The sequence below is a fragment of the Abrus precatorius genome, unplaced genomic scaffold (genome assembly GCF_003935025.1).
Source record: "Abrus precatorius isolate BTA unplaced genomic scaffold, Abrus_2018 Scaffold3, whole genome shotgun sequence".
Classification (NCBI taxonomy): domain Eukaryota; kingdom Viridiplantae; phylum Streptophyta; class Magnoliopsida; order Fabales; family Fabaceae; genus Abrus; species Abrus precatorius.
The window spans coordinates 16,909,877-17,054,055 of record NW_020874373.1 but is presented as its reverse complement, the minus strand read 5'-3'; the positions used below and the strand labels follow the sequence as shown (position 1 = coordinate 17,054,055).

Genomic DNA, 144,179 nt, shown 5'->3' with positions numbered 1-144,179 from the left:
ATGGCCAAATTCATGTCCCGAAATTCCTCAATCAACTCCATTTCCTTCACCATCATTGCTGCCACGTGCAATGATTTCTAGCTTAACACATCGGCTACCACATTTGCCTTGCCAAGGTGGTAAGACAATGTAAAGTCGTAGTCCTTAAGGAATTCCATCCATCTCCTCTGTTGCATATTCAGTTCCCCTTGGTCAAACAGGTACTTCAAACTTTTGTGGTCACTGAACACTTCAAACCTTGCTCCATATAGGTAATGCCTCCATACCTTAAGTGCAAAAACCACTGCAGCCAATTCCATATCATGAGACGGATAGTTGACTTCATGAGGGCGCAACTGCCTTGAGACATAGCGACCACTCGCCCCTCTTGCATTAGAACATAACCAAGTCCTTGTCCAGATGCATCACAATACACATCAAATTTCCACTCCAAGTTAAGCAGTGTTAACACCGGCGCTAAAGTCAGCCTTATCTTCAGTTCTAAGAAACTAGCTTCACACCTTTTGGTCCACTTGAACTCATTTCCCTTGTGGGTCAGCTTCGTTAAGGGCAACGCTATCTTAGAAAATCCCTCAATGAATTTCCTATAATAGTCCGCCAATCCGAGGAAACTACGCTCCTCTATCACATTAGTCGGCCTCGGCCACTCGGCCACTGCTTCCACTTTCGCAAGGTCTACCATGATTCCTTCCTTCGACACATGTCCCAGAAATTGAATCTCCGACAACCAGAACTCACGCTTGGAGAATTTCATATACAACTGTCTCTCCCTCAAAATTTGCAAGACAATCCTTAAGTGCTCAACATGTTCTTCCTGAGTCTTTGAATAAATTAGGATGTCGTCAATGAACACCACCACAAATTGATCCAAAACCTCATGGAAGATCCTGTTCATGTAGTCCATGAACACCGCAGGCACATTGGTTACTCCAAATGGCATAACCAAGTACTCGTAGTGACCATACCGTGTCCTAAATGTCGTTTTAGGCACATCCTCATTCTTCACTCGGATTTGGTGGTATCCCGATCTCAGATCGATCTTCGAGAACACTGCGGCTCCCTTCAACTGATCCATCAAATCGTCAATCCTTCAAAGTGGATACTTGGTCTTGACCGTTACCTTGTTCAAATGTCGGTAATCCATACACATCCTCATGCTTCTATCCTTCTTCTTCACCAAGAGCACTGGTGCTCCCCATGGTGACACACTCGGTCTCACAAACTGTTTCTGCAATAGGTCTTCCACTTGCTTCTTAACCTCTGCCAATTACACCGGCGACATCCTATAAGGCGCCACAGAAATTGGGCTTGCTCCCAGAATGGGGTCGATAGCAAACTCTATCTCCCTCTCAGGTGGCAGCTCGGAAACACCTTCGGGAAATACCTCCAAGAAATCCTTTACCACTGGAAGATACTCCAGCTCCACCACGCTTTCAGCCTCCATCGAAAACATTACCATAAAGGCCTTGGCGTTCACCGTGTTCTCCCATGCACCTTGACTCATAAGTCTTAGGGCCTCGGTCATTGCTACACTGAAGATCAGGGTCTTCTCTCTACAATCTAGTAGTACGTGGTTGGCAGTCAGCCAATCCATTCCCAGAATTACATCCAATTGCAAAAGAGGTAAACAGATTAAGTCCACCTCAAACTATCTACCATGTACCATTATCGAACACCCCAGGTATACCCATGACGTCTCAACCGGTTTACCTGTAGGGGTAGTCACCACAACATTACACGGCAATTCAGTTACATACAAATTCAAACTCCTCACACAATCCACAGACACAAAAAAGTGCGTAGCACCCGAGTCAAATAGTACATCAAGTAATCTGCCTTTAATTACACATTTACCTCGGATCAGTTTCTCTAATCGTGAAGCCTCTACCCCACTTATAGCAAAGACTATCCCGAGGATGCTAGGCTTCGGCCCCGTGCTCCCTCTCAACTCAGGCCTCTGAGCCGTACTAGTACTACCACTCCTCTTGGCGGCCCAACACACATCCGCAGTGTGCCCCGACTTCCCGCAGTTGCCACATGTTGGCCATCGCTGTGGGCAGTCCTTCACCATGTGTGGCCCTCCACACCTGAAGCACTTGAGCGGCACTCTGAAAGGGTGAAGCCAAGTGTGCAAGATAAGGTTTTTTTCCATGAGTGGGTTTGAAGCATCCACATCTGATGAATTGATTAGAGATAAATGCATCATTAACGATAGATTGTGCAATGTTCTGTTTGATTCTGGTGCAACGCACTCCTTTGTTTCTATGGATTTTGTGAATTGTATTGGATTGCCAATATCTTCCCTGCCATGTGATGTTATTGTGTCCACTCCTACAGCTAAGCTTGTTGTAACTTCTTCTATGTGCTTAGGTTTTTCTATAATGATTCATGGTAGGAATTTTTGTGGGGACTTAATTTGTTTACCGCTTTCTCAACTAGATATTGTTTTGGGCATGGATTGGCTGCCATCCAATCTTGTTCTGTTAGATTGTAAGGAGAAAGCTTTAATCTTTGGTGATGATACACCGGGAAAATTTAGACTCCTAAATATGGGTGAAGCCAAAAACGTGGATGAAGCTAAGGCTTTCATGGTACTGTTCTCTGCTAAGATTAATAAGGCCATGAAAGCTGCACATATTCCAGTGGTGCAAGATTTTTTGGAAGTTTTTCCAATGGATGTGACAGAATTATCACTAGAAAGAGAAATTGAATTCACTATCAATTTGATTCTGAAAGCAAGCCCAGTATCTATCACACCTTATCAAATGTCACCAATAGAGTTAGCTGAAATGAAAAAGCAAGTGGAAGATCTATTAAAAAGGCAATTTGTAAGACCAAGCGTGTCACCATGGGGGGCTCCAGTACTTTTGGTAAAAAAAGAAGGATGGAGCATGGGAATGTGCATTGATTATCGCAGTTAAATAAGGTGACGATTAAGAATAAGTACCCTATTCCTCGGATTGATGATATGATGGATCAGCTACAAGGAGCCTCAGTATTTTCAAAGATCAACTTGCAATCAGGTTATTAATAGATTCGATTGAAGATGGAAGATATCCCAAGATAGCTTTTAGAACCCGCTATGATCATTATGAATACTTGGTGATGCCGTTTGGAGTGACTAATGCCCCATAGTGTTCATGGACTATATGAATCGAATTTTCCATGAATTCTTGGATTGATTTGTAGTGGTGTTTATTGACGATATTTTGATCTAATCCAAGAATCATGAGGAGCATATTGAACACTTAAGAATCATTCTACGAATATTGAGCGAAAGGCAACTTTACGCGAAGTTGTCAAAGTGTGAATTTTGGCTTCCACAGATCTAGTTTTTGAGACATGTTGTCTCAAAGGAAGGAATTACGGTTGACCCAATAAAAGTAGAAGCAGTGGCTCAATGGTCGAGACTTACAACTCCTACCGAAATTAGAAATTTCCTTGGATTGGCTGGCTATTATAGAAAATTCATTGAGGGGTTTTCTAAAATAGCGCTACTTTTAACGAAATTGACGAGGAAAGGAAAAGACTTCGAGTGGAACGAAGAATGTGAAGTCAGCTTTCATAACTTAAAGGAAAGGTTAACCTCGGCTCCAGTGTTGATTTTTCCAGACCCGAAGCAAAAGTTTGAAGTATATTGTGATGCTTTAGGACAAGGACTTGGGTGTGTTCTGATGCAATCAGGAAGAGTAGTTGCATACGCTTCTAGACAACTCCGACCTCATGAAGTCAATTATAACACACATGACTTGGAACTGGAAGCCATAGTATTTGCACTAAAACCCTAGAGGCATTATTTATTTGGATCGAGATTCAAAGTATTCAGCGATCATAAGAGTCTGAAATATCTATTCGACCAGAAAAAGCTAAACATGAGGCAGAGACTATGGATGGAGTTTCTCAAAGATTATGACTTCAAGTTATCTTATCACCCCAAGAAAGCGAACATTCTAGCAGACGCATTGAGGATGAAATCCCTATACCTTTCTACCATGATGATAAAGGAGTGGAAATTGATTGAAGAATTTAGAGATTTGAATTTGATGGTAGAAGTGTGACCAAAAAGTTTGTACTTGGGTACTTTGAGAATCAATAACGATTTTCTGATACAAATCCATAATGCTCAATTGAAAGATCAATATCTGCAAGATAGGGTACAGCCAAATGATGAGACTAAGGACTCAAAGTTTTATCGCAACTCAAATGGACTTATCAGATCTAAGGGCAGAGTATGTGTTCCTCAAAATGAAGAATTGAAACAAATAATATTGGAAGAGGCGCATAAGAGTAAATTGAATTTCTATCCAGGAGCAATAAATATGTATCATGATTTGCAAAGAAATTTCTGGTGGTATGGCATGAAGAAAGAGATAGTTAAGCATGTTGCAAAGTGTTTAACATGCTAGAAATTGAAAGCAGAACATCAGCCGGTACCAGGAGAATTACAACCATTGGAGATTTCCGAATGGAAATGGGATAGTATCTCCATGGACTTCATATATGAACTACCAAAAACAAAGGAATCACGATGCTTTATGGGTAATTGTAGACCGTCTAACCAAGACTGCACAATTCATTTCAACCAATATGAAGTATAAATAGAAGAAGTTAGTAGAGGTGTACATCAATGACAAAGTCAAATTACACGAAGTACCCTTGAGCATTGTATCAGATCGAGATCTGAGATTCACATCAAAGTTCTGGGAAAGTTTGCAAGAAGCTTTAAGGACTAAGTTAAAGCTTAGTTCATCATATCATCCCCAAACAGACGGGCAAACAGAGCGCACTATCCAAACACTAGAAGACTTGTTAGGAGCTTACGTGATGGAGCAACAAGGAGCGTAGGATGAATGTCTACTTTTGTTAGAATTCACATATAATAATAGTTATCAAGCAAGCATTGGCATGACACCGTATAAAGCATTGTACGGAAGAAGGTGTCAAACTCCTATATACTGGTACAAAGCTGGAGAGACAATTCTATATGCTCCTAATATAGTGCATAAACAGAATGATCAAGTAAAGATGATCAAAGAAAAGATAAAGGTTGCCCAAGATAGACAAAAGAGTTACCATGATCAGCGAAGGAAGCCATTAGAATTTTAAGTCGTTGATCATGTGTTTTTTAGAGTCTCACCCATTACTCGAGTCGGTAAGGCATTGAAATCCCAAAAGTTATCTCCTAAATTCATCAGACCATTCGAAGTTCTGAGTAGAGTTGGTCCTCTGGCTTATCATATTGCCTTACCCCCAAATTTGTCCAATTTGCATCCTATATTTCATGTGTCTCAATTGATGAAATACATTCTGAATCCCTCTCATGTGATTGAACTTGATCCTGTCCAAGTTCAAGAGAATTTGTCATATGTTGTTTTTCTTATGAAGATTATGGATCATCGAGTCAAACAGTTAAGGGGAAAGGAGATTTCATTAGTAAAGGTGATTTGGAACGCAAATGATGAAGGAGATGCTACTTGAGAGCCTGAGGACAAAATGAAGGAAGCATATCCTTATCTTTTCTTGAATCAGTGAATTTCAAGGGTGAAATTCTTAAAAAGGTGAGAGTAGTGTAACACCCTCTTCTCATTTTTTTTAGTAATTTGTGTTTTATTTAATGTTCAGTAGTATTAGAATGCATTTAGAAGAGAAATGAAGAATTTTAGAGGAATTTTGGTGCAGGAGATCTCGCCTGAGCGAGGTAAATCTTGCTCAAGCGAGATTGAGCGTGCAAAAATACAAAGTTACAGAGCTATCTCGCTCAAGCAAGATGATTCTTGCTCAAGCGAGATAAGATAAATTTGGCCCAACTGTCACTTTGCCCAGGCGAGAGTGATCTCGCTCAGGCGAGGACCCATAGGAAAAATAGCATGCTCTCTGGACACCATCTCACTCAGGCGAGATGAAGCTCACTCAAGTGAGCATATCAGAAAATAGTGGGTAAGACCACTGTCTATATATCTCGCTCAGGCGACAGAGCCGTCACTCAAGCAAGAACGTGCGAAGCTTAAGGATATTTAAGAGATTTCCTGCATGGAAATCTCATTTGTTTCTGAACTCACGTCTCTTTCTTCTCAAGTTTTCTCTGCACTCTCTCTTCCTTTTACCTAGATAAAAGCCTCAGAACTCTGTTTTACCTTCAAAGTCAAGCTTGGACATTGAAGCTAAGCGATTCTAAGTAAGTTTCTTCGGATTAAATTTGGTTTTCTCTGATCTTTTTTCCTATTTTTGTTTCTTATAGATATCTCTTGGTATTCAGGAGAACCTCTATAGTTGACTCTTGATCCCTTTCAATATCTCTCTGTGAGCACATCTTTGAGATAAGGAAAGCTTTATTTTATCGTTATATTACAATATTTATTTTATGCTCATAGAGCACTGTTATGTGAATATTGTATGAGAATAGATGGTTGAGATATCTTTTGTGTGAATAATGGATAAAAAGATGTTTGTTTGATGAGTTGGACTGTTTGGTTGTTTAGACTAAGTGGTTAGTACATATTCATATGTATTATATGATGATTGTTTAATGTAAAATATTATGAAATTTGTTAAATGATTACTATGAGATTTTTGTGTGAAATATGTTCGGGTAAAATGATATTGATCATAAACGAGTTAATAGCTATGACTATAACAATAAGTGTATGAGTGGAATAGACTAAAATGGAATTAGTATGGAAGTGCTTTACTAAGCACAATCTTATGCATGAAAAAAAGAATAACTCTGAGAATGACCTAAGAGTCGGATATGGATGAAATCTAATGTGAATAGTTACAAAGATACACTGAAGTATAGAGTCCAGAGAAGATGAAAATTTGGGAGAAATGTAGGATGGTGAGTAATATTTGTGTATGTGTACACAGTCTTTCTAAGAGCGAATGCGTCACATGGTCTCACACTCGTTTCCTGACTATGTCTTTGCCAAAGGGCCCGATTATTGTACATGTTGTATCCTTGTACATGAGCTAACCGGTGACTATTTACCTAGTTGAATAAGACCTCAAGAAGTGCTGGAAGCATCGATATCTGTGATCACAGTGAACTGGGAGTGCGTATTGAGATAAGAGAAAAGAAAATGGATAATAAATTATTGAATGTTATGTGTGATGTGAATATGTTTGTAATATGAATTCATGAAATTGAATGTGTTGTATTTACGTTAAAACTTTGATTTTATGATAAATGTTTGTAAAGGATAGAATAGATGCTCATCCTTACTAATAATTTCAGGAAATTAGGATGATGAAGCCTTAGGAAAGGATTAGACTAATAGATAAATCAGTACAGTTTAGGTTAAACTATGTATTTAATGAATATCAAAGAGTATGTTATTTTAAATTTCTTATACTTGTAGAAGATGAACCTAGGGTTTTTGTTATGATAGAGATGGATTTCTCTTGTAGTATCCCTTTTGACTTTCCTAAGAGTAGAATACACCAGACTTTATGTGTATATGTACAGAGGTATCGTGAGAACCCTAGAAACTCTCACGTATCTATTTACCTACCACGGCCATGACTCTCTTGAAAGACCGTCCAGATGGACCTTTGAGTGCGTCACTAGCACAGAGGTTAGAGCTGATTCAGGAGATTGTTACTTGGGATTGGACGAGGATCTGGATTTGGAAGACTTAGCCAAGATAGAAAGTTGGAGTGCTGGAGATGAGTAGGATCAGTCTTCAGTAGTTGGTTTTGGGAAAGACTGCTCTGGGACTCATATATATTTATGGATTGTAAATATTATGGTTATCTATATGTTGTGTTAAGTCCCATTCATTTTGACAAATAGTTTGTAAAATTTGATACGAACGTATGTAATTTATATTCAAGTTTTCCAAAATGAAGAATACTCAATGTAATTGTGATATTTATTTATTCTTCACAATATTTATTATTGTTATTATATTAGTATTGCAAGGTTTAAAATTCTCATTTACATACAGAAAAACAAAGAAAAATTTCATTAATTTGCTATAATCAATTCATTGAATTCTTAAAATAATGGTTTATTTTAAATAATTAAGAATAATTTATACATTGTACGGATATTGAAATAAGGATGTTACACAATATATCATGCAATCATCCATTTCTAAATTTATCTAATTCAAGAAAATAACATAAATATGTCTTACTCATAACTTTCTCTAAAAAACTCTAATTCAAAAAACTCTTAAGTTGAATTATAAAGTTTGATATTCAATAAATTCATTTTTAAGTTTAAATTTTTCAAATAAACATCATATAACCACGTATCGAACAAAACATGTGCACGAAAATGAAAGAAGTTCTTTAGTTAAATCTATAAATGATGGGATAAAACCCTCCTTACCTCAAAAGATGATTTTGTGAAGAGTTTTTGATAGAAGATGTCGAGTCACTATCAAAACAACTAAATTCTCTTAGGATTTTGTAGTATAAAGCTAAACCTAGGTTGATTCACAAAGACACATTTTCAATAAATTCAATTTTAGGTTTTCTTTTAAGAAATGCGAGTAAACTTTTGGGAGTTTAAAATTTGCAAATTAATTAAATTAAACTACGAACAAAATAAAATTGAGTAAAAACATATGAAGAAATATCAATTCACACAATACTAAATGCATGTAACTCTGCATATCACAATATCTAAAGATTTTAATCTGAGTTTGAACATTTACCCAATTCAACTATTAATTCAATCGAATAACCTAATTCAATTATATCATGGATTAAATATCATTGAACTTAACCCAAATTAATTATCAAATTAGAAAATTAATAGAATCCTAATTTGAATTATAACCACAAAAAAGTTAATCATGAGTATTTTACATAAATCTGATATTAGAGAAAAGAGAACAAACTCAAATCAATTCAACCCAAAACTCAAATAAGATTTACAGCATATGAATTCAACGGATTGAACTAGAGGTGTTTAGCCTTCCATCAAAGCACTTAACCTAAGCGAGAATAAAAGGAGAATGAGAGAATTCGAGAGAAAGTAAAAACAAAGATTATTATTTTAGCTAAATCTCAAAAACTCAAAGTGTCTAACGCAAACCCTAATTTAGAACCTTGTTAGTTTATTTATAGATTCTGATTATGGTAAACTAAATGGCCAAAATTTGGGTCTTAATTATAATTATAAGCCCAAATAAAATTATCTAATAACAAAGGGTTCAAATGCAATCTCGCATCAATATTCAGCAAATCTATTTCAACTTAAAAAAATCATCAAAAATCAAAAACAACTCCAAATTCAACTATCCATATATGCATTTTGAATCCCTGGATGTGTAGAATCTAATGCAGCTAGAATCAGCCAAAAATGATATTTGTAAAAAAAGTTATGGCTAAAAGAGTAGTCAGAGGTCAGAATAACCGATATACAAAATTAAAACATTTATTTGTAACAAGCCCAATTTATTCAAATAAGTAGAAAATGGTAAAAAGTTTAAAAATAAAACATATTAAAACTGTTTATAAATCAAAACAAGACTATAAATGTAAACCTAAAATATGTTACATCAACTATCTCATAGTATTTCAAACATTTCTCCAAACACAATCAGTTTAATACCGTTCATCAAAACAACAGAATTTTTCCCCAATCATACATACTCTACGTTCTACCCTAAGGTTTATTCATGCATCACTTTATTCTCAGCGTACAAATATCACAACATCCAAGTGAACAATGAAGGTCATCTAGGATAAGCTCCCCTTACCAAGAAATAGGTTTCTAAGATTACATTCCACATGAGTTTCAAAGAGAGAAACACAATGTCCAGAGAACTCAGATCTCCCTAGCATGATAAGGTAGAAAACTCTTGAGAAAGAGAAAACAAAGAATAAAGTGAAGGTGGAGAACTAAGCTCTAAAGACTTACCAAGATCTAAATGGAATAGTCGTTCACACTCGGATTGAGAAGAGGTTTAGCTTTTGAAAGGTTTCCTCTGAGGGGAAAAGGTGAAAGAACAGAGAGAAAAAGATAGGGGAATGTTGTCTAATCAGAAATGAAATTTTTTGGGGTTGGGGTTCCTGAAATACCCCCCAAATTTGCGCACTCTCACTTGAGCGAGCAACCTCTTACTTGGGCAAGACCACCCTCTCCTGGGCGAGAAAATCAGAAATTGGAACTATTTGATTTTCTATTATTTTCTCTTGAGCAAGAAGCATTCTCACTTGAGTGAGCGTCATCTTGCCTTAGCGAGAGACACTCTCGCATGGGCGAGAATGGATCCAAAGAATTCTCTATTTTGTCTAAGACTCCTTGCTTAGGCGAGAAGATAGTTAGGACGATCTTATCCTATATCTTTTGAGCGAGATAGTTTCAAAATGTCCAATTAAGCACCACTTAGTCTCGCTTGAGTGAGAAACCATGCACCCAAAACTCCTGTTTTTTTCCCAAATGAAGGCAATACAAATCCTCTGCTATATTTTTAATAAAACATAATCTCAAATTGCATATTTTTAATAAAACATATTTTACTTCAATCATTATTTTAAACAAACAACCATAATCTCAACTTATATCTACAAAATAAAAGAAAGTATATAATGACACACACCAATAGTCTTTCTAAAATTTTATATCATATGCAATCAATTTCACTTCATAATAATATCAATACAATATGCTGAAAGTTGGACACCTTTGAACTTAACCCAATCATACCATTTTACAAATACATTGTCAAAAATCACACTCTCTCGATTTTTATAAAAATCATCTATCCTAAAGTTTTGTATCTTCTACTTTCTACTTTTTTAACACACACACACATATTTATATATATTGAGTAGCACCTTTATAAAAATATTCTTAAAAACTCATTCTTAAACCATACCATAGGTTTTCTATACTCAAAAGTGCATTTTTAACCATATAATTTTAAGAAAACTTTATAACTTTGTTATTTAAAATGTGGTGTTTGAGTTTTCTAAGCCAAGATGTATAAATGAGACTTAGGATTTGGGATCAACTCCCCTTACTTGGAAATAAGCCTTTCCCAACAAAGAGAAAAGAGACGATGTCTCTAAAATCCGGTTCTTCTTGAGATCCCAAGGATAACTGTAAGCTGGTGATGGAAGATGTTAACTCTTAAGGAGGAAGAAAATAAAAGAATAGAGTATTGAAAGACTGAGCTCCAAGGAACTTACTAAGATTAATAGACGATGCTGAGTCACTATCAAACTAAGTTTCTCTAAAAATTATGTGGTATAGAGCTCAACCTAGGTCGATTACAAAGACACGTATTCAGTTAAATTCAATTTTAAGTTCTTTAATAATGTGAGTAAAGTTTGGGACAAATAAGAATTATCAATCCACAGAATCCTAAATGCGTGTAATTTCGATAATATCTAAAGATTTTAATTTGAATTTGAACGATTACTTAATTCAATTATTAATTTAATCGAATAACCTAATTGAACTAGATCATAGATTAAAAAAAATTATCATTTAACTTAATCCAAATTAATTATCAAATTAGAATATCAATCGAGTCCTAATTTAGATTCTAACCACAAAAAAGTTAATCATAATCACAATACATAAATTTGATATTAGAGAAAAAAAGAACAAACTCGAAGCAATTCGGCCCAAAATACAAATCGGATTTACACCATCTGGATTCTATGGATTGAATGAGAGGTTTAACCTTCCATCGAAGTACTTAACCCAAGCGAGAATGAGAGAAATATGAAAGAATTCGAGATAAGGTAAAAACAAATATTCTTATTAAAGGCCGAAACTCAAAAACTCAAAGTGTCTAATTCACACGCCCTAATTCAAAACCTTATTGGTCTATTTATAGATTCTGTTTATGGTAAACTAAAAGGCCAAAATTTGGGCCTAAATTATAACTTTAAGCCCAAAAACAAGTATTTAATAATAAGGGTCCAAATGCAATCCCGCAATAAAAATTAACAATTATTTGTTTTGAAATATGAGTTTTTCAGAAGGCCAAAATCACTTAAATACCCATTTTTTCTCATGAATTCTGACTTAAGCAAAATCATTCTCGCCCGAGTGAGCTCTTTTTCGCTTGAGCAAGAAAACCAGACAATAGTTTTCTAACCTTTCTATGATGTTCTCGTTTGAGCGAGAGGTATTCTCACTTAAGCTAGAATAGGTCCAGAGAGCTCCTTATTCATCCTGTGTCTTCTTGCTTGAACAAGACTCATCTTGTCTAAGAAAGAGGACAGTTAGGCGACATTATCCTTTCTCGCTTGAGCTAGATTCATTCTCGCTTGAGCTAAAAGGAGTTTTTTTTTTTTTTTTTAAGAATGTTACACCTAAGAAATCAAAGACTAACACATCTTTTGTCCTTTATGTAAGTTTAAAATTTTATTGATTAATAATTGTATTATTTTTATTATATTTTTAAAAATCTTTATCTCACATTCTCTACTTACTTTTCAAATGTTGTCTATGTCAAGGACTTCAAATTGCACAAGTTACAATAAGCTTCTAAGGTTAGAAAATCTCAACTTGATCTTTATTTGGAGGAGTTCACTATTGATACTAATTATCATGATAATTTAAATGTTATACAATTGTGGAAGAATAATAGAAGTCAATTTTCTAAACTATCAATATTGGCATGTGACATGCTAAGTATTCCCATAACTACTGTTGCATCTGAATCTGCATTTAGTATTGGCTCACATGTCCTTAACAAGTATAGGAATTGCCTCTTATCAAAACATGTAGAAACTATGGTAGTTTATTTTGGTAGTGATGGTAATTTATTTTGTTTGCATGTTACTATTATTTTAATTGAAGTATCAACTTTTTCATTTTAAATAAAATATTAGTAATTATTTTTTTTCATTATGATATGCAGCTACAGATATAAATCATAATATGCTAACCCCCACTGTCTTTCGATTCATTCAACAACTTCTTTGTCTTCTTCGAGAGGTAAAGGAACCTAAAGCAAACCTCATTGGTATATCATTTGCTTTTACTTCTGCTCTTCATTTGCCTAATGAATGAGTTATTTACATAAGAACAATTGACCATATCTCTCATGACTCCTCTTTCTTTCTTATATCACCCATAAATCCTCATAATTCCTCTTTCATTTCTATCCCAAACAGGGTTGCTGTCATTATTAAGGGCAATGATAGTGTTCAACTTTCCTCCAATATCACTATCTATGATATCTTATTTGTTCCCTACTTTCACTTCAATTTACTATCTGTCAGCAAATTAACTCAAGCCTTAAATTGTAGTGTTATCTTTTATTCTAACTATTGTGTATATCAAGACCTTTTAACAAAGAAGGAGATTAGTTAGGGCCATGAAAGAGGCAATTTATATTCTTTCAATAGGACACAAAATGTTAGTGCACTATTAACAACTTCTTCAACAACTTAGCACTTTTGTCTTGGGCATCCTTCACACACTGTCATAAAACTCTTAGCACCTACTTTAGGTTAATTTGATTTTTTTGGGACCTTGTAACATTTGTCATTTGTCCAAAAGAAAACTCATTTACCATTTCCTACTGTCACAACCCTTTTTATTAAGGATCAATGACATCATACATCACTGTTCCTAGTATAAACTTATTTGCCAGATAATATATATAGTACAGAAATTATATTTTTCAGAAATTAAACCCCAACAGAATAACAAAGCCCAAGGGTATTCATACGATTGCAAAAATTTTATAAAAGTATATATACTTACAACAGATGCTCTACGTGGAGCTCAAAATACAAGTTATAAACAATAATTACATCATAACATTAAGTTTGTAGCCAAATAGTCTAAGTTCACACTAAAACCTAGACTAATGGAAACTAAGCTACAGATCTCAAAATCTTCAGCTCGGACCACCCCTTAGCCAGACTCTCCAGCATGGAAAGTGGATACTCCACTTGTCACTCTTGCTCACGTAGCATCGTATAATCATCGCAATACACACACGACAACACAACAAGTGTAAGGGTGAGCTTATATAAATAAGAATCATAACTATAGAGTATGAAATATTAAAATTATTTGTACAACTCATATAATTTATAGCAATCAATACAACAGTCTCAATCAATTAATGCAACATGTTCAGTCCATTCCAAGCCCATCTAATACAAATGCAGCGATTTAATTCCAGCTGGTTTCACAGCCTAAGTAATCCAAAGAAACTATTTTTTGGTCTAGGAGCGACCCATCCTAATATCTGGATCCAAACAACTACAGCTTAACATCCTACCGTTACATGTCTAATCACCTAAACACGTAACTCAGATTTAGAATGATGAAAATCAATATGATGCAGCACAACTATACATATTATCAGCCTCAGCAATACAGTCATATGCATATATATATATATATATATATATATATATATATATATATATATACACACACACACACCCGGTCTCAACAATACAGCTTTATGTATTTACACAATGAAACTAAACAGCTCACAACATTAATTAAATATTTTAGCATATATTAACATCCTTGACACATATATCACAGCATTCCAACACATCATGTTCCACCATGGCATTCCAAGCATTCATCAAGTAATAAAGAAATCTACTCGACTATACATGCTCTGGGTTCTAGCCTGAGGTTTGCTTATACAGCCTACTATTCTCAGTTAGAATGAAACTATTTGTATGAATATCTCGACCTCTACTAAATGAACTAGGTCACCTCAGGTAAGCTCCCCTTACCTGAAACGAGTCTCTAAGATCGTGCTCCGTGTGAGTCCCAAAGAGATAGATCCAATGTTTGGATATGAAGTTTATAGACGATTGTCGAGTCGCTATCAAAGTTATCTAAAGATTTTGTAGTGTAGAGTCAAACCTAGGTTGATTTACGAAGACACATTTTTATTCAAATTCAATTTTAGGTTTTTTTTTTTAAAAATGCAAATAAGGTTTTTGGGATTTTGAAATATGCAAGTCAAATTAAATTACGAATAGAATTAAAGTAAGTAAAAAAATGAATTAAGAAATATCAATCCATAGAGTACCAATTGCGTGTAACTCTGACTATCACAGTATCTAAAGATTTAAATCCACATTTGAACAATCACTCAATTCAATTATTAATTCAATCGAATAACCTAATTGAATAGAATTACGAATTAAATTAAATAATCATTTAACTTAATTCACATTAATTATCAAATTAGAGCATCAATCGAGTCCTAATTTGAAATCTAACAACAGAAAAATCAATCATGATCGCAATAAACAATTCTGAGATTAGAGAGAAAAAGAGAACAAACTCAAAGCAATTAGCGCAGAACTCAAGTTGAAACTACAGCGTTTGGATTCCGCAGATTGAACAAGAGGTTTAGCCTTCCATCGAAACGCTTAACCCACACAAGAATGAGAAAAGAATGAGAGAGTTAGAGAGAAAGTAAAAACAAAGATTCTTATTTTGGCCTAGTCTCAAAAGCTCAAAGTATCTAATCCTCCCTCCCTAATTCAAAACCTTATTAGTCTATTTATAAGTTCTGATTAGGGTAAATTAAGTGGCCAAAATGCGGGCCTCAATAATATCTAAATGCTCAAATACAATTATTAAATAACAAACGCAATCTCGCAACAATATTCAGCAAATCTGCCTCAACTTCAAAAAAATCATAAAAAATAGAAAACAACTCAACTCTAGTGATCTATATATGCATTTTGAAGCCCTGGATGTGTAAAATCCAATGCAACTAGAATCAGCCAAAAATGATATTTGTAGAAAAACTTATGGCCAAAAAAGTAGTCAGCGGTCAGAATAACCAAAAATTCAAAATAAAAGCATTTATTTGTAATAGGCCCAATTTATTCAAATAAGTAGAAAATGGCAAAAATTATAAAACAAAAAAAATATATGAAAAGTGTTTATTAATCAAAATAAAACTTTAAATGTAAACATAAAATATGTTACATCAAATTACGGCTCGAACGGTTCAAATTTATTCATAACAACATGGTATAAAACTCTTGAAAAAGAGAAAGCAAGAAATAAGAGTAAACACGGAGGACTGGTGTAACATCCTATATTTTGATTTAAATAAAATGAGGTTTGTTAAAGTATAATTGGAATAGATTTGGATAGAATTTATTATTAAAAAAAAAAAAAGTGAACAGTAAAACCGCCTATGAACAGTGTCGATGAACAGTAAACCGCATATGAACAGTGAAACTGCCTTTGTACAGTGACAATGACGTCATCAATGACATCAGCATGACGTCATGGCTGACGTCACATCCGCGTACAATCCGTGCACAGTGTTTCCGGCATGAACAGTAATGCGGTGAACAGTAAATTCCGGCAGTGAACAGTAACTTCGAAAATTTTCTATAAAAAGGGGGTTGCAGACGAAATTTTCATTTCTTCACTCCTATCCAAGGTTCTCAAAGGTTCTAAAGTCATATCTCGCCATTTTCTCCCATACTAAACCTAAACTTAGATATTTCTTCAGATCTGTGATTCTACGTTCGATCTAAAGGATTACAAGTAAGTTTTTCTAAGTTTGAAGTTAGATTTACCGTTCGTTTCTCTTTTTCTTCTTCTTATAGATGTTTATGATGTTCTTAGGAAAACCACCGTTCTAGAGTTAAACCTTCGGTTAAATCCTTGTAAAAGCTCTGTTTTGAGGTAAGGGGGGCTCTACTTTATCATTTCGTTATGTTTATTACTTGTATTCTCATAGATCTTGTCATGTATGTAATTATATGTGAAATAATCCCTGTTTTATGAGAAATAATCGGTGAAAAGTGAGAATAATTAGTTGTTTATGTGATTTTATGATGAGTACATGGTGAAATTGGGATATTATGTTCAAATAGGGAATGATAAGGTATATTGAGGATGGTTGATATGATTTTATGATTTTGTGATATAAAATATACGAAGAGATGGATGTTTCATGTTTGAATATATTGTGTTTTATGTAAAAATGATGTGTATTGTGAATGTGCCATGGTTTGATGTATATGATGAAAAGTATGTGGAAATATAATGAAAAATATGTGTAAACATGATAAATGGCATATGTGAACATGTGAATATGCTCAAAAGAGTATGAGATGGAAAAAGATATGATGTAAATAGTTATAGAGATACACTGGGGAAGTGGAAGATGGAGACGATATGGGATATCTTGGGGAAATGCAGGGTGGTGAGTGACATTCGGGATTGTGCACGGAATATTGTGTTCGAATGCACCACATGGCCACACACTCATTTCTCGACTTGACTCCTGACCGTTACCTTTGCTAAGGGGCCGTCTATTGCATGCGTTGTATCCGTATTGCATTGGGCCATCCAACGACTATTTACATGAATGTGTAAGACCTCGAGATAGAGGCATCGGATAACTGTGGCCACAAGGCGCGGTAAGCGCGGATAAAAGTAAAAGAAATTGTGAATCTGTGTAATGTAATGCGCGTTGAGATGAGAATATGCTTTATATAACCTTGTGATATGTAATGCCATGATGTTTTCGTTAATCGTGATAAGATGTGTTTTGTGAAGAATGTATATGTTATGTATGAGTGGTAGGGTAGAGACTCACCCTTACACAACATTTTTTAGGAAACCAGGACGAATAGTACCAGGCTCACAGTGCATGGATGGATGAGAACTGCTATAGGACTTAGTTATTTTGAGTTATGTAATGAATATTTTCAGTTCTATAGCGTTCTTTTGAAAATGTTGTAAAACTACTATCCCTCTTTATTGCTGATAAAAACTTTAGAATCTTTGTTTTCCTAAAGTACTTATGAATTAATGAAATTTTACTCTATGAACCTTATATCATTTCAATGTCTTTTCCTTATTAGAAAGTTTTGAAGGAAAATTTACTTTACCATATTAATTTTTATGAAAATTTATCATGTATTGAGGAAAGAAATATAAGGTGTTACAACTGGGCTCCAGAAACTCACTTAGATCTTGATGAGATAGATGTTCTCACTTGGATCGGAAAGGAATTCAGCTTTAAGAAGATTTTCCCTGAGAGAAAGATGTGAAAGAACAGAGAGAAAATAAGAGAGGAAGGCTATCTGGTGAGAAATGATCATTTTTCTACACTGGGGTTCCTTAAATACCCCTCCACACCCACGCACTATCGCTTGAGCGAGCCAACTCTTGCTTGAGCAAGTCTTATCCTCGCCTAAGCGAGCTTATCCTCGCCTAGGTGAGCAAACCAAACAGTGGAACCTCTCATATTTTTTCTATTCTCACTTGAGCAAGTTGCACCTCGCCTGAGCGAGCAGCGTTCTTGCATGAGCGAGATTGGTCTAGAGAGCTACCCATTTTTTTACGACTCCTCGCTTGGGCGAACTTATCTTGTCTAAGCGAGGTTGCTTCTTACCTAAGTGAGATCCTTTCTTGCCTGAGCGACGGGACAACTAGAGAGGTCTTATCTGGTCTCGCTTGAGTAAGAGTACTCTAGAATGTCCAATTCAGCACGACTCAATCTCGCTTGAGTGAGACACTCTGCATCTAGGACTCTTAATTCTCCCTAGAATGAGGCATTACAAGCCCTTGGCTATAATTCCTAGGTTACCACATGTACAATACACTTAACAGTTGATCCCTAACCTGCATAACTAATCACTTACAACAATATCATCACCCATCACTGTAAATACGTTGCTCCCTATCCTGCAAGTATACAGATTTTATATAACCCAAGCATATATAACATCATTTAAAAGGATTCATGCTTGTATAAAACGCTTAGTATCCAATCAAAACCCTCACTACTAGTCTTACTTCAACGAATAACCAAACAACACTGTAACTCACAACTTTCATCCAGTAACTGCACAGCTTACCCGTTTATATTCCAGCATATGAAATTTCATATAGTCCAAGTATATACAACATAACTTAATAGGAATAATACATTTATAAGTGTTTTGGCCTGACACCTATTGGTCATACTTCCACCAATGTTTGTTTTGGTCTCATTCATGTTGATGTATGGGGTGTAAATATCATACACCCACTCATAATGGTCATTATTATTTATTAACCATATCTAATGATTTCTCTAGCATTACATGGACATATTTAATGAAATTCAAATATGATGTTTACTCATTACTTGTTCACTTTCTAGCTTATATGAAAAATAATTTCAACATTGTGTTAAATCCTTTGATTTGACAGTGGCATCAAATTCAATAATCAAGCTTTTCAAAAAGTCTTGCATGATTCTGGCATTCTTCATTAGTTAAGTTATCCTAACATTCCTCAACAAAATGGGATAGTGGAATGGAAACATCACTATCTTCTTAATGTAGCTCATGCCTTATGTTTCTAAGCTGCCTTGCCCCTTAAATTTTGGAGAGATTGCACCTTAATAGCTACTTACCTCATCATTTGAATCCCTACTCCAATTTTAAAAAACAAAACTCTTCATAAGGTCCTCCTTTATCAACCTCTTAATTTCACTCTTTTATGCATCTTTCGATGCCTCTATTTTGCCTTTACCACACCATCTTCCAAACAAAGTTGATGCTTGAGCCAAACAATGCATCTTTTTTTATGAAAATAATTTTTCATTCAAAATTGATCTTGCTTTATGCATTACACCTCCTAGCTCCATAATTTTACCTCTTCCCATTCTCGTTCTTGACCATAATCACCTTATTACCTATATTCCATCTACTAGTTCTCCCAATTCATCAAAACCACTATTACGAGAACTAGTTTTAGCCAACCTAATTATACACCCAGCCCACAATGGTCCCAACAATATACCAAATGCCTTACTCACCTTTGTGCCTACTGATAAATATGTATTTTGGTACGCTTTTGTAACTTATTTTTATGTACTTGATCCTTAATTGAACAATTTTTAAATTGATTATTATATTAATTGTACAATTTAATATGAGAATGTTACAATTAGATTTTGGGTACATTTTTTACTCAAATTGGACGAAAAATAGGACAAGCACTCCCATGCCTCAGTTGTCAACACGCTCATGCTTCAAAGCATATGCACAATTATGCTCTTTACAAGAAGAATCAAATTAAGAGAACTCTTAGGATTTTTGAAACCCCATTTAAAGAACCTTCAGGATTACAACTTAGATATCTTGGTATTGGCTAGCCGTTGATGACTTTTACAATTTTGGGAGCGCGTTTTAGGATCAAGAACTCTCTTCATCTCTTTTTCATTGGGCATTCATTTAGTTTACATTTAATTTTTGAATGATTATGGATTGGTTTATTATTGTTTTAGTTTTCTATCACTTTATGTTTAGCTAAATATATAGCTAAGACTGTGTTGGATCCTTTGCATGACTATGTGATCTTTCTATTTGATAATAATTTTAGTTTCCTTCCTTGATTGATGTTTATCCTATTACGCTATATTTGTAAGTTCAATATTAACAACTCTTAAACATACTATAATTAATTATATTGTAGGCAATTGTACCACATACAGTTAATTGATCTATAGGACAAATTGAGACAAAGAATTAAGTGGGCCAAATTTAATTTTTCTCTTTCAAACGTTATTAAATTAACAAGCTCAAAAGATTTTACTGTTTTCTTTTCATTTTCTCTTGCATAACCATTGGAGGTAATAGCTTAGAGAAAATACTATTAATATTGCATGACTATTGAGTGTTAATAGATTTGGTATGAGTGATTGACAATAATAAGAAAATTGAAATTATAATTAACCTAAAAGTGAATATAGAGAAGTGTAAATTTGAAACTATATGTCTTAGCATTTATCTCAAATAGTTTATTGTTATAAGTTGTGCTGTTTTATTTCCTTTTAATTACTTTTAGATCTAAATACTTCTTTATTTTATTTCATTGCGTATCCTTTTAGTTTAAATAATTAAATTAAAATATTCTTAGTACTTGAAAAAGTTCTTATAAGACGATATTTTGGAAACTTATTTTAGAACTTTTTTATTACTTTTCAACAAGTATACTTGCCCATAAATACCTACTACTACAACATGGCCTTGACTCAATCCACCAATTCGTCTACAAGTACACAATATCCTCTTTATTCCTTTCTTCATTCTTCCTACTCACCCACCCATCTCCATTTCATTAACAATGTCATCAAGGAGGTTGAACCATCCTCTTTCACTGTTGCTTGTAAAAACTCACACTAGATAAAGGCAATGTATGAAAGATAAAGGCCATTGAAACAAACCAAACTTGGACTTTGGCTACCTTACCTTTAGGCGCAAAGGCTATTGGATGCAAATGACTTTATTCAATCAAGTATAATCATGATGGTACAATTGCATGGTGTTTAGTTGCCAAAGGATACTCCGAACAAGAAAATTTTGACTTCACAGATGTTTTTGCTCTTGTCACTAAATAGCAATTGTACGTTACGTCTTTAGTGTTGCTGCAAAAGGTTGGCAGACTCATCAACTTGATGTCTCAAACGTCATTTTACAATCAGTGAAAATACACATTTGAAATTCTCTCCAATAATAGGCTTCTTACATGCAAACCCATCTCCACATTCATGGACACCAACCATCACCTTAGCATAGACATTGGTGACACACTGTGAGAGCCCATTACCTATAGGTGCCTTGTCGGCCGCCTACTTTATTTAAGGGTCACTCACTCGGATATTACCCATGTTGTAAACCTCGTATCTCAATTTATGTCCTCACCACATCAACCTCATTGGCAAACATCTCTTCACATTGTGTGATACATAAAAAATGCTTTAGACCGAGGCATTCTATTATTTGCTCACAACTCCCTACAACTGCATGCTTACTGTGATGTCAATTAGGCCTTATGCACCACCACACAACACTCTACTGCTGGCTATTGTACCTTCCCTTGCACCTGTCCTCTTTCATGGTAAACAAAGAAACAATCTATTGTCTTTCACTCATCTGCCGAAGTCAAATACCATGCCATGGCTAATACTGTCAGTTAAATCACCAGTCTTCAAGTCCTTCTCATTGAATTAGGAATTTCACAACATCCAACTTAGTTGCACTGTAATGATCAAGCATCACTGCACATTGTCAATAATTTATTATTTCATGAACACACCAAACATGTGGAAATATTGCGCCTTTGTCTAAGACAAAATTCATAAAGGAAATATCTGCACTACATTGTTCCATCTCATCACCAACTAGCTAACATCTTCACCAAAAGCCTCCTTCTATAACCCTTTGATAACCTCACTTCCAAGCTCATAATTTTTAATATTGTATGATAAATTAATATAAAATAATCATATTAAATGTTTTATAATATAAAAATTCATAATAAATAGTTGTGTAATATCAATCCATACAGACATATATCATATATAAACCTTTATATATTTTTTTAAAAAATAGCATTAAAAAATATAAAAAATAAAAGAATAATTTTTAAAAGAAAAACAGTTCAGATCAATATACTAGTATTAGTTCATAACTGGTTCTTCATCGACTTGATCGATTCTTGACTAGTTTTTTGCTCTATCAATTTTCTAAGTATTTTGGATTGCTACCTCGCCGGTTTTCGTTACAACTGGTGAAACTAGTTGATCCAATCTGATTTGTAAAACCATACTTATAATAATAATTGAGATTCCACAATATGCAAGAACTTCTTTAGTTTAATAACATTAGTGAAATTCTCAGTTCATCCTTTCAAGAAACAAAACAATACAATATATAATAAATCGATTAAATAATTTTAATTTTGTTTATATTAGTCTTTAAAATTGATGTGAAGTATTAAAAATAATAAATTATTCTTTAAAAAGACTTAATTATTAAAATTTTATATTTTTATGCAATAAATAATTTTTTAATAAAATTTAATCACTTTAAATTGTTTAAAATCATTCTTTAAGGTTGATATTAAATATTTTCTAAATACATACCTAGACAATGATGATACTTTTATTATAACTATAAATAGAAAAGGATTTAGAAGAACTACCAATAGTAACCGTTCAATATAAAGTTACATGAAAAATATTGGCTAACTTTACTTAGTAAAAAATATTTCAACTTTAAAAAGAATTGACGACACTTTTTTTTGTTACTTTAATTTATGTTCAAATGAGAGCGATTAATATTTGAAAATGCAAAAGTGAGTAAAAGATTTAAAAGCTAAAATAGGTTAAAATATATCTTTTTCTTTACTATGAAATTATAAGATATTAAATAATTTGTTTATGTTGTAATTATAATTTATCATAATGAAAACAGTGTAATTTATATTTATGCTTTTTTTATTAAATCATACTGTGTCTAATTATAAATACATTCATACTAAGATACTTAAACTTTGGGCTAAGCTGATAAAAAAGACCCAATCACATTGATTTAAACAAATCAAATATAAAGTTAGAGCCTAGTTTAATATAATTTGGATTTAGGTTTATTAATTTTTTTATTTATCAAATTTAAAAAAAAATAAACCTATGTTTATAAACGTAGTATTTCAAAGACACTTTAATGTCAAAAAAGTAAAATAAAATAATAATTAATATTTTTTTATTCATAAAAAAGACTTAAGATTAGAAATTGTATCTTTAACGATGAAAATTTTATATGTTGCGCATTTAAAATATTACTCATAAAAATTAAAACTAGACAAATGTTATGTACAAGATGATAATAAATAAGATTTTAATTTTTAGGTATTATATGAGAGCTAAGTTTATAAAATTTAAGTTTGTCTCATAAATAATGAAGTTAAACTCTAAATTTGAAGTTACTTATTTAGCTAAACAAATAAACTTAATTAAAAATTTATTAAGCCAATATTAAATAATTTACAAATACTCAACTCTACCCCTTAATTCATATTCGAATTTTCTTTCATATGATATATTTATTACACGTATAGCCCATACAAAATTTACGAAAAATACATTAATTTATCCCTCTTTTCAATCATAAAATACTTTCTTTTTTGTGAACACGGCGGGTTACGGCACAAAACTACACACGAATAATACGATAAGAGGAAACTCTAATAAAATCTTGCTATAGTAAAACTCTACAATAACTAAGAGGAGAGTATTAGTCAATTAACTCTTCTAGTGTGTTCCGCTAGTAAGTTTCGGTTATATTTCTCTTTCAATTAACAATGCTGTGTTATTTTTTAAATTCATATACTTCTAATCAATGCAATTCACTTTTCACGCTTCGATTACTTGACTGCTTGATATGGTTATCAGTTGAAATTTTTCTTGTGTTGTCAAATCCATTCTTTTCGTCATTGCACCCCTCTTTGCAATTCTTTTTCTCTTGTTTCTGTTTTATTTCATTGCATGGCCACCATGGAAATGAATATTCAAACCTCTTTTTTTTGTCTTTATTTAAAAAAACAAGATTAAATTATAATACAAGTATTTGTTCAACAAAGTATAGTATTTTTATAATATTGTTTTAATAATTTTGATTAAAATACATTGTAGTTTTTATAATTTAAAACTTATTTATAAATTGAGCAAAACTTTAAAATAGTTTTTGAAATTGTAGAAGTAAGGTAATTTGATTCTTAAATTTTAAAAATGAGTTTGTTAATCTTTGATTTTGTCAACCATTAAGCATTTTAACTCAATTAATAGTTCTTTTCATAATTGTATTGACATTTGTAGTTAAATGACCCTTAACATACTAAAATGATGTTATTTTATATAATTTTTAAGACTAATTTAACCATTGTACATCACTTGAATTGTGTTCTTTTTCTTTTCCTCCACTATTGTTGTCATCACCCAAAACTCCTTCCCTTCATTTTTTAATTTAGTTATTTTTCATCCCTTCCACAATCTTAATCTCATTGTCGTTATCATCACCCCATAAAACTTAGTATTGTTATTACTGTTACCATAACACAACAAAAAGGGAGAATTTGAGAGTAGAAGGAGTAAAGGACAATGTCAATGATGCAAACATGTTTTGTGAATTTCATGAACTACAATAAAGGGAAAATAATGTTGCTGGAAGAAGAAAAGGGGAAGAGGGCTTTAAAAGAGGTGACAAATGGAAGGGTGAAAGAAGGGAGAGATGGTGACAAACAAGTTAGTCTCTAGGTTTGTGGGTAAGAAGAAAAGGAAATTTTAGGCGATGACAACAATGACACAATGGCAATAAAAGAGAAATAATTTAGTAGTACTGATGAATATCAATCAAATTAATCCCCACGTGAAATAAAGTCATTTTGACATTTTGAGTTTTACTTAACAATAAAAGTTAATAATGTTACGATAAAAATTATTAATTATACTAAAATATTAAACATTTAATAAAATTGAAGATTAACATATTTATTTAAAAAATTTAATGATCAAATTATTTAATATTCATTATCTTAAAAACTAATACGATAATTTATTTTTTATAAATTAATCTCAATGTTTAAAAAATAATACTTTAATTCTAATATGAGTATTTTATTATGTTTGATACTTTGTTAACAATTTTATAACATAAGTAATTAAACTATAATAAAAAAATTCATACAAATTAAAATATAAATTTTTAAATATAAAAATAATTTATAAACGAATATTGATTATAAGAATTAATATATATATATATATATATATATTAACCTTTAATTTTTTTAATTGAAGAAAAAATATTAACTTTCAAAAAAAAAATCAGAAGACTATTTAATTTGTTTAGTAAAAAAAAAAAAAGAGTAATTAAATAGTAAAAAGGGTGTTTGGTAATGGTAACATGGTATCCCAACTCTGGGATTTGGTATTTGTTTAGCTTGGACTGTGATCTGAAGCAGGAAGAGCAAGAGAATGGCGAGCAGGTACTGGGCAGTGTCTCTTCCCGTCCACAACTCTGCATCCACTCTATGGAACCAATTGCAGCAACAAATCTCCAACCATTCCTTCGACACTCCTCTCTACAGAGTAACCTCTCTCTTTCTCTCTCCCTCTCTCTCTCTCTCTCTCTCATTTCTTCTGTTTCTCAATTCGCTCCCTCATCTCTGATATCGCAGTTCAACATCCCCAACCTCCGCGTTGGAACCCTAGACTCTCTCCTCTCTCTCAGCGACGACCTCGCCAAGGTGATTTCTCACCAATCTCTTCTTCTGCTTCTCCATTTACCTTCTTTTTCTCTGTCATTGAATTGCGAGGCTGACAATGCGTGCAGTCCAACAACTTCGTCGAAGGAGTGACTCACAAAATCCGGCGTCAGATTGAGGAACTTGAGAGAGTTTCAGGCGTGGAGAGCGGCGGTCTCACCGTGGATGGAGTGCCTGTTGATTCCTACTTGACCAGGTTCCGTTTTCGTTCAACGTTTCGAATCTGTGATCTGTGTATGTTGTTGTTTGAGTCGCGTTTGTTTTTTGTTTCTTTGGTGGATCTAGGTTTGTTTGGGATGAAGCTAAGTACCCGACAATGTCGCCTTTGAAGGAGATCGTGGATGGTATTCATAGTCAAGTCGCAAAGATTGAGGATGATCTCAAGGTTTTCTTTCTTTTTCTTGTCACTTTGTTGTTGCAGCTGTCTGTTAGATTTAGGAATTAGGAGATGAGTTGTTGTAGCATGTGATTGATAACTTTTTTGTCCTTCCTTGCCTCTGTAGTGCTATATTGTTCCTTTATTGTGAGATGCCAACTAAATCATTCCTTTAATAGTGGCACAATATTAACTAGCATGTCCTAGTGCAAATCATTTACTTTTTCGTTAGTTAGGCTTTGTGATCGATGCCCGCGTATATGTTAGTTAATAGTGTGTCTTTTGCAAGCTTGTAATTAAGTGATGTGGAATTGATAATTCAGTCAGTGGAGACTTGTTTTTTTCTTCTACTTATTTGTTTTTGGGCTTGAGGGGAGGGGAGGATAGATGCTACATCCTTAAATTTAAAATTGATGTTGAAACAGAGCAAATTTAACCCGTCTAAATTGAATTTGGAGGGGTTCACATTAGAAGGAAAAGTGAGGGTTCTGAATCATTGATGAGTCAACAATTGATATGATTTGGATAAAATAAATGGACATTCTTAACAAATTATAGATTTGTTAGAATCTATCCCTATTATTTTATCATTCATACTTGAGATTCCTCACTTTTCTTCCCAAAGTGAACCCACACTTTTAGATGGGCCAAATTCAAGCATTTGAATCAGTTGTATGTTCTGTTTAGATGAATATGCTAATAGGATTTTGACTTCAATTTTGACATCTGATTGGGTGACCTCTGTAGTTACAATATCAAATTATCAATGGAGATCAGTTTGGCAATAGTTGAACTTAATCTAAGAATGGTTTTGTAGTCATATGATATGAGAAAATGGAATAAGATCACACTTATGATGATGGTTCATCGTCATATAAAACAAAAAAGATGCAACTTCTCTCTGTTATACCTTGCAGAGTCATAGAAGGATGGACCTTGTTCTCATGCTATCATGCTCCTTGATGGCTCTATTAGGGTTAGAGACCCCTTTATATTTTGTGCGACTTATAGTTAGTGGACCTTAGTTTGTCCAAGATTATGCAGAACACTCATTAATAAATTCAGCCAGAAGAAGATAAAGAGGGATGCTTTTTTGTTTTGTGGGTCCCAATTTGCAAATACCATGGGCCACTTTATCCTATGGATTTTACTGTTTTGATCCTCATCTGTGATATTAGTTTCAGCTTGGTCTCTCACTTTTGAAGGACTTCATTAGACTTCCTTAAGTTACATGACAATTTATTATGATCCACCTTAGCCATGAATGCGAGATACCACTAAAATTGTTTTTCCTTGCCCGCAATTTTGAATTGTTCTGTTTTCTGAGGAATATACTAAGGAACAACATCTCTGTTTATTTTGCACGTTGTAGATTAAATTTACTGTTTGCCACTTGAAACTGTCTTTTCATGCCAGGTTCGTGTTTCTGAGTATAACAATGTCCGTGGTCAGCTTAATGCTATCAACCGAAAGCAAACTGGAAGGTGTATGGATGTTGTTTATGACTGATGTAGTTTTCAATTATATTGTATTCTATTTCTTAGCTGATCTACTTGACTATTTCAGCTTAGCAGTTCGTGATCTTTCCAATTTGGTAAAACCTGAGGACATTATAATTTCAGAACATTTAACTACCCTCCTTGCCATTGTTTCCAAGTATTCACAGAAGGATTGGCTCTCAAGCTACGAAACATTGACAAGCTATGTGGTAAGAAATACCACATTCACCCAAATTTGAATTCTTACATAGGAATTGTCTATGGATCTTAATTGAAAAATGCACAGTCCCTGTAATTCATTTAAATAGTTTAATGTTTTTGACCCTATTGAATAATTCTGATTATGATTAGGATAATTATTTTAGGTCCCCAGGTCATCTAAGAAGTTGTATGAGGATAACGAATATGCTCTTTATACTGTAACACTCTTCAGTCGTGTTGCGGATAATTTTAGAACTAGTGCACGTGAAAAAGGGTTCCAAGTAAGTATTTTTCTTAATGTGCATATATTGTCTTTAGTTTGTTAATATTAGTAATATTTGTATTCTTTCTAGGATTTTAATCCTGGAACATTTTAATGGAAAGTTGTGGGATGGAGTAATGCACAAGGCATCTAATGCCACGTGTGAGTTAGTATCAATTCATGAACTGATGAAAGGTGTTTAATGGAATTTTATGTCATTGTTTTCAGATTCGTGACTTTGAATACAATCCCGAAACACACGAGAGCCGAAAGCAGGAATTAGATAAATTGATGCAAGATCAGGAAAGTTTGAGGGCTTCTCTGTTGCAATGGTGCTACACCAGTTATGGAGAGGTATTATTCATTTATGTATTACTTCATTTAATTTATAGAAATACCTTATAATATTATAAGGATGAATTTACTGGTAGTGTTAGAAAACCAATGAGATTATAGAAACAATTATGTTTAGTTATAGCTGACAATTTTCAAGCTGGATTTCTTTTAACATTATGTCTGTTTCTAGACTAGCCTATCTGAGACTGGCATTGCAGAGTGGTACTTAGTTTCTATGATAAAATTTAGTAGCATTTATTGCCCTTAAAATTTTAATTTTCTCACCCTTTATCACTTAACACTTATTCTTGCCTTATTATCCTAAAATACCATGATTCTTCTTGCAATCTTGCTCTTTACTTTTTACTTCATATTTTTCTGAAGGTTTTCAGTTCCTGGATGCACTTTTGTGCTGTGCGTTTGTTTGCTGAGAGCATTCTGCGATATGGTTTGCCCCCGTCTTTCTTGGTAATATATGCCCTTCTAAAATCAAAGTTCAGTCTTATCACCTGTGCCTCCCTTTTTTGAAATATTTATTACTGACCATTGGGTCTTGTGTTGATTCCAGGCATGTGTTTTAGCTCCTTCTGTAAAATCTGAGAAGAAAGTACGTTCTATCCTTGAAGGGTTGAGTGATAGCATAAACAGGCAAGTGGCTTATTAATAAAGCAAATGTACCATGTATAATACTTCATACTTCACCTGCAAGTTTCATCCAACCTATTTTTATAATTCTTTAAAAAACTTAAAACTCCAAACAGGTTTCACACTTTTACGTTAAGGAAAAGAGAATATATTTGGTGTTTTTCATTAGGTGTTTTTCATTGATGTTGACACTCTTTAGTCTTTACAGCTAGATGAAAGACTTGTAGGATACAGAACATAAATTTGTATGTGCTTTACTTATTGTATACAATTCTAACTCAAAATGACATAACCCAATAATAGTCTCTTTGTAGATAGTTATTTGAAAATCTCAAACTCCTATTATCTCTGGATTCTCTAGATATATATAAAAAAGGGGAAAATAATTGATTGAGATGGTAGAAAACCTTGAGTTTCCTAATGAATTAGATATTTCATCGTTCTAATTATGGGACAAAGAATGGCAATTTCTTTTCCATTGTCTTAGTGAGTCTCTCTGTGTGTACATGAGGCAGGGTATGAGTGATTCTGTTGAGAAAGTCAATCTTATGCGAGTCTTATGCGAGGAATAAGAGGAGTGGATTTTGATCAATGTTGATATGAATAGTTAAGATTAAAATATCAAGTTGTGTGGCTTTAAATGGTTCATGATTTCATTAAAAGATCATTTGGAGGCCACATGTCTATCTTAAAGTTACATAACTTGAAATCTTTAACTACTCTTATTACTGATTTAACTGTCAAGATTTATTCCTTATTAAATGTGTTGTATATTCTGATTACCTCTGCTCAAAAATTCAATTCGGGGACTTCTGACCCTGTATCATGCTTTTGCTGAACTTGCCTTCCTCAAATATTTCTGTACACACAGACAGTGCTTGTTTGTTTAATGTATCTTACTTTTTGCCTTTTAATATGTGACTATTTTACATACTCATATTGTACCTTAATATTTGCGTGCAGTGGATACTGGAAGATGGAGGATGAAGTAGGTGCTGGGCTAGCTGGCCTAGCAGGCGATGCTGACGCCCACCCTTACGTTTCTTTCACTGTCAATCTTGCTTGAGCGCTCTCAGAAACAGGTCCCTTCTCTTAATTTTTAGTCCGCTAAGGGCTCCTTTGGACAGAAATAATGCCGATGCAAACAGGATTTGGAGATATTGTACATTACGATCATATTTCATTCTTTGTTATTTATATATATAATTAAAGCAAATAATGTTTCAAGAGGGTCTAATAAATTTTAAGGGCAGCATCTGGTGTCAGAATTGACCATTAGCTGAAATTTTAATAAATTGTATACTTCCAATGAAATCTTTTTTACTACTAGCTGTTGAAATGAGTTAAAGCTGAAAGTCTTACCTCACTTATCTCTTTATATAGTCTCATTTTTGTGAAGTCCTAATAGATAGTGGGTTTATCTTGCCAGCAGGTTTCAATATAAAGAAAATAATGGGTGAGGTCTCATTTATTTTAAAAAATAATTAATAACTATTATATTATTTATTTATTTATAATATTTATTAAATTATTTTATTTAAATAAATTAAAAATTATTTTTTAAATATAAAAATTTTTAAAAATAAAAAAATTATTGATTTAATATATTAAAATTTTATCATAAAAATAATATTAAATATAGTTACATTAAAAAATATTATAAAATTTAATTTAATTTAATTTTTGTATTTGTTTATTTTTTTAATTAAATTTAATATAGTAAGTTGATAATTTATTATTTTAATTAAAAATTAGTAATAAATATTTTAAACTAAACAATAATTAAATAATAAAATACTATTTAATAATTTTTTTAATAAATTTAATCAATTTTAATATATTTTGATATTCTTTAATAACTTTTAATAATTATGGATTTATTATAGTTTAGGTTTATACATGGTATTTACTTTTAATATAAATATATAAAATCAAAAATAATTATTTTTTTATGAATTTTATATAGATCTATAAATATAGATAGATTTTTTATTAAAAATATAGTTATTAATATGTATTTGAAATTTAATAATTAGTAAATATTTATATAAATCAACAAATAAAAGTATAAATAAAAAATTAAATTATTAGTTAATTTTTTAATTTATATGTAATATATAAATATATTTTAATTTATCGTATTAGTAATATTTTTCTATATTATATTAATATTATAGTGTAAACAATTTTATGTATATTTGTTGATTTAAAATAATAAATTAATGAAGTAAATAAAATTATATATATAATATTGCATTGAATTTAAAATTTTATATTAAATTTTATAACAAATTTTTTATTAAGATAAAAATTTGAAAACAGAAGTTTTTTAATTTAAATATAAATTATATTAAATTCATATGTGTCAAAAGTTAAATTTGCAAACATACATTAATTTTTACTATGTCCACATGTTACTTTTCCACATCCATGAATCTTGTAATATAAAGTATTATATTTTATAATTTTTATGATGAGAATATTTATTTTTATTTTTTTTAACATAATAACTTACATTTAACTTATTAACAAATTTTGTCACTGTCATTTTTTTTTTTGAATTTTATGTGTTTACTGTAACTTTATTTATTATATATAAGATGTAACAAATAAAATATGATCTTCATAAAAATAAACTAAAATCTTTAATACTTTTTATAATTTTATAAAAGTAAATTAAGAAAAATAATAATATAAAAAATTGATAATATGAAAAAAATTATAGTTAATATTCAAATAATATTTTAAAAATTATTTATAAAATTATATAAAAATCATTATAATTATTTAATAATTATGAATAATATAGATAAAAATTAGAGAAATATGCAAAGTCATTTAACAATAAATAAATATATTTTTATTAATATTATTTAAAAACAATCATTATAAATATTTAATATTATATATATTTTAATTTATTTTTAAGCAATTTTATTGATTTACAAGTATATAATAGAAATATTATATAAAATAAATATTTTTAATAAATACTCTAATAATTATTACAATCTATATCAAATTTTTTTATATTTAGATTCTTTAAAAATAAATTAATTTTTGTGGCATATAAAGCCCTAACCAAACCTTGGCTTAGAGGGCTTTTTCACCATTACTTACATGAGTTAAGGTTAGGATTAGAATCGAGCCAAATAAATTTTTTATTATAAAAATAATAGATAAAAAATGATAAAATTATAAGTAGTATAGAAGTTATTTTCGTGAAATTATTTAAGTTCTCTGACCTTTTAAAGTTAATACTTTAAATTTTTAGTATGTGTTATAATTAATATCTTTAAATAAATATTTAAAAAGTATTTGAAATAACATTTTTTTCTTCAAAATTATACTTATTTATTAATAGATAATTTATGATTGACAAGTACAACTTCATAGCATATAAAATTATTGTTTTATAGTTTATAATGAGAATAATTAATGTGATTAGAAATTTACATTTTATTTTCTGAATATTATACAACTTACATCCTTTCAACTAAGTTATGACCCTTTCCCTATTTATGCATGAATGTTCAATTTTATTTTTTTAAAGCAAGTGTGATTTCGTTTTTCTTTTGTTGAAAATTGTAATCTTAATTTGTCCTATATATAGTATATACACTTGTTTTAGTTGTAATTTTTGAAGTAAAAGATAGCGTGAAATCAAGAGACATCAAGGATGAGGGACACTTCATGCAACAACAATGCTAATGAAGGGGCCACAACAACATCATCCTATTCCATACCCGTGTCCATGCAACAACACATTGATTAGAGAAAGGGCCTCAAGAAAGAAAAATAAAGGTAATGTATGCACCTCATTACCCAAAATTTGTACTAAACTCCCAAAGCATGAGCAAAACAACGTCACATGGTTAAAACTCAACAATCTCATTAACATTACCATTAAGAGTGGGTTTCAGCAATGGCAAAACCAGACTCAAATAAGAACTTAGAGATCTAAGTGAGGACGTGTTTTAGTATTTAACCCTAATCCTATGTTCCTAACAATGAATCATTATTTTTGGGCGTGTGATTAATCATCACTCGTGTTCTTATCTCTGAGGCTCGTGAATTTTGTTTAGTCCTATACTCATTTTTTCTGTGCCTACAAGGTAAGATTTTTATTTTGTATTTGGTTTTTAGCTATGAAGCACTGACTCAACATGGACACATGACACGACACGGACACCGGAACATGGCTAATGTCTAAAATATAAGACGCCGAGACACCGCTTATAATAAATATATATAAAAATTAAATATAATTAACATAAAAAATTTATATTAAAAATTAAGATTTGTTCATTCATCCTCTCTAAGATAAAGTTGTTAGACTTTACAATTTTCATATGATACCCTAACAAAAAACACTAAGCAGCATCATTTCACAATGTAAAAACTTTATCTCTTTACAAAAAGAAAGTCTCAAAATAAGAAGATGAATCAAATCTCTTAGGGATTGTGACCTCCTTGATCATCATCATTGAAAAACACAACCTCTAATTCCAATTCATCAAGTGAACTAGCAACTTCAAACATTTCACTCTCATCTAGTGATCCAAATGCATCTCCTGCTATGTTTCACATTTTTGTTTCCTCTTGATCATATTGTAGAGAATTTCTTGAAAGAAGACGGAGGTTATTATGAACAAATACTAAATCTTCTATCCTATGTGGTGTCGTCTTGTTTCTCTTCATAGAATGAATAAAAAAGTAAGTGCTTTAATTTCTTTCATAAAATGAAGAAAAACATGTTTGTCCAAGTAGTTTAAGGGAAACCTTTTGAAGTATTGGAGCATTAGCACCATGAACAAGCCACCAAGATTTTGCATCCATCTTACCCCTATCACTTAAAGAATCAATGTCATCAAAACCTTCTCTCCCGTCTAAAAAGTTTGCAAACTCTATATTCACTTGTTTCCTCACATCCATATCAACAAAGTATCTTTTGAAACATTTCATTCTTTCACAAGTCAGTTCTATATCTTGATGTGGAGGACTTTATTAGAATCTTCACTTAGCCATTCATAACTATAATATCTACAATATAAAAAAGTGGTTATAATAACTTATAGAAATTTAACTAAAAATTTTAATTATTGAAAATATTATTTAGAAATATAATTTATTACCTTGGATTTAAAGAATGAGCTAAACAATGGAGAGGTGTGCTACTTTTTGTCCAAAGTTCAATTAATATTGAGTGCACAACATTATAAAAGCTTGATTCTTCACTTTCTGCTTTTCTTTCATATCAATATATGACTTTCCTTACCTTTTTAATCATTGAGTCCCATATTTCATACCCTAAATAGAGAGATGAAACTTCCGTATCCGTTTTTCTAAGAACATCATAAATGGGACTGATGAAAGATAGTATATAATCAACCTTATCCCACCAAACATCATCCAATAATGTATCTTTCACAAATTTAGTTTTTTCAACATCATCTTTCTTGTAAGAAGACTATTCATCACTAATAACCATCTCTTGGAGTCCTTTCTTCAATTGCTTAAATCTCTTAAACATTACTATAGCAGAGGCAAATTTTGTTGGAGTAACCAAAAGCAATTTCAATAAGTTGAATGAATTGAAATTGGACAAACTCATAGTATGACCCATGATAAAGTTTTTTATGAACACAACATCTTCCGCTACTATAGTGATCCAAGAACATTCTTGATAAGCAACATTGTTTTTTTATGTATTCTTAGCTGCACATATACTTTTCAAAACAAGATTTAGGATGTTAACTCTCTCTATCCTTTTGTTATGAAGGAATTCCCAATGCCTGGGGGTATACCGGTCTGGCATTCTGATTTAGATACCATTCCATTAGATAGCATGTTTGGGTACATTGAAGCTTATGTTGAATGCCCTAAGAGTATAAAGAAACCCTTTCTTCCCTATCGGAATAAGGATGGCACTCTTATCTTTCCAACAGGCACCTTTGTTGGGGTTTACTAAGAGTGTGTACAACACAAGGAGTCCAATAAAAGAAGAAAAATCAGCCTCAATCATTAAACTTGCTGCCTTACATATATGTGCTTTATCAATCACAATTTGCACAACATTTAAGAGCCCAACCTCCATAATTGCATCTCCCATTTGTTTAGCTATAAAATCTTTATCTTTAATCTCATATGAGTATTCTATAGCCTTTATAAACATGGGTCCACTCTCTGTTACAGCCATAAAATTAATAAGAGACCTTCTTTGGGAATCACTCTATCTATTATCACTAATAATGCTCACACCCGACTCTGTATATTTTTTATTGGCTCTAATAGCCTCTCTACATGGTTTCTTTCATTTTGGAGCAAGCTTGTTCTCAACTTATTATAGCCCAGAGGTTGATATCCACTTATATAATTATTGGCAGCAAAAGAAAAAGCTCTCCTATAATGATGATTTCTTGCTAAATGAAAAGGCAATTTTGATGAATAAAACATCCTAACAATTTCATAATCTAATGCCTCTCTAGCTTGTATATTGAAAGATTTTTCTAATAGTCCAGATGTTTTCCTCTTTTTGAGATCAACACTATCATTGGTGTCCAAGAGTGATTCATTAGAAACTAGAGGTAAAGGGACAAATTTTGTTTGACTTTTCTATCTTCAATATAGCCTCATTGTCTATCTTTTTTAAATTAACAAGTTTTGAGAGTGTAACCTTTTGACAACTTCTAACTCCTTTTCATGTGATCTTTAACAAATGTGCATTTACTCTAGTATAAAATCCATTGAAAGTTAGGTCACAAATATGACATTTGGCTTCATAATTTCCACCACCTACACCCACACTTTTTGTTTTTGTAACATAATTTCATAGGAGTTTAGTGTCATCTTCTTGTAAGGGTTCACTAGAAGTACTCATTTTTACAAAATTTAAAAAAATGAGTGACTATATAGCAAGACATCTGCAACCACAACTTGCAAAAATAAGACTTAAAAAAAATTGTTGGTCTTGACAACACTTCCAAATTTTCAAATAATAAACACATAGGAAAACATAATCTTAATAATAAAATTTTAGGAGAACAAACTTATCTATTATTATTATAATTATTTTTCCATGCAAACAAACTTTTAAATTTTAATAGTCGACCATATTGTCATATCTTTTATATTATTATTATAATTATTCTTCCATGCAAAAACAAGGAAACAAAAAAAAAAGAAATACAAAATGACAAGAAAAAAAAAAGATTGATAGCATAATAGAAGCAAAAACAAGGAAACACAAATATCAACCCCGAAATACAAACAGAAACAGAAAAAGAAACACAAAATAAAAATCAGAAAAATGAAACAGCAGAACATAAATATAAACCTTATAAAAGAAAAAGAAAAAGAAAAAAAATAGAAATATAAACAGGAAATGGAAACACTAAATAAAAATAAGAAAATGAAATAAAAATGAATAGAAAAATAAAAAACTTTACCAGTAAAAATGAAAAGGATTAATTGTCACAACCCTTTTTTTTATAAAGGATCAATGATATCATACTTAACTGTTTCTAATATAAATATCATTAACAAGATAGTACAAGTATATTACGATTAGTATAGTCTTTAAAAGAAATTTTGACTTAACGTTCAAATCCACAGACTAACAAAACTCTGAAGACATTTTCATATAATACAAAGATGATATAAGTGTATATACATCATTACAACAGTTACTCCAAATCAAAATATTAAGTCTGTAGTCAAGTGGCTTAGGTTCACACTAAAACTTAGACTACTAAAAAAAATTAAACTACATATCCCTAAATTCTTCGGCATGAACTACTCTTTAGCCAAACTCTCCAGTAAGTAAATTGGACACTCCACCTGTCACCCTTGCTCACGTACCATCATACGATCATTGCAACACACATAACAACACAAACAAGCGCAAGGGTGAACTTATATAAATAAGAATCATAATTATGGAATATAAAAATATTAGAACATTGGTATAATTCATATAATTCACAACAGTCAGTACAACAACTTCAATCAATTTATACAGAATGTTCAGCCCATTTCCAGCCCATCTAATGCAAGTGCAGCAATTTAGTTTGCATCTGATTTCACAGCCTAAGTAATCCAGAGGAACTATTTCGGTCTAGAAATGACCTATCCTAGTATTTGGATCCAGACAAGTACAACTTAATATCCTAGGCAGCTCTAGGATGATAAAGATGAATCTGATGCAGCACAGCTAAATCATCATATTAAAGCACAGCAATTTTATTCTCAGTCTCATCAATACAGCAATGCATACACTTTCATCCAGCTTCAATATCACAATAATACATACAATATCATAATAATACATACAATATCACAATAATACATATATTCACAACAAAACTAAGCATTTCGCATTTTAATTAAACATTCCAGTACATATTACATAATGAAACTAAGCCGCTTAAAACATTATTTAAGTATTTATGCGTATTTTAACATCCTCAGCATATATAACACAGCATTGCAGCACATCATGTTCTATCACAGCTTTCCAAACAATTATCATACAGCAGAGAAATATGCTCAACCATACATACTTTAGGTTTTACCCTAAATCTTGTTGATACAACAACTGATCCTCAACTAATACAAGATTATTTATCGTATGAACCAAATCAGCTTAGTTAAGCAACAGAGAAATCTACTCAACTATACTACTCTGGGTTTTAACCTAGAATCTGACCATTCAACGACTTATTCTCGACTATAACAGAATTAAGTTCACAATTAACTCTATAATTATTAAACAAATAAATCGGCTCAGACAAGCTCCCCTTACCTGGAACGAGTTCCAAGGTCTTGCTTCTAGTGAATCTCAAGAAGATAGATCAAGCATTTGAGTATGAGATACGACTCGAATGGTTCATATCTACTCAAAACGACATAGTATAAGTTTCTCAAGAAAGAAAGAGAAGGAATCAAGGTAAAAATCAGAAAATGAGCTCTGAAAACTCACCTAGATCTTGATGAGATATACGATCTCACATTGATCGGGAAAGAATTCGGCTTCAAGAAGGTTTTCTCTAAGGAAAAAAGTGAGAGAACGAGAGAAAATGAAAGAGAAAAGTTGTCTGGTGAGAAAATGAACGTTTCTAGTGCTGAGGCTCCTTAAATACCCCTCAGATCTATGTACACTCGCTTAAGCGAGCTCCTTTCTCACCTGGGCGAGTTCACTCTTTCCTAGGCGAGAAAATCAGACAGTGAAACCTCCCAGATTTCTGAAATTCTCACTTGAGCGAGGAACACCTCACTTGAGCGAGATCAGGTCCAAAGAGCTGTCTAGTTTTCTTGTTACTCCTTGCCTAAGCGAGGTTGCCTCTTGCCTGAGCGAGATCCCTTCTCGCCTAGGCGAGGGGACAGTTGGAGAGGCCTCATCTTGCCTCGCTTGAGCGAGAACACTCCGAAAAGCTCAATTTTGCACAACTCAGTCTCGCTTGCACAACATACTTAACATTCAATCCTTAACCCACACTGCTAATCACCTTCAATAACACCATTTAAAAAGAGTAATGCTTATATAAAGTACTTGATATCCAATCGAAACTTTCACTATTAGTCTTACTTAACGATCAACTAAACGGTACTACAATTCAAAACTTTCATCCAGTAACTGCACAGCTTACCCATTCACAATCCAGCATATAGAATTTCATACTGTCCAAATATATGTAACATGACTTAATAGGAATAATTTATTTATAAATATGCTGGCCTGACATTAATATTACCCAGAAAAAGAATGACGAAGTGATGAAAACACTTGAACGGGCAACAAGATGAGAAGAATGTGCAGACTGCAGAGAGACCCAACACAGAATAGGAAGCAAACATGCTGAAGAAGGAATAAAAAAAAAGTAAGACGTGCTGAAGAAGGAATAGAAAAAAAAAAGTAAGAGTTTTAAAGATTTTTTAACTTTTTCAACTTTTAACTTTTTATTTTGATTTTTTTTTTTTTTGGAATGAGCCGATTTGAAGTCGTATCTTCCGTCTCCAACTGTGTCTGTGCCGTGTCACAGTCAAAAAAATATTTTAATTTTTGGACACTTATAAAAAGTGTTGAACTTGTGTCACTGTAGTGTCTATGAGTGTCGGTGTCGTATCCGTGTCTGACACCTGGACTCTTCTACCGCTTGAAGCGTCGGTACTTCATAGGTTTTTTTTAGCTTAGGGTTTACTTTCTTCTTCTTCTTTTTTCCAATTTTTGTGTAATATTTGTAATGTTTATTTTGTTTTACAATTTTGAAAGGTTCAAAGAAGGAAATTATGATAAAAAAAAAAAAGGGAAGTTATGCAACTGCAAAATTATATTTTTTACTTTTTAGGGTTGTTTTATGCCTTAGGGTTTTGTAAAATATAAATTTTTAATATAATTCCTCTTTTAGGCTTGATGGAACACCTTTCAGACTAGTAGCTCTTCTGGTGTGGAGGTAAGTGTAACTGTGTAAGTTGTAAGCCTGAAAGGGGAAAACTAAAAACCTAGAAGGAGTTGTGGAACTTGTCGCATATCCGGTATTATTCGGGTTTTTTAATATATCAAGTTAATCAATTTTTGTTGTTTAATGATTTTTCTTTTATTGGACTACTTGTTCAGTTTTACAATTTTTGTTTACGTACCTAATTATGTGGGTTTCTATGTATGAAATTATATTAAAAAAGATTTGTATTATAATTCTTTGTTATAGGATATGTTTCAAGTAAAGTCAATAATTGCTTATTCAACTATAAAGGTTTGTAACCATTTACATCTCTTTCATTCAATTTTTGATGGTTCATGTGAGTAGCAGGAAATAATGCCTTTATTGATTTCATGATCTATTCTTCTTGTAAATGAGATAGCTGGACAATGTGAAAATTTTCATTTACTCGATCTATTGTTGCAAAGGGACGGCATGACAAATTGATTTACAGTTGAGCTTGACGCTGCATAGCTGCTGGAGAGAGCCATGACTCTATTAACAATTATTAATACTGACCAATTCATTTTCAATAACGTAACAAAACACGAGGGTTTTGACCACCGCAGTTAATTTGAGTTTGGTTTCACGTTATAAAACCCTATGCGTAAATTCATTACAAAAACTACAACAAATAGCATTTCATTAAACTTAATCCAGGTCTAATCGAACATGAAACCAAACATGTACTTAAAAGTAGTTACCTAGCAAATCCCAACCAATTTGCTAACCCACAGCTAGTCAAACGATGAAGGTACAATAGTTGGTGTAACCATCGGGAGTGGTATCAGACATGGAATTACAGTAGATGAAAGCATCATAATAATCATAATTTAAAATAAATATCTTTTTTCAAGAGAAATAGTCAAGTAAATTTGGAGTAAAATTGATCTCAATCAAGGAATTTGCATATGCGTCCATGCTTATGCATAGACAAGAAAACATGTGTATTCCCGTTTGACAGCGGCATGTAGTGACCCTAACATGCAAAATTATATCATTCCTACCTACAAGTTTTCAGGAACAGGAAGGATGCAAGCAAAACCATCCTCCCAAAAATTTAAAATACTCAAATACAAGGAAGAAAAAAAAAAAAAGGAAACAATGTCCGAACTTGAAAAGAATATCCAACCAAGCTTGAGTTCCACTCAAGCAACTTCAGCAGTTCTCTGTTTATTTATGGTCCCTATTCACTGGCTTTCTAGATTTCTTAAACAAACTATCGAGTGTGTTATCATTGGACATTCTATGCCTTTGCTAGCTCAGTAGGAGCAGGAGCAGGAGGAGCTGCAGGTGCAGGACCACCAGTGGTTGGCCTGGGAAGCAAACAAAAAGTCATTAACACAACCTATTGAAGAACATGATATAAATGAAAGCAAGGAACCCTAACATAGACTAGCAATTGTATAAACTTACAGTCCCACAAAAACTTTGAATGCATCATATATCCCCCACTGGGCTCCAGTAAGAGTTCCAATCATAACAATACGGAGGGGCAGACCACGGGTAAAGAGACCCCACAAACCAAGCTTCTTCACCGCCTGCATTATATGGCAGATAACATCAAAGAAACTTGTCAAAAACAGGCATAATACAAAATAATTACACAGAATATACACCAAGTTTGACACTCACATCACCAACAGTAGCTCCTTTGGCATTGTTCAGGAAAGAGACGAGATTATCAGCAGGATGAGACACAATAGCACAAAATACACCAGCAATATATCCACCAGCAAAACTGACACCAAGTTGCAGACTTTTGCTGCAGTCATTCTTTGGTGTAGGGATGGCATGCTTATAGATCAGCTCAACAATGGTCTCAAAAGAAGCAAACTTCATCATTGTGTCTGCAAGAAAGAAAATTTTTTATATTCGACAGGTCTCATTATCAGGTGTCAGGACCTTTTACATTCCACATGAAATAAATGAAACAAAGCTCAAATTAATATAACAGAGCATCAAACTTCACCAATATTCACAACAAAGAGTTCCATCATTTCTCAACAAACAAAAATTACAATTTTTTAACTGAATAGAGGGGGCATAACAAAAGTACTAATTCCATAAAGAGATAAAGGTGGCATAAATGTGACAAGAAAAACTATATATGAAACACAATTCATAACTAACCATGCTTTGCTTAGTTTACAACATCAAAGAGCTGAGAACCAGTAACGCATTTTCAAAATAATAATATAATATCAATAATCAGTCTTTTACAATCGAATGCATACAAAATCTGCTATAAACAACAACTATTTCTCACCAAATAGAGGGCATTTTACCAGCAATTATACAAAGGAATTGATCAAGGAAAAACACAATCAGATCACCAGAAAATTTTGTACAAAGACAGCATAAGGAATGGAATAAATTACATCCTTGGCAAGCTTTTGAACAACAGTTTTAAGGAATTATCTAAAACCCAACTAATCAATTCATCATCATAGTCATACTTCGGTAAATAGGAAACTGTTATTAATACTAAATAATAAATTTTAACTTCAAAGCAGATTAACAAACAAGAATATTCAGTTTTCAAATGTGAAATGAAGTGCAAGCGTGCAACAGGGAAGTTCTACCCTGGCTCAATAATCAAGGACATGTGAAGTAACATGACACTCAAAAAATAGAAGTATGGATTAAAACACCTCTTTGGCAACGCAAGAAATAGCCATTTCAGCAAGATGGCACTTAATGCAAACTACAACATTTAAAATGGTCAACTTACATGGAATTTGTCGTCCCCAGAGAGGCACTAATCCCTTGTACAACCTGAAATCATAAGACATTTCATTAGATCACATCGTAATCCTAATTCTAAGCATAGATCAACTTAATACAATCACATTCACACAGCATCCACCAAAACAAAGTAGGAGTTAACAGCATGTATAAGCATACCCTGCAGCTCCTTCAGATTTGACAAATTTTGGGAACCCATCAGCCATACCCCTTGCAAAACCAGGTTGGGTTTGTACACGGACCTTCACGGCCTCAAATGGGCAAAGTGCAACATCAGCAATGACCTCCGCAGACGCTGAACCAGCAAGGTATATCAAGGTCTTGTACTTGCTTGCATACTCTGGGCCAGCAATATCAGAATAGTACTTCTTAAAGAATTCATAGAATCCAAATTTGCAAGCACCCTGTGCACTGTAACCAATCAAGGTAGGCACCCAGCCGCGGAAAAAGCCCCTGAATCCCTGCTCCTTAAGCAAAACACCAAAACCAGACGAGATGCTCTTGTACTTGGCAGGATCAATCTGAAGTCAAAAATAAATCAATTCAAACATTAAAACACAAATCCTAATAACACACCAATCCCAACTACATAAATTCCAGTTCAGACTCATTAGGTATTAACATTACAACACAAATCACGACTGCTCGTTACAAATTCAACCCTTCAAAATGGACAAACTTCCACGTACGCTATCAGGGAATCACGGTCAGCACCTAAATGGAGTAAAACACCGGGAAAACCATAAAATCTAGAAACCCCAAAATTAAAAGGACGAAAACAGCGCACATCCGAAACTAGAAATCACATAAACAGAAAACAAAATCGAACTAGAAAAAAGAAATCTCACGATATACGATGCAAGCAATCCTTCAACTAAACATAACCACCACGCTCTCAACAGATCTAATTAACAAAACACGAAACCACAACCTAAAATCAGAAAGAAAAACATCAAGGGAAATCGCAGATCTAATGTTAACAACCACATTAAAAAGCCAAATGCTATCAGATACAGCACAATCGAGCAAAACAGAGTCAAATCAGAGCACAATAATCCAGATCCAGCGATGGAGAGAGAGAGAGAGAGAGAGAGAAGGACCTGCATATTACACTTGACCAAGTCAAGAGGAGTGACGGCCATGTGAGTGAGACCACAGCTAAGGATTCCACCGGCGGTGCAGGCGGCGTAGAAGGCAGGCGAGTACATCTCGATCTTGCGAGACTCGCTGGGAGAGCGAATCATGATGCCGCTCCCACGCGATCCGACGGACGGCGACGACGGAGAGTCGACGGCGGCGGAGGCAGCGGGGGAACTGAGCATGCGGTGAAGCGGTAGGGTTTTGGGAGAGGAAGAGTAGAGGAAGGTAGGGATGAGAGAGTTGCGGCGAGAAGAGTCGGGGAGTGCCATTAGGTCAATGAGACAGAAAGAAAGGTTGAAAGGGTTTGAAGAAGAAGACAAAGTGTGTCCGAAGCGTCAAAGGAAAGCGAGAGAGAAGGTTTAGTGTCTCTACTCTCTCCCCCAATGCTTCGCTGCCAAAAGCCAAGCGTAGGGTGGCTGCATCTCGCGGGTTACTTTATATTGCTGTTGCCAAATGTATTGCGCACAAAATGCCCCTCTAACTTCTCCTAATTACCGTCTTGACACTGGGGAACACCATTCCCCGATTTTAAAATGACGAGTCAAATCTGAAATTCAACTTGTATTTCGGTCTGTAGCCACCCCTCTTTAGTTTTTACATTCGCAACTACTCCTTCTATGAGATGTACATTTGATGCTTCCGTTTTTAAAATAATTAATAACAGTTTAACTTCTAACAAAATTTGTATCGGTCAGAATAGAGTTCGTGATCCATTTTTGAAAAGTGTCTAAAACCTCTAATTGGTACATAAAAAGTAAGGAATTATTTTTAGTTTTATCCTTAAAAAATGTATTAAAGTTACTTCTTAAATATTACTTTATTATTTATTTTACATCCTTTTTGTTTTTTTTTCTCTATAACTTTATTATTTAAATCAATAATCGTAAATAAAGTTATACATATAAAAATTAGTTACATTACCAACAGATATTATTTAAGCAAAATTTTGTATTTAAATAAACTGATCCACCACGTATGCAACTCAAATTGAATCTAAATTAAATTAAATAAAAAAATTAGTTAAGTTATAGTTAAAAAATTAATTAATTATATAAATCATAATATTCTTCTTATAATTTACATATATTTTTACTTTTCATTCAACTTTTTATTTTTCTCTTTTTTAAACTATGTTTTATAATAAAATACGGTGAATCACACGTTGAGTAGCTTTTAAATGTTCTTATTATAACTATCAAATTTATAATTGTTACACTTAATTAATTAATTGACAACCTTATTTCTTATTATATAGTTGAATAACTTGTTATTTTAATAAAATTTAAGTTTTTTTTTCTAAACTACATACTAAATTATTTTTCACTCTCCTCATTTGTTATCCAAAAAATATTATTGTTAAATTTGTTTAGCCTCCGTAGTTATTTTATTATTAGTGGAGGCAAAATATTAAATTACTAAATAGCCAGTCACAAGTCCATTGTAATACTACTGGGTAATGGTCATTTCTATAACAGATGAGAATATAAGAGATTGTTTGCTTTCATAAAACATATTTTGTTTTTTTTTTTAATTTGTAATCATAAAACTATTATCTTATTTTTATTTTTAATTGTTCATAAAAATAATTTTTTAAAATGAAAAATAAAATAATTATTATTAAAAATAAAAAATATTTTAATAATCCAAACAACCCTTAATCTCTATAATTAAGATTGACATGCTTGGTGCAAGTAATTGCATGTAAACAAGGTATTCTTGTTTTTTTTTTTATATAGGCAAAATAAATATTATTAAAAAGAGTTTACGGGGAACTCAAAACTCATATACACAGAAAAAATTACTCACTCAGAGAAATAAAAAACAAAAATATACTTATATAAAATTAAGACAGATGCAATTTCGTGGGTTTAAATACCAATCAGCTAACATAATAGCTTCTCCCTTACTAACAAGTAATAGTCATTTCTAGGATTTCAGAATAATAGAATCTAGGACCTCCCTCTCATCCAAAACACCATTTGAAAATACAATTCTATTTCTATGTAACCACAAAGACCACATTATACTTATCCAAACAATTAATAAGCATATTCCTTCTCTTTTACTACAGCCAACACCAACCCAAGAAAGCAAGTGAGTCGATAAATCTGAATGCAAAACTAGTGAGAATCCAAGCCAACAGGCAGTAAAGTACCAGATTTGAGATGAAACTGAATACGTTAAAAATAAATGAATTGGAAGTTCCTCCAAACCATGACAGAAACAACAAGTTATATCATCAATTTGAACACCACGATCAATCAATAAATCTTTACAAGGAAGTGCATTCAACAAATTGTCAAGAAAAAATCAGACACTTAAGAAGGACCTTCTCTCTCCATAGCCTTTGCAAGGCATCTGTCGTACACTGATCTACACTATTAGGACCACCAAAAAGTTCAAATAGTCATGAATACACAGATTGCACTGAATAACAACCTGAAGAATATGCCCTCCATACCCATTTATTTTCTTGTAATAACTTAATAGAAACTCCATCCACAAGCTCCAACAAAAGATTAAAGCACGAGATCTCATCTTGAAAGAGTCCTCTTCGCCAACTAACATTCCAAACCCACCTAGTACCATTATGAAAACCATTCTCCAATACACATGATTCAGCATTCCTCACCGCCGCAAATAATCGCGGAAATGCTTCACACAATCGCACCCCGCCTACCCACTTATCTCTCCAAAAAAGAGTTTGTAAACCTGCACCCACACTTCTATCAAACTTCTCATCCAGTCATGAATTCCCTTTGATGAATAACCTCCAGCAAATCACGTCACCACAAAGAACATCTGTTGTGAACTGATGAACGCTGAATAGAAGAAACTAATCTTCCATATATAGATTCCAACACCCGCACCCACAATGAACTAGAACAGTTAACATCTCGCCACAACCATTTACTAAGAAGCGTCCAATTAAACCACTGCACATTCCTAATGTCCAAGCCACCATTCTTCCGCGGTCTACATACCGTTTTCTATTTCACCCAGGGGATTTTAGATCCATCCTTAACACCCTTCCATAAAAATTCCGTTGGATAGTGACAATCTCCTTTATTAACGACTTCGGTACCTTAAAAAAGGATAACGAGTGCAATAGCATAGAATTAAGAACGGCATTAATCAAAGTCACCCTACCTCCAATCGATAAATACCTATGCTTCTATGACGCTAACTGCTTTTTAAGAGCCTCTAACACACCCTTCTATGCACTAAGCTTTCTTGGGTTAACACCTAACCGTAACCCGAGATACTTTAATGGGAAACTACCAATCTTACAATGTAGGAACTCCGCAGCTAAGTTTTCAAAGTCATCACCAGTGTTAATCCCCAATACAAAAGATTTATGGAAGTTAATTTTCATACCTGACATTAATTCAAAGCTACGTAATACTGCTTTCAAAGTCCACAAATTCTGCACCGAAACCTCTCCCATAATCAATGTGTCATCCGTAAACTACAGCAAAGAAATATCTGGTCCCCCTACCCCAATCTTCACATCAGAGAACAACCCACAAGTCACTGCCTTCCGCATAAGAACTCCTAATCCTTCCACTGCCACAAGAAAAAGAAAATGGGCAAGAGGATCCCCTGTTTTAGGCCCCGCTCAATATGAACCTCCAATGTAGAACAACCATTAATCAAAACTGATAGGCTTCCCCCACACATACAAGCTTCCATCCAACTGACCCATTTGTCTGAAAATCCAAAGCTACGTAACATAAAGAAAAAAGATATCCCCACTTTACCGAATCATACGCCTTCTCATAATCAAGCTTCAACACAAAACACCTCTTATTATACCTCCACACATAATCAACTGCTTCATTAGCTACAAGCACACTATCTAACATGTTCCTTCCCGGAATAAAGGCTGATTATTCTTCTATAATTATTGAATCCAAAACTCATTTCAACTTATTTGTCAAAAGCTTGGAAACAATCTTATAAAGACAACCTAATAATGCGATAGGCCAAAAATCATATATTTGTTGTGGACAAGACACTTTTGGCACAAGTGCTACAAAATAAGATAACAAAGACCTAGGTAGCTTCCCATTTCTACAAAATTCAGTAAGCATACCCATCACTTCTTCCTTAATCACTCCCCAAAACCTCTTAAGGAACACAAAATTGAAACCATCAGGCCCCGAACTTTTATCACCCTTACACTTCAAAATCATCCTTCTCACTTCCTCTTCCGAAAAAACATTAACAAGCTTCTCATTCTGTATAACAGAGACTCTTGGTAAATTATTAATATCAATAGTAGGTTGAAGCTAACTTCTACTACTAAAATGAGCCGCAAAATAGGACACCACACCTGCTTTAATCTCATTAACCTCTTCGACACATCTCTCCCAAATTTAGAGCGCATGTATAATATTTCGTCGCCGCCTCCCATTAACACATAAATGAAAGAACTTTGTATTTAAATCACCCTCCTTCCCCCATCTCACCCGAGCTTTTTGGGCTATGAAACTCTCTCTATTCTTCCTAGCCTTCCAAATATCACCCACCAATATCTGTTGACGCTTCTTTTTCACATCGAAAAGTTTCATCACAGAATTTTTATCATCAATCAAGCTCAACTCAGTTGTCAAATCAGAGATCACCTTATCAACATTTCTAAATACCTCAATATTCCATTTTTTCAATGCAATCTTAACATTCCTTAACCTCTGGCTAGCTCTCTGAGCAGCTCATGGGAGGGTAATATCTCTTTTCCACGCTTCCTCCACCACATCCACAACTTCTTTATGAGTCAGCCAACAATTATTAAATTGAAACGGCTTCGGACTCCAGTTAACCATTTTGTGCTTAAGAATAATGAGACAATAATCAGACACATCTCTGCTCAGAACCTTAATGAAACCATCTCTCCAGTAATCAAGCCAGGAACTAGAAACAAGGACTCTATCTAGCCTGCTCATCATAGAAGCATCTCTTTTTATCCATGTAAATTTTTTACCGACAAGTGGAAGATCTACAAGTTCTATTTCCTAAATGAAAGAATTGAAGCCCTCCATTTTAGAGATACCATGGTCTGCCTGACAACCTTTCCTCTCTTTCACTTGTCTCACAACATTGAAGTCACTCAATATACAGCACATAAATTTACCAAAACTCATTCTTATCATGAGCAAAAGGTATTCTTGTTAATATTTATAATCTTAGTTTCAAACCGCCAAGAGTGATTAGACAAAATAATTGCAAGAGGATTTTCATCCTAATGTTAAACTTTTATTAAATTTTGCGAACATAACATTTTTATGTGGTGTAATTCTTTATAACATATTTTGCTATTTGTTAATTTACATTATATCATTTTATTAAATAATAATAACAATAATGATTATTGAGATCACTTCAACCAAATTACGTAAATTCCTCACAGTAACTAATTGTAATGGCTTTCAAAAATCATACCATTAGTAGTATAAACCATCGTGACGATTTCCTCTGAAAGCATATTCTAAGATTAGAAGTTTCATCGTAATGCTCAATGGCATCTTCAAATGTGGTACATCGGTAATTAAAAGAGGGACGAATGGCATTTATTGCATATTGGAATGATCAATTAGCGCAATCTTGAGCACTTGTTCAACTTTGGTTTGCTCCTCAACTGCAACTTGCTTCAACGTACCTAACATCCTCAATATTTTGTATTTCTTTCCTCTTAACTTTTTACATATTATACAATAAACCCCAAATTTTTTGGAAGATTTGGATTTTCCTTACTTTAATTAATAAATGCGTTTACTTTGTGGCTATCCTTGCTTAAGTACGTAATGATACCACATAACAGATATAACGGTCTATCTTTTTACATACTCCATTTTTTTTTATAATGTATATATATACATGCTTAAAATTGATAAAAAAAAAACAATTTAAAAATTATAATATTCAATGTTATTAAAATTATTGTTATTTTTTTAAAAATATAAAGCAGGATTTAAATATCTGATAAAAGAGACATTTGTATTTACTGTTTCATGTGAAAGATATTTATGAAAAGTATTTCTATACTTATTAAGTTTTTCACAAAATAAAAGGTTTGTATAAGTCTTTAGTTTAGCACATCAATCAAATCACATAATTTATAAAATAATTGCTTTATTTTTTTAAAATTTTCACTAAGAATTAATATAAAAATAATCTTTCAAATAAATACATTTTTATAAACCTTTTATTTTAAGGATAAGAATATCTCTTTTTTTTTTTTTTTAAGAAGTGTAATTTTTTAAAATATTATTTATTGTGGTGTCGTAAATTTAAGTACTAATATTTATTTTATATGTGAAAAAATATAAAATATTCTTTAAATTCACAAGACATCATAAAAATTATCTTTTAATATTAGTTAGTACATTTTGTATTTTTTAAAACTAAATAAATTGTATTTTATTTTTAATTTTTTTGTATTAATTTTTTTATTCAAACCTTATGTCGCTCGCCAATTATTACTTTAAGTCATAGAGTATGTTTGTTTTCTAATACTATATTTTATTTTTAAAAATTAAAAACAGTTTTCAAAATGTAAAATAAACGTGCTCTTAACTTTCTCTTTTTTTTTAAGTCCTAGTAAAATATTTAAAACTTGTTTACTTTTTAATTTAAAAAAATTAAATTGTTTTAAAATATAAGTTTTAAAATTTAAAAATTAAAACAGAAATAAATAAGTTTAATTTTTAAAAATATAATTTTTAAATTAATCTTTGTTAAAAATTTATTTTTTTAATAATCAAGAATTATGAAAATTAGAAATATTTAGTCTTTAATAATCAAGAATTATAAAAATACTTTTTTCTTTGATTAAATATAAAGATTAAAAAAAAATAAAATTTAAATATGAATAAACCAAAAGTTGATAATTTTTTATGATAAAAGCTTATTTTAATTCTAAATAGTTTGTTGATATTTTTCATCTTCATTTTTTTGCCAAATTTTTTAGCAGTTTCTTATTTTCTCTTTTAGTTTGTGTAATACAATAATAAAACATATTTATAAATTTAATCCACTAGTTAAACTACACAAAATAAAAATCATATAATTAACTTAAGGCTAAACTAAATTTATTATCCTTTAAAATTTTGCCGATTTATCATCTGATATGTCAATTTTGATTATACTTTAATTGAGTCTTTTATTTATAATGGTCTTTTTATTATTTATTTATTTATTATTTAATCCTTATAAATTTATAAATTTATTTATTTGGCCTTTCATAAAGAGATAAAATAAAAAAAATTATAATATTTAAAGAAAACTAAATAAAAAGGCATAATATTTAGAGGGATTAAGTAAGAAATAAATATTATACTTAACTAAAATAATAATACCGAAGGATCTCTAAGTAAAGAAAATTATGAAGAAAACTTTTTTAAAAAAATAAAAATGAAATAGTATATGCTGAAATTATAATTTTTTAAATACTATAAAATTAATTAAATTTTAATAGAGCTAAATTTTCTCACGATGAGAATTTTCTTTGCTTAATTATTTTTTAATTTAATTTTATATTTTATATGTACCTTTATTTTTATACAGACATTTAAATATAGGGTATGGTTAATCGCCACCATTTATTCCTTCATAATTTATAATTTTTTATTGTTATGTGAACTACATAAAGGTGCAATGTGAATATTAAACTTAATAGTAATAAAAAGTTAATTCATATATATATATATATATATATATATATAAACAAATTTAAAAGAAAAATTATAATTTCAAATATGACTCACTTAGTATCAATCCAAAGATTTAATTTCAAGTCTAGGAAGTGAAATTCAATATTTGAAACCACAATCTGATAAAATTTTAAGCGCACATCTGTTGTCGTCACGCATGGTGTATCTGATAGTAATTTGCCCATCTTTTCTTAGTTGCTATTTTACATTTCAAATGAGATTAATATACTTGTGAAAGTGTAGAATAATTTTTAACACAATGTTTATGACCTTTGTTGTATTAAAGTAATACAAAAAATGTCTAATATTTATATTTCAAGTTATTTTCAACCCCTAAAACATGACTATGAGGTCAACATGTGCATTGTATCCAAAAGCTCTTCTAAGCCAATTTCTATCCTTATTTTTAATAAGAGCACCGAAACAACTCTTCCTAGGCGCCCCCCAAATACTCCTATCAACATTAAGGATGAATTCAAAATTTTGATAAACCTTCCAACAAACTCAGTGCTCCAGGCAGGACATTACTACACTTGTTCACATAAATGAAACTCATTAATAAGGTTCATAATATCAAACATAAATTTATAAATTAATTTTTTTTTTCCAACAACGCAATTAGCATTCCTAACCCTTTATATCTACCATAGTGTAGTTAAAAATAAGGGATGATTACTTTTATGTTGGGTCAAAATTTAGTTGTTGGCATCAAAGAAAGTTGCAAATCCTTCATTTCATAAATATGCATGAACCTAGATTTCCTTAGCTAATGGACAATCTTTAAAACAGTGGAAAGTGTCCTCAGTGTAAGTGTAACATCTCAAGGAAATATGTGAAAATGTCAAGTTTTGATGACACCTTAAGTAATTTGTGGCGATAACATCACAACAAATAAGTTAAACTAAGAATTTAATCTTTTTCGCGCAAGGAAAGTGTCAAATCCACCTCCAACTAATGTACTTGTATGGAGTTCTCCTACCAACGAGCCAGTTAAAATCATGTTTAACTGTATAACTTCCCTCCAAACTGCTTGATCAAATAAACTTATCCTCAACATTACTACTAATTGCAAGTTAGATTGATGAATGACTGAAGTAATTGATGTTGGTATCAAAGTGGAAATTTGAGAAAAAAAATCTACCTTTGTTGGGTCTAAACGTCCTTAACTTGCAGCTCTATATCTTGAATGTTGATATAAGAAGTATAATCACATAATTTGCCCAATTCCAACTAGTCATGATACTACAAAGAAACTTGCCTATTATCAAGTCAAAAATTAAACTGATCTCATGATATTTTTAGCCTTTTTTTTTACTTGTCAAGAGTGAAACCCTCTATCTTTATTATCATCTAATAAATTATCTTTCTTCACATATTTTTCTACAAAGCAATTGGACCTAGAGTTTATCTTTTTTGTTCATTATATCCTAAACTCTTTTACCCAATAAAGCCACATTAGTTTTCCTAGTTGTTCTTAGACCAAGCCCACCATCTTGGGTTTTATGAGTGATTATGTCCTAGTTCACTAGGTTAATTCTCTTTCCATCATTATTCTTTCAAAGAAAATCACACACACACTTATCAAGTTAATACACTTGTAGGTAGTATGTTGGAATTGTTGTGATGATTAACTTAATTAGAGTGAAACGTCCTACTTTATTATGGAAATCAAACTTTCAATTAGAAAACTTATGTTGAATTTTCTCCACAATGAAGTCAAAGTGTCTTCTTTTCACTCTACTTGAAATCATTAGAAAGCCAGATACTTGCCAAGAGAAGTAAAACAAATACCGAAATTAAATGTGAGCATGACTTGTTTCTGACCATATACCAGGAAGAGTATAAGCCCGAGATTTTATCTAGTCAACCTTTAGACCATACATAACACTAAATCGGTCGAGAATTTCCTTTATGATTATGATTTGAGAGTTTTTAGCTTTGGCAAATAAAAACACATCATCAACAAAAAGAAAATGGGATATAACTTGGTCATTTTTGCTAACCTTAACTCGTTGCCATTGATTATTCTTCACATAATCTTCTATAGTAAGAATCAACATCTTCATACACAAAAGGAAGATAAATGAAGAGAGTGGATCACCTTGTCAGGGGCCGCGAGTTGAAGAAAATGAAGAAAGCTTATTCATATTATATAAAACACTCAAGGATGGGGTAGTAACATAGTGTATAATAAGAGCCACTATTTTATTTGGAAACTCAACGTTTAGGAAGATATGCCTTAAGAATTCTCAATCAATGTGATCGATCATAAACCTTTTGTAGTTCTAATTTAAAGGCAACATCCCCTTTTTCCTCTTGGATTTGTGCATTATATGAAGGATTTCGTGCAAAATAAGTGCATTGTTCGTAGTACCCTAGCTTGGGAGGAAACTACTCTGGAAAGGTCAAATGAAGTCATTAAGGATAGGTTTCAACCTATTAACAAGCACCTCTATAATGATTTTGTAAAGGACATTGTAAAGGCTAATAAGTTAGAATTCCTTGAAATTGCTAGGATAATCCACTTTTGGGATAAGAGAGATAAGAGTCTCTGAGAGCATGCGATCAAAAGTATCTTAAAAGCATCATTAACTAGTTTGCTTATATCGCTACCTACTTCATATCAATATTGTTTATAGACAATTGCTTTGAACTCATCAGGCCTAAGAGCCTTGTTGCAGGGGGTGCATAACATGGAAAGCTAAGGAGACATTTTCTTTTGTTATAGGCTGCTCCTAATTGAAAGCATCTTCATGTGTGATTGTTGGGGTATTATTTAGATGGAATGATTCATTTGTAACATGAAACTGATCGTGAAAATTATTTGCAAAGACCCTATGAATTTCTTCTTGTAAAATAAAATAATTAGAATACCATATGTCATTAGGAAGAGTGAGACAATGAATCTTATTCCTTCTCTTTATAATTATAGTTTGGGCATGAAAAAAACAAGGTGTTACAGTCCCCAAGCTTAATCTAATTCTTTCTAGACTTTTGGTACCATATGAGATCCTCCTGAAAAAGAACTTTGTTGTACTCATATTGTAGCTGCCTTTTAAGACAAGTGAGATAAGTTGAGTCAACTTTCTAACTGCCTTTGAATCTCTCTAATTTTGGCTTCAATGTTTCTCTTGTTTTGAATCATATTACCAAATATCTCATTGTTAAAAATGATAAAATCCTTTTTGACCTTATCAAATGATAAAAAAGAACTTCCCTTACCTTTCTTCTAGGCCTTAGAAACAATTGAATCATAGTATTTGTAAACTATTCAAGCTACTTGAAAGTAAAAAGGTCAGAGCACAGGCACCTGGAGAAAGCCCTTATATCTTAAAAAGAGAAAACTATGATCAGAGGGCAAAAGAGTAAGTATTTCCACAAAGGCTTCTGAAAAGCTTTTTGACCAAGTGTTTGGGATAAGAAAAATTTTCTAAGTTAAAAATCATTTTGAAGGAAATTACATTTCGACAAAATTTTGAGGGACAAGAAGGAGCCAAAGATAAGCCTGAACATAAGAGAATATTAGAAGATTATCTAAGATCTTTAGTTTTAATTAAAAGGGACACATTTCGAGCTATTTTAGGAGATTTTTGTCACATTGTTAATTTTTCTCTAAACCGCTTGAAAGACAAGAAAATATTCTAAGACCACAAAACTAAAGGCTTTTTTTGAGGAGTTTTGAGGAGTTTTCAAATCACTGACACCCAAAACTACTCGAACAATAGAACTGGCAAGAAAATATTCAAAGTCCACAAAACTGATGGCTTTTCGAGGAGTTTTTGAGGAGTTTTCAAGTCCCTGACACCCAAAACTGCTCGAAAAACAGGACTAACAGAAAAATATTCTAAGTTCACAAAAATTGATGGCTTTTCGAGGAGTTTTTTAGGAGTTTCTAAGTCCCTAACACCCAAAATTACTCAAAAAATAAGAAGTGGTTAGAAAATATTCTAAAGTCCACAAACCTGGCTGAGATCCAGATTTCCTCCAGAATTGCTCTAAAAAAAGGAAGTGGTCAGAAAATATTTTAAGTCCACAAACCTAGCTGAGCTCCAGATTTCATCCAGAATTGCTCAAAAAATAAGAAGTGGTCAGAAAATATTCTAAGTCCACAAACCTGGTCGAGCTCCAGAGTCCCTCCAGAATTGCTTGAAAAACAGAAATGAGCAAAGAAAATGTTCTAAGTCCACAAGACCAAGACAAGCTCTCAAAACTCCAGAATGGCTCGAAAAGAGAAGTCAAGAAGAAACTATTCTAAGGCCATAACATTAAAGGAGCATCTTAGGTTTCTCCCAGAAATACTCGAAAAATAGAAAAAACACGAGTCTTGATAGATCAAGTCGTTGAAAAAATCTAAAAGCAGTTAGTTACCAGCAGTTATCAACATTCACCACTACGCAAAGGAGATCGTGGGCGATAGCGGTTAGAAAGAAGCCCCAACCAACAACACAATCACAAGCAATTGTGGATAATGGGCATCAACAGTTGAAGGTAGTTACTAAGAAGTGCCCGCAAAAGAAGGAGAACGGTGGTGGTCTTCATGTCTATAAATACTCCAAAACACCATTGTACAAAGGACGACTTTTTGCACCCTAACACCGCACCTAAACTCTTTGAGACGCTGAAACCCTGCACCGCGCCAGATACCAGTTACAAGGAGACATTACGGTTGTTGCTGTTCATTGCTAGGAGTCGTACATTTACATTCACGCACCTTTACATTCTCGCATTTACATTTCCGCATTTTAATTCCAGCTTGCTGCTTATTTCAATTATTGCAATTCATTTCCTATTTAGTGCTTTTCTGTAAAGAACATCTACATTTGAGTCAATTCTGCCCATTTATTATTCATTATTCTTGCTTAATACTTTTTACGCGTCTATTTCACCGTTACTTAACAACACACTTAAAAGAACCCAAAGAGGACCTAAATTCAGTCTCCAGATTGATCTTTGGATTATTTGTTTACAATTGTCATTTTTCACCATAAATACCAAGGTAGATTTGCCACACCTTATTCTAATATATTCTAAATAATGCGTTGACCATTGTGATTTCAATGCCAAGTGAATATGTAACCTAATGAATGAATATTGGTTAAGCCACACTAATTAAGCTTGATATTAAACATCAAAGTCTTGTTGTATAAATAAATCTCACATTTTTGCTCAAAAAAAAATTACACCTTGTTAAAGTCTTCATAGAGTAAAAGAATTAGCATGAATACCTCTTAAGGTTATCTAAGTCTTTTCTCTCTAGTGACTACGAAGCTAACATAAATACAAGTGTAATATAATTCTTTGTTCATTACTTATATTTTAATTGTGATAAAATAAAAATCAATATTAGTGACCACAAGACTGAACTTATTACCTTTTGTTATTAAATTTATTATTAATTTATCATTTTTTATTTTTGAAAATCACTTCCACTTTATGAATAATCTTTTAGATACAATTTTTAGACTTTTAGTTTTAAATAATTTATATATTTTATAGTTTATTTTTATATATATATATATAAAAGCATTTCTATGTTACAATTTAATTTTAATGTTAATTTATTTAAAGTGTTGCTTTATATAATTTACGTTTATTAATAGAAAATTATCAATCATGATTAAAAAATCAAAAGTAATTTTTTTCTAAAAATTGTAACATAAAATACTAGTAATATACTTGCTTAAACATATTTTTATTATTAACTAAAATTAATTAAAAATTATATAATTTTTATTGCTAATTTAGCAATTTTCATTTGTATATTTTAAGTTTTGAAAATTTTCAACAAGGTAGAATATGTTAAAAAATATATTTATAGCACTTCTCAAACGTATCCATAATTTTTTTAAAGCATTTTAACATAATTTTCAATAAAAATGTTTAATTAATTTTTTAATCACAGCTTTATGAATAGTCTTCAAGGCCTAAACGTATTAGAAATGAAATATGTAAACCGAGTGAGAGGACACTGACAGTTTTTGAGAAGCGAAGACCCGAGTCCACCATGGCCGATCATCCTCACCACCACCAACATCGACCGCACCGCCTCTCCGTGCCACCGCGGAACACCACTTTCGCCGCCACACCGAGGCCGTACCCTTCTTCATTCCGATACTCAACACCAACATCAACGTCAATACAAACACCCACTCCAACACCCTCCAAAAACCGTCGTCTTTCTTCTCTCTCTTTCTCCAAACCCAAATCCAAATCTTCCTTTTCCTCTCTCTTCCTTCTTCTCTTCTCCCTTCGCTCCCTCTATTCCCTTCTTCCCTTCCTTCGGTCTTCTCCTTCCTTTTCCCTCTTCCCTTTCTCTTTTCTGGTTTCCCTTCTCTCCTTCTTCCTCACCCTTTCCTTTTCTTTCTTCCCTTCTTCTTCTAAACATCCTTTTCAACAACACAACCCTAACCCTAAGCACCCTCTTTTTATGTTATCCTCTCTCACTCACCCTCAGCAGAGAACCCTGCTCGCTAAATCCATTGTTCTCGCGTTGGTCTTTCTCCTTCGCTTTCAAGCTCTTCGTTACTGTGGCACTGCCTCAATGATTCTCGCTGAGTTTATGGGAAGCATTGCTGCGCAACCCAAAAATCAGAACCGGACTGGGTTGCCTAAGGTTCGTGGGTTCGTGTCTTTGTTTTTGGGATTGTTCATGTTGTCGTTTGGTTGGGATCGAATTGAATGTTTTCCCTTTTGGGGAAACCCCGATTGTGTGAGTGTGAGGGTTTGGCCTTTGTTGCTTGGTTTTATGTCTGGTTTTCTAGCTTGTTATGAACGTGTTTCTATCATGGATTGGGGAATGGTTAAACAGCTTGGTCATAAACGGGTGCGTCTCATTACCCTGTTTTTTACTACTGTTGTGCTCTTTGTTCCTGCTGTGATTAGTTTTTTCATGTTTGAATCGGAAGAAGATAGCGTTACCTTTGGGAGTTTGGTGTGGCCTCTGGTCAATACTGTTGTCTTTGGTGTACTTTTGAGTGAGAACTATTGCAGTTATGATGATTTGGTGACTTTCAAAGATTCTCAGAGGGAGTTTTTGGTCACTTTTGTCTGCACCCTTGTCTTGGAACTTTTTTATTACCCTCAACTTTCACTTTGGGGTTTGTTGCTTTGTGGTTTGTTGCTCTATGTGGCCGTGAGAGATTTGGATCCTTTCCGTTCTGATGAGGTTGGGTCCCGGGAGGAGTTGTTAAGTGACATGATTATGAAGCCTATTAGACATGTTTTGGGTGAGAGGAAGTCGCGGAAAATTGCGCTTTTTCTTTTGATCAATGCTGGGTATATGGTTGTGGAATTTGCTGCTGGATTTATGAGTAATAGTCTTGGGCTCATATCTGATGCATGTCACATGTTGTTTGATTGTGCTGCTTTGGCCATTGGGCTGTATGCTTCTTATATATCTCGTTTGCCTGCAAATAGTCACTATAACTACGGACGAGGAAGATTTGAGGTTCTATCAGGATATACTAATGCTGTTTTTCTGGTTCTTGTGGGAGCACTGATAGTGGTTGAATCCTTTGAAAGGATATTGGATCCTCAAGAGATATCAACTAATAGTTTGTTGGTTGTCTCTATAGGAGGGCTTGTTGTCAATGTCATTGGCTTGATATTCTTTCATGAGGAGCATCATCATGCACATGGATTGTCTGGATCATGTTCACATTCACATTCTCATTCTCATTCTCATTCACATTCACATTCACATTCTCATTCTCACTCACACACAGACTCAGAGTTCCATAGTCACCACCCCCACCAACATCATGACCTGCATTGCCATGGTAAGCATCATTGTGAAAGACATGGAAGCAGTCAAGAATTTATTTCTGTTTCCAGTGATTGCCAAGACAATTCATGTTCTAGTGATCCTGGCCATCACAACCTCTGTAGTCACGAGAGAAAGGCTGAGTTTCATGCAGACAATGATTGCATTCAGAAGTTTAAGCATGACCATACCCAGCACAATCATGAGAGGACGGCTGAGTATCATGAAGATAATCACAGTAATCAGAGCTTTAAGCATCACGACAATGCCTGGCAGCTTGGCCACCATGACCATGTTGAACATCATGATCAGACTGACCACAGTTGTCATGATCATGAAGCCTCACATGTTCACCAAGCGCACAACCATCACCATATTGATCACAATATGGAAGGAATATTTTTGCACGTTCTTGCTGACACAATGGGGAGTGTTGGCGTTGTTATATCTACCCTATTAATTAAGTACAAGGGATGGCTTAGTGCTGATCCTGCTTGCTCAATTTTTATTTCAGTTTTAATTATATCCTCCGTGATACCTCTACTCAGAAATTCAGCTGAAATTCTGCTCCAAAGAGTTCCAAGGTTGCGTGAGCATGAGTTGACAGATGCCTTAACTAATGTTTTGAAGTTAAGGGGTGTTTATGACATCCAAAAGTTTCATTTATGGAGCTTCACAAACACAGATGTAGTTGGTACTTTGCATCTTCACGTTTCAACAGATACTGACAAGACATCCACCAAGTCTCAGGTTTTCCATCTGTTACATAATGCTGGAATCAAGGATTTAACCTTGCAAGTAGAATGTGTTGGATAACTTTTTATTATGTAGTTTTTTCCTTAACTGACTTACTTGTGAAGGTTGTTAAGATCAGAGATCGAAATTTCCTGATCATTGTCATACGGAATGCTTTATAATGGTTACCAACAAATATCTATTTATTTTCATTTGTGACACCACTGTATAACTTGTGAGATGGTATAACTTGTGAAATAATTGTATCATCAAGTCATGCACGAGTTTCAATTCCTGAAACTATCCAAAGAGAGACTGATAAACAGCTAGATTCAAAAGAAGATCATGGCCAAAGGTGAAACTACCAATGCCGTCCCTTTTTACAAACTTTTCTCTTTTGGAGACTCTTTATATCATGCATTGATGTTTGTGGGGACAATCAATGCGGTTGGAAATGGACTTGCCACTCCCCCAATGATTCATATTTTTGGAAATTGAATTGATGCATTTGGGAAAACCACAAACCCCAAAGAAGGGGTTCATGATGTTTCTAAGGTACTTCCGTCACTGCTAATCTGTATCCAAAACAAAGAATTTCAAATTGTAAGGTTCCGATTTTATAAACTTTCAAATTTTTTCATGTGATAATGAATTAATGGTTTTTTACCCACTGGTTTTGATTTGTGATATTGTTATTAGATTGAGTTTCCTTGCTACATTATTTCCCTTTTCATTTTCCTTGTTCTGGGATTTTCGGTTTTGACTAATATTTTACAAACCCAAAGCTTTTCTGTTCCTTTCTTCTCCCTTTTTCTATCCAAAACATAACCCTCTAGTTATAATATACTTAGATGAAACCATAATAAAAGATGTGAATATAGGAACTTCATCAGATTTGATGTCCTCATTTAACCATAAGCCTTTGTTTAGAATGTTGCGCCAGCATGAGTGTACTGTGTAGTGCATAATATGGCATAATGTAGTTTGGTCAATACGGTTGGCCAGGAATCAATTTATTTTTGGATCCAATATCGTCAATGCATCTGATAATTATACCGGGTTACGCATAGATATGGTGGTTACTTAAAGTGAAATGGAATGAATTTTGTCAATCATTATCAATGTGATTCACTGTCTGTGGTAACTAGTTTAAGGAAGGTATTTGTATGCTGTTCTCCATATCAGTTTAATTTGGTACTGTAATTTGATATCTGGAAATGGTGGTATTTTCAGCTCGGGCATTGCAGAAATCCTTTTTCAAATCAAGCCTTGTGTATTGAAGCAAAGATATTTTATGTTTTGTATAGCAGTAAGCCAGTAACCAATATACTTCTTCAAAATATGGAGATGGTATCAAATTGATTGAAATGGAAGCATCCGGGTCACAATAACTCTGATAGTGGACTTGGTCCCCTGCCTTCTCTATTCTATACTTACTATAAAGAAAGGGTCTTTTACTTTGCCTTTTTATCTAATGTATTTTTGACGTTTTGCCTTTTTATGTTAAAAATTCTTTCACGTTATTTAATTTATTATTTGTTCACTCTTCCTCTTTACCAATACATTTTCACTTCCTCTTTACCCTAAACCTATCCCCTAAACATGTCTCCAACCCCTTGCTTCCCAACACAAGATGTTCATTATCGTACTTCACCTAAAAAATAAGTTAATGTGTATTAGTATCCATAGCGGATAATGTATGCCCAAGTTCTTGCCAAATAATAACAAAATTTAAAAGGAAAAACTAAATAAAAAAATCGTAAGGACCAGAATTTTCACATAATAATATTCCTATATTTTTTCATGTCCAGAATTTTTCTTGCTTTATTTCTTTTCGGTTTGAAATTTTTATTTTAAATTCACCTTTCTGTTTTTACAGACATGCAAACATAGGGTACCATTACTTATGACCATAGATTCCTCCATCAAATTTTGATTGTGCTGTGAAATATAAACTGCTGCACGGTCAATATTAAACTACGTATACTTATCAGACCAAAAGCTAAACGTCAATACGTATATTTAAAAGATACGAAAATTATAAGGGATAATGGGGATGTTGTGTTGGAATAGTAAGTTGGAACCCTATAGAACACGTTCGATGAGCTGAACCTTTTGAAATTCTTTACTTGCTTCGTTACATTTTGTTGTCCCCGTTTAGTCCTCAAATAAGTTATCTTGCTATGAGATGATGACATATTTGTTCATGGAGAATAAAGATGAATCATGGAGTTCTGCTCATATCCACCAGTCTCAATGGCTTCAAACAACCATAACAGGTCTCTCTCTCTCTCTCTCTCTCTCTCTCTCTCTGGGTCATTCATTACAGATACACATGCATGCAGGCATAGGAGTAACAGTCCTGCATGTTGAACGGTAAACTTTTGTGCAACTAGTATTCCCGTTTTTAACAAGTTGTTAGCTTTCTTTGACTTTGTGGATCGAAAACATAGAATAAAGTTGCATATCATAAAGTTGGCTAAGTCATGAGGGTGGGTGTGGGTTTGACCAAGGCTAGAAAATACACGCCCAAATGTTTGACTCGATTAAACACTGTCCCTCCAGCAAAAAAAAAAATGGTTTATCAAAGGCTGACAGCAAGTACATATGAAATGTATGTTGCACGAGACTTATCAAGCAGTCATATAGCCATTACATTCAATGTATATGTTGTACAAGATATATTAATAAGCACTTAAGCAGTATTATAACCAAAGGTCGAGTAAAAAGGCAGTGGCGTCAGAGTAAAAAACACACTAACAGTACATTAAGTAATGTTATATCGGTTAATAAGGTTTCCTAATTACTAATTAGGCATTTTTGGCCCCTTAAAACACCTTAGCCGTCTTCATAGGGAGACCCCTCTGATCCAAATTTCTGGGTTTAAGTCTGGGATTTCTGTTATTTATAGGAGTTCCTGAGTGTAAACACATTCTTGGAATCTTCACAGGGTCTTTGACCGGTTATATTGCAGTTTTCACTCACAAACTCCTATGATTTGATTGATTTTAGATTTGGATGAGAAATTGGATGCAATGATGATCATTTTACATGGTGTAAATTCTCCAATCCAAGAACATGTGCATTGCAAATGGAGAGAACATCTCATACAGATGCTTGAAGAATTTGGCCAATCTTACCCTGTTTTAGCCATATCATATAGCCAACTGAAGTCCAAAACATCTCATGATACCTTTCACTCAGGAACCTTATCATCTAGTACATCAAAAACCATATGTGCTATCTGCAATAAGAGAGCAACAGGTAACTTAGAGGATAAAAAACTTGAGGTCAGTAACTACCATCCAAAATCTCCCTCAGAGCGTTCTGATATCAAAGTTGATGGTACTAACCTGGATTTTGAGCGATTAAACAAGCAAGAAGAGGAATGCCATGGATTGTTGTCAGCTGACCCATACAACATGAAACTTAAACAAGAACTTGAATGCAGAGACACTCAAATGGAAGACAGACTGACAGAATTTTCCACTAATGAAAATGTGTTTATGAAGATTGAGGATTTGGAATTAAATCAGAGAATTGAAGATCCATCAATGACCAATTTCAAATTTGACAATATGTGGTCAATGCTGAAGTATCAAATTACAAAACTTACAGAGGATAATCTGCAACAGTTGGTCAAGTTGGCCCAAAGAAATGATGAAAAGAGAGAAACCATAAGAAGGCTTCAGTTAGAGGTGGAAGCTCTGAAGTGTGAGAACAAGGCACTCCAGATTTCTTTAAGGCACTCAAATGCTGATTCAGAACGTGATCAACCACAGATATCAAGCCCAGGAGGAAGATCCATTGGCAAGCTCTTTAGAGGTTGCTCTCCATGATATTTTGTAGACTTTATGTCCTCACAATCATGTATTCTACACAAGCAACAAACTCTGACAAAAAATTCTATAATAACTTTGCTATGACATACTTTGTTCTTCAGTAAGCAAATGAGCACTTGGACTACTGACACCATTATAGGCACAATTTTACACGTTCTTGAGGATTTATGATACACTTTAATTCAAAACAGTTACTGTATGCTATCTGCACATAGTCCTAAAGTGCTCTCATTGTAGTACTATAACATTGTAGTTTCAAGCTGGGAATAACTGAATAAGCCATCTAAAAGACCAACTGAAATTTTTTCTTTATAAACTGGAGCTGATTGATCCACCATTCTTTCTAAAACAAATTAAATCAAGATAGATATTATGCATTTTCAGAGACCTTAATAATAGTTACAGGCATGTCAGGTCTTGATGAAATAATGTACACCCTACACCATAGATTCTGACTCTTAATTCAATTGCTGCGCCTGCACCATTAGTCCCCTCACGAATACAACCCATCCTTGAAATGTGGCGATCACTGCAAATTCAGAGATTTTTTATGACCTGGATTATTGATACTGAAACTGAATTCATGATTCCAAAAGCAACAGCTAGTTTCTCACTGTGAACTCCTGGAACCATTCCTTTCTCTTCCTCGTCAACATCATGAAGCACCAATGCAACATTTGGCATATAGCCAAATTAGCAGCTTGACATTTAATTTTTCCAAATACTCATAAATCTTCTCATGTTGAGAATGCCCTTGTCCCCAATGAAAAATATATGGATCCTACCTTTGAGTTAAACTATACTAAATCCTGGGGTTTTAAGCAATCCATGACTCTTCATCAATATCCTCATTCTCTCAACATCGTCCCACCTTCCAGCATCAGCATAAATATTGGCAAGCTGCACATAGAACCCACAATTACTTGGATCTAACTCAAATAGTTTTCTTGCAGAGATCTCCCCTAGTTCCACATTCTTGTGAATCCTACAAGCCCCAAGAAGGGAAGCCCAGATTATAAAATCTGGTCTCACTTTCATTTCCTGGATCAAATCATAAGCCTCATTAAGATAGCCAGCACGGCCAAGGAGGTCAACAATGCATGAATAATGCTCAATCCCAGGTTCAACATTAAATTCACATTTCATTCTATTAAACCAATGCCAGCCTTCTTTAAACATACCAGCATGGCTGCAAGCAGCTAAAACTGACACAAAAGTAATGTAATTTGGCTTGACCCCAGACCTTATCATCTTATAGAAGACTTCCATAGCCTCTTTTGCATGGCCATGCATGCCATAACCAGCAATCATGGCAGTCCATGACTTAACATTCTTCTCTTTCATGCGATCAAATGCCTTCCTTGCCATCTCAACTCTCCCACATTTGCAGTACATATCAACAATAGAAGTACCTATAAACACATTATCCTCCAAATCCATCTTTATAACCTATAGTACAAGAAAATAGCTAATGAGACCAATGATTCTCACCTAGGCACTAGCCAAATATTTTGTACAATAATACAATATTGGATCAAAATTATGAACAACATAGTTAAATAAAAAATTGTTCCCTATACTTGACAGTTGACACCATGTTTCGATTTGGTCCTTTATACAACAACAATAAAGCCTTATCTCATTAAGTGAGATAGACTACATGGACTATATGATGCTGCTAGGCTCGATTAAAAACTTAAATTTTTAGACATATGGTCTCATAATGTTTGATCCTTAAATAAAAAAGGAAAAAATTCTACATTTGGACTCTACAAAAAATAACATTTATAAATTGGTCCTTGCCAAATTATAACACTAACATATGTTTGCTGAATTTTACAAAATATTTGTCAACTCAGCAAACATCTAACACTGTCACAAATTGTTTGTCAACTAAATAAATATCTAACATTGTGTTAACTTTAACAGGTGGTTAGGACCAATATATAAATGTTTTTATCGAGTAGGGATCAAAATCAAAACGGTGTCTAAGGTTCAAACTTTTAATTTGACAAATGAACAAACAATTAAAGCCAAAATTTGTGAGTTCAAAGTTACAAACTAAAACAATTCGAGTAACATACCTGGTCATGTACACACTTCCCTAGCTGCAGAGCCCCTAAATTTGAGCAGGCTAACAGCACTGCAGATAATGTCACGGCATTATATCTGACCTCGCCATTCTTCACCATATCATCAAAAACACAAAGGGCCTCTGCCGAAAATCCATTCTGCGCATATTCACCAATCATAGAGTTCCAAGTATAAGCATCATTCACATCCATCCCATCAAACACTTTCCTAGACACACTCATCTCCCCACACCTAGCATAAGCATCCATCAAAGTGTTCCCAACCCCCACACACCCCTCAAACCCCCTCTTGATCACAAAACCATGAATCCCTTCAGTCACACTCTTCAAACCAACTCGAGAACACGCCGAAACAACCGAACCCACGAGAACGGCATCAACCAGAACCTCTTCCTCAGACCCAAAATCCCCACTCTCCTCAACCAGCAACTCCTTAAAGAGGTAAATTGCATCCCGGGCACGATCATTTTGAACATAGCCAGCAATCATGGATGTCCAAGACACCACATTTCGGTTGGAAATTTCGTCGAACAGTGCACGTGCATCTGTCAAATGACCACACTTAGAGTACATATCGATCAACGCAGAGGAAACGAATAGGTCGGAAGCGAAGCCAAAGACGAAGGCTTGTTGGTGGGTTTGTTTGCCAGAGCGAAGGTCAAAGAGTGCAGAGCATGACTTGATGGCGCAAGGGAATGTGGAACGGTTGGGATGCAGAGAGAGCTTGCGCATGCACGAGAAGGCGCTGAGAGCTTCCATGGAATCGCCGCTTCGGGCGAGGTCGGCGATGACGGAGTTCCAACTAGAGACGCTGGTTCTGTCCACGTATTTGCCGAACATGCTTTTGAGGTTCGCGGTTTTGGTCCATGCTGTGACTGTGGAGTGTCGGTGCTTCCCGTTTGGTGATGCACGTGCACGTGCACGCCCAGTTGATGTTGTTCTCAATGCAAACGAAATCATCATTCATGGACTCTTATAGTTCTGCTGAAGTTTCATGCATTCGTTACCGTAGGACCCTGTCTTTATGGTCACTGCCAATTATCGAGGGAGTTTTACGTAACTAAATTTTAATACTTTTTTACTTGTGAATTGAAAACTTGTCGCCCTGTCAGATGCGTGTGAGCGAGCGATAAGAAGAAGAAAACGGGGGAAAAAACGAAAAAGAATATATAATGTGTTAAAAAAAACAAGACAAATATAAAAAGAAAACAAAATGTATAACATCATAACAAAAAAATATTTAATATTATTATTAAATTTAATCGTATTTTTTGTCTTTATAGTTTAGCTTGCGTATAATTTTAGTTTTTTAATTAATTATTCACATTTCAAGTTTTGTAGTTTTTAAATGGTTTAAATTAAGTATTTTACTCTAAACTTTCATCTAATCATTTAAAAATATATAATAGAAGTGTAATATTATTGATTCATATAAATTAATAAGTTAAGATATAATTAGTTGTAATTTTAAAGTAGAAAAAAGTTCAAAGGAAAGTTACGCTATATTCTACCATTATTTAACCTGTAATTTACACGAGAAACGTTTTCCTAGTATTGGTGATTGAAAAACATTAAAAATTCGTAAAACTTGTACGAAAATCATTTCGGGCACTTCGATTTGCATTTCAATTTTCTACTTTCTTCCTTATGTCTGCATACAATTTAAAAGTTTAAATATCTAAGCTTTGCGTGTACATTATATGGCCATTAATAAGCGTTTAATACATTAAAGAAATGCGATATTCAAACTTGAAACATTCTGCATTTCAACACAGATATCATAGTCATTGCAATACCAAAATTTGAGAATACTAGCCATGCTGTTAACATCTTCAAATACATATAAAAGAAAAATAGAAGGAAAAAAAAAAACAGCTCTATACATTTTCAGCAGGTTCAGATCCATACGAGACCAAAGGGACTTCATCCTTCTTGAATGACACGGTATGCAACAATATAATAAAATATTGCTTCCAGGTGGGCAACCCCTCCCGAAGGAGGCTACCAAAAAAATACAAAGGCATGTTCTATCAGTAACAGCACCAGTACATACTATATTGATACATCATCAAATCTCCCGACCAAAAATTTTCCCGAACATAAAATATATTGATCGGTGACATCTCAATTGAAGAGTGAGATATATTTGCTAAAACAAAGAAATCGAAAGTGTCCCCCTAAGATAATGCCGAAACAGAACCATTTCCAGGAATGCATTCGTTCTCTAATTCAGAAAGCTCACTCTCAAAGAAGGCTTTGTGGAGAGTTCTGACACACTGCTCTGCCTCACTGTCATTTACAACTAACGAGATATTCACCTGGCGTGAAACAAAATAAAACAAATGATACATGAAAATGAAAACCTTTTAGAGTAATGATTTGCAGATAAATGCCGTTGCTTCAAGCTCAAAGCCTGAGTATGACAAACCAAAGTCTACAAAGCCAGGAAAAAAAAGTGTGAAATTGTGAATGAGGATATGTCATGCTATCTCATTAATGCAAAGAAGTCCTAACAAGTTAGAGAAATCTTTTAGATCACTTAACACTCGCCAACTGCACAAGGACAGATACAGGCCATTGCCTGTGACCAAAAACGAAAAAGCTATAATTTCTTGATAGCAACTGTAATGAAGAAACATCTGAAATTGATGAAGAGGGGGATACCTTAGAGGCACCCTGGGAGATCATTTGAACAGTGACCCCAAGAGTTCGAAGAACATGAAAAGCCTGCAATAATAAGCCAATCATTTTAAAGTCAATGAAAAGCAAAAACATAAACTTATTACAGAAGAACATAATCAACAAGTTGATGTGAATCAATTTTTTCCTGAAAACTGTATGAAACAAGTCACAGTATTTATTCCAATGAGCTGAGTTCGACAGCACCCCAACGCTTCCAGGGAATAAGAGAAGGCACTCAAAACGAAAAAAAATAAATTCCCCAAGATAGAGAGCAAAAGGGAGGGCCAGAAGGCCCAGATAGAGATATTATATAGCAATTAAATCTTGAAGCATCAAAATAGAAATAGTAAATCTCTGAACAACACTCAAATAGAGATAATATAATACAAAACCTTCTCCAATATCAGTGACGACCTCTGAACATTTCCAATGAGAGAAATTATGGATCTGCTCTTTAGGAGATTTACCACAGCAATTTTTTCCAGTTCTTCAACGACAAAGTCAAGTTCCTAGTTAAAGATAAAGAATGACAGCCAATTAGATTTTATGCAATGGCTGGAATGTAGAACAGGAGCATGGAGCAGGCACTTGTCTATATAAGTGTAAAACTAGGCGACCTAAACCAGATAGACATTATCTAACAGGTTCATCAGGGAACCTAAAAGAAGCAACTAGGCCCTATCCATGTAGGTGGGATTGACTACATCAATCAAATTACAAAATCTCATTATAGTAATATAACTCATCAACAAAAAAATTGAAAGAGCAAGATAACAAAAACAAAAATGGAACTATGGAAGTAAGGTACACAATGGCTTACCTGTTGAATTAGCTCTCTGCTCCACAGCTTTGATGGATCCAATGTCAAGGAAATACTGACTTCACTTGTAGCCACAACATCAACTGATATGCCTAAATCTTCGAAGATTGAAAACACCTGCATAAAAACAGAAATATGAAGATAGAAAGGGATTCAACCACTTGCAGGACTGGTTAGACAGCCATTAACTTTCTCACCTTAGCAAGGAAACCAAACTGACCAAGCATGCGAGTGCTTACAATATCCAACATGGTCACATTACGTTTCAAAACAATGCTAGTTAATAATGCCTACAGACAGAAATAGGAAAACATAACAGTTAACACTGTCTAAAATAATCTTTCAGATAATTGCATTTGTCATTTATGCCAAGACTTACAAACCTTGCTCATATCTCTTTTCTTGGTGATGAGAGTACCTGGAGCTTTAGGGTTGTAAGAATTTTTAACCCTAACAGGAATGTCACTTTCTCTAGCAGGTCTCATAGACTGTGGATGCAGGACCTGCAAATCAGAAATAATTCACACATTACTCTGATATCCAGAGGCCCATGTCATAATATAATCATATTTCTCATGTCAGTGTACTAGGTAAATAAGACAAATACATTGAGAGATGCACCTTTTAGCAATAGTACAAATCTAAGATAATTTGATGAGCCTAGTTATTGGCCCAAAAAACATTGATTTTTCTTAAACATTGTATAACAAACATAGATATCTATACATGGAACTTGACAGCATCCATCTTGGAAAAGTGGTCTTTATCATAATTTTCTAAGGATTGTCCATCTAATTCAATGTACTTCAAAACCAGACTTGGATAATCTGCTTCAAGTCAATGCATACAGTGAAATTGGTAGGAATTAGGATGACGTGACTAGCAGAAAACGACAATGCCAAAATCACTCACACCAAATGTACATGTACATGTGTTCTTTTATGTTCCCATATAGAAACAATAAGTTCCTCATCCATTCACCCTTTTCCCATTGCAAGAATTTTCAGGTGTTCGAAGGCCCTTCCTTGGGAGATCAAAGCTCATTGTTTGGTTGCTACTACAAAGATTGTTACTGAACAAGTTTATTAGCATTAAGTTCAGAATGGTGTATAGCAGTTTACAATATTAAAAATTCAGGAACACATGCAAGAATTTTGAAGGATCAGTTCCTGCAGTGTTATTAACTTCAAGACAAGATAGTCTTATAGTAACCCTGTCTGTTCAGTCACCACCATTCTTATTCAAATAATTACTTTAGGGGTATACAACTATAGATATCTTGTGATGATTATTCAGCAAATATTTAGGGGCTGTGTATGTATTAATCTATTTTTTTCATTATTTTTTATCTCCTTTTCCTTCTCATTTATCAATAACTTTACATCAAATTCAGATGAAATCAAACATAAAACACACAACGTGAAAACTTAAAGTCATCAAATGCGACCATAATCAAAGTCACACTGTCATGCTAAATCTAATGAATATTCTCAAAGTTCAAGACACACATTATTCAAGAAGATATATAAGTCATTGTGCATAATTGAACTAGCTTATGTTCAGTGAAAATAACCTCATAATCAAAATGTTACGGAGGGAGGTTCTGGATGAAAAATTAATTCCATGTTGAAATTAAGAAAAACAAAAAATGCTAGATTATATACCAGCAGTGGCTGACTCTCTGCTTTCTAGCAATCATATCAAAGGGGGAAAAAACCTTAAAACTATAGACATTAATTTTGAATCCACTCATAAAAGTATAAGCCCAAAATATGGAGGTTAAGATTTTGTGGAATCCAATCAAATTAATTCAGAATGAAAAGTTGCAGGTTCACAGGACTATCAATATGTGCAAGTCAATCTTCAATCGTGCCCGATTTAATTTTATTTAGTCAACAGCACTTGAATGATGGAATAATAAATTTTTTTGAAGATTTTGGTGAACATTTGGTGTCTACCTTCACTTTGGATCAGTTTCTTCTAATACATTTCAAGGGTTTCTTCTGGTAGATTTGTTGCTGTGTTATGCGGCTCTCTGAACATTATGGTTTGGTTTGACTCTGATTCATAAAGTCAACCCACTTAGTGGGAAGAGGATTATGTTGGAACTGTTGATGTTGTTGTTTACATGGTCCTCAGAAGTATTTGTATGGAGCAGAATAGTCATACCTTCAAGGCATTTCTTTACCCTCAACATGTGTTATGCCATAGAACTGTGTTAATGACTTCTATCTGAAGTTCTCTTCATGATTTTTTTAAGAGAGATTCCCTTTCTGGTATCTAGAGAAATCATTCAGCTTTCTTGCAATTAGCCTTGTAGAATCCCTTTTTTAGTATCTCTATTTTGGGGGACCCCTACTCCTCCCTAGTCTTAAATTTGAATATTAAATTTCCTCTTCTATTAAATAAGTAAAACCACAGAACATTTATTAAGTAATTAAATATAAACAACAATGAGTCAATGACTATAATCAAGCCTTATCCAACTATGTCAGATTTGTAAAGAAAATATACATTTTAAAATATTATTTCTGATGCTTTGCATTACAAATGTACAACAATGAAAAGTGTCTTTGGACAACAAAGCAGAACCAAGAAATCTTGATAGAATCCTTCGACGTTTTTATACCCATGAGAAATGGCACATGGGATGTTGTCAACAGAACAAGATAAGTAAATATAATGATACCTGAGCACCAAAGTAAGCAAGTTCAGCAGCCTCGTCAAATGTCAAATATGGAACAGGTTCTGCTTGTGGGCATAAATTTGGATCACAGGTTAGAACGCCATCAACATCTTTCCATACCTGTTGAGGGTATTCAAATTAACTATTTTCTTTTTAGACTTATACCCTCTAGAAGCTATGGAAATTATGCATAAAATAGTTGCAGTTTTTCATGCTAGTATTTTGCATTATGAAGTCAAGAATACACTTTCATTTCCTACATCCAGAATTAATTCCAACACCTAAATCTAACAACTCATTCAATACACAAAGCAAGTGCACTGACACTCTGACAAGATGCTGACTTGCACAACTAAGCTTGTGTACAAACCTGGATTTCTGGCAACCCTAGTGCTTTGCCAATTGTAGTAGCTGTCAAATCACTGCCCCCTCTTCCCAATGTTGTCACTGCACACGATTTACGTGCCTGCAAGAAGAAAAGAGTATTGCACTTGTAACTTGAGAATTTCTTATATTAGCAATTTAAAAGCCTGGAAAACTGGAGAAGGTATGTGGGCAGGGGGATAGAGGAACCATTAAAAATGTAAGGCATCACAAAGACCTTTCCAAGGAAGCCTGTAACAACTGGAATTGCAGGATCAGATACCCAATCACTATGTAACCTCTTTGCAACAGCAGGGTATGTTGCTTCCAAAATGTCCGCATTTGTGAAGTCATCAGTAGTTATAAAACCAATCTCAAATGCATCATACTGCCAGTCCATTAAATTAGCATTTAGCAGCAATTACTATGATCAAGATTCAGAGTTAGACTATTCTTGTTAGAAATTATAAAACTAACTTTGTTGGTTGCCAAGTGTAATTATGTATTAGATAGGGAAATAAGAAAACATACTTGGCGGGCCTTAACACCTATTTTATTAAGATATGCAGCAAAGATCCTAGTGGACATACACTCTCCAAATGAAACTAAATAGTCTTGAGTCCGCGGTGTCATCTCTTTCATCATAGCTATCCCCTTCAAAAGTTGCTCCAATTCTTCTAGATGCTCTGGAAATGTTTCCACACACAAAAAGATGATATGAGAACAGACATATGAAAATTGCTTGAACATGCACACTGAGAAGAAATAAAGCTTGTGGTAGAATTAGTTCAATCCACAAGTTGATAAAATATAATAAAAAAATTGCATGAATAAAGAAGCTCACATGCTATGTCACTTTTTCCTGTAACAATAATCATCATTATGAATTAAAATGTCGCACTCATGCATAAGATTTCATCATGCAACCCAATGCACATAAAATACAATACTGCCTCGGGTAGGTTACATAAAACATTGCTAATCTTGAGAACAAAATAACAGGGTTGCCACCGCCCTGCTTTCAAGGAACATTCAATATCAAGCAACCATACCAGAGTAACCTCTTTAAGCAAAACTTCTTCAGGATATATTCTTAAATCCTGAGCATTAATATAATAATACACAAACAAAAATGAAAATACAAAAACTGCAGAGTAAAACAAGCAGTAACTAGCACGAAAATGTATTGCTAAAAAACAAATTTATTCAAACAAATGTTCAACACCCATAAGCTTATTGGAGAGACACATATATTTATAGACATAACATTGTGGGTGAGCCAATTTTATAAGAAGGTTTATTACAAAAGAAACTGCTTCCAATGTCAGCCAAAAGTGATCAAATATGGAAAAAGGTAGCTCACTTGCAATAACATTTCTGTCCACTCCAAGCTCTTCCACAGTCCTAAAATAACAACACACAATGACACATAAAGAACTTATAAGTCAACAAACAAGAAAAAGTGATTTTCCTTTATTTACTCATTTAAAACATTTTCACTAGACTAGGAAAACCATAGAGGAAAATGGATTGACCTTACCTTATATGCAGGTCTTTTATAACAGCGAGCTCATCAATACTGTTGGCATTAGTTACTCCACAACTTACAGCTTTTTCTCCTGCCTAACAAGACAAAAAGTAATTCCATTTCTTTCAACCACAGTTCCATATTCAGGGTTTTAACTTTTAAATTGCATACTGCACCACCACATGATGCAATGGGATGGCAATGCAATTGAACCGAACACTATGCTATTGCCAAAAAACATAAAATTTATTACTCCCTCTGTCTCATATTAAATGTCATTTGAATACTTTTTACTAGACTCAAATTATTTGTTAATTTAAAATATCAAGAAAGCAACAATTCTTTTTTTTTTCCCCCAATAATATTACTCTTCCTGTCAACTAACTACTGCAACAACTCCCACATTTTAAATATAGGTATTTAGTGAAATTAATTTATTTTACCATAGTAACTAGTAAACTAATCATTTTCTTAAGACGTGTGCATTAGTACTAAGTAACATCTAAAATGAGACAGAAGGAGTACAAAAACGAAACACGGAAAGACACAATACCAGTAAAAGCATGTTAGTTGTCTTTCCCATGGCAGAGAGAACAATGATAGGCCTCTCATCAGGAAAATTTTGTATAAGGCTTGCAACTTCTCTCATCCTCTCTGCATTGGCCAATGATGAGCCACCAAACTTCATGACACACGTGTAACTCTTTTCAGTTTCGGCGAAACCGCCACTTCCACCTTCGTTTTTCTCAACCAAATCACTTTCTGGTGCCTTGCTGCAACTAACCATGAGTGTTACCACCCTCTCATTTAAAACTCTCCTTACACAACAACACACAAGGGGAACGGAAGCAACATTTGCTGCAAACCCAATTCGCCGTGACAATAACAGCGGTTGACAATGCACGCTTCCACTCAAAGCCACAGGGAACGTGGTCTTAACACAACTAAGCTGCATCGTGCTTGATATGCTTATACCAATGAAAATGAGTTATTTCTACGAATGACTCAAATCGAAAACAACCATAAACAAATAAAAATTTTAATTGTTTGTGTCAGTTATTACTCAAATGCTTCATTGCCCAAACCTCGATCTGCGAAAAAGAATCCAATTCTCTCCATTCAGTTACCATGGATGGAAGATCACTCAAAATTAAGGAAAATGTTAAAAAAACCAATGGTTTAGGGAGTCTAAAACTAATACCTTGTGAGAAAGAGTTTGGTGTTGAGAGGGCGAAAATGTACGATAAGATGGAAAATTTGAGGAAGGTTAGGGTTCAGGAACGATTGTTTTGTAGAGAGATAAGAGGAAGAGTGGTGGAGGCGATTTTGACCGGGAACTCTGTCTGGAGTAACTGTCTGTAATAGCAGAGAAAGTGTGACACCCTCGTGGCGGCTCTTCTCTTTTTCTTTCTGAAACTACCTCGTGAAACGACAAAAACGTGCTATTTTCCTGCATATTTTTTTAATCAATAAAAAAAAAACTTTACTAGTTTGATTTTTTTTTTTTTAATCTTCAGAAAAGAAATTAATCTCTCTAATCATTGTTCAGAATTATTTATCAAATTTATTAAGAGGTTTTTTTAAATCTTGAACTATTTAAACGGCATAGTTTATTGATTTTACTAACCTTTGTATGTTTTTTTAACAAATATTTTTACTTTTAATTCCGCACTCGATCAATATTACAAGGACAAACAGACATTAATAAAAGAATAATAATTAATATTATCTTAAATTTTTGTACAGATACATAAATAGGAATGGAGGTAGTATAATTTAACTTAATTTAGAATAGTTTTGTGTAATTTAAAGTTTGGTGATAAAATATTTATGATTTTAAAAAAATTAAGAGTAAATATTTAAATTAGTCTCTTAAAAAAAAGTAATCAAATAGCTTTTAAAAATTCCATCCACAAAACTCACAAAAATAAGTTTTGTAAAACTTTAGTTTTTTTGTTTTATTTTTTATTTTAAAGAGTATTTTTATTTTGTGTTTATGTATAAAAACAAGTCTTAAAAGTAAAATAGGCCTAACGTATATGTTACATTGGGACTTGGAGGAAAGAAAAGAAAAGCATGAAGAGAGTATAGGAAAGGTTGGAACTTGTATAAGTCCTTTAGTAAATATTTTAGAATTTTATGATTGAAAAAGAGATATACTAAAATTGTAAAAGCTAAAAAAAACAAAAGACGTTTTTTTATGGAATTATATAAAAAGTTTATATAAAAAAATTAAGCAACTTAATAGCATTGCACCATTCGAGATTATGCTCTTAAAAGTCATTATTATTACTGAAAAAAGCAATCATAGAATTCATTATACCAAAAATATGTTGTAGTTATGGGTTAAAATATTTACAATGTCTTGTAAATAAAAAAAAACATTTGATGTCATCTCACACATTAAACAATTATCATCATTAATATCAATAGATAATGACATTAGTAATTTATTTAAAAAAAAGTAAATATTTTTTAATTTCTAAGATATTAGAAAAATTATAACCATTAATCTATTTAAGAATATATAATACATTCTCAAGTTTATACATACCGTAACAACTATTTTCTATAAGTAAATGTTTTAAAAAAAACTTTTAGAATATTATTTTAGAAAATAAAAATTATTAAGTATCATCTAACTAATTAACAGTCCAATTAGTCAATTTAAGTAAGTTACCTAACATAATTAAGCAAAGAAATTGATCAAACATATGAATGAAGGGTAGGTCAGACTTGTAATACTCACTTATATATGGTTAATTTCTTTCTAATTTATTTAAAAAAAACTAAAAATAAGGAGAAAAAGGTACTAAATAAAGAAATGTAACTGCAGAGAAGTACATACTATAAAAGTACCAAAAATTTATTCGAATATGAGAGAAATACAAGGGTTAGTATTCTCTCGCGAGAAATTTTTAAGTGATTTGAAGACATGTGGTCTACTTTTTTCCAAAAAATGCATGTGTTGTGTTATTATTGGTTGAGATCATGGTGTTTCGAGACCATAGAAAAAAATTCTCATTTCCTTGCAATAACAAGTGGTGTCTTCATATATAATATTGATAAATTAACTCAATTGAACGATGCCTTCGTTATGTGATGCATTAATAGTGTTCTTTTTCTGGCTTTTACCGTTTTACATTTTCTTTGAAATCCCATTTCACTGTCCGTGTAACAAGTTTAAAGAAACTACAGATAGAACAAGTTTATTACTACTAAACCGTTAATTAGAAAGTAAGGAACAAGTAGGCATCATAAGAGCCAGCGGGATGGCGTACAAAGAAGAGTTTTAGTCATACTTATTGAACTCAAACCAATTGATTTGATTCAATCTTTTAGAAAGTGAAAGCCTCGGTAGCCCAAAAGAATAAAACCCATGCATGGCAGAATTATATTCACAACCAATATTTTTCTGCCACAATGCGTTAAAGAACTTGCTATATAACTATCAATTAGTTTTAACTTTGAAAGGGCCAGATTACGAGGACTACTTAAATTTTAGGTGAGTGGATTTTTACTCCATGCATTGAACTGTACTGATTTTTCAATTCTAGTCCCGATTTTTGCTCCCAAAACCTTTAAGACTGTACCGAGTGGCATCACATTCAAGATAAATACGCAAGGAACTAGATTGGGAATGAAAAGAAATAGAACAATTTATTCCATCACTTAAAAATAAAGTTAACAACATAAGTTCAGTTTTGTCAAAGGCGCACGATTGAGAAAAATATCAAAGCTAACTCCTCAACCTACAGATTAGCTAACCTATTTTCTGATCTGGGCCTAAACAGGAAGGCCTTTACAAAGGGGAACAAGAAGCAATGCATTTACAAACTGCAAGCTACAGCAACTACAGTTAGTACCTCTATAAGGGTAGCATTTATCAAGCACTTCAATTACATCGTACCATGGAATCCTGCTGAATCCAAGAGCACAGCTTTAATTTGCTCAGGGAGGACATCCTGGCCTTCTCTGCATTGCTGGTAAGAAACAAGAAAGAATATATATCAAAGTCATAACTTCAGACGCTATAAAGCTAATGATTGGTATGCCCAAAAGTGAAATGCCAGAAACTTCAGAGCAAACACCCTTCAAGTCTAAAGTTAATCTTCGCACTTCTAACTAAGGTCTGCGCTAAAACTCAGGTCCCTCTCATCTAATGCACACCTTATGTATTTGATAAGTGGGATTGGGTTCTCAAGCTCAGGTATCATGCCTGCGTCTTAACCAACTATTCTGTTCTGCTATCAAGTTTCTTTCATTTCATGACAAGCATCAATAATGAAAATCAAGGCAAATTAAAAATATATATGTTCAAGTGAAACTTGGCACCGGTGAAAGAGTTATACCTCAGCTCTGAACACATCTAAAGCAAAGCCATTGAAACAACTAATGACAGCCTGCTGAACATCCAATCCAAGGTTATCCAGAGCCCTCATGGTAGAAAGCAAAAGACCTGGTCGGCGGGTACAAAACATATGAATGTTGACAGCTCTCCCTTCCCTTACTCTAACTTCCACCTATAAATTTCAGAAACAATATAGTCAAGTTAAAACAATTTCCTTGATTACCATGCAAATATATTCAGCGATCATAAAAATTGATATCAAAACTAGTTGGCAATCATTAGTGTGGACTAATACACTTATTGGAATACAAATTCTGGATCTGGTGGGCCTCCACTTCAGGTTTACCAGATCCAGAAGGAGCAGTAGTGGAAATATGTCGGGGAAGTCTGTCAGCAAATAGAAGTAGGAGTCTAACTGAAATACAAGTGCAGCAGGACATTGAAGAAGGGTTCTGGAGGCATGAGGAGAGGTGTAAATTAATTTTCTCTACTTTCATTACTGCAATTGAAGTATTGTCCTATTCTTTTTCCTACTATACCAGTTTTAATATTAGGATCAATCATAAAATTTGCAGATCCACACCATGCCATCAAGACCACTTATAACTTACAAGCTCATTTTGTAATACAATTACAAAAATCTGAGATTTGTCGATATCAGATTGATTTGTTAAGAGTGCAAATACCAATTGGTACAAGTATGTCCAAAAAAAAAAAAAACACAAATGCTATGAAAGAACCAATTCATGTAGTTTCAAATCAATTCTATCTTGATTCAGTTTAGAACATTCCAACAATAGGTATACCATATAACTTTGGGACTACCTCAACTAATCAGCCCATTTGGTAGGTTAATGGAACAACTATTTTTGGAAACAACAACAACAAGAGTCTTATTCCACTAGATAAGGTTGGCTACATAAATCACACGGTGCCATTGAGTTTTTTTTTTTCTGGAAAACAAAAGCATTTTTGTTTTTCCGAAAGCACTGTCAGGAAGCCAGAAAATATTATTACTTCTCTAAAATAAGCTAAACCAAACCCGTAATTTGCTTGACTAACAAACGAATTTTGATCTGAGTCAGACCAGCTTGATCTTTTCCATCTAAATTGGCCCAGCCCAGCGTGCTTGCCTGTTTGGCCAGCCCACATAATCCTTGAGACAGACTATTTTGAGGCTTTTTTGTCAGGCCAGTATGGCCCAACCAAAGGAATTTGTCTGGGTAAGCCAATCCACATAATAGGTCTAATTCCAGCCATAATTTCCAAGGAACTTTGAGGTTATTCTTGCTGTTTGAAGCTTACAAATGCTGTGTTTTCTTTAAAGAAAATTTGAAAAAATTTAGGGCTTGTTGTGTAGGATTGCAATCATTCAAACTATTTTGCTGGGTTATCTTTCTCAAAGTATCAATTGTGACATAATTTACATGGTCTGCATAAAACAAACTGCAATTTTGGCATTCGTATAAACAACAATTTTGCAACCAAATCAATAAATCTAAGATACCTTGGCAGCTTGGTTTTTAGGACTTGGCAGGGAGCCAGGATATAGTTCCTCCTTGACCCGGCAAGGAAGGGTTGGTGGAGTGGGTGTCAAAGGGTGAAAGCTTGAAGAAGCTGGCAGCAATGAGCCAGGTGGAGTCGACTCTAGCTCATTATGAAGATCATTAATCCGCTGCAATAGCTCCTTCAAGTAGTCAATTGCATCCCCAAGTATCGAGGCCCTATCCATCTACAAACAAACAAAATCACATAAGCATATACAATTCCAAACACAAGTGCCTTGTTAACGCTAATAAACTAGTCAGTGGCAAAAATCACACTAACACGTTACTCTAAACTACAAAAGTAAAGATTCATTAAAATTGCCATGAATACAGAACTACACACCAGATTCCCTCCAAACATAAACAAGTTACAAAAAGCTTGAAACTTTTTTCTGGAAGAGAAAGAATAAAAATACATAATTCATGATATTTCGAATTATATATTACAGAATCAGTAAGTAACTCCGTAACACCACAACGGAAAAAGTTAAAAATATATATGCATTTACAAAAACCAGAATACTTTTTCATACCTTGCTAATCTTGGGCACAACAGACCTAAGCATGTACAACCTATCATTGAGCTTCTTCCTACGGCGCCTCTCAGCCATGAGATTTTTGGCGGGTAGGCCCTTCTTCTTCCCCTTGTGATCTCCACCAGTAACAGTGACAGTGTCACTCGGATTCAAACCATTCCCATTCTCAATTTGGTCATCAGAATCATAAGCATCAACGTCAATGCTATTACCTTCTTCGCCTTCCCCTTCTTCCCATTCCCTCCCCTTCCTCCTCACAGTCTCCAAGCCCGGAATCTCCACCGAACCTCGCCGCTTCTGGAACAGCGTCGGTTGCGGCGCCTCCAAGGGCTTGAGAGCCTTGGCTCTGCTCGGAATGAGGGCTCCGAGTTCTCCGAACTCGGAGCCCGTATGGGCCGGAGAAAAGCCCATGAAGAGAGGGGAATTGGAGGAGTGGTTCCCGGGTAAAAAGCCAGCTTCGAGGCCCAAATCGAAGCCGGAGTCAAAAGTGTTGGTGTTGAAGAAAGGGAGGGAGGGAGAGGGGTCGAGAGGGAAAGAGTCGATGTTGATGCTGTGAGGGTGCATGAGGAAGTTATCGGTTGGTGTGGTTGTTGTTGTTGGGTTAGGAACAAAGGGGTTGCTAATGGAAGAGTTGAAGTAGCAGTGAGGTTGAGGTTCGGGTGGAGGTTGGGGCTGTTGAAGCATGGATTTAAAGGAAGTGAGAGGGGCAGGCATGGAAATGGCAATGTGGTGTTGGTCGTGATTAGGTTCGGAGTAGGGTGCGGTCCACGACGCTGCTTCTTCTTCTTCCTCTTCTTCTTCAAGTTGAGGTTCCATCCATGGAAGTGAAGGAAGGGGTAAGGGTAGCGTGTATCTCTCCATGAGAGAAAAGGGGGAAAAGCGAGGAGCTTTTTGTTTGGTTTTGGGGTCAGATTCAGAACCTCATTTGGGCCAAGAAAGATGCAGAGAAAAGGGAAATTCAGAGTTTGGAACGTTAAGTTTACTGTGTCCAAAAAATGAATGGAGAGGGAAACGGCTGGTAGGGTGTGGTTTATCCATGTGTGTCTGTCTGCCTCTGTCCCTCTTGATATTTTATTCCCACCCAACTATCCTCTTTTTTATGTTTTATCTCGACCCAGATTAAATATAAATAATTAATAATAATAAAATTTTATTATAAATAATTATTATATTTTTATAACTTTAATGCATTTTTTTATAAAAACATTTTATTTATAAATGTTGAATTAAAATCAGTTCAACAACTAAGATTAACAAAAACTTTTATACGTTCAGTTTACAGTTACAACTAAAGATTTTTTTTCCAAAAAATCATCAAAATAATATTTTTAAGCTTAAATTAATAAATAATCCTTAAAAATATATAATTTTTATAAATAACCCTTATAAATTTTTGTAAAATTTTAATTTTAATTAATATTGAAATAGTCTTTATTATTTTAATTTTTTAAGATTTTTTTTATCATTATATTGAATGTCAAAAGTATTTTCCTATTTAAAATCTGATAATCACGTTTCAAACTTTCCTAATTTAACTGTGTAAAAAAAAATAGTTCATATTCTTATATTTAATATGAAACGAACTTATTAAGAATAAACATTCATATTTCATGAGAATAATAAAATAAGCCTTCTTATTTTATAAAATACAACTTTTAACTATTTTAAATTTTTTTAACAAAAAATAACATTTTAACTTTAGATAATAATAAGATTTAATAAAAAAAATATTTACAGAATTAAAAACAAACAATTTTAATAAAAAGTAATTTTAAAAATATTTTTTAAAAAATATTTTTTTAAGTTTTATCACATCTGTGCCTGGCATTTCATGTTACCAGTATTATGTTAAATAATATTAACTTAGACTTAATGATACTATATTAATTAATAATAAGAACCATTTTAAAAAAAAATAAAATTGACAATTTTTTTATAAAAATTAATTCAAAAAATATTTTATGAGACTATTGCTTTATTTACACGCACTAAGATAGAATGGAATCCATCCCTTTAACTCTTAACATCGTATTATCAGTGATCAGACTGTAACTGCTAGCAGTCTTGACTTGGTATTTTAGTTTAGAACCTTATCAAATGTAATTTTCGTTACTTTTAAATATTAATTAAAAATAATAAAAGTTAAAGATTAAAATAAAAATGGATAACAAAAAAAAAAAGATTAAAATAAAAATTATAAATAAAAACAATAAGCATTTATAACATTACAGATAACAATAAAAGTTTACATCTTTTATTTCTCTTCACAATCCAAATACTTAATATTACTCAGAACTTATCTTTTTCAGTACAATTATTAAAAAAAAATCTCACCCCTTTTTCGTATCCATAACAATGAAAATAATAACGCTTTTACATCTTTCACACGATATTTGATAGATAAATTTAAAAGAATATTGTGATCTAACAGTAATCTTTTAAAATTTTAATTTAAAAATTAACTCGTTGTATTAATTATTATATCTCACTTTTAATATGTATAATTTAAAAATAAATTGCATAATAAAATTGTACAAAAAAATATCCAATAATGAGAGATAGAAAACTAAAAAAAATAAAAGAAAATAAAATGAGTGATTTGATAAAGAGATAAATATTAATAATTTAAAAAAAATGTTTTACAAACATGTATAAATAATGTAACTCGTTTCTTACGTCAGAATTTCAAATTTGAAGTCTAAACCAAAATTAACTTAAGAGAGTGATAGCATTCAATGAGATCCAATGTTTAAATATCTGTTTAAATATCCAACGTACACATATCAGAGGTTCTCTGAAACGGCCATTAGAGCGTTAAAGTTCACACGCATAACCGGAAAGAAAGCAACAATAAGGATTACTTGCCAATGCAGACTTTGCCACTAACCTTCTTCAGTGCAGTTTTACTTTTTCAAGGTACAAGTAGTTGCTTCCTGGTCCACTTCACTCCAATGTCTTTTTTTTTTTGTTAGGGTATGTCATGGGAATTATGTTTAATTATTTTGGTTATTTATTTATTTTCTATTTTAAAAAATTAAAATTATTTATTCATAATAATACAAATTTCTCCCTTTTTTTCTACAATATTTAACTCCCAGATTCTGTACTGCTAAATAGGATCCATCCACCCTTTTATTTATCAACCAAGACATGTATAAAGAATCTACCATATGCTTGAACTAATTTAGTCTTTAATAAACATTTACTTATATTGTCATTTATTACCATCCAAAAATGATCAATTGTTAAGATAATTAACTTTTGTTAGTATAATATTTAGCTAACAAAAACTAAATTATTAATATAGACAATATTTATATTAACAAATTATGTATTGTACCAACACTTGATATATTGATAATATATATTAATTTTTATTAACTAAATTATTTTTTGGTATAAGATCTTTTTTGTCAGTATAATATTTTAAAAATTTATACAATTCTTTTTGTTAGATAAATACCATACCAATAAAAACTATCTTAAACTTGGATGTTTTTATTTATTAATTAATGGAATTTTATGTGATCAACATAAAATAAGTTAATATAAAGACAGATTACATACATGAAAATTGTTAAGTAAAATAAGTACTTCTCATCAATAGTATGAGCATATTTAGTTTTAACTTGTATAAAGCTCCAGAATAGCAAGTAATTAAAATAATTCATGCAAGTTTATACAAATAACTTATAATTTTAATATATATTTTTTGGTTTATTTTCATGTAATTTCATATTATATATATACTTATGATATACATTATTATATAAAAATATAAAATAAACACTTAATTAATAATTTATTAATTTATAAACAATTATTCATTGTAAATGCTTAGGTTTAGTCACGAGTTAGGAAAAAAGACTCCTTTTTTGTTATGCTATAATGTTAACATGAATTTATTATATAAAAATGGTTGTTTATTAACAAATAAAATTTAATAAATATTAAGATAAATTTTACTAGAATAATGTTATCTAATAAAAATTAAATAATTCATAAAAACTTTTGTTTTATATTAACCAATAATATAATTTACTAATATCTGTTATTGATAGTATATATTAATGCTTAATATTAATAAAAATTATTTATCAGTATAATATATCATATTATTAATAAAAACATAAAATGTCTTTATTAATAATTTTTTAATTTTAGTGAAAAACTATATTAATGAATACTAATCTAATAAAATTTTATTAATAAATGAATTATTTTTATAGTGATTCTTAGACATACACAAAAAAGTTATAAAATATAATATGTTGTTCTAAAAAAAGAAGCCCAAATATGTAAAATATTATTCAATTTCATACAAATATGCAATATAAGTAATAAAGTTTCATTACTTAAACATAAACAACTAATGTTATATATAATATTACAGATAATTTTTAATTTTCAATTTTTAAATATATATTTAAAAAAATTAATTAAGAGAAAAATTGTCCCACTTTAATGTTTATGAAACATTTTCTTAGATATAGTTCTCCATTTAAAGTGGAATACGATATTTGTCTGTATGAAAATATTTTCAGACCTCCCATAACCATAAATGAAGAAGTCCCTCCTTCATTCTTAAGCATTCAAAAACAAATCCCAACGATGCAATACCATAGTAAGATATGTTAATGTGAAAATAAAACTATCTAAGCAAAATTTACAAATGATAGCAATTAAACTACTCGTAAAATCATAGTATTTTATTAAAAGTTTTTCAATCTTAAATAAATTAACATACAGTATTGTTATGATTATCATTTTTTTAAAGAAAAATTTAATTTATGGTGTAAGAATAGTTGATGAAATATCTAATAAGTTGTCAACGTTAAATCATAAAATACAACATTGTTATGGATTTTGAACAAGTGGTATTTCCATGAGCCACAGTGGTTGTTGACAAGAAATTGAAACCAGAAGATCAAATTAAGCAGCACCAGCAGCCACTCTTTAATGAAATCACAAGCTTGTTACATGTCCTTATAATTTGTTTTGATTAGTTTATATTTTGAATGATCTCTGACATACATGCATGTATTCAATTATTCATGGTGCAGGATAGATGTACAGGATTTACTCTTGGGGATCAGAAAGGGAAAAGGTAGGAAATGTATCCACTACAAATAATATTTTTTATAGAGCAATTTTTTTCTCTATCTTATTATTATTATTATTGTTTTCAAAATATACACTTAGTACTAGTTTCTTTCATTGAGGCGCCAAGTCCATAAATTGCATGCATGTTATAGATATATCAAGAGTTGCTATTTATTCTCTTTTTTTCATATCTCTTTTTTTTACTATTAAATAAATTCAAAGATTTAATTTGATTTTTCCTTACAAGTGAATTTTAAATAATTAATACAGGTAAAAGTCAAACCAATAATAACATATATATTTACAAAGCCATATTATATCATCATTTATCAAGTTAGTTTATCCTAGCATAGGGTTATGGTGGGCTTGAATAAAGAAGCTGAAACTCAAGTTGTAATTTGAACCAAGCATTATTCAAAGTGGAGTCTGGAATAAATTTTTGGAAAAAAAAAGAAAAAAAGCAAGCTTCTCGTGACCTTTTTTACCCCTCGTTTTATCATTCACACCTACTCTTCAATCAAACTTGAAACTCTCATCCTAACTTTTCAATTCCCCCTTGTTCAATGCTTGCTATATCTCCCTTCTACTTGTCCCTCTCTCCATGTATATGCAAACTAACCTTGCAGTTTTTTAATCAAATTTCTAAGACATTAAAAGTTTATAGTTAAGAAAGTTGAAACGACTACATCAAATCGCATTGGCTTGTGCCATCAATTTAGGATTTTCTATTTCAAATTGTGTTTCAACATTTTAAAAATAATCTCTTAATTACTAAATAGATATAATATACAATATTTCTTTTATATTTATAAGATATTAATTATTTAGTTTTATTTTTATATTTTTTTAAAATATTAAAAATGTTGTTAAAATTTTATAAAAGGGATATATCATTTATCTTTAAAAATTTCTTAATCTTCCTTTTTTTATGCCTACAAACTTTTTAATTAATAAATATAAAAATTGATAAATTTTTTTATATTATAAGATATTAAATAGGTATATTTTTTTTATTTAATGCTTACTTTATCAAATAATTTTAATTTTTATACACTCTCAGTGTAAAATTTTTTTATATTGCCAGCTAATTAGAATTCATCATAGATATACTTTTTATATGAGTTTTATAAATCACAATTGAATTTAAGAATATCAAAATAAAAAATTTTATAAAGTAAAAACATGTTTATTATATTAAAGTTATATTCAGAAATTTAATATAATTTTATTATTATTAGTTATTTAAATTTAATCATAAAAGTTAAAGTTAACATTTTTATTTATTTATTATTACATAAATTAATAAATTTTAATATAATAATATATAATTAAATGATAATTTAAAATGTTTTTACACTATCATAATATTAATTTCTATTTAAAAATGATGATCAATTCCTTTGTTTAATGTCAGAAATCTTTAAGTCTTAAAGGTTCAAGACTAACCCTTATTTATGGGTTTGTAACTACTGTTAACTCAAGATCAAGAGAAATTTACATGTAACAAAGTTTAAACATAAATTTTCGGTTAAATAAATTAACTACATACATATAAGGCACATAAATGCACATCAAGTCTTATATCTTTGCGTTAATTTTTTAATTATAATCTATGCCTTTAAGGTATAATTAAAAAATAAAAAGTAAAATTATATAATTAAAATAAAATCAATTATATTTATTTATTATTATACAGTAAAATTTATTATTATTAAGATCTATAATATTTAAAGTTATATATAATATTAATAGTTACACTTTAATATGATTTAAAAGATATTTATTTCATAAATTTCAATGCATGATAAGATTTGAAAAAATATATTTTCAATGCATAATATGATGATATCGGCCACCAAAATCTTTACTTAAAGATCTTAAAAACAATAAAAATATTCTTTCTTTTATCCTGCAAAGTTATCTGCCTTCAGTTCGTAGCCAGCTTAGGTTTTTGGGTCCAGTTTCTACCATACTGCTATTAAGAACAGTTTTGTCTGAAAAAAAATAATAAAAGAAATGAAAAGTACAGCTTCGGACATAATCTCCTGCCATATGACCATAGCGATCTTGACAACACACGTGTCTCACATGCACAAAAGGTATATACAGAAAATACACAACTTGCATTGCATGCAAGAGGCAAGTCAACGCCAAATGCAATTTTATTTTAAAATAAATATATACTTTAATAATAATTATTTTTAAAAATAATTATATATATAATAAATTTATTTTTACTAATAATTTAAAATATTTTAACTTGATTTTATAATTGTGAATAATAAATATAAAATGATAAATTTTTAATAAAAGTAAATAATTTAAAATAATAATTTTTTATAGTGTTAAAATATTTTTTAATTAATATCAAATATTAATATATTATTAATAACTATAAATTTAAGATATAAGACTTTTTTTATGTTTTGTTAACAAAAAGGGGCTAAACTTTTAAAAATACAAAGATTAGGACTTCACTTTGGAGGTGTATGATCGCGAGTGTCGGAACAAATTAATAAAAATTGAATTGCATAAAAATTATGTAGTAAGTGGTGCAATCTGAGTCATCTCCCAACAATGATAACGTTATACGATTATAAAATTTTTAGAGGGAGTTTGATTTATAGAATAACTAATTAGAATCAAACGTTAAAAATAATTAAAAACTCTAATCCAAGAATTTAGAAGAACTACGACCACTCTATCACCGGATTCCAAGAAGATGCATCAACCTACAAATTAGTTATTAACATTAAATTCGAATGAAACCTCAATTCAAATTAAGCATTTACACAAGAACCCTCATGCATTCGATTAACACACAATTCGCTCAAAGTTCAGAAACTTCTAGAACCTAATCGATTTGTGTTAATTTAATTCACCAATGCCATTAATCTTAGATCTCAAACCTGAAAATCTAATTCACACTCCTTCAAGAATTAATTACATACATCAATCAAATAATATGTAATCAAACAACTGCACAATTATCAATCCAAATGAAGAACTTCAATTCAAAATCATAATTAGCAAAAGGAGAAAGAAGGAAGAGATGAAACCGAATTTGTTGTTGAATAAATTGCAAAACCGATCCTCAAGAGTGTCTCAGTCCTTTTTCAATCCTTGGACTAGATGGAAATCTAATCCTCCATGGATGGAGGGAAACAAGTCGTAAAAGGGGAGAAAAAAAAATGAGAAAGAGAAGAGAGAAGAAGAAGAGAGGAGATGAGCCAAAAACAACTTAAAATTCAAAATTCAAAATTCAAAAATTCTGTTCGTCACTTTGTTCCTTTTTTTTTAGCTATGAAAACGGCCTCTTTTTGGTTCGTGGCCTGAAGGACAATTGTATCCTTGGATGTTAGCTTCAAAACGCCACTGGAATGGTCTTAATCGGACATCTGTGGACTGAGATATGGCCCAAATACTGCACCTTGCTCAGGATCCGCGACTGCAGCGTTTCGACTTTTTCCAGGCCCAGTTTCAGCTTCTTATCATCGAAATTGGTTTCTGAACTCTCATAGGAATTGTGCACCTTTATCTTAGCTTTCCTACAAATCAAGAATCACAATTAAAGGAGTTCTAACACTCAAGATATGGTCCAAAAACCAAAACAGTATCAGAATTTGCCAAATACTGAAAAAATTAAATAAAGTCCAAATAAAATTCAAACATCATAAAATGATCCAATTCAACCAATTAGGCACAAAAGAGGATTAATGAGCTAGGAATTAGAGAAAATAATGTTATAAAAATCTAATTGATCAGTGTACATATCTGGAGAGTCCAAATTTAATAAGGGTCAAATACATAAAGAAGTTCTATTAAAACAAGAGAAATGAATGCACATCTCAAGACCTATTTTAGCAAGCATATTAGCACAACAATTAGCCTCCCTTCACATATGACTAAATCTAATAAATTTTATGCTCTTAAGCAATTGCCTAATGCTATGAATTAAATAATACAAAGTATGAAAATAGTTTTGGATAGTAAGAACTAAGGATATGACCTATTTAGAATAACTCTCAATTCAAATAGTAGAAATATCTTTTTGAATGACCAGCTAAAGGCTAAAATATATGCCCCACAATTTAGCTGCAATAGGAGAGCAAACTTCCAAGCTTGAGAAGAAACCAGTAGCAAACTACCCTTCATCATTGTGGATGAGGCCACAATGGCCAGCAAAGAAGAAAAGGAGACATCATCATCAATATAAAGTTTCAGTTGTTGAAAAGGAGAAGGAACCCACCTAATTTGGAATTGGTCATCTGCAAAAGTGAGAGTAGCCTTAGATTTTGATGTGTGTATAAATTGTATTTTCATTCATGTTTAGTTTAGGCCATTTGCATACATTATTGCATTGTTTGGTTGATTTTATCATGCATTATCTTTGTTTCAGATTACACAGTTGGTTTGCTTGTTTTTTCTTGTAAGTAAGTGTTTTAGGTGCTTAAATTATGGTTTGGAGGGAGCAAGTATCAAGTTGGAAAAAAGACAGAGCGAAGAATTAAAATCAGAAGATTCCAAAACTAAATTGTGGATCGCTCAGAAACATCCACAAGCAGGCTGTGGATTTTTCCATGCCTGTGGAAAGGTGCCAGAAATTGAAAAGTCAAGCCAGAGGATTCCACAGGCAGGTTGTGGATTTTTCCATGCCTGCGGTTCGATAAGTTACAACTGTTAACATATAAATAAGAGGAGAATAACAAAAGAACGAGGGGACGAGGAGATTACTTGGATGAGATCAATTGCTTCATCATCTGATTTTCGGTTTTTATTTTTACATTATGCATAACTAAATTCCTTTGTGTTAGAGGATTGATGTAGTATTCAGGATTATATGTTCTGAACCCTTTCCATTGCTGTTAAGTAATTTTAATTATTTCAGTGTTTTATCTCTGTTTATAATGATTATTCTTTGAGCAATTTTACAATTGGAAGATTGGGGATTGTTTGCGATTAGAGATAGAACAGATTAGAATTTGTCACAATTGGGAAATTGGGCATACTTAATTAGTTTTCATATGAGTTGATAATTGTTCCTCACGATTCTATTGAATTTCGTAATTATCCTAAGGAATTAGGGATTAGGATTCAATGAACAGATTTACTTGCCTAAGGAATTACAGGTAAACAGCTCTCAATCAACTCAAGAGGATAATTATAATTCTTGCATCAGTTAAAAAGGGTAGGAATCTATAAGAAAGAATATGAAATCAATTCTCTAACATTTTTATATTGATTAAATTTTTGTTAATTTTATAATTACGCTGAATTGATCAGTTTTTTTGATTTCTCAAACTTGACGTAAATTAGTAATCTAGTACTTAACAATTTCAATCCCTGAGGACGATAATTTTATTACTACAGTAACGATTGGTACACTTGCCATACGTACAACAAGTTTTTGGCGCCGTTGCCGGGGATTGAATTTTCAGTTGATATTAGTGAGCTAATCGACTTGAGATTTGAGTTGTAGATTTTAGAGAGTTCATATTGTTCTATTTTTAATTTCTTAATTTTTACTTCAATTTTTGTTATTTTCATTTTTTTTTTTTGTATTTTGTTCTTTAAGTTGTTTATGCGAGTTACTGTTGCTCCGGAAGATTTGCTTTTTGATCTAGAAATTGAACGTACTGCTAGAAGGAATAGAAGAAGTGCAAGAAGAAGAATGAGAGAAAGAGCAAGACAAGAAGCATTAGCTGACGAAGCAGAGCAAGAATCACCAATGGCAGAAGAAGCTAGTAATGTGAGAAGGACCCTGAGGGATTATTCTATGCCAGATCTTAATTCTTACAGAGGGAGTATTGTGAGGCCTCCTATTCAAGCCAATAACTTTGAAATTAAGCCTGCACTTTTACAAGTCATCCAACAAAATCAGTTTGGAGGTACAGCATCAGAGGATCCAAATTCTCACTTAGAGAATTTTCTTGCAATTTGCGACACCTTGAAGATCAATGGAGCTACTAATGATGCAGTTCGCTTGAGGCTTTTTCCTTTTTCATTACGGGATAAAGCTAAGAGTTGGCTTCAATCACAACCTCAAGGGAGTATTTCTACATGGGATGATTTGGCTACTAAATTTGTGAACAAATATTTTCCTCCATCCAAGTCAGCAAGAATGAGAAATGAGATTACTAATTTTGTGCAACAAGAGTCTGAGTCCTTATATGAGGCATGTGAAAGGTATAAAGACCTAATTCGGAAGTGTCCTCATCATTCTTTACCAGATTGGCTACAAGTGCAAATTTTCTATAATGGCCTTTCACCCTCTTTTAAGGCGATATTGGATGCAGCAAGTGGAGGGTCATTTAATTTGAAAACACCAGAGGAAGCCTTGGAGACTCTTGAATTGATGGCAAATAATACAGTGAACATGCAATTTGATCGCCAAAATAGAAGAGGTGGAGTACTGGAGGTTAATACTTTGGATGCTATTCTAGCACAGAACAAGCTTTTAACACAACAAATTACTAATTTGACTCAGTAGTTGGGTAGTATGCAGGCTAAAGCTGTTAATATATCTTCCTTGGTGTGTGACTTTGTGGAGGAACGCATCAAAATGGTGAATGTCAAACCACTCAACAAGAGGCACAAGTTAATGTAGTAGGGCAACAACAGAATCAATATTCCAATAACTATAATTCAGGTTGGAGAAACCCACCAAATAGACCTTGGGGTGGGTCAGGACAATCTAACCAACCAAGGCCTCCATATCAATATCAAGCACAATCTAGCAATCAAGGGAGCAAGATGTCTACTTTGGAGAGTGCTTTAGAGAAGTTATCCTTGCAAACCTCTACCTTTGTGGAGCAAACTTCCAACTTCATGAATGACACTAGGACAAATTTCAAGAACCAGGAAGCTTCAATCAGAAATTTGGAGAATCAGATTGGTCAAATGTCAAAACAACTTTCAGAGAGATCTCCTGGTAAATTTCCCAGTGACACCGTTCCTAACCCAAGGGAACAATGTAAAGCAATTCAATTGAGGAGTGGAAAGGTGTTAATTGATGAGAAAAACCGTGAGGTGGAAGGAGAGAAAAAGAAAGAAAGTGGTGATATAGAAGTGATGAAAGAAGAAAAAAATGATGAGATAAATTGTGAAAAAAAGAATGAGGGAGATAATAGTCAGGCAGGTGAGAATGATAAAACAAAAGTTTTTGTTCCTACTGTTCCATTCCCTCAAAGGTTGAAGAAAAAGGAGCAAGAGAAGCAATTTGCAAGGTTTCTTGACATCTTCAAAAAGCTCCACATCAATATTCCTTTTGCTGAAGCATTGGAACAAATGCCAAGCTATGCCAAATTCATGAAGGATTTGCTATCCAGAAAGAGGAAGCTTCAAGAAGATGAAATCATAATGCTCACAGAAGATTGCAGTGCAATAATTCAAAAAAAAGTACCTCCCAAGTTGAAGGATCCAGGAAGCTTCGTAATCCCATGTGAGATTGGAAATTTAATGGTTGGTAAGGCATTGTGTGACCTTGGAGCAAGCATCAATTTGATGCCCTTGTCTATTTTTAAGAGGTTGGGTATTGGAGAAGTGAAGCTTACTATGATAACTCTTCAACTGGCAGACCGTTCAGTGACTTATCCTTATGGAGTAGTGGAGGATGTCTTAGTAAAGGTGGATAAATTCATCTTCCCAGCTGACTTTGTGGTGCTTGATATGGAGGAAGATTCTAAAGTCCCAATTATATTGGGAAGACCATTTTTAGCCACAGGGAGAGCATTGATTGATGTACAGCAAGGTAAGTTGATGTTGAGAGTGGCGGATGAAAAAGTTACCTTTTCTATAAATGAAGCTTTGCAGCACTCGATGGACAAGGAGGATTGTTTCCGGGTAGAAATGGATGATTCTCTTATGTTAGAGGAGATGGGAAAATATATGAGGAAGAGTCCATTAGAGGGAGCCTTGCTAACAGAAATGGGAGCAAAGGAGCTGAGTGAGAAAGTGAATGACGAAGAGGTGGTGGACTGTGTTTACCAATTAGAAGCTCTTAAGCCAGTATTTACTTCCAAAAGAGGGGTTGAAGAACTAAACAGAGATGAGGGAAGAATGGAAGAGACATCAAAGATAGAATTAAAACCACTCCCTTCCCACCTGAAATATAGGTTCTTAGATGAGCAGAAGCTTAACCCTGTAATTGTAAACAATGAGTTGACAAGTGTTGAGGAATAGAAACTTATGAGGGTATTAAGAGAGCACAAATCTGCATTGGGTTGGGTTATTAATGATTTGAAAGGTATTAGTCCTACTGTTTGTATGCATAAAATTTTTATGGAGAAGGATTTTAAACCGGTGCGTCAACCGCAAAGGAGGCTCAACCCAACTATGAAGGAGGTAGTGAGAAAAGAGGTTATTAAGCTTTTGGATGCAGGTATAATTTACCCAATTTCTGATAGTGAGTGGGTTAGTCCTGTGCAAGTTGTACCCAAGAAAGGTGGTATGACGGTAGTGATGAATGAGAATAATGAACTCATCCCAACTAGAAAAGTTACATGTTGGCGTATGTGTATTGACTATCGAAGACTTAATCAAGCCACAAGGAAGGACCATTTTCCACTACCTTTTGTTGATCAAATGCTAGAGAGATTGGCTGGGCATGAGTATTACTGTTTTTTGGATGGCTATTCTGGTTACAACCAGATTGCAGTGGCTCCTGAAGATCAAGAGAAAACAGCCTTTACATGTCCTTATGGAGTCTTTGCATACCGGAGAATGCCATTTGGTCTCTGCAATGCACCTGCTACATTTCAGAGGTGTATGTTTTCTATTTTTTCTGATTTAATTGAAAATTGCATTGAGATCTTCATGGATGATTTTTCTGTATTTGGTTCTTCATTTGATTCTTGCCTTACTAACCTGACTTTAGTGTTAAAAAGATGCCAAGAAACTAATTTGGTGCTTAACTGGGAGAAGTGCCACTTCATGGTAAGAGAAGGTATTGTCCTAGGTCATCGAATTTCTGCTAAAGGTATTGAGGTAGATAGAGACAAGATAAAGGTAATTGAACAATTACCTCCTCCTGTGAATGTTAAAGGGGTTAGAAGTTTTCTAGGACACGCGGGTTTTTATAGGCGGTTTATCAAAGATTTTTCTAAAATAGCTAAGCCTATGACTAATCTGCTTGAAAAAGAAGCTCCTTTTAAGTTTGATGATGCATGTTTGCAAACATTTAACACCGTTAAGAAAAAACTTATTTCTACTCCTATTATTACGGCACCTGATTGGTCTTTACCATTTGAAATTATGTGTGATGCTAGCGATTATGCTGTAGGTGCTGTATTGGGATAAAGGAAAGAAAAAGTTTTTCATGTTATATATTATGCTAGTCGTGTGTTGAATGATGCCCAAAAGAACTATGCCACGACTGAAAAAGAGTTACTTGCTGTGGTGTTTTCCTTTGATAAATTCAGACCTTATCTTGTTGGCTCTAAGGTCATTGTTTATACTGATCATGCTGCTTTGAGATATTTGTTTGTTAAACAAGATGCCAAGCCACGATTGATTCGATGGATTCTCCTATTACAGGAGTTTGATTTGGAAATCCGAGACAGACAAGGGAAGCAAAATTTGGTGGCTGACCATCTTTCAAGATTGAAGATTGATAAGGCTATCAAGGATATCTCAGAAGAGTTTCCCGACGAGAAATTGTTGGCCATTACTTCTTTACCATGGTTTGCTGATTTTTCTAATTTCAAGGCAGCTGGTATAATTCCTCATGACTTTAATTTTCAGCAAAGGAAAAAAATTTTGCACGATGCTAAATTTTATTATTGGGATGATCCTTTGTTATTTAAAAGGTGTGCTGATGGTATAATTAGGAAATGTGTTCCTAAGAATGAGTTTGAGAGTATTCTTTGGCACTGTCAGGGATCAGATTATGGAGGGCACTTTAGTGGGGAAAGGACAGCCTCTAAGGTATTACAAAGTGGATTGTATTGGCCTACCCTCTTTAAGGATGCTCGTAGTTTTGTTGAGAGGTGTGATAGATGTCAAAGAGTGGGGAATATTTCAAAGAGGAATGAGATGCCCTTAAATAATATACTTGAAGTAGAAATTTTTGATGTTTGGGGTATGGATTTTATGGGGCCATTTCCTTCTTCTTTTTCAAACCAGTACATTTTAGTTGCTGTAGACTATGTGTCTAAGTGGGTAGAGGCTAATGCATTACCAACAAATGATGCTAAGGTTGTGGTTTCTTTTATCAAGAAACACATTTTTACTAGATTTGGTGTGCCTAGAGCAATCATTAGTGATGGAGGTTCACACTTTTGCAATAAGCAATTGGAGTTACTCTTAGGCAAATATGGTGTGAAGCACAAGATAGCTACCCCTTACCATCCACAAACAAGTGGTCAAGTAGAGATTTCCAATAAGGAGTTAAAGAGAATTTTAGAGAAAGTGGTAAGTTCTACTAGAAAGGATTGGTCTAGGAAACTAGATGATGTGTTGTGGGCTTACCGTACTGCTTTTAAAACTCCTATTGGAATGTCACCATATCAGTTGGTGTATAGGAAATCATGCCACTTACCTGTAGAATTAGAGCATAAAGCATTTTGGGCTACTAAATTTCTAAATTTTGACTTAAAGAATGCAGGTGAAAGAAGATTGTTACAATTGGATGAGCTGGATGAGTTTAGATTGCAAGCATATGAAAATGCTAGGATCTATAAAGAGAGAACCAAAAAATGGCATGATAGGAGAATTGTGGTTAAAGAGTTTGTACCTGGCCAACAAGTGTTGTTATACAATTCTAGGCTCAAATTATTTTCAGGTAAGTTAAGGTCTCGCTGGTCAGGTCCTTTTGTTGTTCAACAGGTATTTCCCTTTGGTACAATTGAAATTTCAGACCTTAAATCAGAAAGACACTTTAAAGTTAATGGTCAGAGATTGAAGTTGTACCTAGGGGGTGATTTTGAAAGAAAAAAGACCACTGTTAATTTAGCATCATTATTTGAAGGTGAAAAAAAAAATTAAATTGAAAAAATAATAAAATAAAAAAAACACAAAATAAAACAAAAAAACACACAAAATTTTGAAATGAATTTTTGACAGAATGTTCCACAAGTGAGGCATGGAATTTTTCACACTTGTGGTTTTCTAAGGTATTTCTAAAAAAAAAAAAAAACCTAGTATAATTCTTTTTTTCTTCTTCTCCATTTCACACTCCCAACTGCCGTCACACACAGCCCTTACATCACCCACCACGGACCATCACCAAAAAGTGCAGCCCAACGTCGCCATAGCTGTCCCAGCTACACTAAGTACCTTCATCTTCCCACAAACAATCCTATTCCATGGTATTTTTAGTCATTCATTATTTGGTGTTGTGGGTTTGTTGCATTCAACTTATTTAAGTGTGGGGCATTTCAGTTTTTGGGTTTTATTTTGTTATTCTTCCTGTTATTGAGTCGTACAAGGGCTGAGATTTTAACATCACCATTGGCTGCTTTAGAACTTTTTGCTTTATAAGTTGACAATGTCTCACAAAACAGTGGCAGTGAAGAGCAAAGGAAAACGTCCTCGTCATCCGCCCCCTGAAGAAAATCCCCATGGTATTGTATTTAAAAATGAGGAGCAAAGGATGCGGTATACTTCTTTGTCTAAGAGGATCATATTGCCTACAAGGTATTTTGATGAGAACACTTTAACCACTTTGGGCATGTTAGAGGAAGTGAATTGGTTGTTAGGTAGACTTGGTTGGGATAATTTTGTTAATCTGAAATACCTTGTTTATGAAAGGATTACCATTGAATTCCTTAGTTCAATTAATGCAGAGATTATACAGGGTAAAAATTGTACAGCTGGGCTAATCACATTCAGATTGCATAATAGAGATCTAGCCCTCACTTTAGCTGAATTTAATTCCATATTTGGGTTACCATGTGGGTGTGAGAGGAAGTATCCCCGTGAATTTATAGCTTCATCATTTTGGTGCAAATTATCTGGCTCTAGTGATTTTGTTTCCTCTGAATCTAAGGAGTCCCACATCCATAATCCATGTTTCCGGTATGTTCATCGTCTCATGGCCCATACTATATTTGCTCGTGGTGATAGTAATGCTGCTGTTCGAAAATCTGAGTTGTTACTTCTGTGGGGTATGGTTCATGCTGTTGATTTAGATTCAGGTTCTTGGCTGGCACGACAGTTTACTAAGGTAGGGAAAGCTTTGTCAGGTCAAATAGCTATTGGGGGGTTAATCACTCCAATTGCACGTCATTTCAACATTCCGCTAAATGATGACAAGCCAATTTTAGGCACTTCGAGAATTGATTTGGAAATGTTGGTCAATAATGAGATGCTTGTTAAACGGGATGATCATTATTGTTTAGTGATGTGTGACACTTTGGAGATGCCTCCACCTCCTCTCCCTAACTCTGAATTCACCACTGTGCGTGAAAAGACTTGTTGGACATTTGCTCATTCTGATTTTCAAGATGATCCTACTGAGTTTCCTGGACAGTCCTCTGAGTATTCATTCATTCCCACTGGTCCTTATGTTGGTGACTTCTCTCGGCTCCATGAGTCCATTGCCGCACTACAAGCCCAGCAAGAAAGGCATTACAATGAGTTTGTGGAATTTCGCGATACACAACTCCTTTACCAACAAACTATGGAACAAATGATGCAGGAAACTTTGGCTCTGCTTTGCTCTCATATGCCTTGATTTTGTGAGTTTTCTTTCCCCTCTTCTTTATTTTGTTTCCATTGGAGACAATGTAAATATTTAAGTCTGGGGAAGTTTTATGCATCTATTCTTTCTTTATCCATCATCTTGCATCATTGTGCATTTGCATAGTCATATACATTGCACTCATAAAATAAAAAATTAAATGAAAAATAAAGGGTTATTTAAATGCTTGCATATGTGTTGAAATGGGAATTCATTCTCTTAACCATAAGTTCTAAGTTTGTTCAATGATATTTTCTGAGCACTATTGATATTTGGTTTATGATTACTTGTTGGGAAAATTCACACAAAACACAATGATCTTGGTACTATGACACTTAAGGAAGACTTTTAATCTATTTAAATAAGGCATACGAAGTTTTAGGTTTCTATGGTGACACTCACTGCATTTGGTTACTGGAGAATTGTCTGCCTTATAAAAAAAAATGGTTCTAAAGCTAACTAAACACCTCTTTGAGGTCATAGGTCACTGGGGAAATACTGTAAGTACCCCTTTGAGACTGATTGGCTACTGGGGAAATGTCTAGTTTGAAAAAAAAAAATTAGTTTCCTAATGCAGGCACTCCTTTGAGACCACGTGTGGCAAGTGCATAGCAATTGAGTGGAAGAACCAAGCATAGTTGGCAGGTAAGTGTCTTCTATGCTGGGAACCTAAAAGAAAAAAAAACAAATAAATAAAAAGAAAAGATAACTATTGACTGACGTAGTGTCTAGTGCCTTGCTTCAATTCCAATTGCACTAAGAACCTAACAAGTTAGTCATAGTGTGCTAAAATTGTGAAAATGGTGCTCTTGGATATCATTGTTTTATTCTGAATCGAGTGGTTGAGATAATATATTTCCATTTAAGTTTATTCCTTATCTTGTCTTCATTGTGTTTTCTTTGCTTGAGGACAAGCAAAAGTTTAAGCTTGGGAGATTTTGATGTGTGTATAAATTGTATTTGCATTCATGTTTAGTTTAGGCCATTTGCATACATTATTGCATTGTTTGGTTGATTTTATCATGCATTATCTTTGTTTCAGATTACACAGTTGGTTTGCTTGTTTTTTCTTGCAAGTAAGTGTTTTAGGTGCTTAAATTATGGTTTGGAGGGAGCAAGTATCAAGTTGGAAAAAAGACAGAGCGAAGAATTAAAATCAGAAGATTCCACAACTAAATTGTGGATCGCTCCATGCTTGTGGAAATATTTCAGAGTGAAGATTTGAAGTCAGAAACATCCACAAGCAGGCTGTGGATTTTTCCATGCCTGTGGAAAGGTGCCAGAAATTGAAAAGTCAAGCCAAAGGATTCCACAGGCAGGTTGTGGATTTTTCCATGCCTGCGGTTCGATAAGTTACAATGTTAACATATAAATAAGAGGAGAATAACAAAAGAACGAGGGGACGAGGAGATTACTTGGATGAGATCAATTGCTTCATATTCTGATTTTCGGTTTTTATTTTTACATTATGCATAACTAAATTCCTTTGTGTTAGAGGATTGATGTAGTATTCAGGATTATATGTTCTGAACCCTTTCCATTGCTGTTAAGTAATTTTAATTATTTCAGTGTTTTATCTCTGTTTATAATGATTATTCTTTGAGCAATTTTACAATTGGGAGATTGGGGATTGTTTGCGATTAGAGATAGAACAGATTAGAATTTGTCACAATTGGGAAATTGGGCATACTTAATTAGTTTTCATATGAGTTGATAATTGTTCCTCACGATTCTATTGAATTTCGTAATTATCCTAAGGAATTAGGGATTAGGATTCAATGAACAGATTTACTTGCCTAAGGAATTACAGGTAAACAGCTCTCAATCAACTCAAGAGGATAATTATAATTCTTGCATCAGTTAAAAAGGGTAGGAATCTATAAGAAAGAATATGAAATCAATTCTCTAACATCTTTATATTGATTAAATTTTTGTTAATTTTATAATTACGCTGAATTGATCAGTTTTTTTGATTTCTCAAACTTGACGTAAATTAGTAATCTAGTACTTAACAATTTCAATCCCTGAGGACGATAATTTTATTACTACAGTAACGATTGGTACACTTGCCATACGTACAACAGATTTACCCCTGCAGCAAGATTGAAAGTGTTTAAAATCACAAAAAATTTGTTGAATAAAAGTAGCATGTTGAAAAGAAGGGTTCTAAAAAATTGTGGCATTTTTGTTTTTCCAAAGATGCCATATAACTATACCAAAAAGCCTAGTCCAACCTGAGAAGTTTTCTCTGCCATAAACTAACATATTATGATGCAACCAGACAGGAGAGGTTATTACTGAAAAAATAAGCCTAATTTTGAGGTAAAACAAAGTGGTTCCAAACCCACTTAGCAAAATAACAATCACACGCATGACAGTCTTAGGAGCACTATTACATATAGAGCAAAGAGATGAGTTAGATATGCCTCTCATATGTCTCCCAACATTGATTAAAAGCTTATCATGGACAACTTTTCATAGAAAAAAGATAACTTTGGGGGCTCTTCCTATTTTTAAATCATTTTAAACAGAGAGGCATTAAAATTGGGATAATTGTTATTAACAAAAATAAGCTTATAAGTAGATTTAATAGAAAATATTTCATTCCTATTAAATTTTCAAAAATCATTGTCTTAAACTCCAAATATATTAGGGAGGTTTAAATAGGAAATAAAGTCACAAATTGGAGGAGGAAGAAATTTTCTAGTCTTATTCCAATCTCACTCATCTTGAGCAGAAAAGAGAATCACAGGAGGTCTAAATCAAAGTCTGGAACAGGCTGAAGGGCAAAACTAGAAAAATTTGAAATATGAAGAATCCAATTGTTAGCCGAAACTTTAGAGGTTAACCAATTTTCAATAACTCAACCTAGCCCTTGAGAGAAACTATGCCAAATAGAACACATGCCTTTCTAAAGACGTGAAGAGTAATTGTTATTGTCTATATTGGTGTTCTCACCAAGAAAGAATTTATACTTGCTAGTAATTACTTGAGCCCAAAGAGTAAAGGAGGAAGTTATCATTCTCTAGCACAATTTCATTAAATAGGCTTAATTTAGCATTTGAAGATTCCTAAAACCTATACCATTATTATCTTTTGATCTACAAATTTTGTCCCAACTAACTAGGTAACATTTCTTGCCCCTAAGAGATCCCTAAGTAAATTGCCAATAGATTTTATTAATCTCATCACATACCCCCTTAGGAATTAACATGGTTTGCATAAGATAAGAAGGAATGCTTAAAATGCAAGATTAAGCTAAAACAACCCTACCAGTCATGGATAACAAATTTATTTTTCAAAGGAACAATTTTTTCTGGACCTTGTCTATGATAAAGGCAAAAACCTGCCTAGAGAGTTTATGATGGCTAATAGGGATGCCAAGATATCTACCAAAATCCTTGGTTGAGCTAATGCCCAAGCTATTACTAGTTTGTTAAATAAGAGAAAAATTAGAATTTCTAGAGAAAAATATGGAAGATTTATCATAATTTATTTTCAAACCAGAGGCAGAACAAAAATCATTTAAAATAATTTTAATGATATTAGCATGATGCATGTTAGCCTTAGCCACTAAAACTGTCATCAGCAAAGAATAAATGGAAAACCTGAGGTCTTGAGCTACTGAAAGAGAAGGGGGTCTAGCTAGCAGCCATGGTTCCATTTTTTATTAGGTGGGCTAACCTTTCTGTGCACAGCACAAAGAGGTAGGAGACACCCCTAGAGGGTAAAAAGGACTCAATTTTACTCTTATTCTAGTTTAAAAACATAAAGTTAGATGAAATGCAATGTTTAATAAGGTTAACTATATTAGTTTCAAAATCAATTTTTTTTAGTAGTATCCATAATAAATTTCCATCATAGTCGATCATAAGCTTTTTCCAAATCAATTTTGAGGATCATGTATCCACTTCTACCTTTAAATTTACTAAAAGAATACACAAGTTCATGAATGATTAAAGAGTTATCTATCCCTTGCCTCTCAAGAATGAAGTTAGATTAGTGCTCAGAGATTAGGCTGAAAGGATAGCTCCTAATTATGTTGGCTAGAATTTTAGTGACAATTTTATAGCTAACATTATATAGGGAAATGAGTCTAAAGTTCTTAATGCATTCAGGGTTACTAGACTTAGGGATTAAAGTAATTTCAATTTTATTTATAACGATAATTTTCTTAGGATTAAAAAATATATCTAACACAAAATCATAGATAAAAGGACCTAGAAACTCCCATTGATTTTTTTTTTAAAAAGTATGAAGGCAATTAGGACAAGGGGATTTAAAGTTACCAATACTAAATAAGGAGGCCTTAACTTCTTCCATGGTCACCCTAAATTTAAGTCTAATATGATTATAACTTTGCAGAGGAGGAAAGGTGTTTTAAGATTATGCAGGTCAACAACCTGTGGTGAGGGATCAAAATAGATATTCTTAAAGTACTTTAGAACAATGAATTTAAGTTTCACAGAGTCATATTCTCGGTTATTCTTATAATTATTAAGGGCTTTAATTATTTTTCCTTATATGTGAAACTTTGCACCTTTGTAAAAATATCTAGTATTTTTACCCCCCAAATTTTATCTAATTATCCTTATAATGATTATATCAAATGGCTTCCTCATGGTCCAGAATAAGTTGTTATTCCTTCCAAAGAGATTTCCTAAGTTTTGAAAGAAAGGATCTTCTCCCACAACAAATTTTCTAGAAATTCCCCCAATTTTATTGAAAATTTAGTTTTTCTTATTGAAAATGTTGCCAAACATAGACTTATTGTATTTAAAGATATTAGTTTGAAATCTAAATATATTTTCTATCCAAGGGTTGGAGGTAAGCCAAGAGTTCCTAACTTGGGTGTGAAAGTCGCTGTGAGAAATTCAAGGAGCTAAAAATCTAAAGGACTTATTAATTTGGTGAACATGTTTGTTGTCTCTTATTTTTTACCAAAAGCATTATGATCAAATTTTAGAATTGGAATATGCATTGTAGAACTATTATGGAAGTGTGATTTCCAAGAGTCATTGATCACAACTTTATCTAATTTTTCTTTTAAAGCCTAAAACCTAAATCCTGTAAACCACAAGTATTTAGACAAACAAATAGTTTTCTAACACTGGAGAGATTAGCATGCCTACCTCCTACTCTCTCAAAATCATAGAGAATAAAATTGAAATCCTTGACTAACCACCAAGGAGAATCAATGAAAGAACTAAAATGAATTACCTTCTAATACTCAGTTCTGGTTCCTTCACGAGCACTAGCATAGATAGAAGACATGATCCAATTAAAACCTTAAGGTGAATACAATATTTAAATTTGGCTAATACAGAAACTTAAACCCTATTAATATTCCAACAACACCAAATTTCTCCCGAATACCCTACAACATCCACATTCTCAAAACCATTCAAATTGTTTAATGTTAAAAATAATTTTTTATAATTAATTAAAGAAAAGATAGAGAGAAGTAATTTTAAAAAAGTGCAAATTTTAAGAAAAATGGAATGACAGTTGGACTTTACAATTTCTAATAGGAGAACGTATCTTCTACATGAAACAAAATATGTGTAATTGATGAAATTTTTGTCAGAATATATTACAAATGATAAATTAATTATTATGAATTTTATATAAACAAGTATATTTATAAGAAATCTAAAAGTTTTATAAGACAATAAGGTAAATTTTATAAATATAAATATAGGTGTTTACAAAATAATACAAAACTTTGTATAAGTAAAAAAACTAAATATATTATTTTATGCTCATGTTTATGTTAAAATTGATCTAATAATATATTTTTAAGGTTTCTATTATAATTTTCATGACTTTATGACTACTTATTTTGCTAACTTAGCTCAACATAGGGATTGTATTTTTTTATTTATCCATTTTTTCGTAGTTTTGACGTTGGAGGAATAATATGCTCTTTGATGAGGAGAAATGAAGTATGTATCATATTTTGAATTTTATTAGTTAGTTTAAGAAGAATTATTCTTTGCTAATAATCTCAAACAGAGATGTTAAAATGGACAGTCTAGTCTGGCTCGATATAGATAACAAGCGCAAATGAGTCGAGCTTATTTAGCCCAAGGTAAAAATGGATATGGCCTGACAGCTTGAATATTTTTTGTTGTTTTTTTTTTATAACATGCCATTATTATTATTATTATTATTATTATTTGCTATTTTAAGTGTTTTTAATAAGCTATTTTAGACTATTTTTGTATCAACTTAATAGGTCACTTGTTTTTTTTGTCCAATTTTTTTATATTAGACCATTTTATATATATGTGGGCTACCCAAGCCCGCATTAGCTAGCCCAGTTAAAGCCCTACTGGGTAGTAGGCTTATATGGATTGGGTCAAAATGGCCTAAGGTAATTTCATACCTTACTTTTTAGAACCCAAGCTCACCTATTTAACAAGTTTTTTTAGTCCAATCCATCTGGCTGATCCATTTTTACCGGTTCTAATATCAAATAAATTACCTTTAAATTTACTTCTTTTTGAAAAATGTCATGAAATCCACAATTTTTCAAGTACTGTAAAATTAATGAAGGCAATAATTTTAAGATGAATCATATGGATTGTGGTGGTGTCATATGAGATTGTGGTAGTAAATAATTAATGTATTTTACTTTTTTTTTATATATATATAGTAATTAGTCTTCTCTTTGTTCATAAATTGAAAGTAATTTTTAAGGTTTGTACTTGGAAAGATTGAAAAGTTATCCTAAGAAGATTTTGTAATTTGATTGTTCAGAAAAGATAAACATTATTTTAAAGAAATTACAATTAGTCTTTGTATTCTATTCTACAAGATATTCATTATTTAATGTATAATTTCTCTCATGTACTCATAGGTTATACTGTTTGCAAAGTTAACTCGTTAGTTGACAAATTAGCTCATTTTATATTCTTGTCTCATGACTTTTTTCACTCTCTTGATGATCCTCCAACGTCTCTTTAATTTACATTAGTTTATTTTTGTGATTTCTTTTCCTTTACCCAAAAAAAGTAATAAAGATACTTTTATAAACATAAACATGAATATTCATAAAAGATTTGAAAGTTTATATAAAGTAATAAAAAAATTATTAAATTTTTTATAACTATAACTATAACTAAATTATCAAAAGGTGGATAAAAAGTAAAGTAATTACAGAGAGAAAAAAATTTATACATTATTTTTATTTAATTTTATTTATTAAAAATACACATAACTAAGAAAGAAAATAATTTTAGTAAATTTTTTATTTTTTAAATAAATTATTTTATTAATAATACAAAGGTTAATTATTTTGTAATTAGTATTAATTAATTAGTTAGACTATATAATTAATTATACAATATAATTTAATTATTATATTTATTTATTAGTTTTGTTGAGAATAATTTTAGATAAGTTTAACTATTTACTTTATGTTTGATGAGAAAATTTAATTTTATTCATTGTGAATTATTGTAATGTTCATTTTAGTATCTTATGATTTGTAAGGTATTGTTTGACATTTTTATATAAAGATCATTTGACAGAAACAATTGCTAAAGATAACAATACATCTATGTTCTATCTTTAAAAAAAAATAATTCTCTAATACATATGGAAGAAGATCTTTATTATATTTTCTATTATTTTATAATAATTAAAAGTATTTAAAGAAGTCATAGAATTTAGAATTATACATTAAAAATGGTAGTAACACATATTTTGAATCCTTTTTAATATATTTTTGTGATTGACTAATTTTTTAAAAATAAAAAAGTAATTAATTTAAAAAACATATATTTTAACTTATAAAAATTGACTAATAAAAAAAGTATTAAAAATATCTATTAAAAATATTACTAATATTTTTCGTATAGATTATTAGACTATAAGCTACACTTTTACTCAGATCACCGTGTTGTTGGAGATAACCTCATTATCTTCGTTGCAGCTAGTCAGATTTTTTAAAAGTCACCATAATTTAAAAATGATTAATTTATAAAATATATTTTAATGTTTTTGAAAATTGATTAATTATAAAGAATATATATAGATACATTAGACTAAAATGCATGCTTGCTCTAATGTAGTCAAATCACCGTGCAGACGGAGAACCTCATTATCTTCATTGTACGGAAAAACATAAACATAACTATTCTTAAGTTTGAAAGCAAGAAAAAATGATGAACATATTCAAAAATCAACCATAGTACATTACAGAAATGAACAATAAAGGTTAGGCAGTTTGATCTGGAGAAGGGAACTTCAAATTTTTAAAGGAGGTAAACCCTCCATCCACAATGAGGTTTAGGCCTGAGATAAACTTTGCTTCATCTGATGCCAAGTACAATGCAGCCCGGGCCACATCAATGTCCTCACACTTAGCACCTTTGAGCTCACCAAGCCCATTCACAAGGCCCACAACCTGTTCTTGTGTTAAACCAGGATAAAGCTTCCCAATTTGAGTCAAAGCCATAGGTGTAGGAATTGGGGCTGGGGATATGCAATTTACTCTGATCCCAGCTTTGCATAGCTCACTGGCCACAGATTTCACCACCCCAGGTATTGTAAACTTTGATATTGTATATGGATGAGGCCCAAGCCCACCCATGATCCCACTTATGCTAGATGTGCATAGAATGGACCCAGAGCCCACTGGTATCATGACCCGGGCTGCATGCTTTATGCCTGCTATCATTCCTCGGACATTGATCCTCATGACCCTATCAAATTCATCAAGGTCCAGTTCTGCTATGCTTGGTGGGAGTGTTGGGCCTGTTATGCCAGCATTGTTGTACATGATGTCAAGTTTGCCATAGTGGGTCATGGCAAAATTTACAGCATCTGCTATTTGGGCCTCAATGGTTACATCACACTCCACATAGCGGGCTGAAGGGCCCAAGTCCTTTGCAGCTTGTGGCCCAAGTTGAGTGTCGTTGTCTGCAATGATTACTTGGGCCCCATGTTGCACAAACTCATGGGCTGTGGCCTTGCCAAGCCCACTTGCTGATCCTGTTATGAGTGCCACTTTTCCCTCTAGCCTGCTTTTTTGGAACCATAATGGATGAACATCAATGATCATGGGTGAGGAAAAGAAATGGCTTGGTTTGAAATGTGAAGAAGATTGGAATGATGGAACAATCGTATCTAAATAATGCTATCAGCTTTATCCCAACGTCTAAATCAGAAAGCATCATTTCTTTTTCCCAAAGTTGGAGGATGATGTCGTGGACCAAATTCCCTTCCAACAACAAGTTAAGATTGCATATTCCTTCAAGGACTTACAAACACCCTTGGATTGGATGGGTTTCTTTTGCTTTCAAATACTAAGAATAAGAAAGTTGACTCCCCCCCCCCCCTCCCACACTGTACCTAATGGTTTGGAGATTTAAACCTATGGTTTATAGTAATTAATAAAGGTCCTGTTTACTTTATACTAAAAATCAATTTTTGTATACCATGCACATGTTTTAATACAAAATCTAACACATAGTTGACATTTATTTGATACATACTTTAATTACATTTAATGGTTTAAATAAATTTTATTAAAATTATTTGTTAAAATTAATTCTTAAGCTCATTAAATGCAATTAGAATATAAGTAAAAAAATAATTTTAATCATGAATTTTTATGAGAACATGTTGTTTTTAGCAAAGATCTAAGAAACGACCACAAATTGTGGTTATCAAGCAGAAAACGACTTTGTGTATATAAAGGGGGTGAAATAGTTTTGAAATTTTTGTACTGTTGGACTCCATTATTAGTAGGGAAAGCTACAAGAATGAGTTAAGTAACTGACACGTTTAAAAATAAAATTGGTCAATTAAATCACGTTAGCTGTTTCTGTTTGGTAGATCTACAGCATGAGAACATGCAAATTGGAGGCAGCTTGCACGATTTGTTCCATGTGCTTCACGGAATTCCCTTGTCATTGTTTAAATTTATTTCTAATTTTCTACGTCTCTATTAACTTCAAGTCACTTAAACACTGTGTTGCTCTTTATTTGTCAATGCAACTTAATAAAATTTAATTAAATAATCGCCTTAGATTTGCAGTATCCTTTTCATGTTTCTTTTTCCTACCTAATAAACATTGTGTTAATTATTAACATCTAGAATTTAAATAGTTATCTAAGAGAGTTAGAAATGGCAAGGATTTCATCATAAGTAAAAAACAAAATAGCATTTACAAGTTTACAACCTGCTAAGATAAATTTATCAGCACATTGACGCTTTTGAAAACCAATCTGTATAAATATGTTACTTTCCCGTATCAAATTATATTTTAACTCATTACGAATAAGTTAGGTAATGAAAAATGTTGTTTATATAATTAATTTTCACGGCATCTTTTATAAGTGAGAAAAATAGGAAAAAAAAAAAGGAAAATAATTTGTAAGATAGTAATTTTAGAAGTTTTTTTACTTTTTGTATTTGTAATTTTCTTAATTATTAAATAAAAAATATACTAAATACATTTTATATTTTTGAAATACATACATGTATTTTTTTTAATTTAAAACTTTTTTCATATATAATAAAAACTTATTAAGAATATATATATATATAACAAAACTCATTTATAAAAAACGTGATATAAAAATATTAGTACCATAATTAACATAAGGAGAAAATTTAGGTACAATATTTGAAAAACTGTTGGTATTATTTATTAATTAAAATTTGAGTATATTTCAATAACTTATAATAACATTAATATAAATATTTTATTAAAATAAAATATAAAATTTAATTAACAAACAGAACATCACATAAGTTTTGTCATAATAACACCCATTAAATGAAAACATGAGCTGATATAATAAAGAGCTTTTACAAGACTCACCTTCTTCCACCAACCGTAGTGGCGTAGAATCTGCTGCGTTTTTGAAGCAAATCATTGGTAAGAGTGGTGAGCTTCAACTCCCTGCAAGAGATTAAGTGAACTCAATCAAGAGAGACAAAATTTAGAAACCCAGCAGTTCCAAAAAATTCAACTTTTATAGCAACAGTTAACAAGAAAAAAAGACATTGAGCAAACAAGTGACTGAGGTTTGATATTAGAAAAGAAGGAACATGACGAACCTGGCTATTGTTCTGAGCATGCCGGCGGCGAAGATCTGAGAAAAACAACGAGGTTTGGACTTTTAGCTGCTGGATCTCAGGTTAATTCGAAAGCACAGAAAGAAATGAAAGGTTGATGAGTGTATTTATGGAAGGAGTAGGAAACGTTTTGTCTGTTGTGTGTATGTAGTATTCAAGAAAATGATTCTCCTTCTGGGAGCTTGATCCAATATATAAGGTCAAAACTATGCATCCTTCTATTCTGTGTAAATTAACAAATATAATTATGACAAGTTACTTGTATCCAATAGGAAGAAATATAAAATTACAAATTCTAAAATATAATTTTGTATTTATGTTTTTAGTTTTTTTTTTCACATATAACTTCTACGAGGGACAGAACTGAGTATTAAAAATATATCTTTTACCAAATTTTCTATTATTAGTTAAAATTTATTAAATACTATTAAATTAAGAGTAAAATCACGATTAAGATATGGTCACACATTAAAAAATATATATTTCAATAAAAAATTAAATTTAGTTTATCACTTTGTAAGAGACTAATTTCTTCAGCTAAACCTAACCTAACTTCTATTTATTATTTATAGGTATTTAGTATAACAATATACATGGCATTCTAAAAACAGATAAAAAGCCTTTTCTACACTAAAAAAATCTCAGGCATTAAAAATCATTGGCTTATAATTTAAATTGAAATATTGGACACGCATTTCATGGACAGGGAGAGAGAGAAGATGATGAAGAATGAACATGACTAATGGCTGTCATGATCTGTCTTATTTAATGATCCGTAAGGAAGTTAATGTTGAGTAAAGAAAGGAACCAATATGGCTGCATCTTCTATTCTTTTATTTGCACAATATACATGCTTCATTGTAATAATAGACAGTCCCAAGGACCTACCACAATCCCAATTCATGCAAGAATTTAAGTGTGTGTTTGATTTTTTTGGATACTTTTGCTCAAGCTTACTTCTAGCTTTAGCATTAACCTATGGAAATCCAATCACAATCGATTTCGTTTTCTTTTCACACCAATCAATGCTAGGTGTGAGTCTTCTTATTAAAAGAAGATGGAGCGTGTGGAAAAAGAAATTAACAAAAGCACTGCAATCTTTGAAGGCAATGGCATATGCCCCATAAAAAGGTAGAGCCATAAGCAGCAGAAAAGACCAAAAAGTAGGGGCCAGAAAGAAATTGAGAGGAAATTAATACACCAACATTATTCATCTAATATGGTAATTATCCTTAGTGGCTCCAATTAGATGTTAGGCACATGATAAACCCTAGCCATTAGTTATATGGGCCAGTTGTTGCACATTGGAAATCTATTGACTCTTACATGTCAAAAGAAAGAATATATATCACCAAAGAGGATATGGATTCTCATGCAATTTTATGTGCCCAACCGACCATTGCCTATAAATTAGTATTAAATATGTTTCCTAATCACTAAAGTAGAAAAAAACGAAAAGGGGAAGCCTTTTTAAAAGACTATCCTATATCCTTAGTAGCTACTTATTTGTTTTATCTTATCTTTTTTGGGTCTATTCCCCTTCCTTGTAACTTATTCCACAGAAGACTTCCCTAACACCTTCATATTTAATGCAAACTCTGCCTCCAATTTGTATGTACTCACAATAAAAATTCCATTCATTATCACAAGTTTTAATAAATAAATCAAAACTATATATGCCATTGTAGAAGTGGCTACTCATATATGCATGAATATAGGAAAAGACATATTGTCAGGCCTTGATAGGAAAATTAGGAGACATTAAACTTATTAAAGTGCAAAAAAGCAACTTGAGCCTGCTTTGTTTTAAAATTTTTGAAGGTTCATACCAACGTTTAAGCAACAAAATCAAGTTGAATAGCTTTTAATTCTACTTACGTTTTTTCAGTTGACAGCATATATTAATTTTTAATGAGTCCAAATTATTAGGACTATATTTTAACAATTTTTAAAAAAAATTAAAACTAAAATTACATTTTTTTAGGGTGCAAAACATAATTGAATTGTGTGTGTTTTATAGAATTTTACATGTCTACTTACATTTAAAATTAATTTTACTCACAAAAAAAAAAACTAAATATTGTTTGTTTTGTTTGATAATCAATTTTGCTCATTCACTGTGTAGCTATGGAAGAGTTAAAAAAGTAAAAAAAAAAAAAACAACTAACTCTCAAAGCAACATGATTTCTTTGACCCAAAGTGTGATTAATTGCTAATTGAACAGACTCTGAAAATCTATATATAACCGCCAAATGAGCCTGAAATAAATGCTTATTTGAATACTTCTATTTATTATAATGACTCTGTATAGTATTTGGACTTCTTAAAATTAATTTGACAATCAGTAAATTAATTTTAAGACAAAATTTGTTTTTCAATTTTCTTCTGTTATTTGTGTGTGTGAATATATAATGTTAAAAATATTTATACCATTTAATAATTTTTTGTGGCATTAATAATATTTTTAAAACCACACCTATATACTTATATACACATTGTGTGTCTTATCATTAGATTTTAATAATTTTTTTATAAAATGTGAAATTTAAAAATTCAATGCTTAGATAATATAATATTGTTTTTATTATACATATCAAGTTTACATAATTTTTTAATGTTTCATTCAATAATTCATATTTATTTATATTTTAATAAAATATTTTGTATAAAAATAAAATAATAAAATAAAGTATTGATTAGTTTTATTTTTATATAAAAATTATAAACTTATTCTACTACTTTCAAATAAAAGATTGAATTAGTAAAGCTAATATTTTTACAAAAATAATTATTAAATAATATAAATATCTTAAATTTGACTCAACTTCTATATATTTATTCATAAATAATCATTATTTTATTTTCAAGAAAAAACGGTAACGAATGGTACAGACATTCAGTAAATAGTTGATAAATATCATAAATTCTTCATGTTTGAGATTATAACGTTAGTTTTAAATAACTCATTTTTTATTTTATAATTTTCACATTAAATACCCTTTTTCACATTACAAACTAAAAACAAAATTTCACATTTTTTTGTCACATAACTTTTAAAAAATAAAATAATTTTATTCAAAGATGAGAATTCAAGTTCATAATAGAGAAATAGATTAATAATCAATGGGTAAATATGATTTTCAAAATGTTATTTTCCCACAGAATCTGTGTTCAATAAAATTTTTAAGTTAATTTTGAATTTAAAGCATATGCTTAATACAAGTTTTTTTTATTTATTTAGAAGAGTGTAATTTATTAATTTCATCATCAAGTGAGTATTATTGTATCAGTGTTTTTAAAAATTAGGGTTACCAAATTATTTTTTAAAAGATTTAAAAATTGTTATAGGTTTGTTTGAAATTATTGCAAGATTTTAATTTTTTTAAATACAAAATTCAAAATAAATGTGTTTGACTAAAATAGAGTTAAATTAATATTTAATTCAATTTTAAAGTCAATTTATCTTAAATTTTTTATATTTATATTTTTATCTGAATAAATAACTTATTTAATCTCTTTCTCACTTTTAAAAAACATATTTGTTATCTTCATATTATTATTGTTATCATTAATTATTATCTTATAATTGTTATCACCATTAGTATTATCTTTACCATTCTCACTACTACAATCACGATCATCATTAATTGTTTCTATTATTATTGTTATTACCATAATCATTATTGTTATCACTTTCTAGTGTGGTTCCTTTTATTGGGACCACTGCTGTCATTGCTACTATTGTCCTCCACAATCATTACTAAAGTTGATTGTAACTATCATTACTATTATTATTATTGATAATAGGATTTTGTTAACTTTAACTTTTAGGGTTGAGTTTAAGCATCCACAAATATAAATTTTTTATGAAAAAAGTATACAGTTATTGTATTGAAGCTATAAAAATACAATAAATATTTCACCTTTTAATAAAATTTTACTATTATTAGTTGCTTATCTTCAACCCTAAGAGTTGAGGTTAATAAAACTCTTAATAATATTATTGATATTGTCTCATCATTAACCTAACATCACCTTTATTACTCGTTGACATCACCAATGTCATTGTACAATGATCATTTACTACTAACATCATTATATTATCATCACCTTTACCATTATTATTCATTGTAATTATCATAACTATCACAATTGATTATTATTGTCATTGTTGTTGTCACTATCATAATTACCATAATTGGTCACACCACCTTTATTATTTCTTCCTCAATTAATTTGACCTTACCACACAATCAATGATAGTTTACTACTATAACTATAATAATTATTACCATCGACTTTGCCACCAATATTATGATCATCACTACAATCATGATTATCATTCATAACAATTGCACTATGGTTATCATTTTATTACCACCACTATCATCATTATTATTACTATTGGTCATCAAACTTTATTATTTGTCTGATCATCTACCACAGTCATAGTCATTTCTCTACTAGTCACTTCATCTTTAATAAATAAATTTAAATATGTATTAGATAGTTTATATTTTTAGACTTAAAATTTGACATTAAAGTATAAAAATAAAAACTAAAATTTGAAACCAAATCCACAAAATAAAAAAATTACTTTTAGTTGTTTCATATTAGCTTTTTAAATATCTTGTTGTCAAATTAAATAATTTGTTTAAAAAATAAATTTGTCACCGTTTAGTCTCTCAAAAATTATTTTTTTATAATATTAATACTTCATAAAGATTAATTTAGCAACAATATTTTTAAAAAAATAATATGATAATAACTCAAATAAAAAAATTAATTATATGATAATCACTCAATAACTTTTCATATAATATAATTGACTAATTCAACTATTGAATTATATTATATTATTTTTATGATTATATATATATAATTTCATATAATTTAAATATTTACAAATATATTATTCAAATTTTAATATTTATTTATATTTTAAAAATATATTATACAATAAAAGAAATTAATATGATAAAACATTAATTAATTTTATTTATGTATGAAGTTTTATAAAGTATTTTATAAATTTTAAATTAAATAATTAAATTAACAAATTTTATTTATATTTATACGTTTCAAAGTCAATAATGCGACAAAGTAATTTTAATGACACTTTTTATCGTAAAATTTGTACAACATCTTAATTAAATAGTTATTATATAAAAAAATTGTGGAATCGAATAGTAAATTTTAAAATAAAATATTAATAATCTATAAAAATATGAAATAATTTGTTATGGGACTAATTGAGAGTTGTTTAAATAAAAAATTAATAATATTATTATAAATTCACATAAAAAATAATAAAATAAAATTTAAATAACATGAAAGAGATTTATAATTAGAGACGCTGTATGAAAATAATACTAATATATATGCATAAACACATGGCATCACAAAAATGGCCACTAATAAATATTATAACTAACCAGAAGGATTCACTTAAAGTAACATCACAATAACTATATAATGATATTACTGATCAGACAACCGTCGGACAAAACAGGGAACCCAGCTATGACAAAGTTGGAATTGTCTGCGACGGTTTTGACAGCTTCTAGGCTTAATCTCTTTAGTTAATTTTTATGATTAACAAGAGTGCAATATTATCAATAAACTAGTTAAACAACAAAGGAAGGGATCATTTATATAAAAATATTACACTTAAGACAAGGTCATAGTGGGTTCAATTATTCTACCTTGCACCAAAGTGGGAACCCCGTTGCTGTTAAACTATCTTTTTCTTTGTTTCCATGTTTAAGAACACCAGACATATTTTCCGGAATGTCTTTTCAAGCCAAATGTTTATTATCTTATTAGATTATATACATGTATGACATAGCATTTATAAAGTTTATTTTTGCATCAGAAATTAGTGGCATGTCAGATCAAATTTCATGGGAACTGGTAACATTTTGTAAGAAATTAGTAGGTATCTTAAGATAGAGTGAAGCTACAAGGAATGTGGGTACCAGGTTCCCTAAATAATACGAATTTCTTGGTCAGATGAGGCAAAACTAAGTTACAATAGACCCAACATGGCTTCCCAAGCTTTATTTTGTCTATCAGTTTTACTATCACAGCATGGGATGAATTGAGCTTCAGACACCCAACAACTGCCTATAAAGTTAATTAGAAGGAATAAAAATTTAGTATTATTGATAAAGATATTTTCAAAATAAAGTTATTAAAAAATAGGTAGGATGCAAATAAATAAAAAAAGATAGTGTAAAAACAACTCTCATAAACTAAACCAACTTGAATCTAATAAAAAAAAGTATTTTTTATTTCATAAATATTAAATTATTTTTTTATAAATAAATAAATAATAATATAATTGTATCAATTTATAATACTAACGTATAACTTTTCTATATTGATAAAGTTTACGTATACCTATGTTATCTAGGATTTATACAATATTAATTTATCATATTTTTTCTTTAATTTATTAAACAATTATCTTAGTAATTAATTAAGACGTGTTTTCTCTTGAATTATTAACTTACTAATCAATCAACTAATATAAATCAAAATAATAATTTATAATACTAATATATTGCAACTTTACTTTTATATGTTATAAATTGTTAAAAATTATATGTATCAATATTACCTTAGGTTTTATACACTAACAATATACTAAAAAAAGATAATTTGAACTTTTAAAATCAGTCAATTATATGATTATTTTTATTTAATTAAAATTTATTATCTAAAATATTATTCTATTTAAATTATTAAGTAATATAAGTTATCAAGATTTAACTGTATTCATCTTCAATTAGTGACATATATATGTTACTAATTTAAGTATACTTACTATAATTTTTTTTTAATTAAAAACATACCCTTCCAAAAATTTCTCTATTCTTTATTATAAAAAATAATTTATTCATCTACTTATTAATTAATTAAATTAAAATATTTTTATTATATTAATTCAGCGATTTATAGTTTTATTATGTATCGTTTTTATTTTTGTACACTCTAAATCGTTAAGATTAAAATTATATTTATTAATATAAACTTATCAAATTATATTTTAATCTTTTTATTAAATAATTATCTTTATTAATCAATTTAAATATATTTATTCCTTTCATTAAATAAAGTTAATTTTATATTTTAAATTTTCTTAAATTATATTTCTAACTTTGATAAATTAAATAATTAAACATTTAATTACTTAATTTTATTTCTTTATTTTATCATACAATTTTTTGTAACATCAATGTGTAATTTATATTACCGTTGGTTGTCTAATAAATTATGAAAAATTTATGTATATTTTATACTATCTTAAGTTCTCTCTCAATATGAATTTTTAAATTCAAGTGTAAATTTAAATTTTTTTATTTATAAATAAAAATATTTTTGTTAAATATTTATTTATTTTTAATGAGTTGCAGTGCAACTGTGTGATCACTCTTCGCCTTCTATATTGTTTATCATAGAGTGTATAATTGTGTTATCTTGTATTGTAATCGATATAATTTTATGAAAATATTTTAAATTTTAAAATAAATTTTCTTATATCAAACTTAATTTTAATTAACTAACTTCTTAATTTTTATGATAGAACTACGTAACTTTGAGTTTTTCATTACACATGGGGTAAGTAGGAGACCCGTCAAGTCAAAATGATTTTTAAAATAATTTTCTCTCATTTCTTTAATATCAATTAGTATTTCTAATACACAAATAAAAGGGTAAAATATATCTATAGAAAATTTTTGTTTTTGGATTAAATAAATTTTTAATTATAATAAATCTACATAATTAATTTTGATATAACTGTTTTAAACAGATGTTGTAAGATACTAATACATTTCCTACAGATAAATGACTCTCGAACTCCTTTTTTGTTTCAAAGATCATTTGTCAAAGTTTTTTCAAAGCTTTCTTTAATAAACTTTGGTAATGACTTCTTTGAATTTTATAAAATATTTTATTCCCAAAAGATGTTTTTCTTAATCATCCTGTTGTGACCCTTGGTTGTGACATTCATCTTATGTGGAGAAAGACTCAGAAAGAGCAAGTCCATATTGTCTCACTTATAAAATTTGAGATGAGACTTTATAGTTGAGAAACAGATTTCATTAGAGCAAGAGAGCAACCACCTTTGTGAAAGAAGAGAGAAAATTATTTTTGCATAAACTCATAATAGTCTTGATAAATTTGCATTTGTAAAGTCATTCACCATTGGAATAAGCCAAATATTTTACAATTATTTTACAACATATGATTCTTCATTTTAAACATTTGGATCGAAACAAAATCTGTGAAGCAATTAGTGGTATTGTCATAATAACTTTATTTTCTAGGTATTTTCATCATTTTTGTTCTCAATTTGTAAGTTTTGTTTTTGTATTTAATTAACTGGTTATAAGCATGTGCACTTATTTGTGACTCTCTTGTATTCTTCTTTGATCATAGTGGAGTTTCTTTGGTGTTGACAACTTGTGATTTCTACCTTTCACATTGAAGGATGTTTTCCATATCAAACAACTTCATGCTTTTTTTATTTTTATTTTGTTGTCTTTATTTGTTGTTACTTCTCGTAAATACTTGTAAGTTGGAAATTTTGATTTTATTGTATTATTCATTATTGTATTTGTGTTGTATTCCGCATCAGCTGCCACTCTTATCATTGTCATTGTCACTACCATAACCATTGCCATTATCATTGATTGTCACTCACACCATTGTTTCTACCACCATGGCTACACCTTCATTATTTTCCTTGATCACTTTAACTACCTATATTAGTATCACTAGTGTTGCAAGCATTGTTGCTACGTCACCACCACCATTGTTACAACCACCACTACCATTCCATTATTGTCACCACTATTACCACTTACATTATTGTTGCTACAATCACCACAGTAACTTATTGTCATTGTTTTCCTTGTTACTAACACCATGATCTCCACCTTCATTGTTATTCTTGGTCACTCTGACTATTTCATACAATTGTTGTTGTTACTATATCAAGTTACCTTCATTTCAAACAAGTAAATCTAAATAAGTGATTGTAAGTTTTTATTTAAAATTTAAAAATTAAAAATTATAAAACAAAACCACAAAATGAGAACTAGTTTTATTTTTTAAAATTTTCAAAACTTATAATTAAAAAAATTCTAAACAAACATAAAGAAAGATATAATGTGCCTATTTATTCTTTATGTGAATTACTAGTTAGAAAAACTTATATTAGTGAATTAACACTTTGGAGTGTTAAAGACTTTAAAAATTTTGCATAATCATTTTCGTTGCCCTAACATTTAAACATGATGTATAATTTGTTTGTGATAAATGCATAACATGTAAGAAAGTAAAATTTAAACTCAGTCATATAGATTTTATACACCTCTACTTATACGTAATCAACTTTTAATTGATATTTCTATATATTTTGTATTATATTTGCTAAGACTTCAATATGGAAAGGACATAATATTTGTTTTTGTTGATAGATTTAGTAAGATGACACATTTCATTTCATGTTCTAAGTTATTTGTTGATAAAGTTGTTGAGTTCCTAAGTTATTTGTTGAGAACTTCAAGGAATGAGCTAGGAACTAAACTTTGATTTTATACTTGCACATTCACATATAGAGGAACAAACTATAGTTAGTTTATATGAAACTCCCTACCTTGTTGTGTGTTAACATTCAAAAGTATTCAAAATAATCAAAGAAAAATGTTTGCCCTATATTTGAGTTTTGGTTATCATAAAATTGTTCATTTCAATACTTATTGTTCTGATTTTATTATTGTATATAACTTTTTTTCATGTGATGGAGATCCAACCAAGTCATTTAAAAACCCTTTACTCTTGTTGTATGACTAAAGCAAAGACAAAAAGAATGAATGAAACTTTTAATGTTTAATTATGAAAATCAAAGTAAAGAAAGATCAATATAGGGTTAGAGATTGTACCAAACTGGTTTACTTTCCTACAATTTAATAGTGATGATTTAAGCCTTAAGCTATTAGGAATAATTTAAAGTTTAAAAGGTTGTTAAGTAACTAAAAAGTTTGTTAGTCTTTAGTTACAAAGTTAGTTGAGTTTATTGCTCCTAACTAATAGTAGTTACTTAGTTACTTGTATATAAGTAAGGCTAGTCATATTATTTTTGTAACACACGTTCTATCAATATACATTCTTCATTCTTTCATATTATGAGTGATTGTTAACATGGTATCAAGAGCTTATTCAAACCTAAATTTGTGAGGAATAAGCAAGTATTGTTGACATCTACCAAGAAAAATCCTTTCTTCTTGAGAATCTTTTTGTGAAAACTGTGACTTGTGAGTGATTCTTCATTATTTTTTCACCATCATATATGTGAGTATAATGGTTGAGTGTAGTTCTTAGAGATCAAGAATGTGTGTAAAAGAGCCTTTATGAGAATGTAGTTGTGTGAAGAAAGTCGAACAAAAATCAAGGTGCAACATGACTAGCTCAACCAGTATTGTTCAAGGATGTTTACCTATTTTCGATGGGAAGTCATTTAATGATTGGAGTCAAAATATTGGCATTTTTTGCTTCCAAGATGTGTCATAAGTGGTGAAAAGTGGTTCTAAAGAGCCTAGCAAGAATGCAATTAAGGAGCAAAGACTAACCCTTCAAACAACAATAAAAACTTAATTGCAAGGCACGTTTTATCATCTACCAACCAATGAGTGAATTTAAAGATATTCAACAAAATTTCCAAAGCCTCCACATCAAAGGAAGCAGAGGATGTTCAAGTAAGATTATATGGGGATTGAGAGAAGAATAAAAAGGTTAAGTTGCAAACACTGAGAAGGCAATATGAACTTCTCAGCATAGAGGATAAAGAATCCATTGCAAATTACTTTGACAAGATCCAAGAACTAGGCAATGTCATGAGGGCTGATAAGTGTCATATTTTAGTAGTTGTCAATGTATACTTTGACAATTATCTGCTTTCTTTTCACATAATTTGCACTTAAATTCTATGTAATTTATATTTTAGTGCATTTAAGTCATGTCATTTAAATTTAGCAACTTTACCCTTAATTTTATTAAACAATAGAAGATATTTGATCCATTTTTCTTATGTGAATTTTCTTAAGGGCAAAGGCTTGATGAAGTGTTCACATTTATAACTTTATATTGCCTTCAACTCACCCTTCATATGCCTTGTTTTGAGAGCTTTTACCATTTCTCATTGATAGAAATGATTTGGGCTTGTTTTGCATGAATATTATAATTTTGTATTTTGAGCTTTTCTGACCTCTATCAACTCTTTTGGCCATATCTTTTTCTACAGATATTATTTTTAGCTAATTATAGTTGCATTGGATTCTACACATTTGGGACTTCAAAATGCATATATAGTTTGTTGGATTTGGAGTTATTTTCTATTTTTTATGATTTTTTGAAGATGAGTCAGATTTGCTGAAGTGGCCTAGGATTCAAGTCTCGCTCAAGCGAGATAATTCTCGCTTAGCGAAAAATGCAAAATTCAGAACAAATTTTTTTGCTATTTTTCTTGCTTGAGCAAGAATGGACCTTGCTTGAGCGAGAGTTTGAGCGAGAAATCGTGCAGTAGACCTTACTCTCGGGTTAGGTTTCACTTAAGCAAAAATTGGCTCGCTTGAGCGAGAATTCACTTATTGTCCTACAAAAACAGAAGATTCAACTTGAAAATAGGGAGCCAGAGCGGGTAGGGATGGCAATGGGTAAAGTACCCGATGAGCACCCGCAAAATTTACCCACAATGGGTAGAGTATTTACCCGCTATACGAGTACGGGTATGGATGTGGGTAAAAACTCGCAATTTTTAATGGGGATGAGTGCGGGTATGAGTATCTAAGTATCCACCCCGGCTCATACCCGCATATATATATATATATATATATATATATATATGTACTTGAACTTTATTCTATAATTATGCATTGAATCTTTGTATTATTAAAATATATTTAATAATAAAGTAAACCAAAAAATTTATTTTGGTTTATATTTTTAATAGAAAAATTTATTTATTATTTTATATCATTTAATTAGGCTAATACAATTTAATTATTACATAATGAATATGAGATTGACTTTTTTTAAAATATTATTTATATATGACACATAAAATATTTTTTACACAAATATTTTTGTTAATAAAATCATATTGATGTTTAAATCATAAAGTGAATGATAAATAATAAATATATTGTAAATATTTTATAAATTTTACAATCACCTACTAATACCTTAAAATTATTTATTAATAATATTTAAATTTTATTTTTTATATTTTAATTTAAAATAATATTTTTCTATGCAATATAGGTATTACAAGCACAACTATAATATATTGAATCTAAATAATATTATTCTTACTATTTATTCACGTTCAAAGAAGTTTTTGAAAAGATATAAATATAAAAAATTATTGTTAATTTTTATTTGTTAATTTTTTTCAGATAAAAAAATATAATTTTTTTAATATACACGTATATTTCTTTATTATAAAATTTTATTATAACTATTTATCTTTTATTCAAATTCTTTCTTTTAAAATTTATATACATTATAAATATTTAATTCATTAAAATAATTTTTTAAAAATTTGTATTTTTTATAAAATACTTTTGTATAGTATATGAGTTAAAAATATTAGTATTAATATATATATATATATATATATATTAATTATATTATTTTAATTAAATCTATTATTTTTCTTACAATTTCAAATTCAAAAGTTAAAAAAAATATTTTATGTATCCACTTTCTGTTGTTAGTATTGAACTTCTCTACTCTAATTCTATTCTCATTCTCAATGTCTTTCTCATTAAAACCTGACAACTATGAAATGTTATTCATTAGGTTAGTTGTCAATGTCATCACAAGAGGATCACCAAGTGATCCCACACGAAGGGATAACCATTGTACAGATCTATTTCATTGTCGCTCTGACATTGCCAATTGATCAAATCTCACACAAGATAGGATTATCACTAACAAATAACTTGTGTGTTTAGTTTCACTTATTGTTTATAAGACTTTTAGTTTAGAAAATTATTATATTAAGATACATTTAACATTTATGATCTTTGAATATTTATTTTTTATCTATGTTTGTAACTTATTCGGCAACTACATATTGAATTTTTGTATTATTATGCTAATTATGTGAAGTTATATAAATATGTTTTTCTTTATAAATATTTTTTTTGAAAAAAGCACGGGTAATGGGTACAAGATGGGTATGCGGGTATCCAGAGGGTACGGGTACGAGGATTAATGTTCATACCCATGCGGGTATGGGGCCGGGTATGAGTATTTTTTTTAAACGCGGGTATGGGGATGTGTACTATAGTACCCTACCCATTGCCATCCCTAGGAGCGGGCTTTGAAGCCCTAGCACATCATTGACCCAATTTTGGAGTGCAGAGCAAGAGGAGAAGCATGGGGAAGCAACTATATCATTGGGGAACTAATTTTTATCTTTTTCCCATATATTTTCTTGTTGTTTTGTATGCCATGAATGGCTAAAACTCTAGAGATTGGATGTAATTTTCATACTCTGAATGTTTTGGTATTTTTAATAGATATTTGTTTATTTGCCATAAGTTGGTTGTGTTTATTTTGATATTAATGTTGTTTCTACCCTACGGGATTGATTCATGATTCGAGAATCCGGGGTGAGTTGGGAAACTACCTTAGAACCCAGTTGGGGTAAATACATGCAATAGATTGAGACTTTAGGAATAGGTTTTAATCTATTGTATGCTATATAACTCTTGCTAGTAATGTTGGATTATTTGTTGTTTAGGTAAAGAATTATCACTCAATAAATATATCTTAGAATTTCGACTGAGAGGAATGCATTGAGTGAATATAATGAGAGTACATCATAGAACTTAGGTATTTGTTCAATGTGTGTTAAAACCAAAATATAACGAGGATGATAGATGAAGTCCAATCCCCAATCTTATCATATTAGTTTAATTTGCTTTTATTTGCATTTACTTTATATGAACCAAACTATCAAAAATCCAAAATATCACTTAGTTGTATATTTGTAAATATTTAGGTGTTTACAAATTTTAATTTGGATAACTAAAATTACTAGAGTATCAACATTTCCTGTGGACATGACAATCTTTTATACTATATTGAAAACTTGGTACACTTGCCAATTCCGTTAACAAGGGCTTGCAAGGAGAATATGTCAAATCAACAAGTGGTAGACAAGATTTTAAGGACATTGCCACCACGATTTGATCATGTATCTGTTGCAATCAAGGAGTCAAAGGACTTAGATACTAAAAAGATTGAAGAATTATAACACTCCTTTGAAGCATATAAGATAAGGATCAATGAGATGAGATCCACTTAAGAAAAAACACTTCAGGAATGATCAATTTACAAGGAAAAAGGTAAAGGACTCTGGAAAGGGAATAAGTTAAACACTAATAAAAAATACCAAGATCAAGGATATAGTGAAGCTAGTGGGACCTCTAAAGGAAAGAAAAATGATCAAGCACAGAAGTAAGATAACAACTCAAATAGCAACAAGGAGTGGAAGTTTGGCAAAAGAAAAATAAGATGTTACAACTATCAGAAACTTGGTCATTATACAAAAGAGTGTTAGCTAGGAAAAGGTGCCAAGAACAAGTCCAACAATTGTACAAACTTGGCACAAGATGAAGGATCAAATTTTGAAGCTATGATGCTCATGACACTCCATGGTTCTTGTATGTTGGTTGTTCCACTCATATGATAGGAAAGAGGAAATGGTTCATCAATTTAGATGACTCATTAAAGAGTAGAGTTTAATTTGTAGATGATAGAAGCATCATTGTAAAAGACATTTGTAGAGTGGCCTTTAGAGACAAAAATGGAAGACAAACAGTCATTGAGGAGGTTCTATATGTGCCTGGTATGAAGATAAACCTGTTGAATTTAGGTCAGCTGCTGCAAAAGGAATTTGTCATGATAATGGAGGACAATTGTCATACAAGCAAATTTGTCTTAGAACAAGACTTTTTGAATTGGAATGAACATTTTGAAGCACCGATTGCAACCTTGGAGAATAAGGTGGAATGGTTTTGGCATCTAGGTTTGGGCACCTCAATTTTAAGGACCTCCACCTACTCACAAACCATGAGATGGTTGAAGGATTTCCTTAGGCTGTAGGCCCTGAAGATGTATGCAAAGAGTATTTGAATGCAAGTAGATTAGAAGAAGCTTTAGCAGATTTGTTCCTACCAAAGCAACTAAAAAACTAGGTGTCATACATTCTGATGTTTGTAGCCTTATGCAGATAAAAACTCCTTGATATAGTATGTATTTCATTTCATTCATTGATGATTTGATTAGGAAAATTTGAATATATCTAATTAAGAGGAAACATGAAGTTCTACATGTCTTTATCTTTAAGAGACTCAAGTGCTTAGTTGAAAAGCAAAATAAGAAAGTGATTAAGACTATATAAAGTTGTTTTAATAATAATTTTGTTGTTTTAACGTAGGTTTAAGACTATATAATTAAAAACTTGTTTATAACAAAATGTCATATAATTTAACCGATTAATAATATTAAATATTTTTTTATAAAATTATTATTTGTTAAACTTCTTAACATTAAGCACGTGTTAGAAAAGCCATTAATAATTTTATTGGCACAGGCTAGGCTAAGTTATTTCAATCTCTCTTTTTTTTTTCTTGTATTTTAATACATTGTTTAAGTTCTTAAGTTAAAAACCTATACGAATATCTCCAATTATAAGTCTAGTTTTTTTTTTTTTTTATAATGGACTGTTATTTTTCATTGAAATTGACAAAATACCATTACGGCAGGTTTGGACTCAACATGCAAAATAATTTATAGTTTTTAAGCGTTATGCAAATTCAATTATATTTTATAAATACATTTCAATAAAACTCCCATTAATATTTGAAATTATTAAATGCTTAAATAATATATGTTTAAATTACATTAGAACAATACAGAAAAACAAATAATACAAAATGAATTTGATTCTATATATTTTAAATAATAAAAATTACTTTAAAATTATTACAATAAAAACTAATTGTATAAATTGTTTTCACGTTTAATAAAATGGATAAAACAATTTATTTGTTTCAATTTCTTAAAAATAAAAAAATAAAGGAAATATTACTGGATATTTTAAAACTATGAATCTTAGTGATAAAGAATTATAACAGAAATAAATACTTCCTTTTCTTTCAAAATAATAAGTTTTATTTTAATGTTTTACAAAATTTAATATATCTGTCAACATAGTATAAACTTTTACAAGTTGTAAATTAAAAAAGTTTGTTAGTGCATCAACTTATCATTTATTAGCTTACTTCACTTTCTTCTATTTATCTTACTAATTATAGTAATTTTTGTTATTTTAAATTATTTATCAATTTTTTACGTATATCAAAGAAAATATGTTATAAAACTAAAAAAATAATATTTTTAATAAAAACTATTACATTTAATATTATTAATGCATTAAAATTTATAATATTTTATTTTTTTAACAATAATTTACCATAAATAAATTTTTATTGTGTACTATTAAGCACATGTTAGATAAATTATTTATTTATTATTATAATATTATGCATGCACAGGGTTTTAATTATTTTAGTGACTTTTTATTATCCTTAACCTAATATTTATAATCAAATTTATAATATTTTTATTTCTATTTCTCTTATCAATTATATTTTTATATATTTTTTTAAATATATTTTCATGATCGATCATTCATTATATTGACTACAATTAACACCATTAACTTCCAATACTTCAGTGCTTCACGTACGAAAAGAGGAAGCCACCTCATTTGCTAAGCTTCAATTTTCAAATTTAAATTGTTGATTATTATTTTGGTTTGCATTTTCAAATATGATTTTCATTTTCTATCAAATCTAACAACATTCTCAAAATCACTTTCTTTATAACCCTAAGCTTCCACTTTATTGTTTCCCGTAGATAACTTTTCATCTTATTTGAAGGGATATGGGGACACTGAGCGGTGCAATAAAATATTCAATATGTATGAAGAACGACACCTTTTTCAATCAAATTGAAAATTGTATATGAAAGTTCTCTATGTTCTCCTTCCCACTGTGTTGTTCTCATTTGTTAAATTCTTCTTCTTCTTCATCGCAAATCTTAATGAAAGATTTTGTTCTTTTCATTCGCGTCTTTGTTCTTATTCCTTTCCTTTTTGTTATAATTTTTATTTACCCGTTGAAATTTTTACTTGTTTCTTTCATCTTTTCTCTTTGTTACCTTCGTGTATTTTTTTAATTATTTATTTTTCCTGTAATATTCATTGATTCGTGTTTCATTCGAACTTCCTCTTTATGCATGGAGTATTTACCTTTAGAAATGCTTCATCTCTATTTACAAAATGAAAATTATTTATATATAATAAATTTTTATTAAAATAATATAATATTATTGAATACATGGTAGTATCAAGTATTCTAATTTTTAATTAAAAAAATTATTATTTATTAATTATTTTGAAAATTTTCAATAAAATCTTCGTTAGAAAAATTGATTTGTAAAAAATCTAGTTGAATGGGGAGTGATTGATGATAATTTTTAAAATACTAATTGATTCTTCAAGTCTAGGTATCGTCGAAATTATCATCAATATGGGTTTTTAAACATAATAGCACTTATTTTTACATAATAATGTATTTCTTTTCTTTTCTTTCTTTCTATTTTTTTTTTGTGTGTTTTTTTTTTTCTTTTGCAGTCAATCTTAATTTACATTTGGTATTGTATTATTTTTTTAACTTGCTTCACCTGTATGTTGTCTCATGTACGAATTGCTTATGATTACAATGGTTAGTTGTGAAGGATCGTCTAAAGGGCTTGCTTCTAAACATAACAAATATGGTTGTTTATCATGGAATACATTCCAAAAAAGGTTAAACATTTTGCTTCATGTTTTGATATTTATTTATGTTTACAACTTTACATTTTATAAAATTCATACATTATAATACAACCATTATGCCAAATTTGAAAAAGTAAGGAAACAATAATGACTATGATTGTTTACTGTATGAATCATAACAATTTACTAAATTGTTTCTTAATATGTAAGGGTTTTATGACTACAAATTTGTTAATGGTATAACTATCTCCGATTTTATTGGTTAAAGATGCAATTACCTACACGCCTTTTGAGTTTATTTATTTATTTATTTATTTTGTGTCTATGGTGCTTCTTTTATTTTTTTTTAATTTTTTGTATAATTTGATTTAATACTTTGGTTTATGTTAATGGAAATAATTTACATGTGCTTGGATGTTGAATTAATTATAGCTTCAGTTTCACTGCTCATACTAATTCTTAAAAGATTTGGAAATTTAAATGTAAACTTATATTTATGTATTTGGAATATATTTCGATGAAATAGCTGAAGCATAAAGAAATTAAATGAAATAGCTATGCCCACTAAAGTCAACATACTTGTGACGAGGTAAAATGACCTTTCCTAGCCACCAATTCAGTTTTCGTCATTTACTTTATGCTTAAATGGAAAAATTCTAAATAGTACAAAATGAATTTATATGGAAATTATTGCTCCAATGCTACAGCTTAATTTTTGCCTTTTTACTTTTGTAAAAAAAATCATATTATATAAAGAAATATGCTTATTATAACTTGACAATGGTTGCATATCAAAATTAACATAAGATTTTTAGGTTTTTAATATCTTTGACTAATTGATAATTATATTACAAGAGAAGGATATAACGACGTGATGCTGCTGTTGACGGTGTAGTTAATAGAGACAAAGCATGTGCAAGCTTAACGTCCATCGTTTAATCTTTATCAAATTCTTTAATTATTATAGTTTGATATGATTTGATTAACATGCAAGAGTTATGCTGCAATGAGTCTATGTTAAATGATACATTCAATATTGTGAAAAAATGATTTTATAATTTTAATGGTAAAATTTAAAGTTTTTTTTTTAAAATTAAGTCTACAATTAGCATATATCTATTTACCTGATTAAGTAATTCTTTTTATGTATATAAATTTGAGTTATCTTTAAACTTTTTCTAATAATATTTATTTTGTCTATAAAAAAAATTAACATATAAATATTTATATCGAATAAAATAAAAACTTTAAATAAAAGTGTATTTATATTTAAAATATCTTTATCATAATGAAATTATAATAATATTTAAATCACAATATAATTGATGATACATGTCAATGTATTAGCATCTATACCATAAAAATAATAATTTATATCATACATGAATAAATATTTTATTTAACATTATATTGATATGCAAATTGTAAGAGTCCATCCAAAATATATGGATGCTTAAATAAATAATTTAAAATTATTATTTTTAGGCTAAATTAGTTTAATGAGAAATTTCGCTTGTGTAATTAATAGGTGAACCTTAGATCGCGCCATCTATCAGACCATTCAAAGGTCACTGATTTTAATACGAGGATGTTGCCGATCGTTCTAGTGCTGTTGACGTAACGTTCAAGGTTGACGAGCATGCGCTTGTGCCTGCAACCATTTTTTTTAATGGTACTGTTTATCATCCTTGACCTCTGAGGGTTGGGACGAATTTTCTTACATATTTTTTGGGTCGTCTTAAATATATCGCACATACGATAATAATTTGAAGTGATTTTAGTGTTTATGAATTTCTTTTTTATGATGTACAAAAATTTATGTAATTTTATTTTGAATCATAGTTTTTAACATCTTATATGATTCTATAAAGAAAAAGTGTGTAATCTCGTTTTTCATCTTTTCTTTCTAAATACTTGATAAAAAATTATAATTTAGGTGACTAAGATTCAAAATTTCCTATTTTATAAAAATTTTAAAGAATTGAAACAGTTTTACAGATATATGAATTGGAGTTTTTTAAATTTAAATTAGATTTAAAAATTAGGATTTATAATTTTAAACTAAAATTTGTCTATGTACACTAATTTGTTTCAAATAATGATTTATTCACAATATTACTAGTAACAAAAGCTCTAAATTAGTTTGAAGATTAATAAAAAAAAATTAAAATCATAAATATATTTTTTTAAGTACACTAATATAATTGACATATCAGAGTTGGATAGACTCTTATATCACTTTGAAAGAAGATTTGTAATCTAATTCACAATATGACAAATGATAAACAAATGCTATAATAGAATTAGGTGTTAGAATTATAAAAATGGTAAAGATTAATGAGTCCATGACTTAGTACTTTCTTGATTAATGAGAGAAAACCAAAAAACAGATATAAAACTTCTTTTTATCATCCTTTTAGATGTTTGTGTGACACCGTTAATTCTTAACTTCAAATTAAACAATAATTTATGTGAAAACAAAATAAATAAAATAAATTTTATTTAAAACAAGTAATATAAAAATATGAAGAAATTAAAAAAATTTCGTAAATAAATTCATACACAAAATTTACCAACGTTATGAAATGAGATAAGATAAACTATAACTTAATAATATATTATACTAAAACAATTAAGGAATATATAGGTACTAAATTTTTATTTATATATAAATAGTATAATAATTTATAAATTGTTAATCAAAATTTGTAGGGCTTAGAATAAATAATTATATAACAAAATAAACTGAGTCCTAAGAGCAGTCCCTATCTACACCCATACACTAAATACATAGTCCTAGTTGTTAATATCATGTCAGCCCTCTATTTCAGCTAGCTCCTCTAGAGTCATATCTTTGTCTTTTTCGAGATAGAAGCTGCCAAAATCAGCCATAACCTTAACACCCGTGATCCGCTCAAAAGTTATCCAAGTCAGTCTTTTAAGGAGGTCGTGATCAAGGTAGGTACACAAATAGCTCACAGTTGCTAGAGTCTTAACAGTACCTTTATAAATATGAATACAATAGGTGTGGTGGATCCTATTGTTTACAGGAAAATCTAAGGAAACACTATAATCCAGGTCCATTTCCAAAATATAAACATAGGTACATTATCATAGTCTATGACAAACTTAAAATAATAGCATCGCTGATATTCATTAAATACATAGTTTATTCTACAATGTATAGAATAATCTACTAATTTAATTTGTTGTCATCCTTGTTTCCTGAAATGTTTAGTAAAGATGAGCATCTATCTTATCATTAAACATAATACGATTTCATTACAACATAATATAATCATGGAATAAAAGGAATATAATGATATTAATTACAAAAATAATATATCAAGAATTCTCACACAATCATGTATACATCCTATCATAATCCATTACATTTCTCCCTTTTAGATATGCACTCCTAATGCACGGATCACATATATACCATGCCTCTAGTACTTCTTAAGGTCTCATACAGCTAGGTAAATAGTCACTAGTTAGCCTATACACATGGGTACAACGTGTACAATAATGGGCTCCCTAGCAAAGGTATAGTCAAGAGTTTAGTGGAAAAACAAGCGTGAGGCCATGTGACGCATTCACTCTCAAAAATAAAAATGTACACATATGTGAATGTCACTCACCACCCTATATTTTCCATTGTCTCTAGACTCTATACTCCCAGTATATCTTTGTAACTATTCACACTAGTTTCATTAAGTACTTTTTATTCATCCTATACTTCTTTCATTATTCAGCCATAAAATTGTGCTTAATAAAACAATTTCAGACTAAGTCCATTAGAAACATGAATTGAAACTTTTAAAAGATAAAGTTAATTTTATTTAACAAAAGGAGAAATATTTAAGGAGAAAGAAAAAATAATTAGATTAATTAGTAAAAACAATTATTTAATTAAAACAAGTTAAATTATAATTTAATAAATTTGTATTGCATGAGACCTAAGGTAATATTGATACACAAATGTTTCGACAATTTATAATAAGTATAGGTAGAGTAACTACACATTAGCATCATAAATCGTTGCATTAATTAAATAAAATAAAGTTAATTTAATTTTTTTAATCTTATTTTGGTAATTAGAAGAAGAAGAAAAAATAAATATTTAAAAGATTATGTTTTGAAGTAGAATTAAAAGTTTAATAGATAAATAATTACTTTAAGATAATAGTGATTTAATTTTAAACTAAATTTATATTATTATGGTAAGGAATATTTTAGAGAATTAATTTTAATTTAATTTAATTTAATAATGGTTTGATTAACATTGTTATGGCTCCAACTTCTCGCCCGTATTCTACAGCTCATGTTCTACTCAGGAACAATGGATATATTCCTAGTACTTATTTTGCATTCATAACATAGTTAATAAATACAAAACAAAGAAAGGGTCAGTAAATCATTCATACATTATATCATGACAATACTAATTGCGTAATAAAGCATAATCAACTAATAGATTTATAAATAAAACAAGCATTTTAGTGTCTTTTATCTATATTATTCTTTCCTCATAAAGTAATTAATTATTCATTTAATTTTTGTTTGATGATTGAGAGTTCTGTAACTGCAATCTAGTCATAGGTATAACATCTTAAACAGAAACAGAGTAATAGTGTATAGTTCTATTATGTCCACTCCTGACGATTCATACTTTGACCAATCTTGGTATGCTTTAGTGTCTATCCATATAGTTTAGCATATTTCTCACGCCTACCATACAAATTAGCAAGGTTTGGTCTCTTGCTAGAACTTAGGTATTTGTTATTTTTTATGGTTACACCAACACTATTTATCTCTTGTCTATACCTAACACTTAGAATCACTTTCCTTATGAATCAACTAATAATCACAACACTAATTAGAGTCATCAACTTGTTTATTGGGTACAAATTTATCATAATCACACATTTTTTAAACAACACAACAATTCATATAATGGATATGACTATTTTTAGATTTTATGTTTCAACTTGTAAAATTCATAATAAGAATAATAAAAATTTAAATATGATGAAATCACTGCGGTTTTCTTTATTTAAATTTCTATAATTATTCATCCACAAAGAGTAACATTTAACCCAATTTTCCTCTATTGTTTCTAAAATGCCATTTTTAAAAGCCAACATATTGAGAAATTCATAACTAATTCATCATATTTCTAAAAATTATGAAATTAATAAGGTTATGTTCCTATAAGTATCTATTATCATACAAAAATACTATCATAGAATAAACTCTTACTTCTTCAAGACCTACTTTTTGCCCGTAGGTCATATGTTATCTCATTTCAATAATAGATTCTTAGAGAAATCATAACTTATTCATTTTAAATGAAAATGTGATGAAAATCAGTGGAATTGTTCTCCTATTTATATTTATTTTCAAAAGAAAAAATGGTCAGCCCTATAATTCATAAAAATTACAATTTAGCTCTTTAACTTTTAATTATTGTAAGAAAGGTCCTTTTACCAAAACTTGGTGAACTTAGGTTATTCAGCACAATTTTCCTTTCTTCTAAGTTATTATCCAAGTCTTAATACGGTAAAAAACATTCCTCTAGTTCTACCACTTATGTAGTTAAGTATTTTGAATTTTTTAAGTCTATTTAGGGTCAAAACCATGATATTTTCTTATTTGAAGGTTCAATCTTCCAAATTTATTTCATTATCTTAGTCAACTTCATATACTTCACATAATCTAGAGGTTCCAAAAGTGTCCATGGTCCCAAAACTTTATTTCTTAGTTACTTTTCAGTTTTGTCATTCTCCTTTACACTTTTTTTTTTTTACCAAAGTCTTCAAAAATACATTCAGAATATCATGATAATAACACATAGCAAACAAAGTAATCAACTAATCCCCTCAAAATACCCTTTTACAGTTTGTTACAATTTTTCTACAGAACTTTTATTTTCGTTGTTTTAGAGTTTTTTTTTCTTTTTCTAATATATTTTATTTTCACAAATCTATTAGAGCCACAAAATATTCATCAAATAGAAAGGGGTTAAAGGTTCCTTTTGACTCAAAATTAATTAGCAAAAGTATTTCTCAATTTATGAATTATACTCTCCTTTCTTACTTGATTTTATCGTGTCTTTTCGTAAGGTTGCAACTGTGTGTTGGTCTCTTTTTCTTTCTATCTTTCTGGGTCTAATTTGAATCTCTTTCTTGTTCCTCCAAATCAATTTTAAATATGTCAAATAGGTCCTCAAATGTTGGAGTCTTCTTTCCTAGTTTTGGTGGTGGGGTTATTTGTGTTTATGGAGGTCTTTTCTTTTAGTTTTTTTTTTCCTATTTTCGGACATAGATTATGACATGACTAAGTGGTGGAATTTCTTTTGGTATGTGTTGGATGTTGTTAAGCAATGAAAAGGGCTTGGTTTAACTGAATTTGAAATTTTGGCTAAATATTTTAACTTTACTCTATTTTACACGTAAAAATGCCGTCTATATTGTTTGATATTTTTCAATTTTTTTTTATTTTTATGGGGTAGGGACCTTACGACAAGTGTGAATACCATATTTTGTCTAAGAATAGTTTTATTTTTATATTTTTATTTAAATTTTTTAAAAGAGATAATTGTGTTTTCTTCAAAAACAAAAGTGTTCTCAACAAATAAAGCAAGTTATATTTAACTTCCAAAATGAGATTAAACTTTACAAAAATTATTCAAACCAGAAAAAGGTACCAAACCTTTATGCATAAACAAGGAAAAATCAAAACATAACCAAAGATTGAAATTGAAAAACACAAAAAAAAAAAAGGATTCTGAAAAAAGAAGATGGTGTCAAAGAAGGAGAGAGACGATAAGTAAATAGAAGAGAGGAGAGAGAAAGAACTAGAGATGATTAAAGAAAGAGAGCAACAAATATTGAAAAGAAAAATTAGAACCAGAGAACAAAATTAAAGAAAAAGCATAAAGGGTTGAAAAGCATAAAGAATACAAAGATTGAAAAAGTAGAAACATTAGAAAATAAAAAAGAAGACACATAATAACCACCACAGATAAAAAAATCTAAGTAAATTTTCTCTCTAAGTGTAACATTCTTCTCTCATTTATCTATTTTCTTTTATAAAAATATGGACATATCATAAATTATAGTATTAAAATAGTTGAAAGATAGTTGATTGTAGAAAGTATTTCTAAATACTTAGATTTTAATTTGAAGAAAAGGTGAAAATTTAGACTTCGTATATATATATATATATATATATATATATATATATATATATATATATATATATATATATATATATATATTCAATATTCTTAAATTCCATTTTAAAACAATCTAAACTATCATATTAATAATTCTTCTCAACAATTTTATCAAAATGATTCAACTCCAAATTAAAACTTTTCAACAATATAATTACATAGAGTACATGACTTTGAATAGAAAATATTCACAAATATTTTTACATTTCTCTAGTTCTAAATAAATTAAACTTTTCAGAACAATCTCTTTCCTACCATTCCTTGTAGGCATGACAGACCTTCTTTACCAGAAAAATAATTGTAAAGGTGAGCATCCCTTACCCACTAAATCTTAAATAAAAATATAAAAGAATAATACATATAGTATTTTCAAAATCTATATAGTAAATCAAATACGTTCCATTTCTAACCAATTCGGTTATCATTTTACTAATTAACATCTATTTCTCGTTATATAATATTATATCTCAATTATTCAATTCATTCCACTATATCATATTAACTTCAATATATTACTAAAATTTATATTCAAGGTTTATATATTCTATACTTCTAGTATACACATGCATAATAATTTCTATTATTCTTGAGAATTAATTAACCCATTCACATCAATTTCTTCCTGACTTAACTTGTCAATCAAATAAACAATCATAGGACATAAAAACATATCACTTTCCACTTCATAACTTCGTGCCACATTACTTCGCACTTAATAGGATATCATCATCTAATCCATAAATTTCGTGCTACATTATCTATTTCTAATCTGAATAGTTTATCAATTCAACAATACTTTAGGTATTCTTGGGCCCCTAAATCACTGCCAACGTACTCTCTAGTTACAAAGGACTTACGCAGCATAGATAGTCGTTGGTGAGTCAAACCACACATGGATACAACGTGTGCGTTCACGACCTTCTAAACAAAGGTATAGTTAGGAGTTTGGTCAAGAAATGAGCGTGAGGCCTGTAAATGCTTCCCACTTTTAATCGTGTACACATCAGTGAACTATATTTACCACTCTCATTTCTCCCAGATTTCCACAATCAACTCCAGACCCTATACCCCCAGTGTATCCCTAAACTATACATACCATACCTCAACCATGGCACATCACATCACATTATACTGTTCTAATACATATGTAGCAACTACACTAATCGATGTATTACAACATATGAGTTATAATCTCATTCGTCGATGTACTACAACTCATATATCATAATCGCATCAATCGATGTATTTGTAACACATGTACTAGTATCAAATTTCAGTCCATCACACATATCATTACTCTTCATATCACATAATTCCCAAAGATCCATTTCATACATTTCGATTCACTTCTTTCCTTTTTATTCATGTTTCTCATTATTAAATCCATCAAAACATATTTAGTAATTCATATTTATACCACATCATCATGCAATTCAGCACAATCACCATATTCATATTATTCCAGCAAAACATTTATAAAACTGTAACACCTTTTCACATGATACGGCAGGGGTCGAACACCCTTGGACTCAGCCCAATCGTGCAATTTCATAAGAGTATTCTAACCTAGAATTCAGCATTATCTACCTCTCATCACTTAACTCATACATTTTCAAGCAAACCTAATACTTTTTTTTATACCAAAAATATATTTTTTACCACATATTTTCATAAAAAGCTCATAGATTATTACTGAAATAGGTTCCTCAAATTCTTATGAGTATTACATATAGAAATAAAACTAAGACTTGAGAATACTCCCCTTACCTTGAAATGAATCCGAACACTAAGTTCTTCGTGAGCTCTAGGAAAGAACTCCACGTTTCACCCGATCAAACTTCCCAAGAACTAGAGGTCTTTTCAGATCAGAAAAGAATAGATGTTTAAGCTCTAATCCAACAAAAATTCAGAAGTGTTGAGGGTTTTCTCTAGGATGAGAAAGGGAGAGAACAGAGAGATATCAGAGGAAGAGAAGTGGTTTTGGTGAGAAATAAAATTTCTCAACGTAGAAGTCCTTTAATACCCTTCAAACTCACGCAATCTCACTTGAGCGAGAGGGCTCTGGCTTGAGCGAGCTTATCAAACAATAGTTTTTCTGATAACCTCGCCTGAGCGAGAACGGGTCTAGAGAGTTTCAGATTTCTCTGTGACACCTCGCTTAAGCGAGCTCTATCTCGCTTGGGCGAGATACTCTTCACCTGGGCAAGCTCTCCTTCTCGCCTGAGTGAGAGGACAATTGAGGTAACTTTATCCCTTCTTACTTGAGCGAAGCTTACCTCGCTAAAGCGAGATTGCTCCAGAACGCCCAATCCTAAAATATCTGTCTCGCTTAAGCGAGACATATCTCGCTTGGACAAGAAATCATGTACCAAAATTCTTCAAAAAATCCTTTATATTCTCTTCTAAGTGCAATCTAATACCACTTAATATTAAATAAAACATAATTTGCTGAAAAATAAAAAGAGGGTGTTACATTACTTCCACCCTTTTAGGAATTTCGTCCCGAAATTCACTTATTACTAATCATCTTCGAAAATCCTCCTATATTTTAAAATTCTAGAATATAAGTTCTTGAACTTCAAATACCAACATTTTCCACATCAATAACAATGGTCTTTCTGATTAATCTGTGATACCTCTGAATTTTCACCTTTACTCTTGTCAGTCATTTCAACTTCTTCACCTAATAAGATTATATATTTTATATTCAGATATGATAAATTCATTAACATTGCAGAATAATCCTATATCTTGGTTTCCTTCTTTCCTTCTTTCACAACATTGCCCCTTTCAAATAATTACTCCAATGTTTTGTTTCAAATCGGTGCTTAGCAAATTGTCAATAACTCTTTGAAGATTCCAAAACAAATTCCTATGCTGAATTACCAGTAAAATTTTAAGTTTTCAGACTTCATTATTGTCCAATTTCCTTTCACTGCCCTTTTTGTTGAATCATATTACTATCTTTGGTTCAACATAGTATATACAATATTGACTTTACCAGAAGGGGATAACCATTGGGCTATCATTCTTCAAAAATTTCATTCACTTGCTTCATTAACCATATAACTTCTGTCCCTTTTTATACAGTAACTCCAAGATTTCAATGTAAACGCTACTTTTGTCGATTTTTAAAGTCATAACCAAATACTTTCTTTAACATGATATTATATGCCCAACACACTATGATTCAAAATTTTCCTCTTTCCTCATATTAATCAGATTAGAAATTCATACCAACAATCAATCATTCTTTCATTCTTTACTCTAAAATAAAGTTTCTTGCCTTCAAACCAACATTATTTAATAACATGATTTGTTAAGAAACTTCCCTCACTAGTTTCCAGAGATCATCTACTTTCAAATACAGTTACTTATTATCAATAGTCATATAATCAAGTTAATGATTATTCGCATACATCCTCAAAATACCATTTTCCTTTTTTTGTTCAATAGAATACAATCATTCTTTATAAACCTAATATGTATACTTGATTTCACGAATCATTTACACTACAATTTCTCCTTCTCAATTTATTTTGTTTATGATGTTGCATGACCCAATCAACTTAATCCAATACTTATAGCTAACTTACGCCCCACCATATGAGATAATTTCTAATTTCTGTCATTTCTTCTATAAAGCTTCTCAAATACTTTGTCAAAACTTAATATACCTCCATTTTTTAAAAATTTATTCTCGAAGCAACAATACTATGGAATCTTTAACCTACCCTATATATATTGCACAATCACTCAAGGTTAAAACTTCGCTCTCATGTCGAGCAAATATAATTGGATCCTTCCCATCTCAACATTACAAATTAGGGAAGAGTGACGTATATTCTAAGTTACGGAAAGATTTATATGAAACTATTGCAAACATCGACTATAATGACACCTGGTGTATCACTAGAATTAGATTTTTGCAACCTTAAGTGACAAAGAAAATACAAGAAATAAAATTCTCGTCCAGTGAATAACGCAACGGATACATAATTGATTGAACAGTCAAATGAATATCAGGATATTCCAGAATTAAGAGGGTAATGTACGCACCAAACAAGAATTCTCGTATTAGAGAAGAATCTGGAAGAACACACTCATCATTCTAGGATTATACATGACGTCAATGATTTTAATGGCAATACATATTGACGATAGTTTACTACTATCCTATTCCAACCATACATACAACTCCAATTCTAATTTGCACAGTCCTTTACTAGATGAGGCCCACCACAACGATAACACTCCATTGAACCCAAGGAGTTATTATTTCTAACTGAATGTTGTCGCAATCAGGGTCACAACGGGACAACGATGATAAGGAGTCGCCACCAAAGTTTATTAAAGAAAACATTAGAAAAACTTTTAATCAAAAAAAAAATCTTCGAAACCAGATTTGGGCTCGTGAGTTGTTTACGTGTAAGGAAGGTATTAGCACCTTACGACGTCCGTTGGTTAAAACGGTTACCTTCTAATTAATTGTGCAAAATTTTACTTTAACTTTAAAAAACATTTATTTCACTCTAAAAGAAACTAATTAATTTTTTTTTTTTACTATTTTCAAATTTGTTATTATTATTATTTTTAGATTTATTTCTAATTTTTACAAATTTTTTAAGAGATTTTAATTTCATTTTTTTAAAATAAGGAAACACAATAAAAATTATTTGAATTAAAGAAATGAGTTATTTGTAAAAATATTATTCTTTTTTTTGTCATTTTTTGTATTAAAGAAATATTATAGTAAAACGAAAACTTATCTTAACACTTTATTTTTTTATTTCCTATTTTTAAAATAAAATAAAAAATTTATTTTTTAATTTTTATAAAGAAAATGTGCTAGAAATTAATCTTAATTTAGAATAATTTTAAAAATATTTTGAACCTGAAAAAGAATTTTAAAAAAATTGGACTTGACGGGTCAGGTTTCCGCTACTACGTATCTTCCGTATGCAACGGAAGAATCAAAGTAACCACGTAGTTCTTTTTCAAAAATTATGTTTTGAATAAGTTTCAAAGATTTTTTTTCTTTCTTTTTTTTATAAAATAAACTTGATTTTTCTTTATTATTATCATTTTTAAGCAAATCTACTCTTGCACAGGGTTCAAGTTAGCACACGGTTACTCAATAAACCCTTACGATCCAAGCGACGTTGAAGGTAGATCCTCCACTCTATCAAAATTACTTGCCCGTTGCGTGGATTCAAAAGAATAATTTTTTTAATAATAATGCAAAATTAATATACCTTTTAATATGATATTTTTGCACGCAAAAAAAAAAAAAACAAACGAGAGACATACAAAACAAATAAATAAATACAAGAGCAAACAAAAATGATGAGTAAATAACTCTTATTCAATTTAGGAAATAAGTTTTTCTTTAGGTTAGGATATGCAAAGAAATTAGGGGTTTTAGAATTTATGAAAAGAAATAATTTTTAAGATTTAAAAAAATAAATTTTTATAATTTGCAAAATTGTTAGGGTTGAAAAAATAGTTTGTTTTAGACCTTGCAAAAAAATTGAATGATTTTCGGTTAGAAAAATAAATATTATTTTTAGGGTTTGCAAAAAAAAAAAAAGAAGTTAGAGTTAGAAAAAAATAGTTTGTTTTTAGGGTTTGCAAAAAAGCTAATACTCAAAGTTAGAAAAACAAATAATTTTCATGGATTTGGATTTTTATTTTTTTTAGGGATTTAACTGAGAGAGAAGTAATTTAGAGTTAGAAAAATTACTAGAATTTATAAAAAGGAAATTTTATTGAATTTTCTCATTTCATATAGTTATTTATTTACTACACTTGCAAAAAATGTTAGATTATGAAGAAAAAGAGAAGAATGTATAAAATAAATAAACAAAGAAGGAGAATTCTTAATAAATATAGGGAGGATGAGAAATGAACAAAGAAGAAAAAATCCTATTAGAAAAAGAGAGGATGGAAAATGAACAAAGAGGAAATTCTTTATTAGATAGAGGGAGGATGAGAAACAAACCAAAGAATAAAATGTAGAACACTTACATGATGAAAGTTTTTCTTTTTCCTTGCATAGTTGAATCTCTCCTTCGATTTGTTCTTTCCAATTGATCTTTAGGACTATGCTTTAACTCTCAGTTGATTTTTTTTTAGCTCTTTCCTTTTTCTCTCTGTTTCTCGAGCTCCCTCTCTTGAATCTCCTCTTTCTCTTCATTTTCTGAGCTTTTTCTCTTAAATTCTCTCTCTTTTTTTTTTTCTCTCTGTGCTCTCAAAGTATCTCCGTAAAGAAAATAAAAGGTGTCTACCTAAAAGTCCCCCTCTCCGAAGACATAAGCTTCTTATTTATAGGCATTTTCTAAAACCCTAAATCCTAATAAAGGCTCCCTTATTTTTCGATGACTAGTAATCAATTTTTTTTCTTTTTTATCCATTTTCCTAAAAATCTACTAACTACTTTACCATTTCTAAATCTGATTTTACATTTAAAAATAAAAAATTTGAATTTAAATTTTAAATTAGTTTTTTTTATCTATTTTCTTAACCTCTTAAAAAAGAAATTATTATACTTAATTTTTTTATTTTTAAATTTATTTTTGACAGGGACCCGAATAAAATTGGGTATTCACAAATGTTTATTGCTTTCACCAGTGCTTCTACTTCTTTGAGGTGCATACTGACAATCATTTGCTAAATGTCCCTTGTTCCCACACTGATTACAAATCCAAAGTGACATAGGGCAATCTTTAACCACGTGAAGTCCTTTGCATCGGAAACATCTAACTTTCCAAGGAGATATAACTATTATTACTACAGCTTGATAACTCGCTTGCTTGAGTTTGAACTATATTTTGGTAAGGCTTCCTTTGAATCATCTGAGGTTTCTTGTCTTGCTTGACAGGTCCTCTTATCCTATCTTCCACTAATCTGTCTGTCACATTAGCTTCATATACGTGACACTTACTTATCAACGTAGGCAAATCAGTTACTTAAAGAACACAAACTGTCGTGCGAATATCTGCCCTCAATCCATTCTCAAATTGAGCACATACGGCCTCACATTGAAAAAAAGGCTAATACTTAATCAATTCCTGGAATTTAGCCGCATACTCACCCACGGTCATTTCTCCTTATTTCAATTCCAAAAATTCTCTAGCTTTCTTTCTTCTTATGTCACTTGGAAAATAGTTTCCTAAGAAACTGGCCTTAAAAGTTTCCCACATAACATATCCATTCTCTTGGGGCAGACTCTGACTAGCAAATCTTCACCAGTCCTCAGCTTCCCCAGTGAGCATATAAGTAGCATACGTTACCCTATGCTCTTCCCGACAACCCATTGCTCTAAAAATTTTCTCTACATTAGCAATCCAACTCTGTGCTCCTTCTGCATTAAATCTACCTTCAAACCTTGAAGGATTGTGTTAAGTAAATGCAGACAGTCCTTGATACTTTATTGGTTCTGCATTTCTATCACGCACTAAAGTCTTTAATACTTGCGTCATACGAGTCAAAAGCTCATTAGTTGTTTCCTCTAATCTACCTCTACTTGCCATATTCTAATTCAAATAACAACGTTACACGTATGTCAACAAACCTTAGAGATTGATTTTTCAATCTCATCTCTATTCTTTTATTTTCTTCTTTATCAAAAGTTATTTTATTTGATAATGCTTAGGGAGATCTTAGTCTTTTGGCAACATCTTTCATCATACATAACTTTGTAGCTTTCCTTTGGATATCAAGAAGAACTTGGTCTTAGAGACATCAACTTCCATCTCTCTATTGTGAAAGACTCATTTCCAAGTAAGAGGAGTTGATCCTAAATCCTAACTCGTATTCACATGTTTTTAGTTTAAAAACTTAAATTTTTCCTATTTTAGATAGTATAGCTCTAATGTTTCCTTAAAACAACAGTATTAAAAATGGATTCTTGGGCATGAAAACCTATGATTTGTTTCCGGAACTACCCAAACAAAATTTCATAGTTAAACTTATGAATAAAATATATTTTAAGAAGTTTCTATGATTTTACTAATGAATATTATGTATGTACGGTGAAAATTGTGAATTATTATCCTGAACAACGTAAACTTGGAAAATGGCTATACTTTAGGATATATAATTTTTATTAGAAACTGAGAGTGTAAGATCTTCGACAATGTAATTGTAGTATGTGACTTAATTTCAATGTGTTTTAACTGTACGATTGGAACCGAGTCTAGAAGTGTTTGACCTTCGGCTAAATTGTTTGATGATTTAATTGTAATTTAATGAAACATTATTATGATTATGTATTATTGTGGATGTGAAATTGATTGTATGTAAAGAAAATTGGAATGACTATTGGTATGAATATGGATTTGTATAAAGTGTTGTTTGAACTGTTAAGAAAGTGTGAGAATGATTGAATGTGAAAGAAAATCATGAAAAAAGAATTGTTGAGAAAATGGCGTGTCATGAAAAAGTAATAAAAATGTGTATGGATAGTGACATATATATACTGAGAGTGTGGAAGACAGTCAATTTTGGGAAAACTTAGGGAAATGTAGGGTGGTGAATGCCTCTCTTTAAATTGCACACAAACTACTAAAAATGAAAGTATCACAGCTTACACTCATTTTCTGACCGATACTCTTGACGATACTTTTGCTAAAAAGGGCTGGGTTGGCAATATATTGTATTTGTATTGCTACAGCTAACCAATAACTATCTATACTATGAAGACGTCAAGGAATCCTAGGGGCAAAGAATGTGTAATTATGATGTATGTGTTATAATACAACGATATTGTGATTATAATATGTGTATTGTAATAGATTGATTGGTGTGATTACAATACAGATATTTTAATATATCGACAAGTGTGATTATAATGCATGTATTATAATGCATTGATTAATATAATTAGAACTCACGTATTATGATATATTGATTGATGTAAGAATGTATGAATAACATGGTCTTAGGGTATATTTTGAAATATTAATGATTTACTTATTATGATAGTTGATATGCTAAAAATTCATTAATATAATATGCAAACTAGTATTATTTTAATTATATTGTATTTAAGGATGTTTTTGTATTACTTGTTTTATTCATATAATAAAGGATTTAGTGGAACGGTGAATACTCACTCTTACAACTATTTTTTTAAGAATTGAAATACAAGATGATGCTATGATCATATTCTCAATGATGTTACAAGAAAGAATATGCTCATTAAGGTTGTAATAATTTTAATTAAGTCTTAACTAGAAATTGATGATTTTGATATGTAAATAATTTGACGTTAAATTTAGATACTTAAAAGGTTTGATAAAATTTACTATAAATAATTATTTGAATTATATTTATAATATTTAACAGTTAATTCCCTCAATGTTATTTTTTAATATTAAATTTAAATTGCAAAAATAAATTTCTATGTTATGAATAAAATTTATTTGTAAAGTCTTAAGATTTTGATAAACTTCTATTATTTTAAGATTTAAATCTACATGAATATTTCCTAATTCGTCTAAAATGTTACCTATTTTAATAAAGTTTTATCTAAATTTATGAATAAAAAGAATATGGATGTTACATGTTCTAATATAAATTTAATTATTAAGGTACATTTTATCATTTTTTATTTCTAACTTTTTTTATAAAGTTTCGTGAAAGAATTTTTTTATAAATTTTTTAATTTTATTACATATTCATTCAACTTGTTTTATGAAAAATACACCTTTTTTCTTTATTCTATAAATTTAATACGAAATTAAGGACGTCACA

At 31.1% G+C, this 144,179-nt stretch overlaps 10 protein-coding genes and 1 non-coding gene across 17 annotated transcripts; 4 read left to right on the top strand and 7 right to left on the bottom strand.

Annotated features, from left to right (window-relative positions):
- Positions 1 to 1,267: 1,267 nt before the first annotated feature.
- LOC113862262 lies at positions 1,268 to 2,071 on the bottom strand. The gene is made up of 2 exons (XM_027495355.1): positions 1,711 to 2,071; positions 1,268 to 1,560 (listed from the first exon to the last, which is right to left on the bottom strand). Exons 1-2 carry the CDS (start codon positions 2,069 to 2,071, stop codon positions 1,268 to 1,270), a joined length of 654 nt encoding a protein of 217 aa, XP_027351156.1.
- Positions 2,072 to 2,150: 79 nt separating this feature from the next.
- On the top strand, positions 2,151 to 2,921 carry LOC113862261. The gene has a single exon (XM_027495354.1). The coding sequence runs from the start codon at positions 2,151 to 2,153 to the stop codon at positions 2,919 to 2,921; it is 771 nt and encodes a 256-aa protein (XP_027351155.1).
- Positions 2,922 to 25,723: 22,802 nt separating this feature from the next.
- On the top strand, positions 25,724 to 30,527 carry LOC113863346 (V-type proton ATPase subunit C-like). The gene is made up of 11 exons (XM_027496902.1): positions 25,724 to 25,862; positions 25,952 to 26,020; positions 26,107 to 26,234; positions 26,324 to 26,423; positions 27,831 to 27,898; positions 27,981 to 28,122; positions 28,279 to 28,395; positions 28,605 to 28,730; positions 29,097 to 29,180; positions 29,281 to 29,360; positions 30,321 to 30,527. Exons 1-11 carry the CDS (start codon positions 25,749 to 25,751, stop codon positions 30,421 to 30,423), a joined length of 1,131 nt encoding a protein of 376 aa, XP_027352703.1. The 5' UTR covers positions 25,724 to 25,748; the 3' UTR covers positions 30,424 to 30,527.
- A 10,129-nt stretch (positions 30,528 to 40,656) lies between these two features.
- Positions 40,657 to 44,133, bottom strand: LOC113861418 (mitochondrial phosphate carrier protein 3, mitochondrial-like). The gene is made up of 6 exons (XM_027494220.1): positions 43,684 to 44,133; positions 42,743 to 43,104; positions 42,570 to 42,613; positions 41,471 to 41,685; positions 41,252 to 41,376; positions 40,657 to 41,151 (listed from the first exon to the last, which is right to left on the bottom strand). The coding sequence occupies exons 1-6, from the start codon at positions 43,990 to 43,992 to the stop codon at positions 41,082 to 41,084; spliced, it is 1,125 nt and encodes a 374-aa protein (XP_027350021.1). The 5' UTR covers positions 43,993 to 44,133; the 3' UTR covers positions 40,657 to 41,081.
- A 13,243-nt stretch (positions 44,134 to 57,376) lies between these two features.
- On the top strand, positions 57,377 to 61,485 carry LOC113861485 (probable zinc transporter protein DDB_G0291141). 3 transcript variants are annotated; one of them, XR_003504241.1, is made up of 2 exons: positions 57,377 to 60,487; positions 61,166 to 61,485. XR_003504241.1 is itself a non-coding variant. In XM_027494328.1 (2 exons), the coding sequence occupies exons 1-2, from the start codon at positions 57,440 to 57,442 to the stop codon at positions 60,011 to 60,013; spliced, it is 2,373 nt and encodes a 790-aa protein (XP_027350129.1). In that variant the 5' UTR covers positions 57,407 to 57,439; the 3' UTR covers positions 60,014 to 60,332. The 3 variants fall into 3 exon arrangements, 2 of the variants coding, with proteins under 2 accessions (XP_027350129.1, XP_027350128.1); XM_027494328.1 differs by lacking the exon at positions 61,166 to 61,485 and having other exon boundaries at positions 57,407 to 59,225; positions 59,427 to 60,332; XM_027494327.1 differs by lacking the exon at positions 61,166 to 61,485 and having other exon boundaries at positions 57,407 to 59,225; positions 59,352 to 60,332.
- A 1,083-nt stretch (positions 61,486 to 62,568) lies between these two features.
- Positions 62,569 to 66,998, bottom strand: LOC113862885 (pentatricopeptide repeat-containing protein At3g26782, mitochondrial). 3 transcript variants are annotated; one of them, XR_003504501.1, is made up of 3 exons: positions 65,859 to 66,866; positions 63,286 to 65,223; positions 62,587 to 63,176 (listed from the first exon to the last, which is right to left on the bottom strand). XR_003504501.1 is itself a non-coding variant. In XM_027496160.1 (2 exons), the coding sequence occupies exons 1-2, from the start codon at positions 66,828 to 66,830 to the stop codon at positions 64,567 to 64,569; spliced, it is 1,629 nt and encodes a 542-aa protein (XP_027351961.1). In that variant the 5' UTR covers positions 66,831 to 66,998; the 3' UTR covers positions 62,569 to 64,566. The 3 variants fall into 3 exon arrangements, 1 of the variants encoding a protein (XP_027351961.1); XR_003504500.1 differs by having other exon boundaries at positions 63,549 to 65,223; XM_027496160.1 differs by having other exon boundaries at positions 62,569 to 65,223; positions 65,859 to 66,998.
- Positions 66,999 to 67,620: 622 nt separating this feature from the next.
- LOC113861905 (aspartokinase 2, chloroplastic-like) lies at positions 67,621 to 75,324 on the bottom strand. 2 transcript variants are annotated; one of them, XM_027495007.1, is made up of 14 exons: positions 75,148 to 75,324; positions 74,500 to 75,037; positions 73,959 to 74,041; positions 73,782 to 73,822; positions 72,950 to 73,104; positions 72,657 to 72,806; positions 72,426 to 72,521; positions 72,059 to 72,175; positions 69,753 to 69,872; positions 69,567 to 69,659; positions 69,370 to 69,486; positions 68,942 to 69,058; positions 68,532 to 68,594; positions 67,621 to 68,185 (listed from the first exon to the last, which is right to left on the bottom strand). In XM_027495007.1, the coding sequence occupies exons 2-14, from the start codon at positions 74,899 to 74,901 to the stop codon at positions 68,045 to 68,047; spliced, it is 1,695 nt and encodes a 564-aa protein (XP_027350808.1). In that variant the 5' UTR covers positions 74,902 to 75,037; positions 75,148 to 75,324; the 3' UTR covers positions 67,621 to 68,044. The 2 variants fall into 2 exon arrangements, with proteins under 2 accessions (XP_027350808.1, XP_027350809.1); XM_027495008.1 differs by having other exon boundaries at positions 67,819 to 68,301; positions 75,148 to 75,303.
- Positions 75,325 to 77,624: 2,300 nt separating this feature from the next.
- On the bottom strand, positions 77,625 to 81,388 carry LOC113861409 (transcription factor ICE1-like). 2 transcript variants are annotated; one of them, XM_027494211.1, is made up of 5 exons: positions 80,378 to 81,388; positions 79,805 to 80,029; positions 78,299 to 78,469; positions 77,857 to 77,929; positions 77,625 to 77,790 (listed from the first exon to the last, which is right to left on the bottom strand). In XM_027494211.1, the coding sequence occupies exons 1-5, from the start codon at positions 81,239 to 81,241 to the stop codon at positions 77,777 to 77,779; spliced, it is 1,347 nt and encodes a 448-aa protein (XP_027350012.1). In that variant the 5' UTR covers positions 81,242 to 81,388; the 3' UTR covers positions 77,625 to 77,776. The 2 variants fall into 2 exon arrangements, 1 of the variants encoding a protein (XP_027350012.1); XR_003504216.1 differs by lacking the exon at positions 77,625 to 77,790 and adding an exon at positions 78,117 to 78,204 and having other exon boundaries at positions 77,899 to 77,929.
- Positions 81,389 to 91,601: 10,213 nt separating this feature from the next.
- Positions 91,602 to 91,708, bottom strand: LOC113864124. The gene has a single exon (XR_003504729.1). It is a non-coding gene; the product is annotated as a small nucleolar RNA R71 (small nucleolar RNA).
- Positions 91,709 to 92,770: 1,062 nt separating this feature from the next.
- LOC113862259 lies at positions 92,771 to 93,664 on the top strand. Its single transcript, XM_027495353.1, has one exon. The coding sequence runs from the start codon at positions 92,771 to 92,773 to the stop codon at positions 93,662 to 93,664; it is 894 nt and encodes a 297-aa protein (XP_027351154.1).
- A 12,722-nt stretch (positions 93,665 to 106,386) lies between these two features.
- Positions 106,387 to 109,259, bottom strand: LOC113863682 (zerumbone synthase-like). The gene is made up of 3 exons (XM_027497338.1): positions 109,236 to 109,259; positions 109,001 to 109,077; positions 106,387 to 107,194 (listed from the first exon to the last, which is right to left on the bottom strand). The coding sequence occupies exons 1-3, from the start codon at positions 109,257 to 109,259 to the stop codon at positions 106,387 to 106,389; spliced, it is 909 nt and encodes a 302-aa protein (XP_027353139.1).
- Positions 109,260 to 144,179: the final 34,920 nt, after the last annotated feature.

What these genes read in the sequence shown, in the direction of transcription:
- LOC113862885 (XM_027496160.1), bottom strand. Translation starts at nt 66,830, where the DNA reads ATGATGATTTCGTTTGCATTGAGAACAACATCAACTGGGCGTGCACGT. An exon ending in GGAAGTGTGTACATGACCAG is followed by an intron (nt 65,224 to 65,858) that starts GTATGTTACTCG and finishes CTTGTACTATAG; the next exon opens with GTTATAAAGATGGATTTGGA.
- LOC113861409 (XM_027494211.1), bottom strand. Translation starts at nt 81,241, where the DNA reads ATGGAGAGATACACGCTACCCTTACCCCTTCCTTCACTTCCATGGATG. An exon ending in TTGTGCCCAAGATTAGCAAG is followed by an intron (nt 80,030 to 80,377) that starts GTATGAAAAAGT and finishes GTTTGTTTGTAG; the next exon opens with ATGGATAGGGCCTCGATACT. An exon ending in CTAAAAACCAAGCTGCCAAG is followed by an intron (nt 78,470 to 79,804) that starts GTATCTTAGATT and finishes TGAAATTTATAG; the next exon opens with GTGGAAGTTAGAGTAAGGGA.
- LOC113863346 (XM_027496902.1), top strand. Translation starts at nt 25,749, where the DNA reads ATGGCGAGCAGGTACTGGGCAGTGTCTCTTCCCGTCCACAACTCTGCA. An exon ending in AACCGAAAGCAAACTGGAAG is followed by an intron (nt 27,899 to 27,980) that starts GTGTATGGATGT and finishes TGACTATTTCAG; the next exon opens with CTTAGCAGTTCGTGATCTTT. An exon ending in CACGTGAAAAAGGGTTCCAA is followed by an intron (nt 28,396 to 28,604) that starts GTAAGTATTTTT and finishes CATTGTTTTCAG; the next exon opens with ATTCGTGACTTTGAATACAA.
- LOC113863682 (XM_027497338.1), bottom strand. Translation starts at nt 109,259, where the DNA reads ATGCTCAGAACAATAGCCAGGTTC. An exon ending in TCAGAACAATAGCCAGGTTC is followed by an intron (nt 109,078 to 109,235) that starts GTCATGTTCCTT and finishes TCTTGCAGGGAG; the next exon opens with TTGAAGCTCACCACTCTTAC. An exon ending in ACTACGGTTGGTGGAAGAAG is followed by an intron (nt 107,195 to 109,000) that starts GTGAGTCTTGTA and finishes GTTCCAAAAAAG; the next exon opens with CAGGCTAGAGGGAAAAGTGG.
- LOC113861485 (XM_027494327.1), top strand. Translation starts at nt 57,440, where the DNA reads ATGGCCGATCATCCTCACCACCACCAACATCGACCGCACCGCCTCTCC. An exon ending in TTGCCATGGTAAGCATCATT is followed by an intron (nt 59,226 to 59,351) that starts GTGAAAGACATG and finishes AGTTTCATGCAG; the next exon opens with ACAATGATTGCATTCAGAAG.
- LOC113861905 (XM_027495007.1), bottom strand. Translation starts at nt 74,901, where the DNA reads ATGCAGCTTAGTTGTGTTAAGACCACGTTCCCTGTGGCTTTGAGTGGA. An exon ending in TTGCTTACTTTGGTGCTCAG is followed by an intron (nt 69,873 to 72,058) that starts GTATCATTATAT and finishes TCTGATTTGCAG; the next exon opens with GTCCTGCATCCACAGTCTAT. An exon ending in TCTCCCAGGGTGCCTCTAAG is followed by an intron (nt 68,186 to 68,531) that starts GTATCCCCCTCT and finishes GTTTCACGCCAG; the next exon opens with GTGAATATCTCGTTAGTTGT.
- LOC113862259 (XM_027495353.1), top strand. Translation starts at nt 92,771, where the DNA reads ATGCCAAGCTATGCCAAATTCATGAAGGATTTGCTATCCAGAAAGAGG.
- LOC113861418 (XM_027494220.1), bottom strand. Translation starts at nt 43,992, where the DNA reads ATGGCACTCCCCGACTCTTCTCGCCGCAACTCTCTCATCCCTACCTTC. An exon ending in TGGTCAAGTGTAATATGCAG is followed by an intron (nt 43,105 to 43,683) that starts GTCCTTCTCTCT and finishes TTTTGACTTCAG; the next exon opens with ATTGATCCTGCCAAGTACAA. An exon ending in TTCAAAGTTTTTGTGGGACT is followed by an intron (nt 41,152 to 41,251) that starts GTAAGTTTATAC and finishes TTTGCTTCCCAG; the next exon opens with GCCAACCACTGGTGGTCCTG.
- LOC113862261 (XM_027495354.1), top strand. Translation starts at nt 2,151, where the DNA reads ATGAGTGGGTTTGAAGCATCCACATCTGATGAATTGATTAGAGATAAA.
- LOC113862262 (XM_027495355.1), bottom strand. Translation starts at nt 2,071, where the DNA reads ATGGTGAAGGACTGCCCACAGCGATGGCCAACATGTGGCAACTGCGGG. An exon ending in TGTGGTGACTACCCCTACAG is followed by an intron (nt 1,561 to 1,710) that starts GTAAACCGGTTG and finishes ACGTACTACTAG; the next exon opens with ATTGTAGAGAGAAGACCCTG.